Raw genomic sequence first — 142,119 nt, 5'->3', positions numbered from 1 at the left:
ATATAAACTTCTATCCAACTCAGATGAATCCATAACACTCCCAACTTCAAAATGGGAACGGGAATGGGAATTATTTGGCTATTTCGCCCAACTCCGACTTCTGGATACAAATCTGTACAAATAACTTTTCTATGACAAGTAACACATACTTAAAACTTATACAGTATAAGACACTACATAGGACTCGCGTCACTCAATACTAAATGCTAAAAATGGGTTTAACTGACACAGACATCTGCTCACAATGTACTTTAGGCAACACAGATGATTACTTTTGTGCAACCTGGACAACCAGTTAACACCTTTTGGGTTGCAGCCACAAAAAACTCTCTTCTATACTGAGTTGCAGAATCCCACCATCTCCATTCCTCTGCTTGCTCCGAGATATCACACAAATCAATCGCCTAACCAGATACAGACACCCGCTGCATGCTAATTTTTCTAACTATCCCCAAGAAAACAGTTCTCCTAAATTGGAAATCAAAACAATTGTTACACATCAACCACTGGACCAACCTTTTCACAGAATTCATATTAATGGAAGAAATGGCAGCCTCTACCAAAAGCAATTTGTTGGCCTTTAAGGAAACCTGGAATCCATTTCTTACTCTACTACCATATTAAAACAGTCTACGCACATCTCCACAAGCCTATAGTAAACTCTTCTTCTTTATTTCCTCCTGTATTCAATTTTTTTTTAATGTGTGCATTATTATGAGTAAGACTATATTATTAGGGCCCGAGCACTTACAGTGCGAAGGCCCTATTGTATCTGTAGGAATTTTCCTTTTCCTTATTTTTTTTTCTTCTTCCGACAAAAGGAGGGCCTTTTTGCCCCCCTAAACGTGCCCCAAAAGTCACCACATTTTGCACGCAAGCCAGACCTGGCGGAAAATGTGATATTTAATGGTTTGCATCAATGGGCGTGGCAAAATGGCTCAACAGCGCCGCCTAGAAAACTTTGTGCTTCAAGCCCCACGATACGGTTTGACGTACATACACGAAAATCGGTACACACCTGTATCATGTTGCAACTTAAAGAAAAGTCTCTTGGCGCCATGGCCGAAACCCAACAGGAAGTCGGCCATTTTGACTTAATCGTGTAATTCGGCGCAATTTATGCCATTCCTTCGGCAGTTAATACAGCCCGAACCGTAACGTGCACCCAGGTGTGTTATACATCAAAATATTCGTCTCCATCCTCCGACGACGCGCATTACTTTTCTCTTTCAAAAGCGTTACCATGGCGACGATAGACGCCAATAAGCGCGCCCCCTCTTCGTCTGATTGGTCCATATTTGATAGTTTCCCAAAAGTCACCATATTTTGCACGCAAGCCAGGCCTGGCGATAAATTTGATATTTTATGGTTTGCATGAATGGGCGTGGCCTAATGGCTCAACAGCAGCCCCCTAGAAAACTTTGTGCCTCAAGCCCCTCAATATGGTTTGACGTACACGAAAATCGGTACACACCTGTATCATGTCACAACTTATAGAAAAGTCTCTTTGTAGCGGACCCTTGGTTCCAAGAAAAAGGCGGAGAGATTCGTACGGGTGCTCAAATTTTACTTCATAACGGGCACCGTGAAAACTGACGGGAAAACACAGAAAAAAGGAAAAAGGGAGGATTAATGCAAATTTACAAACATTCCACAATGAAACGTCACATACTAAAATTCCATGATTCTATCCGTAAACATAGAAATATAAAAAGATACATTTATTACATCGCAGTCAGTGACCACTATTAAAATTCTAAATTTATTACTATTAAAATAGCACAAGCAGCATCATTTAACAAAACAGAACATCCCAAAGATTTAAAATAATACAAATTGAATACCTTGTTCCATTACCAAGGGAGCTTGTTTGGAAAATGTCAGAGTGATCGCTGCCTCCAGGAAACCATCCTGACAATTAATCAAACTTGAAATAAACAACAACAACCCAAATTAACGTCAAAGGAAGAAAACACATCAAATAAGTACCATTTTAATGAAGAACCGTTGTCAAATTAAAACTTACTTAAATACAGGTCATGAACAAACAAAGGAAACGGAGCAGCACAACGCCAAGCCGACCCACGGGAGACAACAGCTGAGATGCAACAGGTGTGGAGATTACGCAGCAGAATCATCAACTCCCCTTTCTACCTTTACATTCCCCGCTGAACCACACTGGTGAAAACTGACCACCAGGTGGCAGTTAAGACAATTTACTGTCATTTACACTCCCACCAATCATGTTATGATACATTCATGACCATGAGAATCATACATGATTTTTTTTTATTTACAATTGACATAATCTGTACAATTTGAAAGGCCCAAGTTTATAATACCCTTGACCCCATTGTATTGTCACAAATATTAACCAGTCTGCATAATAATTGCAAATACCAATCACTCATTTTCTAAAAGGAGCACCAGCCTCTGGATGGGTCTTTTGAGAATCAAAGGTTTCCTTGATAACTTTCGATCTCCCACTTGCACTTTGACCTTACAAACTAGATCATCACTTCCTTGCGTGCCTTCTTGATGATGAACGGGCCAAACACATCCATGCCACATGTTACCGCCGCTGCCCTTTCCTCCTTTATGTTATGTTTTAATTTGTTTTCTCCCCCTGCCTCTGCCAAGCTGCACAGCTCCTCCCTCGTTGACTTGATTGGTGCGGCCTCCCGGCTCCTGGCAGTCCATCCCTCCGATCACCTGGGTCCCTGATTGGTGCGGCGTGTCTGGGGTTGGCCAATCCCAGCCGCCCAATCAGGAGTGAACACCTGAAAAGCCCCTGCCAAACTGTCAGTCTGGGTGGCTGATTGTGGGACAGCTCGCCTCTGTGTGTTGTGCAGAACTTTGTTAAACTTTGTCTAGCAGCTACTGTGTGGTCCTTTGCTGCTGTGTTTTCCTGGGAAGTGTGGCCAGGGTTTAGATTGTGTTTTATCTGTGACTGATTCCGTTAAAGTTTCCACACCTAGTTTCTTTTATGTTTAGACACACTAGGTGCAGGGGTGCTGTTTTTGTTGTACTTTGGTTTTAGTAAGTGTAGACAGCCTTTGTTTTCCTTTTTGTTTTGAGTTAGTTTGGTTATCGATTTTTAGCTCTTAGAGATTCCTCTTTTGGTTATATTTTGTTTATGATTTAAACAGCACCCACCGGCCCTCTTCCTTGGTTTGGTTTTCCCTTTGTTAATCGTTTAACCGGTATTCCGGCATTTCTGAGTAGCAAATAAACTACCTTACCTTATACCAACTGGGTTTTGTGTTGCTTCCCTTTTCCCCTGCGAGCCGGGTTGTAACAGTGATGATGTACTCAAAATTGTAAATACCTCCCTACAGTCTGGAATCTTTCCCTCAGGTCTCAAACATGCTATTATAACACCATTGATAAAAAAGAGTAACCTTGATCCATTCACTGTTGAGAACTACAGGCCCATTTCAAACCTTCCATTCCTGGGGAAAATTCTGGAGAAGGTTGTTTACCAGCAATTACACAGGTATCTGTCATATAATACCCTGTTTGATGCCTACCAGTCTGGTTTTAGAAAAAAATCACAGTACAGAAACTGCCCTCGTCAGTTATCAATGATCTGAAAATTAACACAGACAACCACAAAGTCTCTATTATGTTACTTCTCGAACTTAGTGCAGCTTTTGATACTGTGGACCATGTCATTCTACTTCAGCACCTTGAACAGTGTTTGGGCCTCAGAGGCTCAGTTCTTAACTGGTTTTCTTCATATCTAAGTGGTAGATCTTTCTCTGTTTTGGTTGGCAGCTATGAATCTGATAATGTCAGCATTCAATATGGAGTCCCACAAGGGTCAATTCTAGGTCCCCTACTTTTCAATTTGTATACGTTACCACTTGGGTCCATCATTCGGCATCATAATATTCAATATCATTCTTATGCTGATGACACACAATTATATGTATCTGTTACTGCCAATCATTTGAGCCCAGTCAATGACCTCATTCAATGCATTACAGATATCAAGTATTGGATGGCAACAAACTTTTTACAGCTAAATGAAGAAAAAACAGAGATTCTTTTAATTGCTCCAAATAATCTGAGGCAACATATTCTCCCTCTATTAACTCCTCTGTCAGTAAAACCGTGTGAGCTTGTCAAAAACTTGGGTGTTATTTTAGATGCTGATCTTAACTTCCAAAAACACATAGCTAATGTCTCCAGGACTGCCTTCTATCACCTCAGAAATATATCTAAAGTAAGATGCTTTCTGTCACAATCAGACTTTGAAAAACTGGTTCATGCCTTTATCTCCAGTAGATTAGATTATTGCAATGCGCTTTTTGCAGGACTAACAAAGCAAGCGTTACATAAACTCCAGCTTATTCCAAATGCTGCAGCCAGAATTCTAACAAAAACCAGGAGGTATGAACACATCACTCCTGTTTTGTCCTCTCTTCACTGGCTCCCTGTTAAACAAAGAGTAGATTTTAAAGTACTTCTTTTTGTCTTTAAATCAGTGAATGGCTTAGCTCCCTCCTACATAGTTGACATGCTGACTGAATACAGTCCGGACAGATCCCTTAGATCATCAAATAAGAGTCTTCTAATCATTCCTAGAATCCACACTAGATCTGCTCATGGTGCTTTCAGTCACTACGGCCCCACTCTCTGGAATTCCTTGCCACAGGAAATAAGTTCTGCTCCAACAGTGCCCACTTTCCAAAGCAGAGTAAAAACGTACCTTTTTGCACAGGCGTTTGACTAAACTCATGGTTGGCTGGGTGATCGCACTTTTGTTAAAATGGAATTATGGTTGTTATTATTGTTTTTTCTTTTTTCATACTCGGGAAGAACAGACGGGAAGATGGCGCCGTTGTGTGTGGCTGGCCGTCTGCCCCTGTTACTTTTTCTTTGTATTGTCCTGTTTTGGGCGTTTTTTGTCCATAATGTGTCACCGCTACTGGTGTATGATCGTCTGGCCCTTTTAAATATCCGCAATTCTGTGGTCAAGCTACCGATCCAGGACTTTAATGGACAGCCAAAGACGCCGCCGCCGTTGCTGGCGTCTATTCCACCGTGCATATGGCGTTCATCCATCGGGTTGCTACGCAACGGCCGACGCAGGAGACGAGGAAGGAGAGGTGGAGTAGTGTATAGGCTGAGAGCTTACCTGGCCTCGACATCCACCCATAACTATGGTCGTCAACCCGGCTACAGCACGCAAGGCTCCACGGATTACTGCTATCGATGGCTGTTGCCGGCAGTCCCGGAGGCCGGGTATCCGCTCCCCTGTCACCGGCCCGTGAGAATCCACAGACGGGGCTGTGTGTTGGAGAATCTCCGCCCGATCGGTCGTGCCTCCCGACAATCTGACCAGTGTTTAATTCGCATGGCTCTGGTGAACACTCGGTCCATGGCTAATAAGACTTTTATCCTGAACGACTTGTTTGCCTCTTCTTCCCTGGATTTCCTTTTGTTGACGGAAACCTGGCTGAAACCAGGTGACAACAGCGCCTTCTCAGAGCTCCTCCCACCTAGGTGTTCCTTCTTCAGCTCGCCTCGACTTTCGGGTAGAGGGGGCGGGGTTGCTGCTGTGTTTAAGGACAGTTTTAAATGTCGGCTTCTCCACGCAGATACTTACTCCAGTTTTGAGCTACAATTATTTGTGTTGGAGTTTGCAAGTCCTGTGTTATGCGCTGTTGTCTATCGCCCTCCCAAATATAATAAGGACTTCATTCATGAGTTTTCTGAGTTTTTAGCAGACTTTCTCCCCAAGTATGACAAACTACTGATTTGTGGGGATTTTAATATTCATGTTTGTTGTGCTCCTGATCAGTTCGCCACTGATTTTAAAAGGCTTTTAGAAACTTTTAATTTAATTCAATTAGTGGACAAACCTACACATCATCTTGGGCATACTCTTGACCTAATTATTTATTCCGGGCTGTCAATCTCCCTTTATGAGATTTCTGAGACTGCCATCTCAGATCATTTCCCCGTTATTTTTGAATTTCTAGCCCCTTCACCAGTCAGCAAGCCTCTCATTCCATCCCGCCAGCGTCGCATCATCACATCTTCTGCAGCTGAAGAATTTTCTGCTGCATTCAGGGACTCTCAGTTTTTTGCGTTGAATGACATGGTCCCCCCTCTTTGTCCAGATGAGTTTCTGTCCTCCTTCCACACCACTTGCTCCGGGATTTTGGACTCTGTGGCCCCTCTAAGGCAAAAAATTGCAAAGCCAAGAACAGAGCCATGGCTAAACGAAACCACACGGGTCGTTAGGCGGCGGTGCAGGCAAGCAGAACGAAAATGGAAAAAGGACAAACTACATGTGTCTCTGGAGATTCTAAGGGACTGTCTTGCTGAGTTTCAGAGAGTTGTGAGGGAGGCAAAATCTCAGTTTCTCTCTGATATCATCTCCAGAAGTGGCCACTGTTCCAGGGTGTTGTTTAGTACAATCAACTCTGTTATAACCCCACCTACCTCTCCTGTGACTGATTTCTCAACTGCTACTTGTGAGAAGTTTCTCAACTTTTTTATTGATAAAGTAAACTCTGTCAGGCAGGCTACCAGCAATTATTCGGGTACGGATTTATCTGCTTCCCCGGCCCATTCCGCTGTATTGGACCACTTTCAACTGGTTTCTCTCTCCTCCCTTGCTGACATCATGAAGTCTTTGAAGCCTACTAACTGTCCTCTGGATGTTATTCCGGCCAAAATTTTAAAGAGTTCTTTTAATACTGTTGGGCCCAGTCTTGTGATGCTTATCAATGCCTGTCTTAATTTAGGAGCAGTCCCAGCTGCCTTTAAACATGCCGTGGTTAGGCCCCTTTTAAAGAAAACGCATCTTGACTCCTCAGTTTTGTCAAATTTTAGACCAGTCTCTCATTTGCCTCTTCTGTCTAAGGTTTTAGAAAAAGTTGTTTTTACCCAGTTAAGATCATTTCTGGAGAACAACTCTGTTTTTGAAAAGTTTCAGTCTGGGTTCAGGTCTCGTCACAGCACTGAGTCTGCCTTGTTAAAGGTGCACAATGATATTGCCCTGTCTGTTGATGTCAAGTGCCCTGTTGTCTTAGTGCTGCTAGATCTCACAGCGGCTTTTGATACAGTCGACCACACAGTCCTTCTGTCACGCCTGAAACATTATGTTGGCCTTCACAGCACTGTACTCAAGTGGTTTACGTCATATCTGTCAGATAGAACCTTCTCCGTTATGCTTGGTGATTCCTGCTCCTCCTGTGCCTCCCTCTCATGCGGCGTCCCGCAAGGTTCTATTCTAGGCCCACTTCTTTTTTCATTATATATGTTGCCACTTGGGTCCATTATAGCCAGACATAACTTATCATTTCATTGTTATGCAGATGATCTACAGATCTATCTGCCACTGAAGCCTAAAGTCACTAGTGCACAAAGCTCCCTGCTGGAATGCATTGCTGACATCAAACAGTGGTTGGCACGCAATTTTTTACATTTAAATGAGGACAAAACGGAGTGCATTTTGTTTGGTGACACCGTGACGGCTGACTTTGGCTCTTTGTCCGGATCTTTTAGTCCCAAAGTTAGGAATCTGGGAGTTATTTTTGATAGCTTTTTAAAATTTGACCGCCAAGTGGACAATGTCGTGAGGACAAGTTTTTATCAATTGCGTCTTTTAACCAAAGTCAAAACATTTTTGAGCCGTCACGACATGGAGAGAGCTATCCATGCTCTAGTCAGCTCCAGATTGGACTATTGCAATGCACTTTATGTTGGCATTGCCCAATCCTCTTTTAGCCGTCTTCAGCTGGTACAAAATGCAGCTGCCCGTCTTTTAACGAACACACCCAGACGAGAGCACATCACCCCGGTCCTCTATTCCCTTCACTGGCTGCCTGTTCGTTTTAGAGTTGATTTTAAACTTTTAATGTTTGTTTTTAAAGCTCTTAACGGCCTTGCCCCTCCTTATTTATCGGAGATTTTAACAGTGCGTGAGCCTGGCAGAGCTCTGAGGTCCTCCAACCAACGTTTGTTGGAAGTGCCCAGGTCAAAGCAGAAGCGCTGGGGTGACCGAGCCTTTTCAGTTGCCGGCCCCAGGCTCTGGAATAAGCTCCCCTGTGAATTACGCACCATCTCTGACCTTGGCCTTTTTAAATCTAAAATTAAAACTTATTTATTCAGGGTGGCTTTTAATACCCAGTAGTGTGGCGACACTTTTTATACTTGATGTTTTTATATGTTCATATGTTTTATTCTTGTTTTATTTTGTTGTATGTTATGTAAAGCACTTTGGTTCACCTTGAGGTCGATGTAAGGTGCTATACAAATAAAGTTTACATTACATTACATTACATTACATTACATTACATTACATTACTCGTTATCTATTTCTGTTATTGTAAACTTGTAATTTTGTTTATTTGTTTGTTTATGTATTTTTGAGCACATTGAGTCCATGCTTGTAATGTGAAATGTGCTTTATAAATAAAATTGACTTGACTTGACTTAATGTATCTCCACTTCCCCACTGTTAACCCATGTACCGTCTTTGGGTCAAAAGGACCTAATTCTCCTGTCCTTCTTCCCTTCTTCCCTTCTTCCCTTCCTTCCTTCCTTCCTTCCTTCCTTCCTTCCTTCCTTCCTTCCTTCCTTCCTTCCTTCCTTCCTTCCTTCCTTCCTTCCTTCCTTCCTTCCTTCCTTCCTTCCTTCTCTCCTTCCTTCCTTCCTTCCTTCCTTCCTTCCTTCCATCCTCCCTTCCGTCCTTCTTTCCTCCTGCTCTCTCCTTCCTCCTTGCCTTCCTCTTTTCGCCCTTCTTTCCTTGTTTCCTTGTTTCCTTCCTTCCTTCCTTCCTTCCTTCCTTCCTTCCTTCCTTGAACCGAAGACTGCACAAGGGTTAATATTACAGTTAAAAGTTGGGGCACATATGTTCTCAAAACACTTTTCTATTTCCCAGCTGTGATAATGATGATTTTAGCTTTTGACTTAAAGTGTCTCCACTTCCCAACCGTTAACCCTTGTACCGTCTTTGGGTCAAAATGACCTAATTTTCCTGTCCTTCCTTCCTTCCTTCCTTCCTTCCTTCCTTCCTTCCTTCCTTCCTTCCTTCCTTCCTTCCTTCCTTCCTTCCTTCCTTCCTTCCTTCCTTCCTTCCTTCCTTCCTTCCTTCCTTCTTTCCTCCTGCTCTCTCCTTCCTCCTTCCATTCCTCTTTTTGCCCTTCCTTCCTTCCTTCCTTCCTTCCTTCCTTCCTTCCTTCCTTCCTTCCTTCAAACTTCAAACTTCAAACTTTATTTATTTATATAGCACCAACTCATGCAATGTAAATGCAACTCATGGTGCTTTACATACAAAGTAAAATAACAATCAAAAATACAATTTAAAACATCCCATACGACCCCACCCCCCACGTGTACACACACCCTCACTCACACTCATACACATGTGCATACACTCACACCCCACACACACACACACACACACACACACACACACACACACACAGTAAGTGGATTGGTGACATGGCTTAGCACTAACGATCCAGGTGAGGAAAACACTACCTATGGGTGGCCGTCCACACCGAGAGGCTCCACCGGCCATGACCACAAGGAGCATCGCCACAGAGACCCCCCCAACCCGGACAGACCAGGACAGACCCCACACAGAAGGTGGAGTCCCACCCCCAGCTACCCAGGCCTGAGGGACCCCCATGACGACACCCCCATGGGCAGAGCAGGCACACCTCCCAGTGTGGACGACCCCCCTGAGGAAACACTGGAGCTAAAAACTAAAAGATTAAAAGAAAGTAAAAAATGCCTAAAAAGTGTAAAATTTTAGAGAAATCTATACAAAACTTAAGATGAATAATAAATAACATAAAATACAAAGTCACTAAAATGGATTAAAGGTTTAAAGATAATAAAAAAGCTAAAGAAGTAAATACAATTAAAGCTGCAAGCAGCGATGAACGGGCCCTCGCACTCACGGCCACCGCCCCCATAAGCATATCAGAAATGACACCACCCACGACTTCCTATGTCAAACCATTCAAAAGTTATAGCAACCAATCAGAAGAAGGGGCTGGGCTAATTCAGGCCAATGAAGGTCAAGGACTCCATATAGAATCTGATGACACCACCCACGACTCTCTATGTCAAACCATTCAAAAGTTATGGCAGAGAAAAGTTTTCTAGGGGGCGCTGTTGAGCACATTTTTCACCAGGCCTGACTTGCATGTAAAATTTGGTGACTTTTGGGGAACTATCAAATATGGACCAAACAGATGAAGGGTGGGCGCGCTTTTTCGCGTCTAGCGTCGCCACGGTAACACTTTTGAAAGAGAAAAGTAATGCGCGTGGTCGCAAGATGAAGACACACATTTTGAGGTATAACACACCTGGGTGCACGTTACGGTTCGGGCCGTATTAATTGCCGAAGGAATAGCATAAATTGCGCCAAAATTACACAATTAATTCAAAATGGCCGACTTCCTGTTCGGTTTCGGCCATGGCTCCAAGAGACTTTTCTTTAAGTTGCGACATGATACAGGTGTGTACCGATTTTCATGCATGTACGTCAAACCGTATTGTGGGGCTTGAGGCACAAAGTTTTCCGGGGGCGCTGTTGAGCCATTTTGCCACGCCCATTAATGCAAACCATTAAATATCAAATTTATCACCAGGCCTGGCTTGCATACAAAATTTGGTGACTTTTGGGGAACTATCAAATATGGACCAATCAGATGAAGGGGGGCGCGCTTTTTGCCGTCTAGCATCGCCACGGTAACACTTTTGAAAGAGAAAAGTAATGCGCGTCGTCGCAGCATGGAGACGCACATTTTAATGTATAACACACCTGGGGGCACGTTACGGTTCGGGCCGTATTAATTCTCGAAGGAATGGCTCATATTGCTCCAAAATTACGCGATTAATTCAGAATGTTCAAAATGGCCGACTTCCTGTTCGGTTTCGGCCATGGCGCCAAGAGACTTTTCTTTAAGTTGTGACATGATACAGGTGTGTACAGATTTTCGTTCATGTACGTCAAACCGTATTATGGGGCTTGAGGCGCAAAGTTTTTTCGGTCTGAACCAATCAGATGAAGGGTGGGCGCGCTTTTTGGCGTCTAGTGTCGCCACGGTAACGCTTTTGAAAGAGAAAAGTAATGCGTGTTGTCGCAGGATGGAGACGCACATTTTGATGTATAACACACTTGGGTGCACGTTACGGGTCGGGCCGTATTAACTGCCGAAGGAATGGCATAAATTGCGCCAAAGTGACACGATTAATTCAAAATGGCTGACTTCCTGTTCGGTTTGGGCCATGGCGCCAAGAGACTTTTCTTTAAGTTGTGACATGATACAGGTATGTACAGATTTTCGTGCATGTACATCAAACCGTATTGTGGGGCTTGAGGCACAAAGTTTTCCGGGGGGCGCTGTTGAGCCATTTTGCCACGCCCATTAATGTAAACCATTAAATATCAAATTTTTCGCCAGGCCTGACTTGCATGCAAAATTTGGTGACTTTTTGGGTACGTTTAGGGGGGCAAAAAGGCCTTCCTTTTGTCAGAAGAAAAAGAAAAAGAAAAAGAAAAAGAAAAAGAAAAAAAATTCCTACAGATACAATAGGGCCTTCGCACTGAAGGTGCTCGGGCCCTAATAAATAGCTGAAAAGACTATGAGATCAGATAAAAGCCAAGCTAAAAAGGTGTGTCTTGAGCCTCCTTTTAAAAATATCAACGTTCCTTCCTTCCTTCCTTCCTTCCTTCCTTCCTTCCTTCCTTCCTTCCTTCCTTCCTTCCTTCCTTCCTTCCTTCCTTCCTTCCTTCCTTCCTTCCTTCCTTCCTTCCTTCCTTCCTTCCTTCCTTCCTTCCTTCCTTCCTTCCTTCCTTCCTTCCTTCCTTCCTCCCTTCCTTGACCCGAAGACAGAAAAAGGGCTAATATTACTGTGTTGAAATGTTTGCAGTTAAAAGTTGGGGCACATAAGTTCTCAAAAAACTTTTCTATTTCCTAGCTGTGATAATGAGGACTTTACCTTTTGACTTAATGCAGGGGTGTCAAATGTGCGGCCCGTGAGAGATTTTCATGCGGCCCGCGAGAAGTTTCCAACACAAAAAAACCAAATGTTAATTTACTAAAAAGGAAGGCATAAATAATTGCCATGAATCGCAGCATATCCGATAATATATTTCTTCGACAAATCCATCGTTATTCCACAAATAGAGCGGTTTCGACATTTTTTTTGTTTTCTAGAATGCATTTGCCGATTTTATTTCTTTGTAGAAGGTTGTTTATTTTTATTAACTGACTACTATTATATATTTTCGCAGGAAAAATATCACTGCTAAAAAAGATGATAGAAGATATTTATTCGGAGAATTTCAGTTTTGAATACGAGGATAGTGACAAAGTAAAACAGTTAAAAAAGAAGTGCTGACTTTTTCGGCACACTAGCGTAAATATCCGCGCCAATTTTTAAAAATAAATACACTTAATTGTACTGGAAAAATCTCTAAATCACAAAGAAACACTCTCGGATGTAATAAGAAAGATGTTGCTTTTAACTAAATTTTGATAAAAAAGCGGAATATAAAAAAAAAAACATACTTGTTTCTGTTTATCTTTGTAAAATAATATTAAAAGTATCTTACATAATTTGGAAAAAATGAGAAATTTCAAAAAAAGACCTTGAAGAAATATATTTTACATAATTATAGTGTAAACAAAGTGCATATTTCCTTTAAAATTAACTAAACTGATATTGGATTAGATAACAATAGTAAAAAAAAAGAATTCGAAAAAAACATTTTCGCACCGTTTTTGTTATTTTGAGCGTGCTGCCCGCGAGAAAAAAATTGGTAAAATCCGGCCTGCCAAGCAAAATGAGTTTGACACCCCTGCAATAGAGCCTTCGCACTGTAAGTGCTCGGGCCCTAACTAGTAGAATGAAATGACATTTATTTCTTTAAGTAAATGGATAAATTAAATCTTCAAGCTTGAGTTTCAGTTATACTGGTACAAAACTATCACATCAGCTTTGAGGAAAAAGAAAAAAAGAAGTTTAATTTCAACATGCTGACAAAAGTCAGTTTTATAAGTGAGCGGCAGGACCTGTGGGTGGACCTGGGTGCCAGAGCAGAGAACTGCAGAGAACTGCCTAAACATAGAGGTCTAAACATCTGGCGTCAGGCAGTCAGCTCCAACGGAGGATCCATCACAAAGAATTACAGATGAACACTTTTACAGTAAGGGTAGTTTGTCCAGTTACATTTCAGCTGCTGACGATGGTTTTACACTCAACAAAATTATGATCCCAAATGTCAGAAATAAATCTTCTCCAAACATGCCTGAATCACTGACCAGATCAAGCTGAATTTTCTCAAAAGTCCTCTGTGCAGAGCTTATTTTATTTTATTAGATTAGATAAAACTTATTTTACAGTTTTATCTCCCAGGGGTCATCTGTGTGACGCTGTCTTTAATTGGATCACTTCCACTGCTTATCCAAACAATTCTACTCAGAGACCCTGACATCTGCTGGTGGACTTGTGCACAGCAATGACATTTATTGTTTCTATGACTACAGTAGAGGGATAAAAGCTCTGCACTGAAGTCTGGATAATTACTGTAACATTTGGGTAAGTAATAGTCTTGGCAGAGGATGCAGAGGAGCAATACTTACCAAAGAAACCAAGTAGCACTGTTCATACAGCTCCTTTATGTCATGTTTAGGAAGTTTCAATGGTAGTTTTTTAAAAGTTCAACATGTATTTATTCTGATAGAGATATTAATCTCAGATTTATAGATGAGATTTACATCTTCACATGGTTTTATAATTCTAGTGAAAAAGAATGCATATATTTGCACATTTTTGCAGTTGTAGTCATAAAAGTGTTTTGCATCTGTTCCAGATCCAGACTAGCAGTTCCTCTACAAACCACTAGGATCCAGATCCAGACCTGTTGGTTGTCTACTGACCACCAGGGTCTGGATCCAGCAGTGAGTTAATCCCCATCTTCCAGGTTAAAATGTTAAACTTTCCAGCTGAAATAAACATATTTACAGTTTTGTACAAAAAAAACAATGTTTTTTTTCTCCATAGTTAGATTTAACATCCATCGCAACTTTGTGGGAGTTTAATTTTTAAGTACCTTATCTAGTGAAATGCTAAACGGACCCATGACCCTGCAAAGCCCTCTCGGCCCTCCACTCAGTTCTGGCACCAGCGATGTCAGCTGTCGTGTCAGAAGTGACGCTTGAAATGAGGATGTTGGAATGGATCTGACAAGAATGAATGTAAAGTAAAATTAATCACCATCATAGTAAGCACAAGTTAATTCACAGATTAAAATAAAGTGGGGGTGTTCCTGTCGGCTCCCCTGACCTGTTCATTCCCCTTAGAAAACCTCTGGATGATGTCACAGAGGATTTGTCCAGTTTTTCTTCCGTGTACAGTTTAGGAGTCTATATTTCTTATTTTAATATCTTAACTCCTGAGCATTTACACATGATTTGTTCTTGATATCAAAAAAAATGAACACAAAGAAGTGTTGAAGCTCACACAAGTGCATACACACTCCCACACACACAAACACACAGAGCAGTTTCTCCAGCACAACATGTGCCGCCATTCAGCCTCCTTGATGGTTGTCATGGGGATGTCATTGATAAGGTGAATGAAATTGTTCTCCTGTCTGCATGCAACTGAAGAAAGTCCTGCACGGCTTGTTGTAGGTTTAAAAAGCCCCTGCTGAATCAGACTGCCTTTAATGAAAAGACAAATCAGACGCGGCACAGCGCCGGGTTGCTATAGTGTTTCACCTTGCGCGTTCATGAGCATGAACCTTCCCTGTTCTGCTTCTCTGACTCTCCCAAGCTGCTGCTGTGATGGATTAAACTGTCTCTTAGACCTGCCTGACAACAACCCTGACAACTCCCCTCCATCACTTTCTGAGAAACCTTGACTGCTGTTGTTTACTCTCACTTCTCTCTTCTCTCTCTCTCTCTCTCTCTCTCTCTCTCTCTCTATTTCTCTCTCTCTCTCTCTCTCTCTCTCTCTCTCTCTCTCTCTCTCTCTCTCTCATGCACACATGATCGCATCAGTCAGTCGCTGCTCTGCAACAGGAGAGTAAATGTCTTTAGGAGAAGACTGAAGCGGGCTGAAGGCTGGTGAGTGGGACAGACACACACCAACAATTATTCACAGTGTTTAAAACTTAAATTCTCTCTTTTATGATGTTTTACTGAGATACAGTTCAATAACTCCAGATAGGATTTTTCTTTTTTTACCTTAACCTCTGAATTGAGCATCATCCATGGATGGTGCTCAATTCAGAGGTTTTTTAAATGTAGTGTTTAACCATGTTGCGTAATGCTGTTTTCATCATCACTGACTGTAGCAAATGCATTAAGAGCGGCTCCAACATGTGTCGTGAACAAACCACCAACAACACATGCACGCACGCACACACGCACGCACGCACGCACGCACGCACGCACGCACGCACGCACGCACGCACGCACGCACACACACACACACACACAGGCACACATACACACACACACAGTGGTGTCAGTGGGCTCTCATGAAGGATGAGTGTTGACTTAATCATGTTTCAGTTGGAGTTTTTCTGTTCATTTTCTGTAAAACAAAAAACCAAAAGCAGCATCACAGCAGTGTGAGAGTACAAGGATAAAACGGCAGATTCAGTTTTGTACATTAAATCTGTTTTTAACTAGAGAAAGACGGTAATTGACTGTAAACCAGGTACAACTGTAGAAATTGCTACTCAAACGCTTCCTGGAGCAGCAGCACCTTTTCAAAGAAACCAAGCTGTCTCTATTTGCTGCTATGTTTCATCATCCCTCCATCATCCCTCCACCACCGTGCTTGACAGTGGGTCTGAAGTGATTCTGCTGGTTTCCTTCAAACATGGTTCTGGACATGAAGAACAGACACATTGGTCTCATCTGTTCACAGGACATTGATCCAGAAGTCCAGGGTTGTCTGATAATGCTAAGAAAATCTTATTATTAGATGGGTTTACTTCAGATTTTACTTTGGCGCAGGAGCTCAACAAATTTTATTCAAGGTTTGATGTGCAGGATTTTAACAATGAAATAACTACACTGAAAAACACTCTTTCGGAGTCAAGTCATCTGGACGCGCCTGCCTTTGATGTGCATACGGTTGTTCAAACTTTTAAACACTGTAAAACCAGAACAAGTGTTGGTCCGGACAACATCAGCGGTCGAATGCTCTCTAATTGCGCAGAGCAATTAGGTTATATTTTTACATATATTTTTAATCTGTCTCTTTTCCAACAGAAGGTTCCTAACTTGTGGAAACTGGCTACCATAGTTCCTGCTCCTAAATCTAAACACCCTAAATCTTTAAACGACTTCAGGCCTATAGCTTTAACCTCTTTAGTCATGAAGTCATCCGAAAAACTGGTTAAAACTGAACTTCTGAACAAGACTGAGCATCTGCTTGACCCAATGCAGTTTGCCTATAGGACCAGTAGGGGGGTCCAAGATGCCACCTTAACTCTGCTAAATTACATCTATAAGCACCTCGAGGTCTCTAACAACCATGTCAGACTGCTGTACATCGACTTCTCATCCGCCTTCAATACTATTCAGCCTCATCTGTTGATTCAGAGACTAATTGACAACTTTAGTCTTGATGGTAGCATTGTTGGCTGGATTTTGGATTTCCTGACGTGCAGAACTCAGAGAGTGAGAGTAAATGGACAACTTTCTGACCGATCTTTTATATCTACTGGCTCACCACAAGGATGTGTCCTTTCTCCTCTGCTGTACATATTATACACTAACAACTGCTGTAGCACATTTTTAAACCATCATATATTGAAGTTTGCAGATGATACCGTCATTGTGAGTCTGTTGAACAGCACTGATAACTCCCATGGCCCTGTAGTTGATTATTTTCTTAAGTGGTGCCAGGATTCTTTTTTAACTCTTAATGTATCAAAGACAAAGGACATGTGTATTGATTTTAGACGTTCTCAGCCCTCTCCGGATAGGACAGTGATCAACGGACAAGATGTAGAAATTGTAGAGTCCTATAAATATCTGGGAACTATAATAGACAATAAGCTGACGTTTGAGAGTAAGACCAACTTAATTTACAAGAAAAGTCAGCAGCGTCTGTACTGTCTTAGAAAACTGTCCAAATTCCATGTCGATTCATCCTTGATGTCCATGTTTTATCGCTCTTTCATTGAGTCTGTTTTAACTTTTTCTTTCATTTGTTGGTTTTCATCACTAAGGGTAAAGCAGAAAACTGTTCTTACCAAGGTGTTTAATGTCTGTAGCAAAATAATTGGCTCTGCTCGGGTGACTCTACAGGACCTGTATAACAAACAGCTGTATAGGAAAGCAAAAACTATCCTATCAGACTGTTCCCATCCTCTACACCAAGAATTTCAGTTTCTTCCATCGGGTACATTGCTCAGACTTCCACTTCTCAAAACCAACAGACATAAACATTCTTTTGTACCTTCTGCCATCTCCCTTCTCAATTCCATGAGGAAAAGGTAGCTGTTGTGGGGCTTGGATTTTTAGATTTTTAGATTTAAAGTCGTTGTCCTTTTTTTTTTACTATGTGTATATGTCTACATATTGCTGCATGATTAATTGCCCCATTGGGGACAAATAAAAGTTATTGATTGATTGATTGATTGATTGATTGATTGATTGATTGATTGATTGATTGATTGATTGGTTGATTGATTGATTGATTGATTGATTGATTGATTGATTGATTGATTGATTGATTGATTGATTGATTGATTGATTGATTGATTGATTGATTGATTGATTGATTGATTGATTGATTGATTGATTGATTGATTGATTGATTGATTGATTGATTGATTGAAGTCTGCTGGTTGTTCAGATGCAGGTTCCTGAAACTCAGTATTGTATCCATGTTCTTTTTAGACAGAAGAGGTTTTATCTTGGAAACATTTGCAACAGTTGCTTCTCTAAGGCTATTGCTGATGTCTTTCCTTCTTGGCATTGTATTAACACACACTTGAATGCTCCATACCAGAAAACTGACAAATCATCTGCTTTTAAAAAACTAACTTACCCTCTTAAATCTTTTGTAGGAGAGTAGGAATACTTGATATTGCCCATGTTTTTCTTGTTGTTTTTTTAAAAACATTTATTATTTTATTAGATAAATAACGACTCGAGCACAGTGTTGACTTGGTATTTTGCTCTGTTGCCTCATGATCAGATGATGTGTATTATTTGTTTACTCAAACAAACATAAGATTTGCACATGGCTGCAGAATAATTGAAGAGAAAGTGCCTGTGAGTAAAAAGATGTGCATAACCCCAAATTGAGTGAAGATATAACAATAGTCAGACAGACAGAAATCCAGGATCAAAGTACTGGAGACCAAAGAGTGGATGAGACCTGTTAGCTCTTCAACAAGATACAATCATCCACGCTTCAGATAATCTTAATCCTGTCACACATAAATCCCCTCATTAAGGAAAAGAAAATTGACAAAATATTCAAGGCAGTTGTCAGTCTTCCCAACAGGAGGAACCTCTTCCCCCCAGTACATGTCATCTAAGACTATACACCTGAGAAAAGGGTGGAGTTTAAAGGGTTGGACCACAAGACCTCTGCGGGAACATCAGATGAGATAAAAATTTGAGTAAAAAAAAAAAATGTAAAACAGCATTTAAGAATTCAAACCTGCTTTATACTTAAAAACAGCTGTGCATTTATGGCCATATGTGTAGATGCAGATTTCGTGACTCAGCAAACATGATGCATTTAAACATTTAATATCAACAAATGTTCATCATATTTTAATGTTTTATTGTTTAATTACTACATTTTGTCACTTCTGGACAAAACAATTGAAAAACAGACAAAAGAAATCCCATAAACTTTCTAACAAATGTTTGTATCTCAGATATTTCAGTTTTAATGAGATTATATTTTCTATAGAGATGCAGTTCTTTACAGTGATTGTGTGACTTAAACGGGAAACGTTGCATTACCGTCTGAGATCTCATCGAACGAGATGGAAAAAAACCCAAGGACATACGAGATCGGCACAAAGGCTGGTTTAAAGTGACTGCTGCTGTTTCTGCAGAAAATAAACTGCTGATGTGAATGTGAGTTTCCAGCTCGGGCTCGCTTACAGCATTTGGATAATGACAGCTTTTTTATGATTCTTGTTTCTATACACCAACACAATGGATTTGAAAGGAAATCAAACAGTCAAAATGTGATCAAAGTGCAAAATTTCAGCTTTAATTTAAGAAGTTACACAAAAATATGAAATTTCCCCCTCGTTATAGCTTGACAGGCTGAAAAACTTTTCTTTATATATTTATATAAGTGGGCAAAATTCTAAGCTGGGGCCAAACCATTGGTTTGGTACATTATTAAAAAGAAAGCTCTGATGACCTCAGAAACATCAGAAGTCCTGGAAGACCCACGTGGCCCGGTACTCCCTGCCTCACGGTTTTAATAACACTGTAGACACTGCACATTCAACATTTAATAAATACATTTAACAAGGATGCTTAGTTCTGGAGGGGGGGGATCATTGTCAGTATGATACCCTGACCTCCCCCTCCCTGTTTTTATTGCATTAATTACATGTACTCAACACCAGGGTCGGGAGGGGGGCCCACATCACCCGCGTTCCCTCGCCGGCCTGGGATACCCGGGCCTGGCGGGGCTCGCTGTGCAGCCTGAGGTGCTTTCTGGCGGTGCTGGCCCCCCCGGGGAGGGGGAAACGGTGCGTGATTGTGCGTCTTTGTCTGTGAGAATGCGGTATGGAAGGGTCCTGCCATGGAGGATTTGGGCCTCCATTGGCAGGACAACAACATTTAATAATTTATTGATATTATTACTATACTATATCAGACTGTGATCAGATCTCGAGATTTGGGTCGATTGCTGCCCGTGTTTTGGTCGGCTCCGTGTCGGCTTCGTGTTTCGTTTGTGGTTTTTGTTGCAGATTTCCAGTCCTTGACGTGTGCCTCCGTGTGTTCTTGTTCTTGCAGCCTGGTTTAGCAGTGGATGTCACCCCCTGGTATATTTTTACCAGCATGGTATCAACCATTAATATGTGTGCAGACAAGGTAAAAAAGAAAGGAAAAAAAAAGTCGTCCTGGAAGACAATAGATGACAGCTAAAGGGCATGATTGTTTCTTTGATTAAAAAAAAAAAAGAAGGTCAAGAAGGTGGACGCATCACGGCTGTGAATGTTAATGGAGCAGATGTAACTCTGAAGAACCGGGAAGACAGATTAGACTTTACCAGAAAACATTTTTAAAAGCCTGCAATGTCATGGATTCTTTGAACAGATGAAACCAAGATAAACTTGTATCCAAATGCTGGGAAGAAAAGAATATGAAGAAACTGAAGAATTTCACATGTCATGAATATCCTGGAGAGACTTTTTTGACCCACCTGCAGTTTGACATCATGGGGTTGGAGTTGAAGATGCCATCATACACCTGCTGCAACGAACCCACAGTCATCTCGACAAAGCAGCAGCATTGTGAGGATCATGTTCTTTGACATCTCCAGTACAGTAAACAACATTCAGGCTCCAGAAGACACAGGTGGACACCTCCACAATCACCTGTATTACTGACTACCTGAAAAACAGACCACAGTTGGTGAGACAGAATGGTTGTGTCTCTGACCAGGCAGTCAGCAGCACAGGGTACTGTACTCTCACCACTTCAGACTTCCAGCACAAGTCGTGCACAAGTCCTGTCATCTGCAGAAATACTCAGATTACTCTTCAGTTGTGTGGTGTATCAGTGATGAACCAGAGACTGAAAGAAACTGAACAAACTGTTGAGGAAGGTTGGTTCTGTTTTGGACCCTCTGGTGATGATTGAAGGAACATACTTCATAAAATAAAGAATATCACAGACAACCCTGAACATCCTCTTCACAGCACCGCTTCTAACCGCTTCACGAGATCCTTCCGACCTCTACAGGAGATCCTACAAACTTGCTACAGGAGATCTTTTTCAGACTGTCAGAGTTTGGTTATTCAGTTCCTGTTTTATTTTGAAACCCATGTCTTTGTGTTTCAGTTCTGTTTTGACTTCCCTTGTTCCCATCTGCCCTGATCTGCACTGTCCTGGCCTGCACCTGTGTCCTGTTAACCCTTCTGTGTATATCTGGTTTTGTCTTTCCCTTGCTCCCTGCTGTTCCACCCTCCGTGTGTCCTGTCAGGTTTTTCGATTTTTGCTCTCGTGTTTTTGTTAACCCTGCTCTGCAGCACTTTTAGTTTGGTTTTTCCATATTAAATCACCTTTTTTTGGAACTCCTGCCTCCTGGTCTCTCCTGCGTTTGGGTCCTCATCTACCAACTCGTGACACAACGGACCAGCCAGCATTGACCCAGCAGGAGAGTAGATTACTATTTGGGAGTAGTTTCGCCAGGAGGCAGAAAAGTACGACGGAGTATTAGGGCCAAACAAAAAAACAAAAAAAAGGAAATTACGAGAATAAAGTCATAATGTAATGAGAATAAAGTCGTAAAATTATGAGAATAAAGTCATAATATTACGAGAATAAAGTTGTAATATTACAAGAATAAAGTTGTAATATTACGAGAATAAAGTTGTAATATATTATAAATATAACTTCACAAGATGCTCAATATTCTTCATTTTAACACAGGGAGAAGACTGCTCTTCCTGTTAGAGTTCTCATAAATTACCACTTTATTTTCATAATATTATGACTTTATTCTCATAAATTACCACTTTATTCATTACGACTTTATTCTCGTAATGTCACAACTTTATTCTCGGAATTTTACGACTTTATTCTCATAAATTACCACTTTATTCATTACAACTTTATTCTCGTAATGTCACAACTATATTCTCGGAATTTTACGACTTTATTCTCATAAATTACCACTTTATTCATTACGACTTTATTCTCGTAATGTCACAACTTTATTCTCGGAATTTTACGACTTTATTCTCATAAATTACCACTTTATTCATTACGACTTTATTCTCGTAATGTCACAACTATATTCTCGGAATTTTACGACTTTATTCTCGGAATTTTACGACTTTATTCTCGTAATATTACGACTTTATTCTCATAATATTACGACTTTATTCTCATAATATTACGACTTTATTCTATTACAACTTTATTCTCGCAAGATTACGACTTTATTCTCGTAATGTTACGACTTTATTCTCGTAATTTTACGACTTTATTCTCGTAATATTACGACTTTATTCTCATAATATTATGACTGTATTCTATTACGACTTTATTCTCACAACATTACGACTTTATTCTCGTAATTTTACGACTTTATTCTCATTATATTATGACTTTATTCTCGTAATTTCCAATTTTTTTTGTCTTAGTTTGGCCCTAATACTCCATCGTAGAAAAGACTAGGCGCCACATGGAGAAAGAGGAGTCCCTCTCCTGGGGAACACGCCTGGCTCGAAGCGGGCCCAAGTGTGTTCAGGCTCAAGGCAGATGGCGGCCGCGACGGCCCCTTCCTGTCCTTGTTCCAGAGGTTCCCAAGGTGGTCCTGGGTGCACCCCAGCCTGTCCTTGATCCAGTGGTGGACGCACCCGAAACGGCCCCGAGAGCGGCCCCCTGAGCTGTCTTGCCAGCCTTCCCGGTCCCGTGGGAGGCCTCCTGATCTGTCTCGCTGGAACGCCCAGGCCCCCTGAACTCTGACTGTGTGATGGCCCACAAACCCACTACAGGAGACCCTCCAGACCTTTACAAGAGAAAATTCAGACCTCTACAGGAGATCTTACAAATCCGCTAAAGATCTGTCTATCTAGTCTATTCTACTAGAAATAAAAGCATGCATCAACACCTCCGTGCTGGCATGAGAGAGAAATGGGCGGACTCTGGCGATGTTTTTAAAATGATAAAATCCTGTCTTTGCTACATTTCTAATATTTGAAACAAAACCCAGCTCACAGTCAAAAAGAACATCCAGATTTCTCACACACTTAGAAGATTTAAAATGTTACAGTTTTGTTAAAATGATCTCTCTTGTTTTCAGGACTGATAATTAAGACTTCAGTTTTGTCCTGGTTAAGCTATAAGAAGTTATCTGCCATCCATGACTTAATGGCTAAAATACAGTCTAAAAGAACATTAATTGGTTCTATGTCATCAGGAGACACAGCGATGCAAAGTTGTGTATCATCAGCATTGCAGTGAAAATCAACGCCATGTCTCCTGATGACACCCCAAAGGGGCAAAATGCATAAATTAAAAAGTAATGGGCCTAAAATTGATCCTTGGGGAACCCCATAATTTACTTTATAGAATCTTGAGGAGCATGTCTCCATAATTACAAAGAAAGTCATTGATCAGTGAGATAGGAGTAAAACCATTCTAACAGTGCCAGAGACACCCACCAGACTTTTAAGTCTATTTAATAAAATGTGATCCAGTAACACCAGGATTGAAAGCTTCCATGAATCCATATTGGATCTGAGATCATTAACAATCTTTAAAAGGGCTGTGTCTGTACAGTGGTTTGTCCTAAAACCAGACTGATATTTCTCCAAAATATTGTATTTATTAAAATGTATTTAATTGGATAAAAACTATTTTTTTTCCATGATTTTTCTTAAGAATGGTAAGTTGGATACAGGTCAGTAGTTATCAAGGATGTTGTGATCTAAATTGCACTTCTTCCAAAGGGGCTTCACCACTGCCGTTTTACCGGCAGAAGGGAAAATGCCTGTCTGAAGAAAGCAATTTACTATGTTTAAAAGCTCATACTCAAAGAAACCATAAAATGATTTTAAAATTGATGTGGGAATGGGATCTAAAAGGCAGGTTGTTGGGTTCAGTTGAGTGAAAACTCAACCAAGCATCTTTGCATCAGCCAGGACAAAACTCTTAGTGTTTCCTTATATAAAAGCAACACTTCAGATCTGTTAAAATCAACATTTTGTTGGGATAAAAGGCCGGATCTAATAGCGTTGATCTTATTTCTGAAGTGATCTGCAAAGTCCTCGCATGCAGCATTAGATGCTGGTATGGAGGACTTCTGTGTTGAACTGGTATAGTAAGTATACTGCAGATGAGGGTATGACCGGGGGTGATGTGTTGTGGGTGTTGTAGCATCAACACCCAAATGCGTCTGGTGTATGAGATAAACCCCAATGGAACTCGTGTACCTGATTATATCCACTGCCAGCAGTGAACACGGGGTCGACTTGGAAACCAAAGAAGATCCCACATGGAGACCCCAATTTTCATGCCCTTTAAGTCTCAGACAGTTCCCCCACAAATGTTCAGTTCAGTTCAACTTTATTGTACCCAAAGGTAAATTTGCCTTGCAATAAAGTGGTCTAGCAAGTCCAGCAACAAGAAACCATCAGTACATACATACAACATAAACATAAACCATAATCACAACATAAAAGGCTAAAATCTTATCTGTTTATCTAGGAGGGTTATAGCAGTAGTAGGTAAAAAACTATGTTTAAAATGTTTTGTTTTACATTTTGGTAATCTATATCTGCTTCCTGACTGATGTAGCTGGAAGTGGTCGTGTAGTGGATGAGAGTTGTCTTTTAAAATGGATCCAGACAGCCTTTGTATCTGTCTGGAAAACAGCATTCATTGGAAACAGATTCATCTGCTGCTCTCTCGTCATCTTACTGGACCATTTCACTATTTGGTTCAGACAGAGTCACGTATGATTTGACCGTGAGAGGTTTCATTGTCCTTTAGCAAACTGACAAAAACAGTCATCTGCGTGTTTTAAAATGAATCTATCCTCCCTTCTGCTGTAACACATATTTGTGTAAAGATGAACAACAGAGGTGACGAAACACATCCTTGTGGAGAACAAGTTGAGGAACACACTTGTTCAGACAGTGTTAGTCACTCTCACTCTCTGTGTTCTATTTGATAAATAATCTAAAATCCAACCCACAAAATTAAGACTTAATTTAAAATGTTCTAAAAGCCTCCCAATTAAAATGTGGGGTTGAATGGTATTAAAAGCAAATGAAAAATCAACAAATAAAAATCTAGCCTGTGTTCCCTTCCCTTCAAGGTGTTTAAAAAGCAGATTTGTTAAAGTGACAGTGGCATTCTCGACTCCACAGGGTGGTCTGTAAGCAAACTGAAGAGGATCTAAATCATTCTCTGTCTTCCTTATGATTTCAGACCTCACCAGTTTTTCAAAAGATTTCATCACAATCGATGTCAAAGCAACAGGTCTAAAGTCAATCAGATTTTTTGGACGTTTAGTGTTTGGAACAGGGACAACAACCTAGATTATTTGCAGCCATTTTGTTTTCCAGTTTTGTTTTATGGTCTTGTTTTGCTTTTAAAATACTAGTTTTCAGCTCCTTTGTAGCTGTGTGCACAGCAGACACAGACCCAGATTGGAAAGCAAAGCATTTGGTAACCCTTGGGCCTATTGTTGGGGAAAATCCTGACCTCTTGTCTGGTAAAATCGTATATATCTGCAGAAGGTCACATAGGAGCATGATACATCTGCCAACTCATCTAAATTCCAATCACATACCTCTATAAACATGTTCCAGTCAGTGATATCAAAACAGTCCTGCAGGCATTGCACATTGATTCCTTTGTTTGAACTCTTTCCCTCTTCAAAACAGTTTTGTAGGTGGGTAAGAGATGGACACAATTATGGTCTCCATTTCCCAAAGGAGGCAAAGCAAGATATTTATATTCCTCCTTCACTGACCCATAGCAGAGGTCCAGGGTTTTATCCCACCTAGTGTGACAAGTTACATACTGGGTGAAACTTGGAGCTGTCTTTTTAAGAGAAAAATGGTTAGAATCACCTAAAACGAAATTCAGAGCATCAGGTGTGATAGACTGGAGCCTCTGCACAACATCAAAATTAGTTTTATAAGCAGAGGATGCACAAGCCTTGGAGTGAACATACAAAAGAGTGATAAAAAGCTGGGGAAACTCCTGGGGCAGTAAAAGGGGCACAAGGTTACTGAGTTCCAAGTGAGGAGTGCAGATTTGCTCTCTCAAAGTCACAGAGGTACAGTATCTAGGGTTAATGTAGAGGCAGACCCCTCCTCTGTGTTTTCTGCGTCACCTCAGCATTATGATCCTGATACGGTCGGTGTGGAGTTCCAAAGTCGCTGACTAACATTTGTCCGTCCTGATCACGCTTGGATAACCAGGTCTCTCTTAGCGCCATCACACAGCAGTCTTTAAAATCTTTCTGGCAGCCGACATTTCCCTGGAATTCGTCCATTTTATTCCTGAGGGACTGGACGTTCACCAGGATCATCGAGGGCAGCGGAGCCCAGTTGAATTCAATTCAATTCAATTCAGTTTTATTTATAACAGAAGTTGTCTCTAGGATATTTCCAGAGACCCAGAACATGACCCCCCAGCAATCATTACATAAACATAACATAAACAATGTTTATGTTGAGCATACAGTTTCGTCAGCCATTGCCGGACACCTCTCTTCCGCTTTCCAAACTTTTGCGCTCCCCCAGAGTGTAGGTTGTGGACAGCTGTTGTATTGAATGTTTGACATTTGACCTGTGGAAGCATAAGTGCTGGTTGCACAACCTTTGATTGGTGTTGCCTATCTTTGAATATAGTTCATAAACATTCCTGGTCTTCAAAAAATGTTTTCTTTGTATCCACAGAAATCTGTCCAACAACATCTCTAAGATCTACATCGGAACCCAAGAGGTATGGAAGGAGAGGCCTGCAATCTTGGTGTTTCTATGGACTCCGGGAATCCATTGCTAAGAGCAGTGTTCCTTCGTCGACTGCGGCTCACGCGGCTGCTGTTGGAGGGTGGGGCTTACATCAATGAGAGTAACAGCCAAGGCCAGACACCCCTAATGGTGGCCTGCAGGACCAAACACGTCGACTCCCAGAGCGCTAGTCTGGTGAAACTTATCCAGTTTCTTCTAGAGAAAGGAGCCGATCCTAACATCCAGGACAAGGATGGGCGCTCTGTGCTGATGCACGCCTGCCGGGAGCAGGCTGGTCCGGAGGTGGTGTCTCTGCTCCTGGCCAGCGGGGCGGACCTCAGCTTGGAGGACCAGTGTGGAACGTCTGCTTTGGCCTATGCCGTCATGGCAGGAGACTGGAAGGTGCTGAAGCTGTTGCTGGACACATGCAAGGCCAAGGGGAAGGAGGTAATCATCATAACCACTGACCAGTTCCCAGCTGCAAAACTGCAAGCCATGCAGTACCTTAACATGCCTCCCATGGATCACAGTGACAAAATTACACCACCGTCTCCTGCATCTCCATCTGACATTCAGCTCATCACCTCACCTCAGAACACCTCCTCCTCTTTATGCCCCCCCAGAAGTGTCTTTTCTTTTAAAGAAGGACAAATCTGTGGCGTTAGCTCCCATCCGTGCTCCCCGTCTCGGTTAAGAGGGCTTGGACAATCCACACACAACGGACAACAGCAACCCCTGCTGAGGCTGAACTCTGAGCCTTGGTTAAAGATCCCGCCGTCCCTGCAATCCCAGCAGCCTCATGCAACTCTGAAACAGACTGAGGATGTCTCCTTGAAAGGTCCCAAACTGGATGGGGTCAGCAACACAAACTTTGACGGCTTCAGAATTTGGGAAAGTAGGTTAGCTGGGGATGAAGTTACACGGGGAGATAGAAATGCTGATCACCACAAAGATGCTCCACGAAACACACCCTTAGCAGGTATGCTATTATCCCACTCTGCATCCCACCCCAATCTGCATTCTGATGTCCTTGGTCCAGATTCAGTCACCTCTTCTTCATGTACTTCTGGCACCAAAAACCTTGGCACACAATTTCACAGCATGGCCTCATCGAGCCTCCAAAGTGTGATCCAGAGGCGGGAACTCCGTGAAGGCATCTACAGCTCCGACCCACAGCTAGCACGAGGGATCCCAAATATCCCTGAAGAACACAGAACCAGAGACCCAATTAATGCCAAGAGGTTGGCACCGTTACGCTGCGCCAGCACGCTGGGATTAAAGGAATCACTGTTAGCCAAAAACAAGAGAATCCTGCACGGATACGAATGCAGAGCCTCTGGCACCCTCTTACTGGACCGTAACCTCCAGGCCAGGCCTAGATCTCTGCCACCTCTGACCAACACACCCATCCTCAATGTCTACAGCCAGAGCTCTGGCAGCGGAAGCAGTTTCTCTGAGAGAGAGTCTGGCCAGAAGCATTTCCTCCCCTGTGCTCCACCTGGACAGCCCAAAGAAGTGACCAGAAGGATGCTGCTGAGGAGACACTCCATACAGGCCGAACAGTTCAAAACCACGGCCTGAAAAGCAATCTGGAGCGGGAAAACATTCACCTGTGTCAAAGCGTGGTTGCTGCCGCCTTGTAGTCTGTGTCGTGAAAATCACTGTGAAAAAACCAAAGAGGAAAAAACAGCTTGTGTACATAACAGCTTTTAAGTTGCGGAGACCCTGCACGCCAGGATGTGTTGTGGTGTCTAGAGCTTCAGTGTATCTTGGAGCTTGTGATTAACTACACAATAAGAAATGGACACCCCCCCCCTTGCCTACATGTACGGCAGTAAATGATCCGCTGTGGCCCTCAGCACCTTCAGTCAGTCTACACCAGAGGAGCTAAAGTCCAACACTGGCAATGGGAACTCCCATTTCCAATATGGTTTTCGTGGCATCTCCCTAATGACTGATAAACAAGCTGACTCCTGTTCGCTAAGATTCATCCTCGGACTCTTCTAGACCAGGGGTCGGCAACCCGCGGCAGCCCGTGGCCGCATGTGGCTCTTTAGCGCCGCCCTAGTGGCTCCTGGAGCTTTTTCGAAAATGTTTGACCTTTTTTTTCCTTTTTTTCTTCTTTTTTTTCTCTTTTTTTTCCTTTTTTCTCTTTTTTTCTTCTTTTTTTCTTTTTTTCCCTTTTTTTTTCTCTTTTTTTCATCCTTTTTCCTTTCCTTTTTAATCTTGACATTTCGACTTTTTTCACGAAATTTCGACTTTTTTCTCGACATTTCGACATTTTGACTTTTTTCTTGAGATTGTACTTCAACATTAATATCGACATTTCTTGAAATTTTGACTTTTTTCTCAAAATTTCGACTTTTTTCTCAACATTTCGGCATTTCGACTTTTTTTCTCAACATTTCACCTTTCGCCATTTGTCTTCATTCTAAGGTTTATACAAGACTTTTTTTGCGGCTCCAGACATATTTGTTTTTTGTGTTTTTGGTCCAATACGGCTCTTTCAACATTTTGGGTTGCCGACCCCTGTTCTAGACCAACCCACAACCAAGTACCAGTCACTGTGCTCTGGTTGGAAAATCCACACAACTGAACATTTTATCTTTGAAATATGAATAATTATGTTCTGTTAAGTCTTTATTCACAGCTCAGAAGTCAAAACAGCACTTATTATCAAAAGCCATGACAGCCACCCATTAGCCCTGCTGTCCATCAATCAAAAGTCCACACCCTTAATTATGCTTACATTTTATGTTTTATATAACTATAACCTGGTGTGGTAGAAAAAAAGGAAGAAAAACACCCAACATACAGTTATCATGTATGGGAAATCTAACAACGGAAACCAAAACACTCTTTATACCAGACTGTAAATATGTTCGTTTCTGCTGTCAAGTTGGACATTTTAAGATGGAGCTCAATGGATCCAGGAACCAGTGGTCAGCAGGGAAACCGCAGGTCCAGACAAGGACCCGGGTGCTCAACAGGGACACCGCTGATCAGGACCCAGAACATAGTGGTCAGTAGAGGAACTACAATCTTTCTTACTTCCCCGCTGGCTTCAGTCCGGAAGTTTGCATGATGACAAGATGAAGCTCCAATACCCAGGCTGGCACTAACCGCCATTTTTCTCTAAGTCAATATTCCCTTCAGAGTAAAGACTGTCTCTGACTTTCTTGTGTTTGTTCCCAACAAAAGTGTCCACTCCTTACCATCTAAACTAAAAGCAAAAACCTTGGGTTGATTTAACCCCAGAACATTAATTTAATGGATGAATGGATGATGTTAATGTCAAAAACATAAGTACACAAATTGTCAGTGGATGTCAGGGCGACCATCGCACTCTGCACTGCAGCAACTATGCCATTAGGCCTAAGTGATGATGCCATCACTAAGTCCTCCACAAAGTAGCTTTAAAAAGCATAAATGTCTGTAAAAACCTGCCATCAGCAGCCATTTTTGAAAGAGCCTGTCATTGTGTTTAAAAAAGTGCTGAATAAATGTTTTTATTAAATGAAAAATGCATGGCAAATCACTGGCAAAGTCATTACATTGATATGATTCAGTTTGGACTTCAGATGTTTACAGCGGCGCTTTTTCACCTGGTAGTTTGGAGACTGCAGGGAGAGCAGGGGGTTCAGGAGGAGGAGACACAATCATTTGGAGAAAACGTGGTCATCACAAGGAAACAAGAAAACGCTGTCGTGATGAGTAAACGTGGAAATGCGGTCATGAAGCAGAAAACCGATTGTGACGAAGAAACACAATCTTGAGGAGGAAACGCCGTCGTGATGGGCAAACGTGAAGAGTTTACTTGGTTTCTGGGATATAAACCTAATAATTTTGTCATCTTTCGTCAGTTGTAGAACATAAACGCCTGGGTTCAGCTGCTTAGTTTACATATGAGGTTGTATTCAAATGCAGCACAATACAACAGAGACAGTGAATGTCTTATGTGTAAACTCACTATAAATGTTTTCATCAATTAGCTGAGATCAAATATGTGTGGCAATTGCACTACAGCTATTTATACACTATCTGAGGATGGACTGGAGTGCTTTTAAGGATTGGCATGACTATTAACTAGTGCCCAAGTCATCTAACAAACTAACACGCCTCCAACACCACCCTCCACCTCAGAAAAGTCTATTGAACAGTAAATGTTACTGATTTAAATTACACTTAATTTGTAGATGAAACGAGAATTTTAAATTAAAGATACACACAATTATCGACTTGAACTTGCATTAATTACCATTATAGTAGCCACATTACCCTGTATATCAGCATCACTGAAATAGACCTAATGCTTAATCAATGACAACGATATGCAAATATTATTCAAAAGTCAATGATACCATATATTTATTCAAACATGGCCATTATAAACACAACACTCTAATTAAATACAGACACACATGCAGATGCACCAAAATATTAAATCAAATGCAAAATACAAATCGTTAACAAAACTGTACATTAACAAGAGGAAGAACTGGTGACAAGATTCTGTCACTTTGGTGTGTGCAACGGCTTCTCAATGATCCGAGTCCGAGACATGGTGAGACCGAGACCCGAGGCCGAGACAAGACCAAGACCACAAAAAAGTGGTCTCGAGACTGGTCTTGAGAACTATAAGTCTGCTCCGCCCCCCAAAAAACACCTAGTATGAACAGAGGTGTGAGGACGTTTTGACAGGAGCTGCTGTACTGCATTCCTGTTCTATTTTCATGAAAAAACATGATGCAGATATTTCATTCACACATTTTTTTAAAATTGTGTCAACTTTTAAAAGCAAGACGCGCTAGACATGTTTCATTTTGTCAAATCTTAGCCACTCTGCAGCAACGCTGCTCCTGACCAGATGTGGGCATTACGTCTGATGAACGTTTGTGTGATGCACTTCTTCAGGTAAGACATATAGAAAGGTCCCTCTAGTGGGGTAAAGTGGGATTGTCAGACGGGCCGGACTTGCCCGACTCATTAGTGCAGCATCATCAGTGGCTCTTATCAACTTGGCAGCTATCTGCCTCCGTGTGGTCAAAACGAGGTACTGCTAAATACAACAGCTTCAAACGTGCATAACATGACTTTACGGCCAATTCTGTACTCTGTCAGATCCTAAAGTAAGTATTTGGGTCTTTGTTCCCGACTCCCCGTCTATGTGTGGCTAGTTTGTTTTATAAGAATCTTGTTCCTGAAAACACAGATGAGCACAAAACTGAACCAATGAGGTAAAAGACCCTAAAACATGGTGGAGACCCAGTCTCCAGCAGCTCAGTAAAACTAACTCTGCTGTCCGTCAATCAAAAGTCCACACCCTCATTATGCTTAAATTTTATGTTTTATATAACTATAACCTGTATATACCTATTCACACAGACACTAAGGGCCAGTCCCAATACACCCCCTCGCCCTACTTTTCAGCCCTACCCCTAAATTTTGCACGTTCCCGTGAGGGTAGTGGTGTCCCAATTCCTCTTTGCATGTAGGGGTAGTGGACATAACAAGGGGTAGTGTGTATGAATCTAGCCCTTGAGAGCGAGGGATTTCAGATGCTGACTCACCGACCGAGGGCTAGAGAAAATCTCCCAGAATGCTTTACGTCTTCATTTGCAGACTGAATCAAACAAAAAAAACATGGCGGACATTTCTCATTTTTAGTGAATAAAATCAATATTTTGAGTTAGTTTCTGCATAAAAATGCGTTTTGATTACATTTCTAGCGAGAAATATATATTTTACTTTCATAATATTCACTCAGTGAATGTACATAATCGCTCGCTTGCCCGTTGTTGCAAAGTTTTTTCAGATCTCGCCAGAATAAAGGCTGATTTATGGTTCCGCGTTACACCAACGCAGAGCCTACGGCGTACCCTACACCGTAAGCTCTGCGTCGATTTAACGCAGAACCAGCTGCTGCTCCCGAGCCGGCGGCTCTTCTCATCCCCGAAAACATCGGAGCAAATTTCTTAACAGGCGTTATTTGGATAAACTGAGCCCAGGTTGGGGATCTTAACGGTTACTTTTACACCTGAAAAAATATTAAAACTTAATAAAGTGGCATATTAACAGCGCTACAGCGGAAATTAAAACAGCTTTTAGCTCTCAGCTTCCTGATATGGTGTGACGTATGTGCAAACGTAACTACGCATTCGCTTACGTACCCGAACGTAAACCACGCAGTGACGTAGCGAGTGGTGTCCCAATCCCTAGGGAAGATTACAAGGGCCCTACCCCTGTGGCTTCATTTTGAGGGTGAAGTGGTAGTGAGTGAGGGCTAGTGGTAGTGAGTAGGGTGAACATTGGGATTGGCCCTAACATACACTCACTGACAAAGACATGGACAATCTTTCACCACTCCCCCCCGGAGGCCCGGCACAGCCCAGCTGCTGTTTTTGACATTCTTGTGTTTGTTCCCAACAAAAGTGTTCACTCCTTACCATCTAAAATAAAAGCAAAAACCTCAGGTTGATTTAACCCCAGAACATTAATTTAATGGATGATGTTAATGTCAAAAACATAAGTACAATAATTGTCAGTGGATGTCAGGGCGACCATCGCACTCTGCACTGCAGCAACTATGCCATTAGGCATCACTAAGTCCTCCACAAAGTAGCTTTAAAAAGCATAAATGTCTGTAAAAACCTGCCATCAGCAGCAATTTTGAAAAGAGCCCGTCATTGTGTTTAAAAAAGTGCTGAATAAATGTTTTTATTCAATCAAAAATGCATGGCAAATGTCATCACAGTGTCTTTAACCCAGTCTATGTAGTAATGCCACTCCTAAGCACACGGGGCATTTAGATCAGTCGTGTCCGCTAATGACAGTATTCTCCTAGTGAGTGGGGACAGTCCGTCTTGTAAAACCACTGTCCCACAAGTGGGGTGAAATTTGCATCTTATATCGACGATGACTGATATATTTATTGTTGTTGCTGCCCCCGTGTGGTCAGCCAAGTCATTGCTACAGAGAGGTTTTAAAACTACACAATGTTCCTCCCACATACACCTCCCACATATTTACATATTCATATTACAATAAAACATGACAGAAACTTAAAAATCCAAATAAAAGACAGTAAGAAAGGATTTACTGCAGGGAGGAAAAAAATTCATATTCACTCAAAAAAAAAAAGTGGAATTCTTCCACTGGACAGCACTTCGATCTCTTTAGGCAAAATAAATATGTACAATATAAGACACCAATGATACAAAAAGTGATACAACACATGAAAGAATATTTGTTTTTTCGCTGCTTAAGTAAAACCAGCCCATTGTCACTGTGGTTTTCTGTAGTAAATCGTCGTTCTACAGAAAGTAGTCCCTTCTGATCCATGCTGGACAGCCGTATTAGTCATCAGACGTGCTCAGGCCCTGCGGTCATAATCACTGACCATCTTCTTGATATGATTCAGTTTGGACTTCAGATGTTTACAGCGGCGCTTCTTCACCTGGTAGTCTGGAGACTGCAGGGAGAGAGGGGAGATCAGGAGGAAAAAACACAATCATGATGAGAAAACATGGTCATCACAAGGAAACGAGTAAAACGCAGTTGTGACCAGTGGCGGCTGGTGCTATTACCAATTTACCTTGCAATTTACCTTGGCATAATAGGGGTGTAACAGTACACATAAGCCACAGTAAGGTACAAGCTTGGTACAATGGGGAAAAAAGAAAGGTAGAAAATAATATTTTGGTCCTTTAATTTTGAAAAATGTAAACCAAATCCAACAATGGCTTATTGGTCATAAGTTTTAGTGAAGCAGTTCAGTTATGCTGCAGTGGGAAAAGAAAACAAAGTAGGGGTTTAACAAGTCCACTGTTATTTTGTATTGTTTTTTTCTTCCTGGTTTGGGTTCAGTTTATTTTACACATTAGGGAGAAGAAAAACATTAACATTTCCATTGTTCTGTCTGGAATTTATATTATTTGAAAAGATAACGTTCCTCTCTAACAAATATTATTTCAAAAGCAAGTGTTATTAAACCTATTTAAAACAAACATAAAAATGTGGTTTGTGTGGTTCAGTTTGATTTTGAAAGACGTGGAATGAATTGTACAATCACATTAGATTAAAAAAACAACATACAGGTACATCACGATACTGATCGTGGATTCGTTGCTGATAACCGAGTTTCAGGGACGCACATGACTGTGTCCCTTTACGAATCTAATTCAAACCAATTAAGAGATCCTCAGGTCAAGTACTTATCAAATGTTAGAGAGTTTACACTGGATTCTGTTTGACCGGCGCCCCTTACTTCCAGAAGTAAATAAAATACCTTATAACTTAACTATAACTTAATTTTGAAAACAAATACATGTTTAAACAACATTTAATTACTATTGGCAGTCACCCACAGACTGAAATAACACCTTCTTTTAATAATTTATACATTTATTTTTATTTTTCATCTCTTGATTTGAACGGGCAGCGCCCTAGCACCCTCTACTAACCAGCCGCCACTGGTTGTGACGCAGAAACAAACTCGCAACAAGGACACGCGGTAATGAGGAGGAAACAAGAAAACGCAGTTGTGACGAGGAAACGCCATCGTGATGAGGAAACTCTGTCGTGACGTGAAGAGTTTACTCGGTTTCTTGGATATCAGCTGAAATCTCATTAAAGTTGTTGATCTCAGAAAGCGAGCTGGTCCAAAATCTTCCAGCGGCGCTGAAAGCAGAAACATGCACGTACCTTTTTCACACTCCTCATCCTGTCGTACTCGTCCAGAGCGTCCTGTTAAGAGGCAAACACAGACGTTCTTAATGCCGTTAGAGAAGCAACTGCTCCTGCAGCACATCAGGCTGTTCAAGCATCTCCAGAAAACATGGATTCCAAAGTGGAGAGAGAAAGATCATTCACAAGTGGACAACATTCAAGACGCTGGTCAATTGTCCCTGATGATTTCCCTCAGTCAGACTTTGTCATGTTCAAAAAAGCCAAACAAACAAGAAAAGCCATCTTTGCCTCCACTTCAAACCTTTCTACGTGTGCTTCATCTCACAAGTAGAGTTATAACGCATAAAAGAAAAGACATGACATGTTTTCTTGAAAATACATGACGCAGATATTTCATTCACATCTTTAAAAAAAAAAAATGGTGTCAACTTTTAAAAGCAAAACACACAAGACATGCTTCATTTTGTCAAATCTTAGCCACTCTGCAGCAACGCCACTCCTGACCAGATGTGGGCAGCATGCAGAGGTGGGTAGTAACGAGTTACATTTACTCCGTTACATTTACTTGAGTAAGTTTTGGGAAATCTTGTACTTTTAGGAGTAGTTTTGAATCACTATACTTTTTACTTTTACTTGAGTAGATTTGTGAAGGAGAAACTGTTACTCTTACTTTGCTACGTTGAGCTGTTATTTTTGTTTTATCCCTTTTATCCGCATACGCGTCAATCTCATGACATCACCGGGTGATTCTTTGGGAAAAAATTTTGTTTGTGCATGTTTTGTCACATTTACACAGACTCAAACACACACAGAGTTTCTATGAGTTCATGGGCTTGTTCTAGTTCTGCCTGGTTAAAAAAGAAAAGTACAAAGGCTTGAAATTTTGTGCTACTGTGCTTAATTTATTTTTTTATTCTGTTATTATTTTCTTTATTTTATTATTTATTAAAGTACTTGAATTTACTTTAAGTTATTTTTTATTAATTTTAATTAATTTTATTATTTTATTGATTTAATTTGCCTGAATATGATTATTTTGTACTTTTGTCTGCTTGAATGGTTGTGTTAAAAAAATAAATCAGACGTTACTCAACAGTTACTCAATACTTGAGTAATTTTTTCACCAAGTACCTTTTTACTTTTACTCAAGTAATTATTTGGATGACTACTTTTTACTTCTACTTGAGTCATATAATTCTGAAGTAACAGTACTTTTACTTGAGTACAATTTTTGGCTACTCTACCCAGCTCTGGCAGCATGTCCCATGAACGTTTGTGTGATGCACTTCTTCAGGTAGGCCCCTCTAGTGGGGTAAAGTGAGATTGTCAGACGTGCCGGCCACATCATCGCTGCGCTCCCTCAGCTTCTACTTTAACCGTTCACATGTTTCATAGTGGACGGACAAATGCCCGCTAGGCTTTGAAGTCCTCACCAGGTACTGCGGGCTTCCCTCCTCCAGCCGGTCCAGCTCTCTGTCCAGCTCTGAGAGGTCCTTGTTGATGCCGTCTAGGTACGCCTGCAGGTCCTTGTATTCCTGATGCTCGCGGTCAAACTCCTGCTTGTAGGAAGAGCGCTCCTGCTCATTTCTGATTGGAGGAAATTCACTGATGTGGTAAACAAGAGGTAGACAGGAAAAGAAGAGGGGAAAACGTAAACGTGAGTAAGCAGTATTAACCATGTAATAGAACAGTTTAGTGTTCACGCTCAAGAGTTCAAAGGTTAGTACCCTCTAATAATCTCATTTTGGTGGGAAATTTTAATGTAATGCTCAGATAAATACATTAAAAATAAAATTTTAATGAAGAAAAAGCTTAATCTCAGAGCCTACAGACTAACCATGTTAGATGTTCAAGTCCATGAGATCATGAAGGAAGAAAAAATAAGTTTTGTGTCCTGAAATGTCCTTAATTCTCAAAACAGTCATATCAGCTATGCACCTGTTGTTTAATGTAACTGTGAGAGAGGCGCTTGTTCACACGGGAAGCTCAGTCCCGTGTGAACCAAGACTTAGCGTGAGAACTGGCAGGCGGGGGTTGAAGGGGCAACCCCCTCCGCGAGATGTCGTATAAAGACGGAGACAGCCGGAAGTCGGGTTAGAGTCAGCTGTGGGTCTAGTACACGACGCCCAGCGGGTTTATGGCTGCTCTCTGCCTGGACTGTCCGGCTCTCCAGTCCTTCTGTGTTAAGGTAAGAGGTACATCGCCTAGCCCCTATGTAATTGCCTGTTGTTTTGTCATTTGCGGGGGATAACTTGACACAGAGTTATCCTAGCGAAAGGGCAATTGTGTGCGAGTCTTTTTGTGTGTCTTCTATGCAGATGCTTGCTTTTCTGGCTGGTAATAAATGTATTCATATCGTATAGCAAAAGCGAGTGTGTGTCCGATTCATTTTTGCACAGCCGACCGCTCCCGAGCCTAAAGTGAGTTTCTCCCAAAACAGATCACAACCAGAAATCTGAACCAGGACAGTTTGGAGCTTGGAAGAGTTTCAGGAGAAAACCTGTTCTGTCTAAAAGAACATGGAACCAGGACTGAGGTCCACAAAACTGCATCTGAACAAACCAGCAGACCTCTGGAACAATGTCCTCTGGACCCATGAGACCAACGTGGACATGTTTGGTCTTTAGTTCCAGAACCATGTTTGGAGGAAACCAGCAGAACCACCGCAGAGCAACTGACAAGTACGGTGGTGGAGGATGATGGTCTGGGTTATAAGTGGGTTATAAGCAGTTATAAGTGGACCAAGAACTCATCTGTATGCCCTAAAGCTTGGCTTAAATGGGGTCATGTGATAGGAAATGATTCAAAACACTTCCGACCAGGACCCACTACAATTCGAAGAATTCAATTATTTTAAGGCTTAAAGGAGCATGAGGCTCCTTTTAAGAAATTAGACTCTCTAGCGCCACCCTTCACCACGACGGACGTCGGGGGTACTGCAGCCAACAGCGAAGCCGGCACGGGAGAACGGGGAGAACGCGCATGCAGCGTCATGTGACGTCACATCCGCAGGACAGCACGGGAAATGCGGCCCCAGCCTTGCAGCACATTTTGCAGCACACAGCCTGTTCAAGGCAACGGACAGATATACTAGAGGGCTCATTCTTTTTGGTTTGGAACGCTTCATCTGACATTATTACTAGAAAAATTTAAACATATACAATTTTTTTTTCATAAATCCAGCCTCAAGCTCCTTTAAAAGAATCCGAAAAACCTAAAAAGGGAGAATTTGTTTTTCACATGACTGTATTAAATTTCTTGTACCTGTCGAAGTCGTTGTCGTCCAACTCGTCTCCAGAGGAGTTGTAGTCGGTGTCGTAGTCCTGTCCGTTGGCGGCACGTGGCCGACGTGCCCGCCTCTTTTTGGGTCGCCCAGCTGAACTTGGTACTTCTGAGCTGCTGCTGTAAGGAGCTCCATTGTGCAAGGGCAGGTCTTCAACCACAGGCCTGGTGACGAATAACCAAAAACACTCACAACTGGGACAAATTCATGTGTACACACAGAAAACGTTGATGGAGAACCAATATGAGTCGTGTCTGGCATACGAGTCGGTTCAAGGTCTACAAAAGTGATGTATTTTTCACGTCATGTTCTTTCATCAGCAAAAATCTATTCCACATCATTTGAGTCTTGTAGGGAAACACGAATCGTGAGGCAGCACCCCGCCACGACCGCTCTATTCCGACTGAGATCCACGGCCTCAGGGTTGGAGGTCCTGATTCTTGTCCTCACCCCTTCACCCTCGGCTACAAAAAGCTCCGATGTGAGCTGAAGATCACAATTCAATGTAGCAATCTTTCTGGGTGCATTCACACCAGATCAGTTTGGTCCAATTTAAAAGGACTAGAGTTAATTTCCTGAAAGTCCAGCTTGTTTGGGAAGGGGCAAATGTACAATCATACCGTCAAAGAATACACAGATGTTGCAACCTTCATCTATTCGAGTCAGAGGTGTCAAGTAAGGAAGTACAAATACTTCGTTACCTTACTTAAGTAGAAATTTTGGTTATCTATACTTCACTGTAGTAGTAATTATTTTTCAGACGACTTTTTACTTTTACTCCTTACATTTTCACGCAATTATCTGTACTTTTTACTCCTTACATTTTAAAAACAGCCTCGTTACTCCATTTCATTTCGGCCTTTAAAAAAAAACTATCCAGTTAAATTGCTCCATCCAGATAGAGTGAATTTGGTTGTGGTTGTTTCAGATGTTCTTGTCCAGTTTTGTTCTTACATCAGATTCCTGCAACTAAACTTGGATGTACATTCCAATAAAGGTTAGGATAAAAGATAACATGCCTCTGAAGTTTGACTTTTTGCACCATAACAATACTTATAGGCAACTAGTCATCATATCTTCTGCTCTCTGAAACACGTGTTAATGCTCAATAGTACACATATATGGTTCTTTAATATATTTGCATTATACTAAGATACATTCATTTTCAATGGCTTTTGTCCTTAATGGCTTTTTCCCCCTTACATTACTTTTACTTTAATACTTTAAGTAGTTTTGAAACCAGTACTTTTATACTTTTACTTGAGTAAAAAACTTGTGTTGATACTTCAACTTCTACAGGAGTATTTTTAAACTATAGTATCTATACTTCTACCTGAGTAATGAATGTGAATACTTTTGACACCTCTGATTCGAGTCTACTGGACCATTAGGTGTGAAACAGGGCTGCGTCCCCCTCTGTCACCATGTCCACTGTAGCAGATGTTATTTTGGACACCCACCAAACCACTAGGAAGCTGGTTGGGTTGATGCTGGACGATGTCTGCGTGTGCGTATGTTGTGTTAAACCGAGGTGCGTTGTACTCACTGCGGGGTGTAGCTCAAGGGCGGCTTATCGTAGTTGCTTTCATCGTCCAGATAGCTCCTGGAGCCTCTCAGGTTCTCAGGATAGGCTGAGACGGGAATCTCTTCCGGCGGAGCAGACACGTTGTTCACCTTAACAAGTCAAACAAACACTGATGAATCATCTGATCTGACGTAAACCTTGACTTAAGTGATAACCCATTAATTGCAGAGACATTTTTCTGTCCAGTTGCATAACTTTTGCATGTTGAAAATAAAGGCCAGGCTTTGAACCCATGTGAGGTCAGAAACCGGGTTGGTTGGTGCTCAGAGTATAGAGGTTTAACCTGTAGGTGCAAACACTGCTACGTGAGAAAAAAGTCTTTATGAAATAACTGCTGGTGTGGCTGCTAGTTCAAAACCAATTCACTGATTAATTGGTAGGGTTCCTCACAAATGACATCTAGACAGCCTGAAAGCTGAACATGTGACAGTCTAGGACAACTCTGAACCTTTGGACATCAGGAAAACCAAAACATGATTTATTTATTTATTTTTATTTTTTTTTTTGTTTATTTCAAACACATAAAAAAATATAAGATTTTAAAACAAAAATCAACAAAAAAGGGGAAAAAAAAAAACAGTGTCCGAAAAGGAGCAGGTAGAAGTAAAACTTATTTAACCCTGCCCCTTTGTTACCTCTATCATAAATTAAACATAAATATTAATAAATAGCTGCATTTAAGCATCAGAAAAATGGTTGCATTGATTGCGCTCCATTTTTGTTATAGTTTGTTGAGCTGGTTTGCCCACTCATTTTTTCTTCTGTACATGTTTGCAGGCCAGAGCTTCCAGAGCTGCATGCTGACCTGCAGTTCCCCCCTCTGACCACCTCAGTGTCTGCTGTCTACACCTGTTTATATAGTGGTCTCAGTAGTCCACCAACTAACCACGTATCAGTCATATGTACATAGTTAGTTCTCCAGTTAACGGATCATTAATACTAATATATCTGCTATTTTGTACCTTTGACAATATAGCTGTGTCTCTCCTCCCTCTGTTCTTCATCCTCTCTTATCTTTCTTTTCCTGCTCTACCTGGCTGGTCTTCAGCAGGAGGGTCACCCCTTATGATCCAGGTTTCTTCCCTCTTAAAAAGGGTAGTTTTTGCCTGTTATTGTTTATGTAATAATTGATCGGGGGTGATGTTCAAGTCTCTGAAAACCACTTAGAGACAACTTGTTCTGTAATAGAAGCTTTATAAATAAAACTGAATTAATGATTGCTGCAGTTTTAGCCTCAAAAGGTAACTGACCTGTAGGTAAGTCCCACCCCCATTAGTTACTGTTGCTAGTGATGCTAATGGTAATTGACATTAAGTCACATTAACGAATGCTTACTAACTTATCAGAGACAAGGTCTGTGTTTCTACGTAACGATTGTGATTAAATAAGTCTATGTGACGTAAGCGGAGTTGAAATTGGTATTAAAGTAACGCAGACACACGAATCTAAACGTTTTTCCCATAAACTCCATAAAACAGATGAGAGTTCAGGACCTTCCAGTGTCTTTCTGTGGAGCTGAAAGCTACAGATGTCAGAGTTCTGGTCCTTGTGGAATTGATACTCATACTTGGCTTACTGATAGGTAAATTGAATGATTTCTCTTAATTTTAAAAGCACCAGATGAATGCCATTTGTTGCTATACCATATACATTATTTTTATTGACTCACTCAATTTGATGTATAAATCGTTATGATCTTTTAGTTCGGTTCAGCTGTATTGTTGTTTGCACTTTCAAAGCCTCAGCAGCTGAAATCTGCCTTCTACAGTCTAAACTCCGTCTCAAACCTCCTAGATAAACAACCTCCTCGACTGAACCTACAGCATCTTTAACATTTCAGGTATGAAGCAGCTGTCAGGACTTGTCCTCTGCGTACAGAGGACAAGTGTACCATCCACCGCTCAGCAGCACGTCTCTGCCGTCAGCACTTTTAAACAAGTTCCCACAAGCACCTGTGAAGCCTTGGCACAGGTTCCCAGTATCGGGTTGCTTTGGTGGCATTTTTTTCCTCTAACTGGTGGATTTTATGGACCTAGACCAACCGGTTTGTCCTGTTCATTGCTTTGAAGTGAACTCAGCTGCATGTCACGGTTCTCAAAAAAATGACTCAGGTACTTATCGTTGCTCACTTGGTTCTGTTGTGAAACCGCTCTGAAAAAAGCTTCATGACTAATGAGTCCCTAGAAAGTGTAAATACTGGTGCCTAAATACTCCAACGGTCCAGGTTTTTACCATTCCAATTCCTCGCACTGCACAGTCCGTCACAAGAGACTGAGACTGTTATCTGAAGGTGCCACACCTTGAAACCAAGCGCACCTGGAAGTCCACTATTCCCCTCCCCCGCTGATGACAGGAGACTGTCACCAAACCGGTTTCACCGCTCCTGCAATCACTCTGTTTTCAGCTCTACCCCCCAGAGTTTCAGGTGACTCCTTCACAAAACATTTTGCAGGTTTTAGGTTCAGTTACAGAATATCATGGTCAGCCAAACAGGAAACAGCTCATTATCGTGCACCCTTCACTCAGTTAAAGTTGATGACACACAATGTTTGGATAATAGGAAGTTATCATTTTTTCTCTGCAGATTTTTTTTTTTTTTTTTAAACTTTGAAGTACCTAATTTTCACGCAAAAGAATGACCTCCAACATCAAATCTCCATCTAGTTCTACTCAACATAACCACACCACATGAAAATTAAAACCCACCAATCAATGAACTGCTCTACCCCCAGTATTAGTGCTGCGTCTTTGGTTTGCTTTTTAACAAGGCTAAGAGACTGGATGTTTATTAAATCTTCGATTGAAAAAATAAAATAAAATTACCGTATAGCTACGTAAGACCTTGGCACAATACTTCAACTGGTCCCAAGACTCGCCTTTTATCTTGCTGTAAGTAGTTATTCTGCTCTTTGGAATCAGTTTGCTTGTCCATTTGTCCGTCCGTCAACTGACATTCATCCAAACTTGGATCACGTGGGCAGGACCTTGAGTAAAGAGTCCACACCTTCCCCTCCCCAGGAAAAGACAGAGGTGCTCTCAGTTGGACATACCCAAAAACCCCTCCCCACCATATTAACTATCTCAACTGGCTCCTCCTCCCGATGTGGAGCACCACCAACTCTACTCTGATTTTCGACCCACAGAGGGGACCACAGGTAATGGTTAGAACATACATCCACCAGTAAACCTCTCCTTCTTCACCACCACAGACCGCTACAGAGCCCACATGTTTGCAGATCTTGCACTGATCTACCTGTAGATCTTCTCCTCTGTTCTTCCCTCTTTCATGGACAAGACATTAAGATACTTAAAGCAGAACCTGATCCCAAACCTTTATTAGGCATTAAACCGTTTTCCGTCTGAGAAACATGGTCTCAGATTTGGAGCGAATTCTTGCAGCTTGATGATGCCAACCGAACCACATCCTCTGGAAAAACTAGGTCTATAAAAGTTAGAAGCTTAATTGATGATGAAAGTCGGCCCTGACGGAGTTCTTGGACTAGATTGTTTGGATTTAAGAAAACTGGTTAGAAACCTCTTGGAGTCCAACAATCTGCCACGTCCCAACCAGAAGAAGGAGCATCCTAAAGAGTTCTGGCGGCTACAAATCCATATTCTGTCCATCGCGTCCTGCTTCCCTTCCTCTTTTACCAACTTCCTGCTATGTTTTTTTTCCAGAGACTTGCAAGGCCTTACACCTCAAGCTTTAGGCCACGATCACTCACCCACGCCTCCACATCCTGAGGTGGTGTCACTTCATCAATGACTTTCACTTTTTTCCAGAAAATGTTGCTCTTGCCGTAGTTTCTGATTTTCTGGCGGGTCTTCAGCGCAAAGACGAGCATGATGATGAGAGCGGCTGTGACCAGGAAGCCGAACACCACGGCAATGGCCTGAAGACAGAAGTAAAAGACTGAGTTAAGAGCATACTACAGCCACATGACAAGGTGCAGAATAAAAATAGATGGGAGCGTTCACCTCTTGTGGCTCCACCACACAGTAGTGGTACAGGTATTGATTGACAAACACTCCTGAGACCTGCGGTTGCTTAAACTGAGCACACAGTCCGGCAATCTGGTTACCATAAGCCGACCCGGAGGACTGGGCAGTGGGGTTGACGGCCATCAAGTACACGATGGTGGCAATAAGCATCAGCAGTGCCAGGACAGCACAGAGGATCAACACGGCCAAGTAGAACCTCCTGCTCTCCGCCAGGCTCTGGTGGGACACGATGATGATGAAGACAGCCAAGGTGAAGATGAAGACGATGGCTGCCATTGCAATCATGAACCCTTTGCCCGACCGGGGGTCGTTGTAGTTCCCGCCAATTCCACCATAGCCGTAGTTGTTTCCAGCTCCATAACCACCGCCTCCAAAGCTGCCGTAGCCTCCACCATAACCTCCTCCTCCGCCGCCGTAACCTCCTCCCCCGTACCCGAAGCCAGACATGGCTCCCTGACTGTCCCAAGCCAATGTGGACGCAACACAGGCAAATATGGCCACGCACAAGACTATGGCGATGATGGACATGATTTTGAGGATGCCAGGCGGAGACGTCCAGCGGTAGAAGTGCTGGAACTCATCGTCTGGGTAGTAAGAGTAGGCTGGCTGCGTAGGAGCATGACTGCAATGACAAGGCAAGTTTATTTGTAGAGCACAATTCAACACAAGGTGATTCAAAGTGCTTTACATCAACATTAAAAGCCGCAACACAATTAAACATTAAATAACAAACAAAATGAAATAAAATTATAAGAAAAAGCTAAAGTTGTTAAAAAAATAAGGGCAGTAGAGTACAGCAGGTAAATATTTGATTTAAGAGTACTCGTCAGTAAACAGTACCGGTAATGTTTTTCGGCCTGATTTAAAAGGAGCTGACAGTTGGAGCAGACCTCAGGTCTACAGGAAGTTTGTTCCACCGGTGAGGAGCAGAATAACTGAACTGCCTCACCTTGCTTGGTTCTGGTTCTTGGGAACCGCAACAAACCAGATCCAGATGAACCTCAGGGGTCTGGGAGCTTCATAGGGAACTAACAGATCAAGCATGTATTTTGGTCCAAGACCATTCAGTGCTTTGTAGACCAGCAGTAAGATTTTAAACTCTATGCTTTGACTCACTGGAGCCAGTGTAGCGATTTCATGACCGGTGTGATATGGTCCAGTTTCCTGGTGTTTGTAAGGACTCTGCATTAGCTGCAGCTGCCTAATTGATTTCTTGAAAAGGACAGAAATAGTGCTCTAACAACTTGGACATCTTTAAATAATGATAATATAATTATCCATGAATCAAGAAAAACTTCATAACTTTTTATCAGAAACACCTGATGGACATAATACTTAGAAGACGGAGGAGTAATGATTTGGACAAACATTTTGTGAAGGAGCTTAAGAAACTAGATGCTACATTTTTTTTTCTAATCATGTACAGAAGAAAAAAGAATTGTGTTTCTTCATCTTCTTCTTTCTTTCTGAGATGCAGACAGGAAATGAAAGTGAAGTGTAATGCACCAGGAATCCCGTCAACCAAGAATCACACGCTGACCGTCTGATTCACAAATACCTGGTTTCAAAGTTGGAGACTGGACTGAATTTACAGGAATTATTTCTGTTATTTAAAGTTTTTTAACGTCAAAATAACTAACAGAAAAAAAAACAAAGAAATTAAGAAATACGGGCCCTGGATACCTCAGTGGTTTGAGCGGGCGCTATAGAGGCTATAGTCCTTACCTATAGAACCTATAGGTTCAAGTCCTGGCCTGTCGCTCTATACTGCAATGTCTGTCCCTCTCTCTACCCGCCTCCTATCTACCTACTTTCTAAAAAAAGGCCCCTAGTGCCACAAAAACCTTTAAATTAAGAAATACAGCAACTTCAACGTCTCACACTAAAAGGGATGTTTACTTTTTTCCTCAAAAAAATAAAATTACCACATCAGTTTCAATCCAAACTTCTAATAAAAAAACAATGAGGTTAAAGTTGCTCAGACTGTATGGATACAATGATTTATGATGTAAATCTCATTCTAAACAGCAAATAAAATGGCCCAATCCTTGTTTTTTTTTTGTTTTTTTTTAACCCTTTGGGTCAGGACATGTAGACCGACATTAGCTGGAACACTTTGGTGAAGTTTGTCTGAATAAAGGAACAGACTTACTATCCATTATCTGACTCGTAGGGAGGCGGACTCCCGTTGGGCCTGGAAGACATGCTGATGGATCCTCTAGTGCTGATCTGTGAAAACAGCCTGCAAAAAAAAAAACAACCTGTCGGACTTATTGGCTAAAAATGGTTTCATGTATGTCACAGGACTCGAGAACCTATTAAAAACAACACATGAGGAACAGACTCTTTTTTTTTTTACCCTTTCAGCTCTGTTGTGAATAAGCATGTACTAGGTGAATTCCTTTAGGTGATTGGAGCAGAAATACTGCTATTGACAACAAAACTGCTGCTTAAAATACATGTTTCATTCTTGATGTTGCATTTTAACCAGTTTTACCAGTAGAGATGCTGCTAACTGTTTTCCAGAAAATGTTGCTCTTGGTTTCCCCCCATTGAGGGATGAATAAAGGAGTATCTAATCTAATCTAATCTAATCTATAGACAACTATGCTCAGGTGTTTTTAAAAAGATTTAAATAAAAGAAAAAAATAGGGGGGAGTTTACGCCAAACAATGAAAGTGAAATGCTCACACTCACCTGTTGCTGTCGACTGAAACTGCTGCTACTGAAAACAATCCAGACCACACCTAAAGAAGCTCCGCTCCCGGTCGGCGAGGCCCCGCCCCTTTACAGGTGTCATTACGCTCCGCCCCCCACACGCGTCACGTCACCCAGCCTGGGAGTACAGGACGTACAAAGGAACAAGACAAACAAATATATAATGTGTAGATGGTGAGGATGTGAAACTGAAAAAAAAAGATCTGAAACTGAAAAAAAGATCTGATATTGAAAAAAACTAATTTAAACTGTAAAAAAATAAGTTCACGATCAAAACTTGAATTTTCAGGTTCAAATTTTATTTTCAAATTAGCAAAACTTTTGGCCTTGGTGGGGGGAAAGAAGCTGAATGGAGAGGTTGAGGTGCAGAGATAAGAAGAACGTTTATTCCATTAAAACAGAAAATGAAACAACAAAACTCCCATAAGCTGCTGATCCTCACACAGACATCATTATTTGATAATGTTATATCACATGAAACTATGTAATTGTGGGTTTCTTTAATAAAAAACACAAATGATGTAAAGAAGGACACATTTGTGGGTCTTATGTGCTAAAATGAAGATATTTTTTTAATTTTCAAACAGCCAACTAAATACTTTATACTTTTATTATTGGACGATTCCAGATAATATAATAATAGTAATAAAATAAAATAATAATAAAACTACAGATGATAAAATAATAGTAATAATAGTCATAATGATAATAATAATAATAAAGCAAATCCTAATATTCAACACGAGTTATATAATTGATATGTTCCTCAAAGTAAACAGTACTTTTTCATTGTACCAGGTCAGATGGTTAAACAGCATTCGTTTTAGTGCAGGTGAGTCGTAGATTCATTTTTTAGTCCGCTGCAGAAACTCTTGGCTTCATCACGTTCATTTTGATCTGGCGGGTTTCAGGGCAATGTTTCAGATGATTTTTTTTGTCCCGGTCCAGCTCTGCCTGAGAACATTTATTTCAGTGTTTAAAATGATGACCGGCTCAAAAATCTGAGTTAGTGAGGGAACTGTTGAGATCTACAGGGTTCTGTGATATCACAGATCCAGCTCAGAACCAAATTATCCAGTTTATTCCCAGGCTGGCTTTATTCCATGCCCCCCTGGAAATAAGCTGGGAGACCTTTGCAGGCTGGTGAGCTGGTTCCCTCCAGACTCCCAACATCACTGAGACCTGGTCTCAGACGGGACCCCTCCAGGACTTAGATTTTGGCCTCCTGTACGAGCTAGATGTATGATTTCTTGACAATGTCGGCAACATAATTCCATTTTTCTATGATCACATGGGGTTGAACTCGATTCCTTGTCACTGAAACAGCTGAAGAACCCCCAGGATTATGTTCCTTTCCTCACCCAAACTCCGCCCGTCAAACTCAATTCAATTAAATTTTATTTATATACTGTCTCTTACAACAGAAGTTGCCTCTAGGCGCTTTCCAGAGACCCAGAACACGACCCCCAAGCAATTATTACATAAACATAAGGGGAAAGATGAGAGGTGGGACTTCAGGGCAACATGCAGCTCCTGAAGCTCTGAAGGGGGCACACCAGCACAACAAACCACAAGAACAATGGAGAACAATGATGGTTATGAGATACTTATAATTAATAACTGAGAAAGGAAAGAGAAGGCACCGCTTAGTGCAGCGGTTCCCAACCTTTTTTCCTTGTTTCCCCCGCTACTTGTGTCTAAGACCAGCCGGGCCCCCCGACCAGTACATACTAGCAACAAAAGAGTAAAGTGATTCGTTACAAATCTTTAATTGAAAAAAGGAACATTAATTATGTCTTTGTGATACATTTCTCTTTGGTTTACCCTGTATACATATGACTTTGTCTTTCTCACCTTCATTTTGTGTCACCAATGTATAAAATACGCACAGAAAATAATTGCAAGGACATAAAATAATTTCTGAAAAATGTCTCTTTTAATATGAGCACAAACATTTTTAACATTTTTCCTGTCGGAGTGGTAGTATGATTAAATGTTGAATAATGATATAATAATAAGTTATTAAGTTTTTATCCTGCTAAATAACTTAGAAATATATTTTGGTCTTTTTAAAATACTACGTGGGTTTATACAGACTTGGATTACAGTATTCCATTAGGTCTGTTATTATTTTTTATTTATTTAACATGCGCAAATATAATTTTTACAACTGCATATCCTCAAAGCAGACAAAGTTTCGCGCCCCCCCAGAGATCTTTGGCGCCCCCCCAGGGGGGGCCCGGACCCCAGGTTGGGAGACACTGGCTTAGTGGATCATGTCGGTGTCCCCCTGCAGCGTAGGTCTATAGCAGCTTATCTACAACGAAGCTATGATTGAGATGAACTATTTTAGTCTTGTCCTGTAGCTACAGCTATGACTAGTGGCCCTAACACACTAGAGTTATTAGGCTTTACGAAACAGAAACATTTTAAGTTTGGTTTTAAAGGTGGAGGTGGTGTCAGCCTTAACCCAGATTGGAAGTTGGTTCCAAACTCCCAGGCTGAGGCCAACCAGGTCCCTCTACTAATCACCATGGTCTCCAATTGGACCTGCGGTTCCTCTACTGAACACCCGGCTCCGGATCTGGACCTGCAAGTCAGTCTTCACTGAATCCCAGATCTGTTTGTTTGCAACGTGCTTCTGCTCAGTCTAGAAATGTTCAAATTTTTACCGTCATTCAAACAAATCTGAACTACATTTTATCGTCTATATCTTTAATCAGATTTTCCATCATTTACGATTAAACAAATGCAGATATTTAGCCACATTCAAAGTACAAAATGTTTATTCAGTGAAATGTTAGAACAAGATGAACAAAAACCTCCAGAGACAAAAGTGAAACTTCGGCTTTAACAAGTGCACATTTTCAAATTAAGTCAGTTAATGTAAAAAGAGGCAGCGTGCAATTAAAACAATCCCAATAGTGACATCCCAGCAGTGGTTTTCTTACAAATCTGGAAAGTTTAAACACAACAAAAGAACGTGAAGGCCGACGGGGAGGTCACCGGGATGTGACCCTCAACCGAAAACAGCTCTCACTGAATTAACGTCCCACAGCGGGACCATCTGTGAAATTATATGGACAAATCTCAGCTGCACTAGCAGTCACACATCCCAGTAATATTCAGCATTCACTGGGTATTCAGGCCATTAACAAGGAAAACCAGCAACATTCTCACATTTACGACCAGAAGAGCAGCTTCACGGAGACGGAAAACAAGAAACCGGACAACACATTTATGAGCTCATTGATAAACATAATTCACCTGGATTCAAGAACTACAGCTGTGAAACAGATCTGTTAAAAATAAACAGAACAGGGCGTGGCTACCGGACCTGTTTTATGGAATAAGTTTTAAATGCTCAGATTCGTTGGCTCAGCTGCTGAAGATATTCGATGAGTGTGTTTGTTTGTGTGTATTTCACCACAATTACAATTACGAATTATTGACAAATTTAGTGTAACAATCCAGAGTAAGCAGCTTCGATCTATTATTAGATGAAGTGAAAAGTTTCATTAGAAACCAAAACGACGTGAGCTGAAGCAGTTTTTACTTAGAAGACGTAAACATGAGCACAGGTTGTATTTAAGCCTCTGACAGTGAAAATAAATGCAAACCTGCTTCCACAGGACTGATACTGATGACAAAGCAGTAAGAAGCAGACGGCCAGGCCCTGGATAGCTGGGTAGGTCAAACGGACGGCCCTCGAGCAGCCAGCGCAGGTTCAAGTCCCGGCCTGATCCTCCTTGCTGCGTGTATTCCCGTTTCCCACTGCCTACTTTGAATAAAGGCAACTAGAAGTCTGGTGCTTCTGAGTTACCAGCAAACATGTGTACAGATTTAAAAACCAAACTCTGATATTCCAACAAAACTCCTTTCGTTGGAAGCACAGGCACGTCTAAACAGCTTGGTTTTTTCCAGACCGGTTAGTCTGTATTATTCTTAACTATTACCTAAGAGGATCGACATTTTCAGACTGGCTCAAGGCCTAAATAGCAGTTTTTGATGCAAGTCTGTTTGGCACCAATTGAACAGACGAAACATCAAATTAAATGTCACTTTACTGCACACATTCTGCTCTTGCTCAAAACTGTTTCGATTGTCGTTGTTTTAGTGGCTAACGAAAGTCTCCGGATCGTCTCATAACAGACGAGCGGTTGGGGACTGTTGAGCTCAGTGGCTCCCCCTGCAGATGCAGCGACTAACAAGCTTTTACGATGACGTGTAAGACCTACTTTTGTTCCGACTTTTGCTTGCTTTCACTCTCCATTTGTCCCCCATCGTTCTTTCTTGAACACCTCGGTCTCCTCTGCTGTCACATCCTCTGTAGCTCTGAGCTTGTATCATCAATGTTTTTGTGTGACATGCTGCATAAAACAAATGCAGTCGTCTCACCAGGACGGCAGAGACATCGCTGCTGCAGGACGCTTCCCGGACGGAATCAAATATTCCTTCAAAAGCTATTCAAACTGACGCTTTAACTCCTGAATGTTTCTTTAACCCGTCGTCCTGTTTAGAGACCTTTAGACCATCGACGCTCACGGTTGACTGAGATCACACCATCTGGACAGCAGGTGTTCCCTCTGACCGGCGTATGCACCCAGATCCAGGTGGTCTGGACCACCAGTGGGTTCTGGTGTTTGGGTGGACTTTTAGACCAAATATAACAGCAACAGCAGAGAGAACAGGAGAGAACAATGATTGAAATGGATGAAAACCTGGACAGAAGTATCTTAAAAATGCAGACTGGTGTTCTCCAACACAACCAGAGGAGAGACAATTATCACGTGAAAAATATGTGAAAAGGTAAATAAGCTCCAGACCTGGAGGTCATGAAGCTGTTGCATGAAGTTTCCTTGTTTTCAGTCCCTGATCCACGTTGAGCTGCTACAGAAATGAAAACCGTTTCAATCGTCTTGTCTTTGGTAAAAAGAAGCAGCAAAATGTCTAAATGAGGAAAAACTCCGGCCCTTCTGATTCCACTTGTGAGATGTGACAGAGAAGAGCTTCGGGCTTCGTTCGCCATGTTTACGTCTTTTTCCCATTGACGTTCCTCGTCTGGCGTCAGTGGTTTGCTCAGGTTTAGCTGTATCCATCGTTCCACTCCATCACTTTGTCGTATTCCTGGATCTTCTGTTTGATGTGCGACAGTTTGCTCTTCAGGTACTCGCAGCGCTCCTTCTTCTCCAGGAAGGTCGGGTCCTGTAACAGGAGATGATAATTAAGATTTTATTCTCTTGAACAGCATGAAAGTTTTAAAAGTTCAATCTTGAATTGGTTCGGGTCTTTTTCAACTGACGGGAGTGCTTTTTTTTATTCCCTTTTTGTGTTTTTTATGATGTAAAGCACCTTGAATAGCCTTGTTGTCTTCTTCTGTGGCCCGTGTCTCTTGTGGGGAACCTCAAGGATCCATGGGCTCATTAATGTTTTCTCTGAATATGCTTCCCTTCAGGGGAATTTTTAGGAAATACAATCTGTTTTTTCATTGTTTTGCTTTGCATTGTTGAACGAAACGGACTCGCCTTGGTAAGATATTAAGCCTATTTCTATTTTTTAAATTAATTCGTTTAATTCTTTAACTTTGTTTATTTCATGTTATTTATTAGTATTATTTGAGCCACTCACAGCCTACTCTCGTTGCTACAGTGCCTTGCGAAAGTATTTGGCCCCCTTGAACTTTGTGACCTTTTGCCACATTTCAGGCTTCAAACATAAAGATATAAAACTGTAATTTTTTGTGAACAATCAACAACAAGTGGGACACCATATATATATATATGCCTCCCTCTCTAAAAGACAACGATCATTATGTGCCCAAATCCGTTGTGGAATCTTGAGACAGGACGTTATCGAGGGGTCCCAGAAGAAGAGAGGATTTGTCCTTACTGTAATATTAATGATATTGAAAATGAGTTCCATTTTTTATTTTACTGTCCTTTGTATCATGAGCTGCGTCAAAAATTATTTGATAGATGTAAGAATCTGGATTTGATGTGGGGGCGATGCTGAGAGACTCAAATGGATTTTTGATCATAAACTATTTGCACTTGCTGATTATTTGGAGAAAGCGTGGGATAAACGAAGAAAAGTAACATATATTTAAAAATATCCATTCTGGTTTTTTGATTTATTTATTTATTTTTGTTTTTCCGGTGTTCATTGTGCAGCTCCCAATTAAGTGCGTGTGATATTGTGTATTTGATGATTTTCTGTTTCTGGTGTCTTATAATCCCGTAAAGGGATGGGTCTTCGGACATGACACAAAAATAAAAATTCATTCATTCATTCATTCATTCATTCATATATATATATATATATATATATATATATATATATATATAAAATATAGTAACAATGCACATATATATGCCTTAGGTTTTTACCAGCATGGCATTAACCATAAATATGTGTGCAGACAAGGTAAAAAAAAAAAAAAAAGAAGAAACTGAGGCTCCAAAACAACTGTTCAGAAAGCTACGGGTGACATCACCAAGGGTTTGTCTAGTTCTTTTCTACAAAGTTTATTGTTATGAAACTGAAGCTCCATGAAGGCCCAACTAAATGGAATGTGGCCTTTAGTTGTAGTTTGTTGGTTTCGGCACTGATTGTCTCATTTTGTAGTCTTTGTTTAAGCAGGCTCAAGGTGCACTGCTGGAATTATAATTGATTTGCTTTTTAAAAGAAATGTCTTTAAATACACAAAAACAGCCACACATCAACAATACAAACTAACAGACATGGAACGTGATGACTCTATAGGCTGACTGAAGAAAACTTATTTGGAGCTCACATTTTTCTTCTTCTGGTAGTCCTGCAGGATCCTGCCGATGCGATCCGCCTCCTACAAACAGAGAAAGAAGAAGTACTGAACTCAGGTGGAGTCATTACAGGCCGAAACTCTAACTAATCAGCTGCAGTGACGCTGTAAAACAAAACAAACAAAAAAAAAAAAAAACCAGCCGTGTGACTGGAGCAGATAAGGAATCGGACTGTGGAGGGAAGCTGCAGCAGGAGCAGGAAGTGCAAACAGGAAGTTACAAAACCAGAAGAAAATTCCAGAGCAGCGATCAAAATAGTTTCAACTTCACGTTACACTAATATCTTCAATTAATTCAAACCCTGGAGCAGCGGAGAGCACAGGTGTCATGTCTGTGTAGAGATGGAAATCACAGGCCAGGTGTCTTAAGAAGCTGTGAAGGCGGGGGTTAATGAAGCTTTTATCTTTCACCAACACTTCTAAAGCCTTTAACTAAGCTTCAATGTGAACAAAACATCAGTACTGTAACCGGTAATGTAACCAGTATGAATTCAGAAGATATCCATCAGCAACGTCGGGTCAAGCTCACAACACGGATGTGATCTCTGTCAGACTCCAAACACCAGCGTTCCAGCTTCCAGGCTGAGCAGGTCCTCTACGGACGGCCAAGGTCCAGATCCAGACCTGCGGTTCCTCTACTGACCACCAGGGTCCGGCTCCAACAGTGAGCTCTCCTCCAGGTTAAAAAGTTCAACTCTCCAGCAGACAAACATGTTTTCAGTCTTAGTCAGTTTTAGTTTGGATAGATTTCCCATCCATGACATCTGGACCGGGATTAGTTAAGTTAGTTAGAGTTCAGACTTGCACTAGACTGAAAATTCTGCAGTGGAGCCTTAAAAGTCTTGAATCCTGAGTGTATTTAGTTTTCACAGCCTGCTTTTTTTGTCTTTATGTTTGAGTCAAATATGTCGTGCTGCTCAGGGGTTTCATTTCCTTCACTTTGAGATCAAGAAGAAAACTAGATTGTCTGGTTTATTCGTGTCCTGGTGCATAAAAGCTTAGCCGCTTCATTTTCGCCTGACTGCAGCAGTAAAGTCAGCAGGTGGAAATGAGGAAGCAACTCCTCATTCAAACGAGGCGGCAGCTCATTTGTTTGATCCAGACTGAGGAGGAAGCGGAAGTTTCCACATCTGCGGTCAGACCAGCTGACTCAAAGGATCCACAAAGTGGCAGACCCCTGAAACCTCTGGGTTTCCCTGGGTCAAGTATTCCCCCTTAAACGTCCTTCACACTCAGGAGTCTTGGCTATAACTGGCCGTTTATGACTACTACTACTACTTGATTTTATCTCCATATTTCATCCCAGAGACTCTTAACGTTGCCAGCACAGCCTCACCTGTGTGGATTTACAGTTCTTATTCAATTTTGACAAATGTATTAACACATTGGACCTAAAACCACACAAAAACTTCACGTTTGTCCAAAATTGAATGTTTTATTTGAGATTTGCACAAATGTTTTGTTATTTGCACAACTGTCAACCTCAGTGGAAAAGTCTGCCTGTTACTGTCTACATTGTATTAATTGCACAGTGTATTTTAATTTAATTGTTATGCAGGAAAGGAATATTTGTTTTATTTTATTCAAGAAGCATTTTTATTCTATATATGCAGGCAGTTTATTTTTATTTCATTTGTTTTATAAATTTTGATATTGTGCAGACCTCTGTTAATAAAGGAACCTGTGTGACATTTGGCACGAGGCTTTGTATTAAAACTGACTGTTTTTTTAAGGGTTTGCCTCAGAAAAAAATGAAGCTAACAGAGATGCTATGCTATAATGCTTGTCAGCAAAAACCCCAATTATGGCACAGAAAGAATATCAATATATATCGAGTATCGCCACTCAGCTAGAAAATATCGAGATATGACTTTTGGTCCATATCGCCCAGCCCTAGTTTATGGGTAGTCCTGGAAACCAGAACCTACATATGCAGGAAGCCGCTCCACTTTCAGTGGAGCGCTTTGTAACCTGCTGGCATCAATAACGCGCCTAAACATAAGGATCGTTTTGTGAAGGTTCAGTAAATGTGTGAATGGTCACCGTCTGGCTGGTGGGGTGCTGCGGCAGACTTCGCATCATGGTGTCCATCTCGTCAAACCTCTTGAGGGTTACTTGCACCTCCGCGTGGAGCTCTTTGTACTCTGCGTACTGGTCGTTGAACACAGCTCGGTACTGGTCCCGCTCCTCATCGGTCCGGATCGTTGGGTATTTACTGTACAAGGGAGATGAAGAACCACATGTCACAAGTTTTTAACGGTCATTCAGAATCTTATCGGGGCTTTAATGCGATGTGCGTGGTCAGCAATCTTGGTTGTTTTGTACTGTGAACACTCCGGTATAAGCGTAAACCCTAGAGCTGGGTATCGATTAGGGCTGAACGATATGGACAAAATTTCATATCTCGATATTTATGCCAGATATCTCGATATCGATACGATACGATATGACCTCGGTTCGGTGAAAACCAAGCATTTTTCAGAAAAATAAAAACGTCAGAAATCAAAAGAGTGCAGTTTTATTGATTAGAACTCACTGCCAGTCATCAACATTAACATAAAGTCACTCAATAATAAATAATAATCGAAATATTTTACTGTAGCTCCGCTTTAACGATAAATAACCAATGCAGTTAGAGTTAGAGTTCAGTACATGTTATTGATTATTGATTAGACGCTGCAGCTGAACGGACTGTCACAACATCACTGCAGTTTCATGACGGAGTGAAGACAGATTACAGATTAAACTCATGTTTCACTCCCAGGTTTCATATTTGATTTATTTTCTGTTTCAACAATTAAATATCTAAAAATGTTAACTTTCAATCTGATCAACAAAAGAACCAGAAACAACGTTCTTAATGTATTACTGCGCATGTGCAATCCCCCATTTGTCCAATCCTTGTTTTTCAGTATCCTCCAACGAATAGAAAATAGAGAAAAGAGTTTTCCACTCGCTGTTTTAATTCCCAATTTCGATTTTCAAACACATCAATGATTTTTTTATTATCAAAACATAAGATGGGGAACGGATTATTTTGGTTTATTTCTCTATTTTTATTTTGTAATTTCAAAAAAAAAACGGATGGCTGCGAAATACACGTCGCAATTTTCACCAAGCACGACTTGCACAACACCTCGCTCTGGTCGACATCATCCTTTCTAAATCCAAAATACCTCCAAATAATGGAGGATGATTTATGTTTTGGCACAAAATTAGATTCTGCACTGCCACCGGCCGCATTATCCTCCGTACTCATGTCTCCTTTCTTCCGTTTGGATTTCTCCGCTCTTCTCCGCTCTCCTGTGTGTGTGGCTGTGTGCCGCGTCTCAGTCACGTCTCCCTCCCTCCCTCCTATGTTTGTCATTGGTTGGCTTCAGCTGTCGATCAACAGCAAGCATGAAATAAGCTTTGTGGTTGGCTGGCCGTAGTGGTGCGTTCAAGAGCAATCTTAAAAGTAGTGTTTATGGAGACTGCTCGAGCTTTACAAGCAGGGCGAGCGGAAATATATCGTTTATATCGTTGCTTTTCCGTTATTAATGTCTTGAATGTTCATATCTCGATATAGATACGATAACGGTATATCGTTCAGCCCTAGTATCGATTCAAATGTCAAGAATCGATTTGATTCCGATTCTTAAGATTCAGAATCGATTATCACCATTTGATTTAATCCGATCCGATTCGATTCGATATTGATTTGGGTTAGTGTTGACTGGATTATATGACTGTAAAATAACTATTGAAATAATAATTTCACAATAATTATTGTGAAATAACTAAGAAATAAATAACTCAAATAGGCATTTCAATATCCATTTAAAGTGCAAAAAAAGAAAGAAATTGCAACAGCTCAAGCTTAAACAAATTATTTTAGCTTTTCTGATTTATTCTGTCACCAGACACACAGCTTGCCAGGCATTTCATGACAAACCGTGTCCGATAACAGAGAAACCAAACAAGCTATAGTAAATATAGATAATATGAACTTCATTGAACTAATATAACATTTAGAAATTTAAGCTGAAATGTCCAGTATTTTCTCTAAAGAAAAGTTCATTTAGTTCAGGAGGAGGAGTTTTCAAAACTACTGGGACTACTGGGATTAAAGATCATCAGGCAAAAATGTAATGATGAAAAGAAAAAAAAAAAGAAAAAAAAATATTTTTTTTTAATAAAAGAAAATAAAAAAAAAAAAATCGATCTTTAGACATACAAATCGATTTTTAGGAATTAATATGAGAATCGATTTAGAATCAGAAAATCGATTTTTTTCAACACAGGCCTAGTAAACCCCGACCGCTACCTGCTGTGATTGGTCCAGTATTCTGACTGGGATACCAGACCTCTATCACGAGAGGGTGAGCGGTGATCTGGCCAGACACGTGAGATCCCCCCAACCTAAAAGGTCCTGGTTCTTGATCAGGATTTTTGTGACCAACCAAAGAACATGCAGCCACAAATTAGGCTTCCTGATCATTCCACGTGTCTGATCTGGGAACAAAAGAGCCTGACCCAAGCTTTAGGAGCAGGTTAATGGAGTGACCTAGACATCCAACAAAACTAAAACAAGTTCAAGCTGAACATCTTGATCTTGATTAAAAGCTTTACAGACGAGGTGGACTAGAGGTAATTTGGTTCTTCTAGAATTCCACTTCCACCCCATCATGAGCAGCACTTACGCTATGTAGTCGGGCACAATGACCGGTTTTGGGATGTGTCCTGATGGTATTGTTCCCTGCAAAACCTTTGTAGGAGCTGCTTTCGGTGCAACTTGGATCGGAACGTATGAGGAATCTCGGATCTGCTTTGGAGATCTGGGAGCCGGAGCAGAAACAGGGACCATCTGGAAGAGAAACCGCGACAAATATTCAACGTTTACAGAGACAGAACAAGAGGCTTTGATGCTTTTAACAGTCCAGATCTTACCGTTGACCGCACGGCATGCATCTCAGAGGGCTGCATCTGCATGTGCAAAACAAGGATAATAAGACGCTTTAACGTGCAACAGATGTTCTCACATGAGCACTTGAGGATAGTCATATCTCCTCACTCAACACAAGTTAGCAACTTTACATCGTCATCAAATATATCTAGACAGATTTCTGTCATTCAGGTGCATGTTAATGTTTTCCTGGTCCTTATCCAGATGTTTTGGAGTCGTTACTCACAATATTTCATGTCATTCTCTTAATTTATGTTATTCAGATTAACACAATATGGGTATGTAAACAGTCCAGCGGTGGAGGGGATTTGCTCATCTCAAAGGGGAAGAGGAAAGAAAGGAAAAAGAAAAGTTTTTTTTTCTGTGCTGGACAGGTATTGTTTTGGGAGGTTGAGTCACTTCTGACTCCTGAACTCCAAGACATCTGTGAAACTTTGTTTTGGTTTTATTGCACTTACAGTAACGAGAGCATTTGTTATCAGCTCAAGAAAGCAAACATTCAGTTTCAGCCCATAAACTTTTACTGTCTCCAACCGGAAGGTCAGTATCTGCCGAGTCTTACGGCAGGTAGAGATCAAGTAGACCGGCCGACTGATCAATGACATGATTTAACAAACACGGTTATTCAACAACATCTAAACCAACATTCATCTGTGTGTTTGACACCAGGGAAAAAATACTGTTTTAAGACTAATCTTGTCTTAAGACCATGAGTGTAGGAGCTGATGATATCTCTCTGTGTTGTTGTCACTTGAATTGTGGACTTGCAGAATTTAAATAAAGTTTTGAGTTGACTGACGGAGCCTGTCAACTCAAAGCAGTAACCTCACTCGGTCTGAATGAAGCAGTGAAGCGCTTCAAACATCATCAGTGACGTCACATGAAGAGGGCTCAGGTCAACAGACTCTGTCACTCTTTTCATTGACATGAAATTGAGCTTTACAGATAATGTAACACCAGCAGAGCCTACTGTAAATAGACTAGAAAAAAACAAAATAAACTAATAGCTCAATAACTCATAGCAAACAAGGGGATTAAATAGCAAAATATATTAAATTAGATATTTGACTTATCCCTCCCCTGTCCTTGCTGGAAGCCATGTTAAACTGACTGAAATTCTCATGCATATAGTGGGTCTTATGGTTACATTTTCACCCACCAGGTGTGCGTTCTTATGATTGGTGGAAACAAGGAAGATATCTGATCTAGTTGCAGATCATTCTGTGTTTAAAAAAAAAAGACATTTGTGGATTGAGGCAAGTAAGGGGAGTTTCAAAATTCATACACAAATGCAGCGAAGTCACAGACCGTTTGTAAATCAGGTTATATTTGTGTGTGCATCAGAAATACATGTGGGTATCTTGTCCTACGCACGTGTTAATGGTCCTGTGCATTGGCAAATCATCCTGTGCATTTGTGAATCGGCGTGTGCATTTGTGACTATTGAGACTGTTGTAGCTCCATAGTAGACAGTCTCACTCCGAGCAGCTACACAGGCCCGTTTTGATCGGAACAGAACAGAACACATTGGTCCTTTAAAGGAGCATGAGGCAGGATTGAGGCAGGATTTATGAAAAAAATTCGTAAACGTTTTAAGTTTTCTAGTAATAATGTCAGATGAAGCGTTCCAAACCAAAATGAATAAGCCCACTAGCGTATCTCTCCGTTGCCTTGAACAGGCTGTGTGCTGCAAAATGTGCTGCAATAGTGACCGGAATTTCCCGCGCTGTCCTGTGGATGTGACGTCACATGACGCTGCATGAGCGTTCTCCCCGTTCTCCCGTGCCGGCTTCGCTGTTGGCTGCAGTACCCCCAACGGCCGTCGTGTCGAAGGGTGGCGCTAGAGAGTCTCATTTCTTAATAGGAGCCTCATGCTCCTTTAAGTAAAGGCTTAACTCAGCCATCAGGTCCAACCAGGTCACATCTGGGTTCATTACAAACAGAGTGGGTTTGGGCTGGAACTGGGCAAGTGGCACGAGTCCAGCATTATGGACCCCACCAGGGAAGCACACGTGGGTCAAATAAACCATTAGACTCACTAAGGCAGGGTGTTAAGTCTTAACGCTTCGTGGGATGCAGGTTCAGTCTGCAACATTTAAGAATCACAACTAAATGTTTTATAATAATGTTTTATGTATAATTATGTGGGCATCACTGTGGCTTAGTGGTTAGCACTGTTGCCTCACAGCAAGAAGGTTCCCGGTTCGACTCTCAGGCCTGGCAGGGTCTTTCTGTGTGGAGTTTGCATGTTCTCCCCGTGCTTGCATGGATTCCTTCCGGGTACTCCGGCTTCCTCCCACAGTCCAAAAACATGCGTAGTAGGTTAACTGATGATTATAAATTGCCTGTAGGTGTTAGTGTGAGTGTGTCTGGTTGTTTGTCTGTATATGTGGCCCTGCCTCTCGCCTCTAATGAGCTGGGATAGTCTCCAGCAGACCCCCGTGACCCTGCAAAGGATAAAGCAGGTATAGATAATTGATGGATGGAATATAATTATGTCAGAGGATGTCAGACTCAGGATTCAGGGAGCTTTGGGTTAAAAGGGTTAAACCGGACTCTGTGGACCTCGCTGCCAGTCCTGGCTCTGCCTCCCTCCTCTCCACACCTGTAGGGCCGTGTGCAGTGAAGCGACTGTTGGAAAGACTCGTGAACGAGTCTGAGGATTGAGAGATTGAAACAAACAAGCTCTCACCTCATGGCCGTACCTCTCCCGGTGCCTGCGATTAGCTTCATGCCTCCACAGCTTAAGGCACACGATGGCTCCAATGAGATACACCACCATGGTGACAAACAGGAAGATGATGGCTGCAGTCTGGCCGGCCTCCGTTCTGCAGAACACCCCGTTGATGCCGTTGTTGAAGACCGGGTAGGAGCAGAGCCCTCCACGGGTCGTGTCTCGGACATAGACAATGGCTGGGCAACAGAAAACAAACGAGCTGTAACGATGACTTAAACTGACTAAAAAGCAAACGTTCATCTGTGCAACTCTGGTTTCATCAGTCCACATTTTACTTGACTGGAGTCTTTCCAGAATAATTCAGAGAACATCTCATGCAGGACTCAGAATGGGACTTCCCCACTGAACCTGAGATGGTGTGTGCTGTTCGGAGTACGAGGCAGGTTAAGCAGCTTCTGATTAAAGGTTTAAGAACCAATTAATTGACCAAATTCCTCAACATGTTCAGTTCAGAAACAATTCCAGCACCCCCCCCCTCCAGACAAACAGACCTCCCATCATCCCATGACCCACAGCTTCCCTGTCACACCTCAGCTGTCTCATCTTCCATGTCAGTCAGGGATGATGATGCTGCTCCATCGTTGTATCCTACCATATCAAGAGATGCTGCCCCTGTTGAATAGGGGTGTAACGATACACTAATCTCACGATACGGTACAATACACGATATTGAGGTCACGATAACGATACGATACGATATTATAGCAGTATTTTTTTAACAACCTTGAATAAGGAACATATGACTGGAAAAAAATTGTCTTTTATTTATTTGAAAGACACAAAATACAAAACAATACTGTACGTTTGCCCTATTGTTACAGTTTGTAATGTTTTATAACTGTTTAAGTTTTAAAGAGAAAGCCAGGCCAACCATTTTCCACAAACTGAACTAAAAGTAAATGTCAGGTTTGCATTATGCATCTTCAGTTTCATACAAGTACAAATATTTTGCACAAATTGAATAGTTTCTCTCATGTATGATTTGACTTTTTTTCTTTTCCAGAAACGTAACAAGTAAAATTAAAGAAATAAATTATGTAAATAAATACATACAATTTTACATGATAAAAAAAGATTGATTCATGCTCACCTTATAAGTGTAAGAGGAGATTTATTTTTGTTAAGGTTATTTTGGTAATTCAGGGTTCATTATTTTATTAATATATTCTTTATATTCTGATGTAAATCAGGGACTATAATTACACTAGTAAGCTTATCTGTAGTGATTAGTATGTTTTAGATTGGGCGGAGTGATACAGCACTAGGTGCTGTGTTGATGTTCTAAAATCCTACACTGTTGAGGGACATTAAAGTACACTGGAACTCAGCAGAAGTTGTCCCCGTGTTTATCCTACTCACGACCCGAAAAAGGTTTAATTTAATAAGGTAAGGCTTAACTCTACACCAGCCTTACATAAGTAAAAGTTCAGAGCTCAAAACCCCGCTAGAGTCCCTGTGATCGGGACTGCAAAACGGTACTAGTTTCTTCTGAGCGGAGTAAGAGTTTGGTCCGCAGGTCGAGGCGCGGTCGGTTGCGCGTTACTAGTCAACACAATATATTAATATTAATAACCCAATATCGCGATACAGTTTGTCACCTCCACGACACGTACCGTGACGTTTTTGTATCGCAAAATTTCGTGGCACAATATATTGTTACACCCCTAGTGTTGAATATCTTCTATAAGTCTGTTGTGGAGAGTTCATTGAAGATCGTGGACAAACCTGAACATCCTCTTCACAACATAGTAATTCAGCGACAGTCTTCAGTCAGAAGCTTCTTCAGATCTGTTGTAACACAAGACCACTATGAGAGCTCCTGCAGATGGCTACAAGAGGTCCTTCAGAAAACCAGACTGCTACAAGAGAACTTTATGATGCCCATTCTCAATCAAAAGGTTTCTGACATAAACCCTGGAGTAAAGAAAACTGCAGTTCCTCTAAAGACCACTGTTTCAGAAAACTCCTCTTCCCGTCATCATCCGTCCAAACATCCTCATTTCAATTACCGCTACTGAAACAACAGCCAAAACGAGTGCTGAAACAAGGACCAGCAGAGTATCACGGGCGCTGGGACCCGCCGTCAAACACATCTGGCACTACCAGCATCAATAGATAACTGACTGCTGTTCCAACTAGGCCTGTGTTGAAAAAATCGATTTCCCAATTCTAAATCGATTCTCATATTAATTCCTAAAAATCGATTTATATGTCTAAAGATCGATTTTTTTCATTACATTACAACTTTTGGTTATTTTTTTGTTTATCCCCAAAAAAGGAATGTTTTGTTGGACACGAGAATAACTGGTGCCATGTTTTTGCCTTTAAATATGTTTAAAGGTATGAAAACATTAAAGTGTTAAGTTATAATTGCATAAATTGTCTATTTCATTACTTTATATACTGTCTTGGGGTTACATTTGCAAAAAATGCTAAAAACCAAATGCTCAAAAATTAAAAACCAAAATAGACCGAAAATGGAACAAATAAAAACGGAATGTGGGAAAAAATAAAACCGATTTCATCCGTCTCTGTTTCCTCCCTGGATCTGTTTGGTAATTCTGACCCACATGATGTTTCTGAAAGCAGTTCTATCAGCATTCTGAGAGCTGATTGGTCCTTACAGCATCATTAGCTGCCAATACTTGCTGTTTAATCTCAATATAATACTAGAAGTAATATTTTGCATAACTACAGTCATATAATTCATGCAACAGCTCAAAAAACAGTTTTAATAACACTAACCCAAATCAATATCGGAATCGAATCAAATTGATTCTGAATCTTAAGAATCGGAATCAAATCGATTCTTGACATTTGAATCGATCCCCAGCCCTAGTTCCAACAGGGTTCTACCTGGTACTAGATCTGTTGTGATCAGCGGGTTAGGTGACCTACCTGCTGCCATGTAGAGCACCGCCAAGGCTAAGTTGATGATAAACTCAGTCAGAGGCCACCAGGAGGAGTCCAGCAGGATGGTGCGGTAGTACATGGTCATCCCCAGCACCAGCACAATCACAGTCACCAACCAGGCCAGACCCGCCACCACCAACACAAACGGGGTTTTGGGGCCGGTGTAATAAGTCCCGCTTGTTCCGCCACCGTAGTAACCTGCACCGTACGCTCCTCCTGGAGATGAGTATCCAAACATGTTGAACCACTCATTGTCTTTGTGGATGTAAGCGCAGACGCAGGCGAACACAGCTGCGCCCAGCAGCAGCTCCACACAGCCCAGAATCCTAAGCAGACCCGCCCACGACTTCATGTAGCCGTAGCGCTGGTGGTACTCTTCCACCCGCTCGCCGTAAGTCAGACCAGTGTGGTAAGTCCGCCCTGAGACGGACCCATGGGCGTCCTGTCCATCCAGAAGCTCCTTACGGGAGTTGTAGCTGCCGCCTGAGTCGCCATAAGGATCCTGGTGTGATCCGGGGAGGGAGGGGGAATGTGGGGGCGAACAGGGCACCCCCCCAGTGCTGTTGTTGTTGTTATATGAAGAGGCAGGCATGGACCACGATTTTTTGCTGCCGCTGTCGCTCCTTCTGAAGAAGTTCTTCCAGGAGTCAGGGATGAAGCGGTGGACCGGCTTGATGTCGATGGCAGGGTCCGTGTCGGGGTCTGCGTCGTCCTCACTGCCGCTGGGGTCGAACTCGGGGCCGACGGGAGGCTGCTCGGGCAGAGGCGGAGGAGGGAGAGGGTCGGCGCTCTGAGCCAGATGGGGGGCTCTCTCCTCTCTCAGGGGATGCAGGTCGTAGGAGTCCCTTCGGGGTAAGGAACCCTGGGGAACCTGGTCATAGTACGGCGCCTGGCGAACACGCTCAGTGCGTCCGTAAAAGCCTCCTCCATTGGACATGAGGATGGCGATGGTCCCTGAAATAACACAAGCATGAAATTGAAGATATTTGCTGAAACAGTGGAAAATATTGTTAAACCCCTTCCTACTAATGCCTACTTTCAAGATACCCTCTTCAAAAAGATGTTCCTAACTTTGAACAAATATATCTAGAAGGTAAATTCAGCTTGTTCCTCTGATCTTGATCCAAAAGAAACTCCTCAACTATGTCCAGTTCTGCTTCCCGTCTCCTAGTCAGCGCCGCCGCCTCCAAGCACCAACCATCTGTTGACATAATGAACCTGGAGCTCCAGCTCCACCCCTAATTGTTCAGGTGATATGGGAGTGGTGGCAAATTTGTAGATTAGTGGGGTTGTTTTTTTTAGTGGCATTAACACGTCTGGCCTCCACCTTGGTGCACCAATCCCATAACACACCTCTTCAAGTCATTGTGAAACATCTGAACCTGGTGCTGCAACATTTGTGCAATACGATGACGTTAAAAGAGCATTGGTCCATTCTGATTTAAGTGATCTCTTTAAGTTCTTTTTTAGGTGAGTAAAGATAATTATGTAATATGTGCAAAAGGCCCAAACAGTGATGGTTGAGATGGGGAAGGCTTTTATTGGTTTAATTCCTTATTTGTTATTTACCCTAGCTAATAAACAACGTACTTAAAATATGCCTCAGCTGTGTTCTCGCTAACTATTCATCCATTTCTACACCTGCTTACTCCTAACCAGGGTCACGGGGGTCCGCTGGAGCCTCCCCGACTCATTACAGGCGAAAGGCGGGTGTACACCCTGGATAAGACGCCAGTCCAACGCAGTCTAAAGTTCAATCTAAAGTTCAACTGTTGCACAGTTGCCATCATGGTTGTGAACTGTTCGTCTGTCCCTGGCTTCCTACAACCCGGTCCTCTCTGGTTTCTTCAACACATGATGAACCAGGTGAACCAGCTAGCTTCCTTTAGCCAGGCAGAGGTGTTGATGTTGGAGCATGGCGACACACGTTCCAGACTGGACCTCAAAGTTCCAGTTCAGCTGGGAGTGCTGTGTCAGTTGGGGTTGGGGGGTGGGGGGTGGGCATTCAGCCTAATATAAGGCCCTGTCCCAATACACCCACTTTTCAGCCCTACCCCTAAATTTTGCGCGTTCCCGTGAGGGTAGTGGTGTCCCAATACCTCTTTTCACCTAGGGGGAGTGCACATATCTAGGGGTAGTGAGTATGAATCTGAAATCAGAAAAATTTCCCAGAATGCTTTTTGTCGTAATTTGCAGACTGAAGAAAAAAAAAAAAAACATGGCGGACATTTCTTATTTTTTAGTGAATAAAATCAATATTTTTATTTAGTTTCTGCATAAAAATGCGTTTTGATTACATTTATAGCGAGAAATATATATTTTACTTTCATAATATTCACTCAATGAATGTACATAATCACTCGCTTGCCCGTTGTTGCGAAGTCTTTTTCAAACCTCGCCAGAATAAAGGCTGATTTATGGTTCTGCGTTACACCAACGCAGAGCCTACGGCGTAGGTTACGCGGCGACGCGCCCCGTACGCCGTACCCTACGCCGTAGGCTCTGCGTCGAGTTAACGCGGAACCATAAATCAGCTCCCGGGCCGGCAGGCAGTTTGATCCCGAAATTTTCGGGCAAATTTCTTAACAGGCGTAGCTACAACTGTTAGATTTCATCTATTAAACCAACATTTATTTTCCTGAATTATTTATTTCAGCCGGCGGTAATTCTCCACAGAGCTGCAGGTTTTTCCCTGGGATGACGGCGCAGGTTGACCCGGCCGTGAGCTGCTGCTGCGCCCCGGGCCGGTGGCTCTTCTCCTAAAACATCGGATCAAATTTCTTAACAGGCGTTATTTGGATAAACTGAGCCCAGGTTGGGGATCTTAACGGTTACTTTTACGCATGAAAAAATATTAAAACTTAATAAAGTGGCATATTAACAGCACTACAGCTGAAATTAAAACAGCTTTTGGCTCTCGGCTTCCTGATATGGTGTGGTCGCTTACGTACCCAAACATAAATCACGCAGTGACGTAGCAAGCAAAATTTAGGGGTGGTGCTGAAAAGTAGGGGAAGTGGATGTATTGGGACAGGGCCCAGGGAAGATTACAAGTGCCCTAAAATCTGTGGCTTCTTTTTTAGGGGTAGTGGTAGTGAGGGAGGGCTAGTGGTAGAAAGTAGGGGGTGTATTGGGATTGGCCCTAAGTCAACAAAACGTCATACGGGTTTTGAAACCGTAATTTTAAGGTAAAATGTTTCTCTTAGATGCTTTTGCATAATTTTACCATTTTCTTTTGTGTAGTCATTTTGCATTTGTTTATGGTTGTTTGAACAACTTTGTTGACCGTCTCTTCTCACAGGCCTCCTGATCCTTTGAACTACTAACCCTGATAAGCTTATTTGCTCATCAATCCATGAGCGAGTCAGCAAATGGTTGCTCCTTTAGGCTTTTAGTTGATTAATATTGTATCTATTAACAAATCGACAGTCTTGACTTCAATCAATAAAAGAACAAACAAACAAAAAAGAAGAACAGGAATAAAAAGTCAAAGGATGAAGACAAATCCCAGACAAAACACCAAACATTCATGCAAATAACAAGGAGGAACTAACACAGAAACCAGCCAGAACGTGCAGAAAGAACTCTTCACCCAAAGCCCTCAGGAGTGAAGATATTATCCCTGCATCCTCCATGCAAGCCCAGTCAAGAATGCATTGTTGTGCTGCAACCAACTTTGCTAATCTCTGCGTTTGTATCCAGAGACGCTCGACTCACTGCAGCACAAAAACACACTCTGGAAAACCAATCAGCTGTTTTCTTTGAATTGATCTGGAGAACGTTTAAAAAGAAAAAGAAGTAGGAACTGTGCTTGAATACCTCGTTCACAGCAGTCACTCAACACGACTTACATTGGCTTGCAGGTCAGAATGCAAACCTTGTACGAACGTAGAGTGTGTCGAGGAATCACCTGCAGAGAAACACAAACAAAGATATGGAGGCGTGAGGATTTAACGACACGCTCCAGCTGCTAAAACTGCAACTAAGCTGCTTCCTTTGAGCGGCCACAATAAACGACAGGTATACTCTATCACCAAAGAAAACGTGTGATGCAGAAACATACAGCCGCTTCTTCTGCTGTTCGGGTCAACTTTGGAATCAGCAGCTTGCACACTTCACTTTTATACACCCGTTTTGGAACTAGCTATCATTCACATACAGTCATGCGCCAAAAACCTTTCATAAACACTGTTTCTTTACAAATCACAACTCAGTTAATGAAGCAGGAAGAAGTCCATTCATAATTCAGCAGCTTGTAGAGCCACTTTTACCAGTGATAACCTGAATTAAATGATTTTAACATGGGTATCAGTCTCTGACATGATTCTGGTGGAATCTGGGTCCATTTTCATCCACAAGGTTGCCTCTTTTTTTTAAGTTTGTAGGTATTTATTTATGTAAAGCTCTCTTATGGCGCTTTTATACTAGTACCTACTCAGCGCGACTCGACTCATCACGCCTCGTCTCGCCTCCACTCGCCTTGTCCTCGTTTGTTTCTAGACAACCAGATGAGAAGTGGGCGGGTTGGAGCGAAGCTGCTGTGACGTATTTGATTGTGTGATCTAAAAACGGAGAAGAGACTAAAGATGTAAAACCTGGAGGAGATTATATATGTGCTGCTTGGTCTGTGACTTGTGTTCGATATCAAGTTAAAAAATGAGAGTGAGAGAAGCTTCAAGCGGCAACGCTTTTTAATTTTTTGTTAGTTTGTCTCGCCGCTGCTGAAAAGTCAGCTGGAGCCGCGATCAGCTATGAAGTGACCGAGCGCCTGGTGGATCTGGTCGTTCCTTATCGCCCGTCTACATCCCTTTTTAATTCTCTCCTCAGCCACCAGGTTTATGAACATCTGCACCTCAGAGTTGAACCACCAAACAGACGTTTGTGCTGCCATTGCCTGTTGAATAAAGTGAGGAAGTCACGAGCCACTCTTTCGCTGACTCCCGCTTCCTGATTCAAACGTCTGACGGCCCCGCCCCCCGACCAATCGGTGACGTGTAGTGTCATGACGTCAAATGCAGCCGACTCAGCACGCTTAGAACATCGGCAGAATAGATACAGAAAAAGTATCTACCCGGCACGCCTCCACCCACCTCGACCCCTAGTGTAAAAGCGCAAAACAGGGCCTTTACGAGTCGAGTTGCGCTGAGTAGGTACTAGTGTAAAAACGCCATTAAGGTCCAGCCGCAGCATTCCACCCAGTTTGTAGTCTGGACTATCATTAAGACATTACAACACTTTGATTCTTTTGTTTTCCACATTTGCTGCTGCGTTTGTCCACCACGTAAATACTCTGATGTACGGCGTAGTTTGTATTCAGGTATTGCGGCTGCAGAAAAGCCCCATATCCTCATCTCTCCACCACCGTGCTTGACAGTAGATATGAGGTGTTTCTGCTAAAAATGCTGCATTGTTCCAGAAGTCTGCTGGTTTTGTAGTAAAGATGCACCAGCCAGATATCAGGTCCCGTATAGTCCACATAGCTGGAGCAGGTATGATAGTCTGGGACAGACTTGAGGTGTCAAAAAATCAAAATCCGACAGCACTCACTGTAAGTACAAAACGTTTAATGCATGATTAAATCACTGCACAGCAGCAGAGAATCGGACGCGTTTCAGCTTACAGCCGTCCTCAGCGATGAATGATTAAGTGGGTGTCTCCCATTTAACAGAAGCCAGCTGACTCTGATCGACTCTAAACCAATCAGAATGAAAACCATACATCAATCATGGAATAAGAAGTGCAATGAAAATATTCAAATACAATAGAGAAAATAGAAAATATGAGTACATCATAGAAAAATAATAAATAGATGCGTCGGGAATAGATATGTGACAGACTTGAGGTGTTCTGATACCGATACCTCTACCGGAAATACGTTTTGGTTCTGCAGAAAAAAATCCAAAATGTCTGCAGTGGAGTAGGAAGGCTGGTGAATGAAAAATGTGTTGATATAAAGTGACTGACCTATCAGAAAGACCCGCCCCTTTAACACAGATGAGTCCAGGGCCAGGCCAGGGATCACTACTCAGACATGTAACTTTCAGAAAACACTGGAAGGTCCTGAACTCTTATCTGTTTTATGGTGTTTGTGCCAAAAAACAACTGCACAATTATATACCTGGGGTAGTTCTAATTAGGCCTGTTTGAAAAAATCGATTTCCCAATTCTAAATCGATTCTCATATTAATTCCTAAAAATCGGTTCATATGTCTAAAGATCGATTTTTTTTTCTTTTTTCTTTTTTTTTTCCCTTTTATTTATTTATGTTTTTTTTTTTTCATCATTACATTACAACTTTTGGTTATTTTTTTTGTTTATCCCCAAAAAATGAATGTTTGAATGAATGTTTTGGAGACGAGAATAACTGGTGCCATGTTTTTGCCTTTAAATATATTTAAAGGTATGAAAACATTAAAGTGTTATAAAGGTTATAATTGCATAAATTGTCTATATTTCATTACTTTATATACTGTCTTGGGGTTACATTTGCAAAAAATGCTAAAAACCAAATGCTCAAAAATTAAAAACCAAAATAGACCGAAAATAGAACAAATAAAAACGGAATGTGGGAAAAAGTAAAACCGATTGCATCCATCTCTGTTTGCTGCCCTGGATCTGTTTGGTAATTCTGACCCACAATGTTTCTGAAAACAGTTCTATCAGTATTCTGGGAGCTGATTGGTCCTTACAGCATCATTAGCTGCCAATACTTTCGGTTTAATCTCAATATAATACTAGTAGTAATATTTTGCATAACTACAGTCATATAATTCATGCAACAGCTCAAAAAACAGTTTTAATAACACTAACCCAAATCAATATCGGAATCGAATCGGATCGAATCAAATCTTGATAATCGATTCTGAATCTTAAGAATCGGAATCAAATCGATTCTTGACATTTGAATCGATCCCCAGCCCTAGTTCAAATACCGACTCCAGGTATCCTGACAAGATGAGCAATGGAGATTATTTTATTCTGTTTCCCAATTGAGGGGTGGGGCTTGCTGACAGGATAACTGAGCTGTCATGAACATTTAAGATAAACTGAGACCTAGAGGCTCTGAGTTGTTGGTTTATTTCTAGCTGAATGATGATTTATATAATTTTATTAATCAATTTCCCTTTGGGGATTAATAAAGTACTTTGAATTGAATGTACAAAACAATTGACAATTAGATGCTTTCAAATACAGAGTTTACCATTAAATATTGCTGAACTTACAGGAGCCTTTGGGATATTCTGTTCACTTCTTTTGAAATCAGATACCCGTGTATTAATATTTACAGGTGGGTGCGAGTGTACATCATCTCTCTCTCTCTCTCTTTCATTAAAAGGTAAAGACAAGAACAAATTTGGCAAATGTTTCATGGGCTCTTCCCACAAATGTTGTAAAGGTTTTCCGACAGTATAAGATTTATTACCAAGAAGCATCGTTATAACAACGAAATAATTCACCAAACTAAATTTTCCTTACTTTTTGTACTAAGTTTATATTAAAGGAGGTAAAAACTCCACACTTGATATACCTGGTATCAGGGGCGAAAATCCCGGGGGGGACAGGGGGGACAAGTCCCCCCCATTAGTAAAGCTGTCCCCCCCTAGAATAATTTGAGACAGAATTAATAATTTTGGAACAATGCAGTAGTATTTAGTAGTGATGCACCAAAATGAAAATTTGTGGCCGAAACCGAAATCGAAAATAATAATAAAGAGTAAAATCTCATTACACTTAAAACAAGACTCATCACTGGAAAAAAACAACAATTTTCACCTGTTTCAAGTAAATTTTCACTTGAAATAAGTAGAAAAATCTGCCAGTGGGACAAGATTTATCTTCTTATTACAAGCAAAAGAATCTTGTTCCACTGGCAGATTTTTCTACTTATTTCAAGTGAAAATCTACTTGAAACAGGTGGAAATTGATGTTTTTTCCAGTGATGAGTCTTGTTTTAAGTGTAATGAGATTTTTTTTAACTAAAAATGAGACATTTTAACTAGAAATAAGACAAATATTCTTGTTAAGATTTGGGGTTTTTGCAGTGTATTATGTCAGATGTGCTGTATTATTGCCACCTTCCACCTAATACCATTGTTTTGTATTGCTCTAAGAAAGGTCTTCTGCCTGTTTGCGAGATAGAGATGAAAATGTCAAAATGCTGTATTAAAGGAAGGCTAAAACTTTTATTCCTTGTCCCCCCCTGGATTTATTCTCTAAAATTTTACTGTTTATTGTCCCCCCCAACTATGAAACGGGATTTTCGCCCCTGCCTGGTATTCCTATCCATGAACGCATCACGGGGGCTGTAAACATGCATTAGTAGCCCATTATAGGACACTTCTACGTGGATTTTACCTCCAGCTTGAGTCCAGCACACGCCACAGCCGGTAGCCTATTAGGAAGTTATTGGTGCTTTATTAACGACGAAAAACTGAAAAGATAAACGAACAATTGTGCTCCAAGTAAAAAAAAACAACAAAAACGGTGGTCAGTGAAGGAGGCCTGACCAACCTGAGGAGGCTGTCTGGGAAAATGGGTCACCGTCATCTTCACTTTGACTTCTTGTGAAAATGTCGGGTCTGACCTCTTGTGGGATTAATTGTGCATGTTTATGACTCAATGCAGTTAGTTTCGCACAGCTTTATCCGGAGAAAACCGGAGACGGCGGAGTTAATTTCCTCTATGGTCCGCGAACCGACGCGGCGTCACGTCACCGGCTGGAAAACTTTTTAAATTCCCACAAACACGAACAAGTCCGCGCTGAAGAGCGGGCTGGGTGGGCGGCAGAGCCCCGTGGGTCCACCGGCGGGGCGCTTACCTTGTCCGCGTCTCTTTCTCCGCTCCTTCCTCTCTCTCCCATTTCAGAAACGTGAAACCGCAGGTTTCCCGTGGACCGGACCACGTGACCTGCCCATCCCTGTGACGTCACCGCCCAGCGGTGTCGTTTACCTGTGGCCGCAGCAGCTCACCTGAGAGCCGGACCATTCCCCTGCGAGTCACATTTCCGCAGGTGTTTATTTTCTTTTTTGTTTTTTGTTTTTGTGAAGATGTGAAACGAACAAAACATACAAAAAAGGCTAAGAAAACAAACCTTAAAAACTCATATTACACAGTATCAGAGGTGTCAAAAGTATTCACATTCATTACTCAGGTAGAAGAGTACTAGAGTTTAAAAATACTCCTGCAGAAGTTGAAGTATCAACTCAAGGTTTTTACTCAAGTAAAAGTATAAAAGTGCTGGTTTCAAAACTACTTAAAGTATAAAAGTAAAAGTAATGTAAGGGGGAAAAAAGCCATTAAGGACAAAAGCCATTGAAAATGAATGCATCTTAGTATAATGTAAATATATTATAGAACCATATATGTGTACTATTGAGCATTAACATGTGTTTCAGAGAGCAGAAGATATGATGACTAGTTGCCTATAAGTATTGTAATGGTGCAAAAATTCAAACTTCAGAGGCATGTTATCATTTATCCTAACCTTTATTGGAATGTACATCCAAGTTTAGTTGCAGGAATCTGAGGGCAACGGATGTAAGAACAAAACTGGACAAGAACATCTGAAACAACCACAACCAAATTCACTCTATCCGGATGGCGCAATTTAACTGGATAGTTTTTTTTTTAAAGGCCGAAATGAAATAGAGTAACGAGGCTGTTTTTAAAATGTAAGGAGTAAAAAGTACAGATAATTGTGTGAAAATGTAAGGAGTAAAAGTAAAAAGTCGTCTGAAAAATAATTACTCCAGTGAAGTATAGATAACCAAAATTTCTACTTAAGTAAGGTAACGAAGTATTTGTACTTTGCTACTTGACACCTCTGCACAGTATGTTTTTATTCTTGTGAAAGATCCTCGTGTTCGTTTGTCTGGTGCACCATAAGAAAACCTGTGCACAGAATCAAATGTTAATACAAGCTTATATTATATCATGCGCAATGTTTTCTGGCCGGAGGTAGTTTTCTCAAACCACAGAGCTAGGAGAGAAATGCACACTGTGGTCATCGATCCAGCCCTATTTATAATGAAAAGGGAGTTGAGTACGTTATAGGTGCGGATGTTGAACCTTATCTGTGGAGACATCTGTGGGGAAAGAAACTTAAACATGTCACACTTTCAGCCATATATATCTTGCTGATTGTTTCTTACTTAAGATGTTAAGCAAATACCTAAGATCACAAAAACTTTGAGAAAAACAGGATGGAACCTATCAATTTTAAAACATGTTTCTCTTCTTTGTCTTCACAAGAACTCAGCTCAATAATCTAGTTATACAAACCAGGATGTGTTCCTGCGTTGAGAGTAACCACCAGTGCAGAATCTTATAGAAAAACCCTTCAAGCCTTTAAACAATTTCATAAAATCCTAACACTTGTTTATATATTTTGGTCTAATGCAATATTAGCATTAACTTCATGTTTATTTGTTGTTATCTTTTTTTTTTTTCATTCTTTTGTATTTGAATTCTTATTTTGGAAATGACCGAAATAAACAAACAACTTTAGTGCCCATTGTTAGATGAATCCACAAACGTTGGTGTGAATCAGAAGCTGCTGAGGAGCGGAGAGCTGTAACTGACAGTTAAGAGGTTTCCAGGGTGACGGATTCTTAAGTTTCAGTCCAGGCGCTCTGACTGCCGGTCAACGGTTTCCATGGTGACCTGGTGTACAACCGCTGACTGTTAATCACTGGACAAATGTCGTGTCCATGTCACCCGGAGGTGTTTTTTTGTTTACATTTTATTACCCAAAGAGTGATTTTGAAGCCTTGTTGTCACGGGGGACCGACTGCAGATCCTTGTAATCTGATTTGGTGAATAATGACCCAAAATGTATCAGACGAGAAGAAAAAGTAGGACAGAGTCTGACGGTGGTGAAATGCTCACATTTAATGTGGAAATAGGTTTTTACACATTAACACACAGCTGATCCTCGTGTGAATGGTGCACATGTCCATTAACAGACCAGTAAACATCTGAGTGGACAGGTTATGAGGAACTGAGGCCCGCGTTCATAATCCTGCATCTGCAGCCTATGAGCATCTCAGGGTAGCAGATGTGTCATCAAGCATCGGAGTCTGAGATCTGAACTAACAAACAGCTTGTTGAAGTTAAAGATCTCGCTGCTTCACTCATCCATCACATCTAACAAGCTCACCTGGTCCACATGAATGTCTCCACACACAAAATGACATGGTGGACGTCTCAGCTGAAGCTACAACATTTAAAAACACATCTCTGATCACTTTATAGACTCGTTGGACAATTCAGGTTGGTTTCAGCCGCTGCAACACACACACACATGCACACACGCACACACACACACACATGGGATGATATACAGCAACTTCCTTAACACAACAAACAGATACAGCATCGATATACATGATTATATTGCATAACGCTAGTTTCTTGGTTGTCAAGTATCACCACAGTTGCGACTCTACCGACGGTAAGAGGGATGGCTTGTCGGGTTTCATCATCATCATCATCATCTTCGTCTTCATATGTAACACGAGCGGTTTGGAAGATAAGGAATGTTTCTGCAGGCGGGTTTTACAGCGTGATTCACTGGATACAGACACAAACACTGCGAATATTCAGAGAGATTGACGAAGCTGAAGACAGAAAACAGAAAAAAAAGAAACGAACTGAGAAAAAAAAAGATACAAGGAAGAAAGAAGAAAACAGCCTTTGGGCGTTTATTTCCACTGTTCAACCTGAAGATTCCTTTAAAAGCAGGCTTTGATTAAACCCACTCTATGTAGAAATACCACGTCTGACCACATGGGTCGGAACAACGCTCAGGTATCTCCTCTACAGTCGCTGTGTTTGTTGATGTCAGCAGTCGACTTGCCATCGCCCCTAGTGCATGTGTTGCTTAGCAACCACAATGATGCACTGGGGTATGTGTTGCCATGTTAGTAGGAACTGATCCCGCCCAGCCTTAGTTGAGTAGATGGAACGAGTGGACCTGGAAGCTCTCTGGGACACAGGCCAGAAGTTCAGCTTGACCGGCTTAGCTTCTGCCGACCTTTGAGGTCGTCTAATGTAACTGAAACGGGTTCTGCTGCAGCTGATACCAGGACCGGCGGAGCTCCGCCACGGCCAACAGCTGCTGAGGCAGGAGACCAGCACAGCCGGTCAGCCCTCAACCTGGAGGCCGAACCAACCGAGCAATGGGTATCTACTGGCCCAGTTGGTCAGCCTAGGAGCAGTACTCGAGTTGAGGGGGGATCCATCCCTTATGTCATTCCGTCAATGAATGTGGTATTACTGCTATTTCAACATTTAGAGTCATCACCAGAAAAATAACTTATTTGACAATTTTCATCTGTTTCAAGTAAACTTTTACTTGAAATAAGTAGAAAAATCTGCCAGTGGGACAAGATTTATCTTCTTATTACAAGCAAAAAAATCTTGTTCCACTGGCAGATTTTTCTATTTATTTTAAGTGAAAATCTACTTGAAACAGGTGAAAATTGTAGTTTTTTCCAGTGATGAGTCTTGTTTTAAGTGTAATGAGATTTTTTTTTACTAAAATTAGACATTTTAACTAGAAATAAGACAAATATTCTTGTTAAGATCTTGAGTTTTTGCAGTGATCCATTTTACTTATCCTGTGAAGGACAGAGTCATATTGATAAGTTCAGAAAACTGTTTTTTATTTTTGTGTTTTGATGTATTTGATCTAAGCCCAGTGGATATTTAAAGCTTACAGAAGGCTGCATTTAACTGCTGCTATGTCATTCCTGCAGTATTTCTGCAGGTGTTTTGGTCAGTGCTATTATTTGTAATATATTATATTATTTGTAATCAGCACAAATTATCTGTCCCCATATGATAAAATCCACCATCCCCCCTGATTTTTTTTCACAACTCGAGTACTGCCTAGGAGGCTTCTGAAAGGGTCCAGGGCTATGTTGCTGGCCAGGCTGATGGAAGCGGTTAGCCACCTGGTTAGCCCTCGCTAGCAGCCTTTAAACTGGAACCCAGAACCGGGAACCAGTGGACCAAAACCGTTTTCTGAACCAGACTGTAAACATGTTTGTTTAATAATTTTTGTAAAGTTTGACATTTTAACATGCAGGTCAGTAGAGATGGTCTCACTGTTGGACACCGGTGGTCAGTAGAAGACCCGTGCTGGAAGTTAAATCAACTTCCTGGCTGTTTGCTGTGGACTTAATATCCCACTCAGGTCCAGTTTTTTCATGCGCCCCAACATCAACTCTCAGGACAAACTGAGATATTTTAATGAATTTCAAAGTTTCAGGTTGGTGAAACAGTGTAAACAACTATTTAACCTCCGGCTGACATGAAAACGTGACGATGAGCGTAAAAAAAAGAACAAAAAAGAAGAAAAAAAATCCCGTTAAACACGTTGTTGTAAATCTACACACCAAATCACAGAAAAGCTGCCCGCGACCAGGAAGTGATTCCACAGTAACTATATTAAACACTACGGCATAAACACATCTGACTCCATGCCTCTACATGTCTGATTAAACGTTGATTGATCCCAGCGCCGGCTCTTCAGATCACCTCTCCATCAGCGGAAGGTAAAGCCGATGAAATACTGCGATCTTTAAAGTGCATCGAAGTGTGTAACAGCGCGGCGGCTCGTGTTGGTGCGAGTTACAAACGACTGCATCCAGGGAAATACTTAAAGGGAGATTCAGGTACGCGTTCAGGTAAAAGTCATAAATCTCATCTTAAATAGAGAAATAATCTAAAACACACGATTACTTTATAAAATCTGAGGACGTAAAAGTGGAGAGTTTAAAACTAAAGTGCCCCATCGCTGCCTGGCCCCAAAAGAGCAGAACCAGCTGATCCCGTCTGTTTTAGAGTGCTTGGAAAGATTCGGCGGCGCTCCTGCATAGACGTCTGTGATGTAGGAGCGGCAGTGGTCCGGACGGGGAGCCTCAATAAGGGATCTGGTTCTGGTAGTACTGCAGCATGTCGTACGTTTTACTCCTGTGGAAGGACAACACAAACAATCAGACTGCTGTCAGACAGACGTTCACGTCGACTAGGGCTGGGCGATATATCGAGATTTTAATATATATCGATATATTTTCAAACGCGATATGGTACGAGACAATATCGTTTATTAATTTATTTTTTTATTTTTTATTTTTTTTATGATTTTGATATAGCTTATTTTGTGACAAATTGAATGGAATGTTTTATTTGAGATTTGCAACTGTCAACCTCAGTGGAAAAGTCTGCCTGTTACTGTCTACATTGTATTAATTGCACAGTGTATTTTAATTTAATTGTTATGCAGGAAAGGGATATTTGTTTTATTTTATTCAAGAAGCATTTTTATTCTATATATGCAGGCAGTTTATTTTATTCCATTTGTTTTATACATTTTGATATTGTGCAGACCTCTGTTAATAAAGGAACCTGTGTGACATTTGGCACGAGGCTTTGTATTAAAACTGACTGTTTTTTTAAGGGTTTGCCTCAGAAAAAAATGAAGCTAACAGAGATGCTATGCTATAATGCTTTGAGGGAAACCCTAATTACGTCACGGAAAAAATATCGATATATATCGAGTATCGCCATTCAGCTAGAAAATATCGAGATATGACTTTTGGTCCATATCGCCCAGCCCTAATGTAAACACAGCAACCCCACCAGGTTCAGGTCTCTAGACTAGTCTGCCCTGCAGAGGAGTTCACGGTCCGGTCAACGAGCAGGCCCGTTTCCTAAATTGCTTTTAAAACCATGTTCACACTGACAAGTGGCAAATCTGCAGCAGTACCCGACTGTAACCTACCCTGGTAAATCCTAGGGAAGTGGTAAGTGGGTACTTGGCATTGCTCACATGAGAGTCTCTTGTTTTTTTTTCCTCATTTTGGCTTAATTTTTGTGTTAAATAAATAAAAGCGCATTTTAAGAGTAAGAACATGGGACAGAAAAAAGGACATGGACTGCACCTGCTGCTGAGGAAACAGCTTTGGATGATTTTGATCATGAACGCTGCCGCTTCTTTCTCGCTCATCTGTGGATTAAAACGTCCCCTGAGACAAAACAACAACAATGTTAAACCACTTCAGTTTCACTCATTTTTATGACTTATCGTTTTTGCTCTCTGTTATGTTTTGCAGCAGGACATGAATAATAAACTGTCCGTTTCTGTGGCTGATGCACACATGTAGAAGCTGGTTTTGTTCTTACTTGAGGAGTTTTATGGTTTGTCCTCTGAAACACGGCAGTCCAGTGTCCAACATGAGGGTGACCAGAGACACCACTGCATCCATGTAGGGTCTGATTGAGACACAACAACAAAAATTAACCATCTACAACACCCTGCCACTCTTTTCTCTTTGCTGTCGCAGATCTTGACTGGGGTTTCTTACCGCACAGCCAGATATCCTCTGACACACATCTCCATGAACCATTTAAAAGGTGTGGCCTCCATTTTGCCCCCCATGATCATCACCATCTCATCCGTCAGCTTGATGTCGGGCTCCCAGCCTAGGTTACCGCCAGGCGAGCTCTCAAACATGAAGCCGAAATCTGGAGAGAAGCAAGTTGAGCCAAAGCCAGACAGCGTTAGTCGGCAGGAAACAGGCTCAGAAAATAAGCTGTGAGAGTCAGAATCAGGTCAGAACCACTGGAGTCCAGGTCCTCACCTATGTGGATGAGGTGACCTTTGCTGTCCAGCATGATGTTGCCGTTGTGTCTGTCTTTGATCTGCAGCAGGAACAGCAGGAGGCTGTAAGCGGCCATGCTGCGGATGAAGTTGTACCGCGCCTGCAGGAAGACATCAGGACGGCGGGTTATTCAAACAAACATGGCCGCTGGCTTGGATGAAGGGCTGTGCAAAACCGGTTTAAACTTGAACAGAGTTTATCACAGTGAGAAACTCTCCAAGTTCCACGTAGCTGTACCAAGCCCCTAAGGCCACCAGGGGGCTGGAAGTGATTCAAACCTTTATAAAATTTTTGGTCAAATTTAGGGAGTTTATAAAATCAAAATGTGGGGTTTTAACTTTTAGTCCATTAGGACAGAATTTTCTTTTAAAGTTTCAAGCTTCTAAAGTCAGAATCTCTTAAAAAAAGTTATTTATCCCCAGGGGCAAATTATTTGAATTTGAAGTTAATTTTCTAAATTGTGAGTTTATAAAGTCAGAAACTGGGCTTCCTTAAGACCAAGAGTTTTCTTCTCTGAGAAATTAAAAATATTTTATTTACAACCATGTCCAGGGAGGTTTATTTAAATGATCTAATTGATAAAGTTTTTATTCCTCTTATAAATGTAATTAGTTTATAAACTCAGAATTTCAGTGTTATGTCCTTAGTTTTAAACATTATTTATGAAGTCAGTTGTTTAATAATTTATACATTTTAAAATCAGACATGTGTATTTTGTTTTACAAAGAATTTGTTTGTTTTTTTTAAATTTGATTTTTGTTGGTATAACTTAATCTAAGTTTTTAAATTTGTTAATTCATAAACATTACAAAAAAAATGTAATTCCAGTTTTATGAAGTTTGTTTCTTTAACTGCAGTTTCTGTTTTTTTCTTTCCCGTTTATTTTTGTTCAGGTTATAAAGTCAGATTTTGAGTTTCTTTTCCTTCTTTCTTTTTTTCTGAAGTCAGAAAATCTGAATTTGTCCTCTGTGGGAGTTTAAACAGTCACAACGGTAAAGTCCTTGTCACCCTCTGGTTTTATGAAGCAGCGGGCCCAGACAGAACCTTCTACAGAACCCCAGAACCCCGTAAACCCCTCAGCAGGGGAATATCTGCACGATTATGTGTTCAGGAGCTGTAAACATCATTGTCTAACTTGTTCAAAAAAACGCTGAATTGTCTTGCTGGATAGAAAAATGAAAAGTGAAACTTCTAAGTGAGCCGTTACCGTGGCAACGAGATATTCAGGGGGAATAATGACACAGAAACAGATGTTTCAAACATTCATTCAACAGCTACACACCTTCTGGAAGGCCAGGGTGGATTCATCGCCGTACTGGTTACGGAAGTAATCGTACATCCCGAAGTCCGTCTGCCGGCCGAGCTGGTCTCTGGATTTGCAGTCGGGGATGCACTCGATCACGCCGCACTGAGGAAAAGAAGCTCATCCGTGAGTATCCAAGCAGCTCTGCCAGCACTAATCAGTCACGACGCGTTCACCAGAATAAACATGATGAAAGAAGCCTCTTCAATATTCTTATCAGATTGTCTTTCTAGGAACTTTATTCAAACACGTTCAGTGACATAATAAACCGGAACCGGTGGAACAAACTTCCTGTAGACCTGAGGTCTGCTCCAACTGTCAGCTCCTTTAAATCAGGGTTAAAAACATTACTGTTTACTGAAGTGTACTCTTAAATTAAACCTGCTGTACTCTACTCTACTGCCCTTATTTTTTTTTTTTTTTGACAGCTAGTGCTTTTTATTATTTTACTTCTTTTCTTATTCTTACCCATTTGTTATTATGTCTTGCCGCTTTTAATGTCAATGTAAAGCACTTTGAATTACCTTGTGTTGAATTGTGCTATATAAATAAATTTGCCTTGCCTTGCCTTGCCTTTAACCTTAAACACATTCCTCCTGCTGACCGAAGTGAAATACTGAAGCACCAGATGTACCGAATGAAGTGCTTGTGTTTTTTTTTCTCTCCCCCTTCAGGGACACAAATAAGGTGAGGTTAAAGCCTCACCCCTGGTGCAGTGGCCACCACTCTGTACGGGAACACAAACAGATCCAGCCCGACCAGTTGGAAGATGTTCTTAAAAAGGCCAATGATCTGCAGGGCGAGCATATCCTGGAGAAATCCCAGAAACACAGGATGGTTAGTCCGCTCCAGTAATCGGCATCTGAACCAACTTCAAGAGGTGAAAAGGGTGAAAGGCTACCTGTCTGCAGTCATCGCCCACTTTGAAGATGGCCGCCTGCCAGCACACCTTGCGTGGCCCGTCAGGATTGTCTTCTCCGTCCTCCAGAGAGTCTGAGGGACAGCGGAGCCCCTCCCTCTCCAGCTCACTCACCCCACAGCGCTTCACCTTAAACTTGGCAAGGTAGGGCGCCTTGGCAGCACTGTGAACACATACCTTTATAAAAACACACACCAAGGAGACACTGACCAGCAAAACCCCTCCGTGAACCAGACCCTCACCTCTGCATGGGGGTTCCAGACTTGTAGTCGATGTCCAGGACGATTGCCTCCGGATTACTGGGCAAGTAACATCCTGGAAAGTACCAAGCAAATGGCATCATTACTACCAAGTATTTAAGTACAAAAGGACAGAATCAGCTTAAACATGACCGTTAATATCACAAAGAGTTCCTGTTCTCAGAGTGGTCCCACCGTTACAGTCGGTGGACTTTTATCCTTAAACCAAGCGCCAACATTAAAATCTGGTTTGAGGCAAACGAGGAAGCAGGAAAAATATGGAGCCAAATCAAGGCCAAAAGTTTTGCTAATTTGAAAATAAAATTTGAACCTGAAAATTCTTTTTTACAGTTTCAATTTTATTTTTTTCAGTATCAGATCTTTTTTTCAGTTTCAAATCTTTTTTTCAGTTTCAAATCTTTTTTTTCAGTTTCACGTCTTTTTTTTCAAGTTTCACTTCTTTTTTTTCAGTTTCAAATTTTTTTTTCAGGTTCAGACTTTTGGCCCCGATCTGGCGTGGGGGGCGTGGCATCAACTGAGAGGGGCGTGGCATCATGAGTGACAGCAGAACAGAGAAGGCGGGGGACGTTCCTCAGTCAAGTTGCCTTCAGGAAACGTAGGTTGCAGAAGTTATCAGTAGAAGAAAAAATTTGAAACTGAAAAAAAAGACGTGAAACTTGAAAAAAAAGACGTGAAACTGAAAAAAAAAGATTTGAAACTGAAATAAAAAGATTTGAAACTGAAAAAAAGATCTGATACTGAAAAAAATAAAATTGAAACTGTAAAAAAGAATTTTCAGGTTCAAATTTTATTTTCAAATTAGCAAAACTTTTGGCCTTGATTTGGCTCCATAGAAAAACAGCAGTTCCTCTATTGACCACTAGCATCTGGATCCAAAAATTAGTCAATATCCATTGATCCTGGTGCTAAAATGTTTCCGGCAGAACTAAACATGTTTAGTCTGGAAGGAGCTTAGCGCTGGACTGACGTCTGAGCTGTGAGTGAAGGCCTGACGGGGCGTAATCATTTATATGTGAGGAGAATATGTTTTGTTGTGTGGCTACCAGGCCGCCGTGATTGATCGGTACCTGGCTGCACTCGGATGTCGGATAAAGCCTTGAGACACGCTCGTTTTCTTTCCTCGCCTTTTGGAACCGGCCTGGGAAACAAAAACACACCAGTTAGCCGCGGAACGAAGAACCTTCTGGGATGTGGCAGGGAGAGTGACACCAACGAGCCGACACACTCACTTGATGAGGGCGGAGACGTTGGTGATCTTGTTGAAGAAGTCAAACTCTCTCTGGTAGAAGTCTTTGGCGGGACCCGACAGCGACCCAGTGATTTCCTCCACCATCTGCTCCAGCAGCTCCCCGATGTCGGCTGCAGACACCAGAACCCACTCAGACTTCATACCATCTTTCAAATCTGCAGCGACCCCAACATCACTCACACATTCTGAAGACACTAAATATTGTAGTTTTCGATAAATACCCCTTAAAAATCATGCAATCTGGTTGTTCAGAACAAGAAAACCAATCATCAAACTGAGATTGTTTGGTCAAAGAAGCGTTTTCTTTTTGGCTCTTATTTTATTTTTTTTTATTTTATTAGTTTGCACTCAATAAAATTAACACTTGCAATCAAAATAGTAAAACAAATGTGACAGGAGAGGTCAAAAAGCCAACAGGCTTATGCAACGGACCTCCCATCAATTTAGGAAGTAAAACAGTAATTACAAAAAATCAAAAAACAAAAACAACAAGACGAAGACTATAAACAAAAACAAAGAAGGTTTGACTACATAGTTACAGATCATCAACACACAAAAAAAAACAAACAAAAAAAACAAAAAAAAAAAAACAAAGAAAACTTGACATTTTTTAAATGTGAATTAAATGAGATGATAAATTTCTTTTAAAAATCTCTAGAGAAGCAGAGCTTTTGATAATGTGAGATTTGGAGTTCCATATTTGTACACCGCGATATCTGAGGGAAAACTGGCCGTGTTTAGTTTTATAAAAAGGAAAATGAAAATGATTACCCTGTCTAGTATTATGTGAATGTATTTGAGAATTATAAGTGAAAAAATTACTAAACGATAGTGGTAAAGAAAAAGGCAAAAACATATGTTTGTATAAAAACACACATATCTGATGAATATTTATGTCATATACTGAAAGAAGCTCTGAAATGGGTTCACTCACGGTCCTTCTGGTGTCCTTCTTCATCCATGAAGATGTTGGTCTTCATGTTCCAGATAAACTGATGGGCGAGAAGCTGAGACTTCTGTGCCGCCCACAGGATGTACTCCCTGACGTAACCCATCTGAGCAGATCAGGAATCAGTTTACACCTCTGAACACTTTTAAACCTCAAGAACATCCTGAAGTGTTGCTCATGGTTACCTTATCGAAACGAAGTGCCTGAACAATCTGGGGTATGTAGAACAAGATGGCATCCTAGATAGAGAAGTAACACAAATAACAAAATTATAATTCATATCACGGAGACCAATTACCTTGTCGTGACCTCAGACGGTGGAGTACTTCTCCTGTTGGATCTCAGAGGATTGAACATGTCATTGATAATAAAGGAACCACATTAGTTTGATTTAAGTCACATTTATCTGATAGATTCCAGTTTGTTTGTGTGAACGAGAGTTGTTCCTCGTACACCGGATTTGGTCATGGTGTTCCACAGGGTTCTGTGCTTGGACATCAGCTTTTAACCCTGTACCTGCTTCCATTACGTTCTATTTCTAGGTGACACAAACATTCACTGCTATGCAGATGATGCTCAGTTATACTGAACCATGAGGACCCATGACGAGACCAGCAAAGGTGCCTGAAACAAGAAACTCTTAACACAACTCCTCTCCTAACCCCCACGATGCCCTGACGTATCTGACCTACATCTGACTGCACTCTTCTACAATCCCTTTACCTACACGTCTATCTTGCACATTGTTATTTTTTATGGCACCTGACATCCTTCTGTTTCCGTATTTATTGAACTGATTTAATGCCAGAGTTACTAACTTTACTGGAACCTGATTGTTGTTCCTCACTTTGGATAAAAGTGTTGGTTAAATGCGTAACTGTAACTTAACCGGACTGTATTGAATATGTTTTTTATGTAAAGCGCCCTGAGATCATTTTCATTGTGAATTAGTGCTAAACAAAAAAAAGAGTAACATAAATGAACTCCTTGAAAAGAAAAACATCTGGTGTAAATAATGGAATCACCACTTTGAACGTGTCATGGAGCTGATGTGTCTTTCCTGAACAATTGTTTGAACAATTTTAGCAGGCCCCTCCTTGAACTGCCACCTTATTGTGGTGGAGGGGTTTGAGTTGCCCGATTGATTCCAGGAGCTATGTTATCTGGGGCATTACATGCAATGTGGTCTGGGTAGCAGTCGTGGAGACTTTAAGCTTCGTTTTCGTGTAAACCAACGGCCAAAACGCATGAAAACGCCACCGTTTTTGCTCTGTGTAAACAGGGCCTTAGAGTCTAATAACCATCAGTCACTCTTGTTTCAGTTTTTTTTTTTAATTTCTTCCCATTTCATGTGTTTTTGCTCCAAATGTCAGACAAAGCTGACGGAGAGCAACCAACACCTTTTATCCATGGGGAAAGTGTTTAAAAACTGTCTCCATTTCGTCTTGTTGGGGTCAAACTTCCTTGTCAGCCAGTCATCTGCATATATACACACAGGTGTTTTTTCTAGAGACCCAAATCAATGGTGATTATACTATTCTTTCCTCCATCTATCTACAAAATAAATGTCTTTTTAGTTTTGTCTTACCTCCAGAGCCAGAATTTTTGCTGTTGAATAAAACAGTTTTATCCCTACAATAAACCTCAAAAGGCAGAAATCCACGTGGATGTGACCTACCGGAGGAAAGGAGCGCAGCACTTTAACTCCGTACTGCGCAGTGAGAGGATGAGGAGGGTACATGCTGCTGAAGTAGGACAGCCCAGTCGGGGGGTCGGCGGGGGCCCAGCACAAGATGTGGCTGAGCTCCGGAGAGTCGGCATCGATGGTGTGCCACGTCACCAGGAACTGGAGAGGCAGATGACGACAACATTAACATCTAATCAAAACCAGAGGAGGCTGAGCTCTGCAGGAGCGAGCGGCAGCAAACCTTGACGGCCTCAGGAACGTCACTGACGGCTCCGGGGTCCAGTCTCACCAGTCTGGTTACCTCGGCAACAATGGCGTCATTTTTAAACCTGAAAACCGAGAAGTGAAATACAAGAAAATCAGAGGGTCAAGTTCTTCTCCTAAAAGTCTGCTTTAAAGCTAAATTACAGTTGTGTGTAAAAGTTAGCACCTGTCTTTAATCAACTCAATCATATCTTTTAATTTAAAAAGGAAACAAATCTGATATTAGTGGATCTTATTAGATGGGAAATTAAACTTCAGATTTAAAAAAAAGCCCAAAATAAATAAATAAAAATCATGTGAGCTATATGATGATATTATCATGTTGCAGCAGCTTGTAGATCCACTTTCAGCAGCATGAAGCCTCAGTAGATGTTTCCTGTCTGACTTCATCAGTGTGCCATGGTTCTGGAGGAGTTCTGGTCTGTTCTTCTTTCCAATTTTCCATCAGTTCATTGGGGTTTTGGGACGTTCACTTCAACACAGCTCTCTTTTTAAACCAGGTTCAGGTCTCTAAGGCCATTGCTGATGTCTTTCCTTCTTGGTATTGTGTTTACATACACCTGAGTGCGCTAGACCTCTAGACCTCCAAATCATCTGTTTTTATAGAGGTATGGACACCTCCTTTCCCTCTTAAATCCTCTGGAAGCAACAGAGCATTTAGCATTGCTCACAGGATTTTTTTTCCCTTTTTAATTAGTTTTTGTTTAATAAATAAATACACCATGAAGTAAAGTTATATGTTCTTGTTTCTCTGAGGTTATTTATCTCCCAATACTATGATCAGATGTATTTTTCCTATATTTCTTATGCAAAAAGCACATATAAAATATATATAGAGAGGAGGTTTTAGCTTTTGTACAGCTATCATATATTCTGTGTACACAGACATCATCTATGATTGAAGAAAAACAAACTAAGATCCAGAAAAGGTTTCCACCTGGCCGGCAGCTGCATGGCCAGGTAAGGGGCGATACCCCAGGCCAGGTTAACGTTGTCCTTCCACTGTTTCTCAGTCAGGCTGATGTACTTGGACCTCCAGTTGGCGATGCTGGTCTCCACCGACTGCTCGGTGGCGATGGCCAACTCCTGAGTGGACAGGGGGTTGTACCACGTCGTCAGCCGTTCGATCTCACTGGCCTGGAAGGACGTGGCAGAAGTCAGAGCACGAACGAAGGCTGCCGATGAGTCGGACATCACAAAACGAGGAGAGAGCTGTTCGGAGTACTCACCAGTAACGCCAGCAGCAGAGTCCTGCGTTTCATGTAGTACTTGTGAAGCTGCGTTCCTCGGTTGCTCTTCTTGGACGTGCCTGGAAACAGAAAAAAGGTGCAGACGTCAAGTTTTAAGGTCTTTAGTTATGCAGATAAAAATCCAAATAGGAAGCTTTCGTTCCCTCTGGACTAGGGCTGTTCGATTTTGCCCAAAAATAAAATCTCTATTTTTTTTCTCTCAAAATCCGATTTTCGATTACGATTATTTTGTGAATTGACAAAAGGCAAAGAAATTATTTCAAATATGCTGTTTTTTTATTGAACATTTGCCCCATTGGGCTTTAAGTGCAAACTTTGCTCTTATTAAACCAAAAATGAATGAAAAAAGTGCAAAACTCTGTAAAATAAGTTGAAAAAAAGTTTTAAAAAATATAATAAAATATAAAGTTTTATCTCTGAAAAAAAAAAAATCAGCAAATCAGCACTTGCAAACATACAGTAAGTTATATTTCCAATTAAATAAAACAAGACATTTTCTAATTAAACTAAACTGGGTCTTTGCATGCTAAATAATAATGCAACCCATGAAGGAGGTAGAGGTGTGTAATGTCAGTCATTACATTTGCTATTCACATTTGCAAGTTTTTCGATTTTACGATTTTCACGTTTTAACATCGTTCTAATTACATAATCGCGATTACGATTTAAAATCGATTAATCGAACAGCCCTACTCTGGACTACCTGATTTCTTGGAGGTGGTGGACATGCCGCTGGACAGCGGGTAGGTGTTGATCCAACCCTGGCCGCTGTGCTGCGAGCGAGAACTGGAGTCCACGTTGCTCCTCAGGTCAGCGGCGTTCATCACCGCCAGGCTGTTCAACGCTGCGTCCTGATTGTCTGTTCAGACACACAGATTCAGTCGCAGAAAAGGCAAACTAGTTTCGTCTCAGAAGGTCTTTAAATGTACCCGGTATTTCCGGTTTCAATGGTCTTTATCAGGACTAGACGGTGAACAACATCAACATGATCGATGATGAGGGTTTATTCAAAGAGTGAGATGACTTGTGGGACGTTGCCACGGCTGCTGTGATGGTCATGCATTTGAAAGCAGGGGAATCCGGTGTGAATGGAGGTAGACGCAACCTCGAACCGCTGATATCTGCTCAGATCACCTGTTAATCTGATCCAGGATCTGCAGTGTGAGGACTCGTCTACCGGCAGCGCTTTCGATGCGTTATGAGAATGAAACCACGTCTTTTCTCCAGATCGTCGGGAATGAGGAGGAGAGGATTCTCTGTGGTGAAAGGAAACATTTCTTCCTCTGAGGGCAGACTGATTGATCGTGGAGGAGGGGCAGGTGGTCGGGCTGATGAACAGTCATGCATTGTGACGCAGGTGACAAATTTGTGCTTTTCCTCACAGCTGCATTAAAGGCAAACAGATTCATTCTGCAAAATACCCAAACTGAAGAGAACAAGACAAAAGAAAATGAAATTAACTGCCCAGTTGGGGGTTAAGCAGCGCTGTGAGGAGGAGCAGCCTCAAATTTGACACGCGTGACAGCATGCTCCACCACTTTAGGCTTACTTAAGATTGATATCGGAGTAGTGCTGGACACGATAAGCGATCCGAATATCCCAGCAGAGAGTGTGCTCGGGGCGGGAGTGGTACCAAGCTCACCGGGGGGGACCAGCTGGTAAGCCGCAAGGTACTTCTTGTCAGAGAGGATGCTGGCGTAGAAGCGAATCATGATGCTGATGTCCTCACGCAGGTGCTTGTCACCCTGCGTGGGAAACTTTGGAGATACGCTGAAAAGACGAGAAACATGGCGATAATCAGCAGGTGAGTTCATGAACGTGAACACATCTAAAATAATGTTTTGACTTCAGGTCGGCAGCATCAGTCACAGGGAAGAGAAGAACACAAAGAGAAACTTGTAAACAAGAGTCCTGCAGGAATTTGTTGTTTTTTTTAAAACTCTGTGCTATTCCCTTGAAAGTCACGTCACCAACACCAGCGAGTCTGCTCCCCTGGCGGCCACACCAGCCCACGCCACGACACCATCTGCACAGTGAACAGCACAAAAGCTGCCCCTTTCCAGCTCCAGACTCTTCTCTTCCATCCTTGATAGAAGTTTATCTTGGTTTCCTCCGTCCAAAAAATCTTATTCCAGAACGTGGGAGGATGTTTTTCCAATGTTTGTCCTTGTTCTTGGATATTACTTGTGGTTTGTAGCGTCTGACACGTACAAAACCCCCGGAAAAAGCTGACAACTGCAGCGTGACATCTAAATTAAGGCACGAGCACGTCTCGATCTGCTTTCAGGTACCTGAAGTAATCGTAGGCAGTGGAATAGATTTTCTCCCGGAGCACATTTCTCACGGTTGCATTGGTGACAACGTCAGAGTGGAGCAGAGCCAGACCCAGCGTCAGAAGCCTGAAGCACAAGAGAACATTTGTTATTGACACAATCCTGCACATTCAGGCTGGTTGTCATATTCTGCTGTCTTTAATGTTTAATTAGGCTTAAGAAGGCTCAAACAGAGTGTGATCTCTGGTCAGAAGCATTTATGAGAGTGTGTTTGTTCATCCATACATGCCCCCCCTTCCCAACCTTTGACCGTAAGACAGTTTGAATTGACTTTTGCAGACCGCACTAACCCTAAAACAGAATAAGCAGGTATAAATAACAGATGGAGCGCTCCATGTTTATGTTGTATCATGGTTCGTTTGATAACGGATGACTTGAACGAGGTAATTCACTCTTCTGTGGCACCAGTCTCTTGGAGTACCTCAAGGGTTCATTTTAGGCCCGTTGTTGTTTCTGTACATACTTCCCATCAAGTATATTCTTGAGAAACAAAATCTTTCCCGTCATTGTTTTACAGATGATATTTAAACACACTTGCCTTTTCAATCATCAGGTTCTGACTTGCCTGGGTGAACTGAAAAACTGGTTAGACCTAAACAATTCAGACGGGAATTGTGTTTGGTAATTCAGATCAGCTGCATAAATGCGCTCGTTCTCTTGGCCCTTTAGGGTCATCTTTGATACAAACCTGGATTTGATTTTTGACAGCACATTTGAACTTGATGAGCAGGTCAGTTCAGCTGTCAACACCAGCTTCTTTTGGCCAAAGGGAAGCCTACTTATCTTATATTGATTCTGAAAGGAGTCACAAATGGATTTTTATTTGTTGATGTGAATTATTTGTACTGTTTTAAACCTTGGTTGCTTTTAAACGTGCTCTATAAATACATTTGACGTTGACCTGCTCTTGGTATCGGGGTGCTTGTGAGAAACAGGTGAAAAAAACATAGATACTGGAATTTCAAAATAAGAATCATAAATGCCACCGTGTAAACCCGGCAAATGTTGTGCGTAGTACCTGAAACGAGGTCCGATCGCAGCTACGTGGCGGTTGAGGCTGCTCTTAGCCCCGCCAACATCCAGCGACAGTGAGCGCTGCATCAGACTACAGAAGATCTCCACCTGATCTGCGCTGGAGTACTTCGCTATCTCATACCTCTGGACGAGAAACTGGAGGAAAAATGGCCAAAACACGAAGCTTTGAGCAGAAAACACTGGTATGGACAGGTAACAACCCCAAACAGAAAAAAAATAAGTGTCCTCCGACCTCGATCCAGATGTGGTGAGGGGTAACATCTGGAGGGCAGGGGACAGGCTGACTCTCCTCTGATGCAGCGAGAGGATCAGCCTCCACCTGAGTATCTGAGAACAAGCCCATCTTCAGCTCCACTGTCATCTGCCACGCGCCCGCCATCTCTCGCATGAACTAGGCAGCAGAAGATACTCTCAGTGTGTGTGGAGGACAAACACGCTGGGAAAACCCACAGAGAAAAGATCAAACACGTCATTGTACCGGGACTTCCACTCCCGTGCGCGCCGCCAGCAGCCACTCCCAGCAGGCGATGGCCGTTTCCAGTCCGTGCTCCGTAAACATCTTGAGAGGAGACCAGCAGAGGTGGTGCAGCAGCTGAGGGTCGCAGTCTGGGTGGAAAAGATCACGAGGGAGAAGACAAATTCAGAGCGCGTCAGCTCAGGAGCCGAACATGTATGCGCTAGGGATGGGCGATATTTTACCGTTCATGATAAACCGTCAAAAAAATTCCCCACGATAAGAATTTGTCATCTCGCGGTAAAAACGATAAATTCCCCTTAATGACGTTTTTGTGTAAAGCTGATTTATGGTTCTGCGTTAAATCCACGCACAACGTGAAGGAAGGAAGGAAGGAAGGAAGGAAGGAAGGAAGGAAGGAAGGAAGGAAGGAAGGAAGGAAGGAAGGAAGGAAGGAAGGAAGGAAGGAAGGAAGGAAGGAAGGAAGGAAGGAAGGAAGGAAGGAAGGAAGGAAGGAAGGAAGGAAGGAAGGAAAGAAAGAAATGAGCCAGAAAGAAAGAAAGAAAGAAAGAAAGAAAGAAAGAAAGAAAAGAAAGAAATGAGCCAGAAAGAAAGAAAGAAAGAAAGAAAGAAAGAAAGAAAGAAAGAAATGAGCCAGAAAGAAAGAAAGAAAGAAAGAAAGAAAGAAAGAAAGAAAGAAAGAAAGAAAGAAATGAGCCAGAAAGAAAGAAAGAAAGAAAGAAAGAAATGAGCCAGAAAGAAAGAAAGAAAGAAAGAAATGAGCCTGAAAGAAAGAAAGAAAGAAATGAGCCTGAAAGAAAGAAAGAAAGAAATGAGCCTGAAAGAAAGAAAGAAAGAAATGAGCCTGAAAGAAAGAAAGAAAGAAATGAGCCTGAAAGAAAGAAAGAAAGAAATGAGCCTGAAAGAAAGAAATGAGCCTGAAAGAAAGAAATGAGCCTGAAAGAAAGAAATGAGCCTGAAAGAAAGAAATGAGCCTGAAAGAAAGAAATGAGCCTGAAAGAAAGAAATGAGCCTGAAAGAAAGAAATGAGCCTGAAAGAAAGAAAGAAAGAAAGAAAGAAAGAAAGAAATGAGCCTGAAAGAAAGAAAGAAAGAAAGAAAGAAAGAAAGAAAGAAAGAAAGAAAGAAAGAAAGAAAGAAAGAAAGAAAGAAAGAAAGAAAGAAAGAAAGAAAGAAAGAAAGAAAGAAAGAAAGAAAGAAAGAAAGAAAGAAAGAAAGAAAGAAAGAAAGAAAGAAAGAAAGAAAGAAAGATAAATTCCCGTTGATGACGTTTTTGTGTAACAAACATGGCGGATCTGAGAGTGAGATAGATTTATTTGAAAAGAAATGTTATCGTCATTTTTATCGTTATCGGGATAAATGCAAGAAATTATCGTGATACATTTTTTAGTCCATACCGCCCATCCCTAGTACGCGCGTATCAACGCTGCACGAGCCGACAGAACAGCGGAAAAAAGTTAACCTTTGCTGCTGATGAGCAACGCTGCCAGTTTGAACATGGCTTCAGTGAAGGCCTCGGGCTCCCCCGAGTCCAACGCCTCTCCCATCTGCTTGATCATCAACCGGCTCAGATCTGACTGTCCCCGGACCGCTTGGGCGAAGTGGATCATACCCGAGACCTGAAGAAGGAATGAGGGCAGTAGACGTTTATTTCCACTGAAGAAAGAAAAAGCAACAATGATCACTGAAATAGCTTCGAGTGATTTGTTTCATGAAAAATCAGACTTTTGAATTGTGGTTTAAAAGAACCTTTGAAGAAAGAAAAAACTGGCCTCAAGAAATGAGTTGCTACCCTCAACTTCATATTTAGTTTCAGAACCTCATGGAGGTTACCTCAAACCTAATGGATCACTTCAATCCAGGGCCGAGTGTCCTCTCAGTGAGACGTGTCCACCTGCGTACAGGTGTTCTGGTCCTCATGAACAAACGTCTCCAGGTGTCTCTGGTGTGATGGTTTCTTCTCCAGACTGCAAGTTACAAATGTTTCCCCAGATGTTCAACAGGACTTATAGAAGGACACAGAATAGTCCAGAGTTTGGTTCTGAGTCGATCTTGGCTGGTTCTAGTTGTGTGTTTTGGGTCATCGTCCTGTTGGAGAACCCATGATGACCTGCGACTGAGACCAAGCTTTCTGACTCTGGACAGCACGTTTGTCTCTAGAACGTCTTCATGGTGTTAAGACTTCATCATAGGTGCACAGATTCAAGATTCACCCCCGGTTCCAGAGGCAGCAAGCAGCTCCAGAAGTCTTATTTTTTTCTCTGAAGATTTCATTTTTTAACTTAATTGATCAACTTAAGTTGTCAAACAAAAAGCAAACAAACAAACAAAACTAAAAATTCTTTCCCCATCTTATTTATATCCAAGTAAGTAAACAGAGTTCTCCCCATATAAAAAAATGTCTCATTCTTCTCAGTCTCAGGGGAGATTCAAGCCTTTGTGGATGGCCATGACCTCGATGACCGGGTCCAGACTCGCGTACGTTTACTCGTTTACTGTCAATCTTGCAGTTTGAGTGTCGAGGGAATAAGAATAACAATAAAATTGAATATAATCATGACTTTACCTCCCCAGCGTATCTGTTCCGGAGGTTCAGCGATGCCATGAAGTTGGAGTAGTCTTTCTTCACACAAGCTGGTCTCTCAGTCAGCTGAGTGGACTGACAGGGGAGGAGACAGAGTTTAAATATGCTAAAATAAGTGTAAACTGTCTGCACAACAGACTAATACAGTAAATATACCATCTTCTTATTCATTTTTAGTGTTTATCACAGGAGCTTGAGCAAATATTTAACACCATCAGTATGTGGCATCCTACAGGGTGCTGTTCTTGGGTTGCTGTTCTTCCTCACAACTTTTTATCTTCTCTAAGCACAATTTGGGAAGGAAATTGAATGATGGTTCTATTTCTGAAACCACAAACTAAACCACAAAGCATCTGTTGGCACATTGTATGTTTGTGACTCACCCCCAGCGTGGTGCTTTGTCTGTTGTAACCAGCGAAGTGCAGGATGCTTTCTGTGGCCATGGCCAGGCCCGTGTGCTGGGAGAGACCCGACACCCAGTTCTGGTGTTTATTCAGGTACTCCTAGAAAAGGTCACATAAATGGTCATTTTTACCAATGTTATTTCTGTTAACGTGAACTCAACATTCACGGTTTAAAAACCAAATGTTTCATGAGGAATGTCACCTGTAGGTGGGACTTGGTAACAGACGGAGCCCATTTCATAGCTTCTTTCAAGATCTCTCCACATCGTGCAGCAAAATCCTTCACGATGCTCTGGAGTAATTAGATGCAATAATGTTCATGTGATGTGCAAAAGCTACGAGTCCACTTTATTGTGTAAAAACATAATAAAGGTCATGTTAGGTAAATACAACATATAACCTTTTTCACTCTGATATTATTAACGGGATGTTCAGAAGACTGACAACTATCTTGAATGTTTAATCATACGATTTTTATAATGTCATTTAACTTTTTGATTGGGTGGGGGAGTGGGGTGAGTTAGTATTTACTCAACATTCATGTTTTTGTTGTTCATTAAAATAATTGTTCATACAAGAATAAAAACTAAAGTTCTACTCAAATAAATCTGTTGAAATGTCATGTTTTTGTATTATCTTGCATGGATATCTGCTTATGACAAAATAAATATTTACATTTATGTTTGGATATGATACAGTTTGTTTAAATTACCCCCAATTTCCAGTTAATTCCCATAAATTCCCAATAATTCCCATGGAAAGTTTCCAATTTGGAATATTTCCAAAATTCCCCAGCTTAACTTCCCATGAAGTTTCCGGAAAGTTTCCGGAAATTTACCAGAAATTTTCCACCCCTTTGCAACCCTAATTATGCTGCATTCAATAAACTCCGCATGGAGTGGCATTACCTCTCTGGCTTCATAGGTGTCTGGGACAGTGATTCTGTAGGGTGTGTCTGGGATGTCGTAGTAAGGCTGGTCCTTGTGAATGTCCTGCAACGCATCGGAAATGTTACTTAACAGACTTAACAAAACACCCACCGCCAAAGACTGAATGAAATAAACATCACTCACAGCACTGAGGGACAGAGAGAGCGTCTGCAGGATGTCCAGCATTGTCTTCAGCACCCGGCCACTCCATAGCAGGTGAGGGAAACTGAGGAGAGAGACGCTACCGTTGTCACTGCAGAACTATGTTTCACAATTTACAACGGCGTTGGTGCCGTGTTCTGATCAAATCTTACGTTTCCGCAAGGCCCGACAAATACTTGTCAGCTACTCTGCGAATCCTCTTGTGGATGTGATTGAAGTTGACTAGGAGGAACTGAGCGTGTCGTTCAAGCTCCTCCTCATGGGCTTTGGTCTTTTGCTGCAAATATAAAATAGAGTCGTTTTCTGAAACTACAATTATGAGTAAGATAATCGCAACATTAAAACATTTTTTTTTTTTTTCTTAATTTGAAAGACCAATAAGGTAATGTGAGAAGTCCAGCCTTTTATGAAGATCTTATCTGGGTGAAGGACTATGGGGGTATTATTGTTCCAATATTATTTGTGTGTGCGTAAAAAAGATGTGTCCATGTTATAACGATTCGTATTCGTAATGATAAACATTTGTATGTAAATAAAAAAGTTGTACCCAAAATTCTGCTGTCACACACATGAGTGATAAATTATTAGGGTTAGGATTGTTTTTATGTGAGTATGAATCTAAAAGCTGTGAGTGCAAAGTCTTGTGAATACAACTCTAATTTCTACGACTACGAGTCTTCACTGTGAACACGAATTCAAGTTTATGGGTACGAGTCGAAAAACTGTTGTAATGACGTCACAGACAGGTCAAAGCATAGACATAAGAAAAATAGAGAAACATATTTCCTCATCAACAAAACATGTTATTTTCTTTCTAAAAAATGGCAAAAATAAGAACTTTATTGATCCCACATATAAGTAATTAATGTTATATCTGCTATAGAGAACAAGGTAGTTCCGAAAAACAATATATATCCCCCCTCACAAAAATAAGAAAAATATAGAAAAATAGATCAACAAAACAAATTTAAAATTTTTCAAATAACAAAATAACATAATTGAACCATTTTTCAGACAATAAAATAATATCTGAACCATTTTTCAGACAATAAAATAATTGAAAAAAAATCAGAAAAATAGTTAAAATATGTTATTTTGTTACTTGAAAATTTAAAAATATGTTTTGTTGATGAGAAAATATGTATCTCTATTTTTCTTATTTTTGTGAGGGGGATATATATTGTTTTCCGGCACTACCTTGTTCTCTATAGCTGATATAACATGAATTACTCCTATGTGGGATCAATAAAATTCTTATTTTTGCCATCTGAGAAAATTAAATATATTATATTCGGTGCCTAACTGTTTCCCAAGTATATTAGTGCGTGTGTGAATGAATAAATGAGACGTAAAACGTAAATTTCTTTGTAGAAAGGCGCTTTATGAAAATAATTCCATTTACTTGTATTAGTTTACAGCGCAGTCTTGCCACATCCAATATGGCGGCGACTTTGACGCCATATTGGATGTGGCAGTTGGCTCACTCGCAGACGCACTCGATGGGGCGTCTACGTATATATGTCTATGCTGTGACCTGCCTGTGACGTCATTACAACAGTTTTTCGACTCGTACCCATAAACTTGAATTCGTGTTCACAGTGAAGACTCGTAGTCGTAGAAATTAGAGTTGTATTCACAAGACTTTGCACTCACAGCTTTTAGATTCATACTCACATAAAAACAATCCTAACCCTAATAATTTATCACTCATGTGTGTGACAGCAGAATTTTGGGTACAACTTTTTTATTTACATACAAATGTTTATCATTACGAATACGAATCGTTATAACATGGACATCTTTTTTACGCACACACAAATAATATTGGAACAATAATACCCCCATAAAGGACTCTCCATCTGACTCAAGATTTTACATCCAGCTTTTCAACCAAACCTGGAATTCAATGAACATTGCAGTTCCTCTACTGACCACTGGGTTGTGTTCTTTTCTTTTATGAACAAGCACCTACTGAGAATGACAGGATGCAAAGGAAGGAGACTCTGTAATAAAAACATTCCTCACTTTTTCAGCCATCATCTGAATGAAGACCTCGAAGACCTTGTCCCCAACAGCAATCACACACTGCATCATACCTGCGGAAAAACAGGAACGCCTCCAATTAGTGACACGGGACGCATTTAAGAAAAGAAACAACAACAAAAGGGTTTTGTTTTCTGCTCTGCCCACCAGATTTATCCTTCTGTATCGCTCTGTCTTCAAAGTACCGAAACATGACCTGAAAACGGTCTGAGTCCAGAGCATGCAGCATCCTAATGGAAACAGATGAGAGAAGACATAATGAAGGTCATGCCCCAGACCAGCCAAGGGTTGAGGTCAAAACCATCAGCCCTCCTCATGAAATCAAAACCATGACCAAAGCTCAAAGAGTTTAGATGTCATCTGCCTCTAAAAGAACAAAGATGAAACTATATTAAGCTAAATACAGATATTTGACTGATGAGCTCAAATGAAATAAGAAAAAAAAAACTCTCTTGAAGGTATCTTTGTCCGGTCATCCATGGATGTTTCGGAACATGGACTTGAACCCTGAGCTTCCTCCACAGATTCCCAACAGGACTGGGATCTGTCATTCCAGGTCCTTGATTTTGGTGTCATTTGTAAAGTTTTAGATCAATTTAGAGGGTTGTCTTCTTGGAAGACCTGGCCACAGCCCAAAGCTAGACTGCCAGCAGATTTCTCCATATAATGTTTGCAGGATATTAACGTAATCCCGAGTTAAGCGAGTTAAGCGTACCTCATGTACTCCAGTCTGTAAACGGACAGCAAATACGTGGACATGGCGAAGTCCAGCTTGTTGATAAGAGCAGACACCTCCGGCGGAGGGTCCAGCAGGTTGATGATGGTGCTGCGTAGATCATTCAGCTCCGCCTGAGGAGGATGTTAACTACAGTCAGAGGCCGTGCGGGCAGCTGTGTTTGTGTGTGTGTGTGTGTGTCCGTACTGCGGTGACGGTGTCGTTCTTCAGGGCAGAGTTGTACTGCAGCTCTGAGCGTAAAGGTTCGCCGCTGGGGAACGTCAGCAGCGGCGATTTGGTGGCGATCTCACAGACTCCTTCGTACCACTCCTCCGGCCAGAGACCTGAAGGATTCAGAGGACAAAAATGTACATTTTATGTGATTTCAGATGGCAGCATGGGAAAGAAGATGCAACCCTAATCAGTTAATTAGTCTACCTGAGCCCTCCACTGCAAATCCCATGACCACCGAGTAGAGCCAGAAGTCTCTGAACAGCTTCTGCAGGCGCGGCTTTGCCTCCTTGATTGGCGGCAACCTCTTCGTTAGCTAAAAGCAGAACAAGCGCCAGGATGATAAAGCTCTGCTGGCAGGAAATCCTATGTTGTTTTAGATGTTTATTATAAAGTGGATTTCATTTAAATGTCGTCAGGCGTCATCTGAGTCAAACATGCTGTCTAAATAAGTCCAAATCACTCACCACAGCGATGACTGGGATCAGGACTCCGAGGTTTCCTGCGCTGCTCGACGCCTACAGAGACGAGGAGGCAACTCAGTTCAGTTTTATGAGTCTATTCACACCAGAGGGATATCTGACAGTGCATAAAAAAAAAACTGCACAGGACTACTGATCCTCCAGGCCAACAAGCAACTCCCAACTGTCTGCTCTTCTCTTTAACTGACTGATTGATCAATAAAACTAATCAATTTTAGTGGTTCTGAAAAGCAAGAGCTAAGGATCGTCAGACTTCATGAAAACAACAATCTTTGTGCACATTCTGGTCACAAGAAAACACATTTTAACACACATTCTAGGGATTAAGAAAGCAATTTTATTTTAGTAAACAGTAACTTTCAAAGACCAAATATTATAAATACTTCGTTTAACAAAAACTGCATATTTTTACACCATTTTCAGTTTTCTAAATGCCATTTTTCCCCCTTCTATGTGTATTACAGGATGTGTTATTTTAGTGACCCTGTTGGCTTGCTTGCCATTGGGTGGCCTCCAGGCTCCATACAGTTCTATTTTATTTCAAATGGTCAATCCTCCTGAAGGAGAAATGAGGCAAACCCTGTTATTCGAGACCCAAAGTAATTTTTTTTTTAAGCAGCTCCCTGAGGCTCAGACGAGCTCATGAGGAGTTAAATTATGCCAACTGAAGCCGCGGGACAAAACACCATCCAGATCACACGTAGAAGTAATCTGATGCTGGAACAGACAAACAGGAAGTTGTTTTGAGCTTTAGTGAGGCATGAACTAAGCCTTCCTGATGCTGACGGGCATACGTACCTTCAGAGCCGGGCCTTTGTCCGAGGCCCTCTCGCTGGCTCTCTTCCCCTCTAAACCCAGCTGGACGAAAAGCTCCAGTAGGTTGACCAGCAGCTCGTCCACCATCTGCTCAGCCTGGAGGTTTGCCGCTATGTTCCCCAGAGCATTGATCACGGCCAGCGAACAGTGTCTGCGCATAGAACAGATGACATTCATGGTCACGTCAGCAGCACCCCGTTTTGAAGATGTGTCAGGACATAATAAAAACATCTGGGACGTTTCAAACATTCAAACAGCCCCGTTGGAGATGGATGGATGGTGCCACATCCAGATGGATGTGGCACTGGGTCACTCCGTCGTTGGGACTCACCTGTATCCATGGTCTTTGTATTCTTTGGTGGAGTAGACCATGGAGCTCGCCTTGACGCTGATCTGCTGGAACAGATTCCACACTTCCTGGTAGATGTATTGCTAATAGGAAGAAGAGACATAAAGTGACTAATTACTTTTTTAAAAATACACCCTAAAACACTTTTACATCTGTGGCTCACATCCATGACAAGAGAGGTTTACATTGATCTAGGGCTGGGCGATATGGACCAAAAGTCATATCTCGATATTTTCTAGCTAAATGGCGATACTCGATATATATCTCGATATTTTTTCTGTGCCTTAATTGGGGTTTCCCCCAAAGCATTATAGCATAGCATCTCTGTTAGCTTCATTTTTTCTGAGGCAAACCCTTAAAAAAACAGTCAGTTTTAATACAAAGCCTCGTGCCAAATGTCACACAGGTACATTTATTAACAGAGGTCTGCACAATATCAAAATGTATAAAACAAATGAAATAAAAATAAACTGCCTGCATATATAGAATAAAAATGCTTCTTGAATAAAATAAAACAAATATCCCTTTCCTGCATAACAATTAAATTAAAATACAAATGTGCAATTAATACAGTGTAGACAGTAACAGGCAGACTTTTCCACTGAGGTTGACAGTTGTGCAAATAACAAAACATTTGTGCAAATCTCAAATAAAACATTCAAGTCAATTTGTCACAAAATAAGCTATATCAAAATCATTAAAAAAAAAATCAAAAAAAATCGATATAAACGATATTGTCTCGTACCATATCGTGTTTGAAAATATATCGATATATATTAAAATCTCGATATATCGCCCAGCCCTACATTGATCATTTAAATATTTCCTGCTGTAAATGGGTAAAATTCACATATTTGACATCGTAGCAGATCAGATTGAAAAATTGAGCCAAACAGCACCTGAAATACCTGAAATACAACAAGCAACTTTCGTGTGAGCAACTCTCAGCACTCACATTTCCTGTGATGACCATGCAGCCCAGCTGGTCGATGATGAGGACGTCCAGCTGGGACGGAGGCTGGCAGAACTTCTGCTGCAGGATCTGCAGGATGGGCTCCATTACTCTGGGAGTGTCGCGCAATGCCACGGCAATGTGACCCAGAGCTCTGATGGTGTGGTCAGGGATCAGGTGGGCGTCCCTGGGGAAACGAGGAAGGGGCGCTGTTTTACTCAGTCCCATTCTACCAAACGAAGCAGGATCATCACGTTGGTGCTGACTTACTTGTCATTCTCCTGATAGATGTAGAGACGATTCGAAAGACTGGCGAGAAAAGCCTCAACGATGACGTTATCCATGGTCAGGCCCGCCTTTAGGCACCTGAGAGCAGCGCAAATGGGAAACACTTGAGCTCAAGTTGTTTTTTGAGCAGAACACCTCAGACGTAGTCGCGGGGGAGCTTACCTGCAGATGTTATCTATGGAGATGTCCCGCAGCTGCTCGTACATGGACGGCTGGCTCTTCTTGCTTGAGTGGGTGCTGAGAGTCGACTGGGAATGTTCGTTGGTCACGTGGATTTTGATCTCACCACCTCCTTTTGAGAACAAATCATTTTGTGAGTGGGAGGAGCCGGTCGTCATCATTTTGGTGACGGTTCAGCGAGCTGTTGGCCGTGCAACCGTTACCTGGAGTGTACTGGGTGTGATATTTGTACAGCTTCACCAGAACAGGAGAAGGGACCACCAAGAAGTCTCTCAGAGACGTGGTGACAGAGTGGGCCACAACGGGGAAGCGCTCGCACAGACGACCCAAACCCTGGACACAGACAAACGTGCATTAAAGCATCGTTGACGGAGCCAAAAAAATAAACAGGTAATATTAGATCTACAGATTATAATACTGGTGTAAAATGTAAAAAGGAGTACACCAGGATGCAGATATGCGCTTCATTTAAAGCAGCACAATGTAACTTTCAGCTTTTGTTGAGTTTGGCAGCTCCTTTGGACAAAAGCGGTAGTGCTTTACCAGTAGTGTGGAAGGGTTCCTAACATCCACCTCCAAGTTACATAGTCCCAGTGAAGGCGATACAGACCCCTCAGACCATGACAGAGGTTCATTAAACCTGTTGTAAGTTGATGTACCATCACAATGACTCTGGAAATATTATATTAAGGTGGAAAAGTTACATTGTGCTGCTTTAAAGGAGCTGTATGTAAGAGCAATAATAAAACGAATCATAAAATGACCCCGATATGTCAACAGACATTTAAAAATAATGTTCATTTCAAATACTTATGTCACTGACAACAGCACTCAAGCCAGGATATTCCAGTTTAAAAAGAGGAGTTGCAGCCCTCAACTGATGTTTATGTTGTCATTTTTTGTTTTGGCCTGAAGCTCCACCCTCCACCTATCTCCCAATCACCAAGTCAGTATTGTTTCTGCATCCGGGTTGCCAGCTCGGCTCTAGTTATCGCAGCCATGGCAGCCTACGTTCCTGCTGCATTCTGCAGCCTACCTGGCAACCTCTGGTCGGGGGGAGGAGGGGGAGGGTACACGCCGCTCAACAGTATTTTGAAAGTGACTGCAGTACCAGTTTTGGACATTTCTTACAGACGGCTCCTTTTAAGGGAGCAAAAATTAGCCCTTCATTCAGGTCTGCTCAGATTGCCCGCGCCGAGCAAGCTAAAGAAGCAGAAAGACATAAATATACAGCTGTGGCTTCAATGCCAGTGGTCAGAGGCCGTAGCTGCTCCCTCTCGCTGCTGTGCCTAGAAACCTGGAGGAGCATCCAGCAGCTGAGGCCAACATCACACACTCAAGGCAGGCTGAATGTGAGGCGTAAAATCTCAAATAGGAAGCTCTTACCTGTAAGCAGCATATGAGGAGGGGCATGTGGGCAATGATGACCTTGCTGGAGGTCTTCGACTGCAGCTTCTCCGACAGTTTGGTGCAAAGGTTCTCAGCGCCTGGTGAAAAAACGAACCGCTTTTCAGTGGAAACTCTTGAGGACAGATTTAGTCACTGCTGGACTCAGAACCGTGATCCACATCTCACCCTGCTCCTCGGTCACAGCCCACACCATGAGGTCCACGCAGGCGGCGTTGGCCTGGCAGCGCAGCTTCAGCGGGCTCAATTCGCTCTGGAGGTACTCGACATCGTGGAGGATCCTCTGCAGCTCCGACTGGCTGCTGCTGAACTGCTCCAGGACAAAGTCGTGGACCTCCTTCACGTAGTCAGTCTGAAGATCTGAAGCATGAAAGATTAATTATTAAGGATTTAATCAAACCAGGACACAATATGGTGGCATTTTATATGAACATGACTTGAGATGTGCATTGGTATCAAAAGGTACAGTCCCGAAATGGTTCTGATCCAATATCTTTTCATTGTGTCCCCACTTAGTTAGAGGGTCCCCCAAGGCTCCATATTGGGCCCAGTTCCCCTCTCTTTATATATTCTTCCTTTGGGACCCATATTTAAAGAGCACAATATTTCATTCTATTGTATTTTTGCAGCAGCCTCAACAGAGATGCCCAGACTTCCTTCACCCCAGACACTTCCTCCAGCTCTTCTGAGGAGACCCCGGGGAAGACCCAGGACACGCTGGAGAGACTAAGGCTGCGTCCCAATACTCGCCCTCGCCCTCGTTTTCTTCACTAATCCTAACTTTTGCGCGTTCCCGTGAAGGTAGTGGTGTCCCAATTCCTCTTTTCACCTAGGGGGAGGGGGCATAACGAGGGCGAGGGGCTGAGAATAGCCCCTTCAAATCGAGGGTTTGCAGATGCTCACTTGGCGAGCGAGGGGGTATGAAAATTTCCCAGAATGCTTTTCGTCGTCATTTGCGGACTGAATAAAAAAAAAAAAACATGGCGGACATTTCTTATTTTTTTGGGAATAAAATCAATATTTTGAGTTAGTTTCTGGATAAAAATGCATTTTGATTACATTTCTCGGCGCAAATCAATATTTTACTTTCATAATATTCACTCAGTGAATGTACATAATCCCTTTTTTGTCCGTTGTTCGCTAAGATCGCGCCGGAATATGGTTACGTAACCTACGTAAGCGACGCCGTAGGTTACGTAAGCTACGCCATAGGCTGCGTCTATTTAACGCGGACCTAAACTCCGGAGCCGGCAGACAGAAATCTCTAAATTTCGGAGCAAATTTCTTAACAGGCGTAGCTACAACTGTTAGATTTCACCTATTAAACCAACATCTTCCTAAATGATTTATTTCAGCCAGCGTAATTCTCAACAGAGCTGCGTCCCAGGAGAGAGTTTCTCTCCCGGGGCTGACGCAGCAGCTTGACCCGGCAGACACGTCTCTTCTCGGGCTGTGAGCTGCTTCTGCTCCCCGGGGGCGGCGGCTCTTCTCATCTCCGAAAACATCGGGTCAAATTTCTTAACAGGCGTTATTTGGATAAACTGAGCCCCGGTTGCGGATCTTAAGGTTACCTTTATGCCGGAAAAAATATTAAAACTTAATAAATTGCCATATTAACAGCGCTACAGCTGAAATTAAAACAGCTTTTGGCTCTCAGCTTCCTGATCAGGTTAGGGATGAAAACGAGGGGGAGTAGGAGAAATGGGACAGGCACCTGGGCCAAGTACCCTAGATCTCAAGTGCCCTAAAATCTCCCCCTTCTTTTTTAGGGGTTAGGGAAGAAAAGAAGTGCGAGTGAAGAAAAGTAGGGGGAGTATTGAGATTGGGCCTATGTCTCTTGGCTGGCCTGGGAACAACTCGGACTCCCCTCGGAAGAGCTGGAGGAAGTGTCTGGGGTGAAGGAAGTCCATGAACCTGAAAGTCAGTGGTTCGAACCCTAGTTCCTCCTGTGTCCACCAAAGTGTCCTTGGACAAGACACTGAATCCCCCGGTTGCTCCCGGTTGTCAGGCCAGAGCCGTTGTGTGGCAGCTCCGCCGACAACCGGTGTGTGAATGTGTGCGTGCGTGTGTGGGTGAATGTCTACAGTGTAAAGCGCTTTGGGGCGGTAGGAGTACGGCTGGAAAGCGCTGTATAAGTGTAAGCCATTTACCATTTACCAAGGCTCTCACCTTTCAGGTTGTACAAGGTGTCTCTCAGCATCTTAAATATGGCAACATACAGTGGGTCACTGAAGGTTTTGTAGTAGAGATGAAAACCAGGATTCATCTGCAGAGACACCAACAGCAGCATCGGTGAACCAGCGGTTCAAGAAAAAAGGAGGAGGGAAAGATCAGCGTCAGAGTCAGACCTCTAGAAGTTCTGCCAAGGTCCCATCCAGGGATTTGAGAAACGACTCCGAGACAAACTGCTCAACCTGTTCAAGACAAACAAACACAACGATGTTCACATTCTGCACAACACCACCGTGTCCGTGTCTCACTGTGCGCGGCGACCCTGCTGACCATGTGGAGGAGTTGTCTGAGCATATCCAGAGGAACATGTAACTCTCCGGAGCTGCTGCCAGTGAACAGAGGAGAGACGGAGAAGCTGGAGCTGATGGTGGAGAAGTAGTAATCGGGATCCACGGCGCTGCCGTCGGGAAGATACGAGCCTGAGGAGGGAGGAGAGAGCTCTGTGGAGCACGCGTGGCATGGCTTTGGACCGAAGTTTATTCCGACAATAAATCAACTACAATAACACATGAGAATAAAAACACAAAGCTGAAAGAGCTGTGAGTAATGCTTAGAACGCACGTGAACGTGCTTAAAAATGGGTTTTTCGGCATTAATGTGCCCCTAAAATGTGATCTGACCTTCATCTGAGTCACAAACGCAGTGTTTGGTCCAATAATTGTATATCATTAGTATCACAGATAATAATGAATTCAACTGAAGAGAATTATAATAATCAGGCTCTGACTGAGCCATTCCAGAAGGAAGCTGATTGGTAGTGGACTCCAGTGGTGGTCCAGGTCCAGAGGCAACGGAGGAAGCCCACATCATGATGCTCCCTCCACCATACTTCACTGTCAGGATGATTCGATTCTGGTAAGTTGTACTCTCTTTTTTTTTTTTTTTGTCAGGCACTTTTTCTCAATATTCTTCCCTTTCAATTCAACTTTTGCTGAATTATGGAAAATGAATGTGGAAAATCATTAAATTCCAGACAGCTCACCATTTATGGCCATTCTGAAGCACGATTCCCCTGCTTACCTTCAAAGTAGTGTGCAGATGGATCTGCAGGGGAGCTGGGTGTCAGACCTCTCTCTGGACTGGCCTAAAAACCAGAAAAAAAGAAGAAGAAAAAAAAAAACCTTATTGTTGGACAGGCCATTGGGTTTGTCATTTTGTCCGTTTCACTACTGTCGACACCTGTTGTGACAAACTGGACACGGAGGAGCCTTTCAGTCTCACAGAGTCTCCCTGACACACTGTGAGCAGCGAGCTTGGGAGGATGGAGCGGAAGTCGTTGAAGGAACGTCGGCGGACGGCATCGCTGTCGTCTCTGTTGGGCAGCAGGGGAGCGACGGGTCGAGGAAACAGCTTGGACAGCAGCGGCTCGTCCGTGTTGCTGTATCTACCGAACGCTCTGGCGACACCGAGGAGGGTGGGCACAGTGTACCTGCACAGGTATTCTGCACAGGAGAGCACACGGAGAGCATTTTACTTCCTGGAATGACTACGTGACGCACAGAAGCAGTGCTGGGTCATGCTGGCACCTTTGTCATGGGCCTCTGGACTTTTGCAGGTGTCTTGAAGAACCTTCATGATGTCCATAATCGCCTCCAGGATCTGACAGTCACAATCAGTTTTTTTTTAGTTATTACATTTGCATATGATGTTTAAACTGAACATAAAATAAATAAAAAACAACCCCCCCCCACGTTGAATCTGACCGCATACAACCATCTTGGTCCCTGAATGCTTTTAGCTTGTCATCTGACCGTTGACAAACAGTCACCAAATATGTAAATACATCATGAATGTCCATCTTTGGTATTTGCCAGGTTTTTTTTTTGTTTTTTTTTGTGAAACGCAGCTCTGCCATCTTGCTGCTGAACAAAGGTCAACGTTGCCAGCATAAACACCCACACACCTGTCCTCGTAAGTTTTCATCGCGTTGGGCGACGTCTGAAAGCAGCGTTACGAGAGCGAAGCTGAAGTTTTCTGCGACCGGAAGAGTCTCTGCAAGACAGGATGATCAAATACCGATTTTAGCTCTGTAGATAGTAGAAAGGGAAATGTACAACATGAATGTGATGGACTGTGTGAATCTGGTATTGCTACACACCCCGTCCTTTGCGCTCTGAGCTTTCTTCGATCCACTGAACTTTGGGAAGCCCTTTCAGCAGCCCAAGCAGGTAGGGGACGGTGGCTTCTTTGTGCTGCAACACAAGAGTTAGTTTCAGAAAACAAAAAACAGTCTTTGAAGCTGATGTTAGTGCCATAACGAGTCAGCAACATGTTCACCTGAAGGTCTGACTCTACTAGAAAAATGCCAAGCGCTATCACAGCATCTCTCCTCCTCTCATCCAGCTGGAAGACTCCCCTGAAGTCCACAGGACACATGCACTGGAGCTTCTGGACCTGAGGAAGAACACGGCGAGTTAAGGTTAAGACAAGCTACCAAGTTTAGAGTTCTGCTCTAACATTTGGATTCAGTCTACAGAGACACTCAAGCTGATGAACTCTGTGTCTAACATCAAAATTGAGGAGGTTTGGAGTCCTATTTTCAAATTTTTATTCTTTAATGTCAGAGACATTTTGAATTCACTTTCTTCAAAGTAAAATGTTTATTTACCCTTGGTTAGTATTTGGTAGAATGTACTGTAAATTCTTTAACTTGACTTAAACACGTTGGGTAGATATTTAGAACACACAATACTGATCCATTTCTCTTGTCTTGACGCCACTGGTGGATCGGAGTCCAGTTTCTGGATCTTCTTGCTCAAATGAATCAGCCGTACATTTTCTATAGGTTTTTGTGATGGCCACTCCTATACTTTTCTTTTGTGTTGTTTTCTTGAACAGATCAATATGGGACCTTCATACACCAGGAAATTGTACCCGAGGGTGATCCAGACATGTGAAGGTCTGCAATATTGTTGCCTTGATGTCAAACGTTCATACGTGTGCCTCTAACCAGCTCAACGATGTCAATTAGCCTATCAGAAACTTCTAATCTTAAAACGTCATCATGAGGAATTTTCCAACCCGATTAAGGTAACTGTCAAGTTCATAGATGTCAATCAAGGTTTTTAATATGTCAAATGAACAGAAGTGGTCCCAGGACTGATCCTTGAGGAACACCATTGGTAAGACTGAAGTATCTAGAAGTTAGTCAGGGGGCAAACCCTAAGATTGATAACTATGCTCACGCTTCTGGGTAAAGTTTGACAACCTTATCTTTTTGTTAGAAGGAACCCCTAGGAGGAATAATAGGGGTGTTGTCATCTTGGATTTTTTTGCTGGTGACCACTGGAGGCGCTGTAACATTCAAATACTCAATTCATGCATATGGTCACAATAATGGTCAAAATGTACAGTTTATATGCAAAATCTTAAATGTTCAAGATTTTATATTTAGGGAAAGGGATAAAACATCAATTGAATTTTTTTTTTTTTTTTTTTTTTTTTTTTTTTTTTTTTTTTTTTTTTAAATTGCATTGCTATATTTTGTCCAATATTGGTTAAAAAATATGACTTTTTTATAGGCGTTTTGAACACACACACATAATAAGCATCTTTTTTTTTGCATTCTAACTAGTAATGTTATGCTAATTGAGCAGCTAGGTAGCTAGGCAAGCTAGCAAGGCAAGCTAGCTAAAGCTCTGCACCATGCTTTTTAGGGCTTCACTTTCTGCGCTTGACTGAACGGAATGATGCTAATGATTAATTCTCCAGCGCATGACTATGATACACTTTGGCCAGTATTAAAAAACTGCCATAACATGACCAACAACCTAGGCCAAAAGTACACAGTCATAACATTTGATGAGCAGCTTTATTGTAAAGCAAAGATGCTTCAGTGGCACCATCAAAAGGAGTGTGAGAACATGGTGATCCTCTTGGGTGGCTTTCATGTGCAAATGAACTTTGCAAAGGTCATTGGCCATCATGTTGCCGGTTCAGGGCTGAGAGACATCCTTGAGGAAAGCAGTGTGTTTGGGAAGAACACAGCAGATAATATCATAATATCACACAAACTTGTCTTTGAAGCACTTTGGAAGATCTTGTGGCCAAGCTTTCTCCAATGGGTGGAAGACAATGAATACACAATCAACAAGGGGTGCTTGGAGCTGGCAGGTGCACTATCAGAGCACATAAGAAATGGAGATGTTGAAACAGCTGCAGCATGCTATGAGGAGCTTTTGCTGAAAGTCGGTAAGGGTCAGAATCTCATTGCAGAGTTTGACAAGGCCAATGAAGACAAGCCAACCTTCACCTTCTGGAGACAGTACATGGAGCTTGTGTCTATTCTCCTGGCATTCACACGGGCACTTAGGTGTGGAGATTGGAAGCTATACATGTCAGCATTCAAGAGCATGATGCCCTGGTTCGCTGCTTATGATCACACTCATTACACAAGATAGGGTACTGTGTTCAATGCAGACATGGAACATCTGGCACACACAGCACCAGAGGTTTACCAGGGATTTCTAGATGGTGATTTTGTTGCCAAAGAAACCAAGCATAGCTTCAATTGGGTGCCTTTTGACCTTCGCCTTGAACACATCAACAAAACAGGAAAAGTTGCTGGAGGACTGGTGGGCATCACAAGAAATGAGAGTGCGAGAAATCGCTGGTCCATCACCTACAAGGAATGTGCTTCAAAAAGACACACACTTGTTTTTTTGGAAGTTTTTTTTTTCTCTCCATGTGTAATAGTAAAGTTGAGGAAACTTTTCCACTTTTAGGTTACTTATGACAAAACTGAATCATGAAAAAATATGATTATCTGGATGTACTGAAGCGACATATCAAAGATCAGCCAACAATCCCACTTCCCTCCACCCACCCCCATTCTGATCGGCACCCCACACCAGGTACATTCATCCCGTTCTCATCTGTAATCACCAACCTAGGTGTCAAAATGGACCCCCACATCAAAAACCTTTGCAAAACCTTATTCTTCCACCTCCGAAATATAGCCAGACTGCGTCCCACACTCTCCCTGATACCGAAAAACTTGTCCAAGCTTTTGTTTCCTCAAGGCTGGAAACTGCAAAGCACTCCTCATCGGGACCCCTAGCAAGAGCATCCAGAAGCTCGAGCATATTCAGAACTGTGCTGCTAGGGTCCTGATGAGAGTGTGGAAATATTATCACATTACACCCATACTCCACACTGGCTCCCCGTCTCCTCCAGGATTGAATACATGGTCTGTCTTCTTAGTCGTCAGTGCATCCACAGCAACGCCCCATCATATCTCAAAGAACTCATCGCACCCACTCCCTCCGCTCTGGAAATCAAGACCTGCTCAAAACAAAAAAGACTAACCTTCGGACCATGGGGTGACCGATCTTTCTGCTCAGCTGCCCCTCAACTGTGGAATGCCCTCCCCGCCCACCTGAGAGCACCACAGTCACTTGATGCCTTCAAAAGGGGACTCAAGACTTTTTTGTTCACCGAGGCATTTGCCTAACCTCAGTAGGAACTATGCATTTTTAATCTCTTTGCTGTGCATAGGTGACCTTGTCCTGACTTTCTTAGTTTTTTTCTTGCAATTGTAGTCCTTATTTTTGCTGCGTTTTTTAACTTGTTTTTATTGTAGCACTTTGAGATTGATTCAAATATAAATTGCGTTATAAATAAAATGTATTATTATTATTATTACAATTATCTTTATTATAAAAAAAACGAATACACACTTATCCCCAAAGAACTTCCAAACCAGTTAAAAACTGGCTGAAGCAGCCTTGAACTAGACTCGGCTCCTGCACTACTGCACAGAATAATACTTTTTACCCCCAAAAGGGCAATTAATCTAGCATCACGGCAAGTTATAACAACAAAATCTGGGACAAAAGCAGAACAAACCCGATCAATCATTGATTTAGCAAGTTCCACAAATCTTACACAATGTGCTTAGACAATGAGTTGTTAGGTCATATTTTTGCTTCCACAGTCCTTTCATCATGTACTTCCTGCTTAAAACTTCCCCACCCTGAACCTCAACGAGAGTCTTTTCTAACCACTTCAACTCTGGCTGGTTTTTGCGGGTATTTTTATTGTAATTAATTAATATTAGAAACACCCTGACGCACAATTCAAACTCCCGGGGGACAAAAAAGTTTAGGATAGATAAAACACTTCCACCCAAGATAAAATCATGTTAATTTTCAAGTAAAATCACTTTAAGTATGAGGCACTTTTCTCATATTTATTATTATTATTATTATTATTATTATTATTATTATCATTATTATTGTTATTATTATTTTATTATTTTGTGACCAGAATTTGAGCCTTAAATGTTTAAATGTTCCCATTTATAACAAAAGCAGACAAAAAAAACATAAAGGCAATAAAATACTGAAGCAACATTGAAGCTGTATTTCTTTTCTTTTCTGCTTCATTATTGTTAATTAATTAATAAAGATTCAGTTTAAAAGAAAATGCTCTATGTTGTTGTTTGTCAGGTTTAGTCTTAAAGTGAGATCCACAGCAAACAGATGATATTTATTTACATTTTTTCACAAAATAAAAAAAAAAATAAAAAAAAAACATTAGGATGTGCTAACTTTTACACGATTGTAACTAGAACACCCCAAACTAACCCCTGATCTCGTCTCATCAGGCCTAGGACTGTTTTTTTTTTTTTTTTTTTTTAAACATCAGTATAATTTGAGTGACTGCAACAGACAATTAGGTCTGTGAAGAGGATAACTGGGACTAACCTCCCATCTATCTAGGACCTGTACCGGTCCAGTACCAGGAAAGGGGCAGGTAGCATCTCTGCAAACCCCTCACACCCAGGACAGTCTGTTTGAACTCCTCCCCTCTGGACAGCACTACAGGGCACTGTACGCCAAAACCTCCAGACTCAGAGACAGTTTCTTCCCCTAAGCTGTTGCTCTGATGAACTCTCATCACTCTGTTAGGATTTTATGAAATTGTTAAAGTATGAGGGTTTTTTTCTATAAGATTGTACTGATGGTTGCTCTCAGCGCAGAACCACCTCCTGTTTTTATGACCAGGCTGATTTGCTGAGTTCTTCTTTAGGTGAGGACGGTGGCATGTCGGATTACAGGTAGACAACAGAAAAATATGGCTGAAAGTGTGACATGTTTAAGTTTCTTTCACTGCAGTTGGCCTCCCAGATAAGGTTCAACATCGGCTCCTATAACGTACAAAACACCTCCCTTTTTCAGTATAAATATGACTGGATTGATGACCACAGTGTGCATTTCTCTCCTAGCTCTGTGGTTTGAGAAAACTGTACCTCTGGCTGGAAAATATTGTGCATGATATAATAAAAGCTTGTATTAACATTTGATTCTGTTCACTGATTTTCTTATGGTGCACCAGACAAACGAACACGAGGATCTTTCAACTCATAGAGTCTCAGAGTAATCAATCACTGTGCAATAATAATAATAATAATAATAATAATAATAATAACAACCACAATCATATACTATAACAATGCACCTTTCAATAACCATGTCTACCTCATACTGCTGCACCTTTCACTTTAAAACATTTTGTATATATGCAGTACTCGAGTTGTAAAAAAAAAAAATCAGGGGGGATGGTGGATTTTATCATATGGGGACAGATAATTTGTGCTGATTACAAATAATATAATATATTACAAATAATAGCAGTGACCAAAACACCTGCAGAAATACTGCAGGAATGACATAGCAGCAGTTAAATGCAGCCTTCTGTAAGCTTTAAATATCCACTGGGCTTACATCAAATACATCTAAACACAAAAATAAAAAACACTTTTCTGAACGTATCAATATGCCTCTGTCCTTCACAGGATAAGTAAAATGGATCACTGCAAAAACTCAAAATCTTAACAAGAATATTTGTCTTATTTCTAGTTAAAATGTCTCATTTTAGTAAATAAATCTCATTACACTTAAAACAGACTCATCACTGGAAAAAACAACAATTTTCACCTGTTTCAAGTAGATTTTCACTTAAAATAAGTAGAAAAATCTGCATGTGGAGCAAGATTTTATTGCTTGTAACGAGAAGATAAATCTTGTTCCACTGGCAGATTTTTTCTACTTATTTCAAGTGAAAATTTACTTGAAACAGGTGAAAACGGCCAAATAATTTTTCTGGTGATGACTCTAAATGTTGAAATAGCAGTAAAACCACATTCATTGATGAAATGACATGAGGGATGGAAAAGGGGGATGATTTTGACAGCTTTTATTTCAGGGGGGATGCCATCCCCCCCTCAACTCGAGTACTGTATGTTAATAAGAGCCATTTGTGTATTTACTGTAAGTGAGTCTGTCTTGTTTGACCTGTCTTGGCCAAATAAACCTGATTCTGATTGTACAGATATTTTTTGACAACAGAGATTAACAGCAGCTGACGTCAGCCGACGCTAGCCGACTGAGGGTTGCGACGGATCATAAAAGTAAACAAAGCAGCGACAAGAAGAGTTTTATTTCTTGTCCTCCGTGATCCGAGTCTGCACCGAGCCCCGGCCGGCCCGCACCTATCCGGGTTAAGGGTGATTTACGGTTCCGCGTTACACCAACGCAGAGCCTACGCCGTACGGTACACGTCGACGCGCACCCTACGCCGTAGGCTACGGCGTAGGCCCTGCGTCGATTTAACGCGGGACCATAATTTAGGCTTTACCTTGTCTATGGGCGCCTGTCGGTGAGCCGCCAGAGACCGAGCCAAGGACAGGACGGTGCTGAAGTAGAAGCCGCTGCTTCCCCCTCCGCTCGCAGACATGGTTAACAACACCCGGGCTGCTGCTTCACAGCGACACGAACATCCCCCTGGACCCGACCGGACCGGATGAGCGGAGACCAGTCAGTCACGACGCGACGACGGCAGCCGCGACGGCCAAAAAACCCGGTGGAGCCACCGGGATCCGCTTCGGCGATTAGAGACGGAGCTTTAGCGCAGGATCGCGATCACAATCATAGCAGTGCTGCAGCTTCACCACAAGACGAATGATTGGTTATCTGTCGATTCATAGACGGATAAAGAGCCGTTCTGCTGCATTTTTGAACACCAAGGGCACCTTAACACAGGTCCAATTAAAAACCACAACACTCTTATCAAACCTGGATTAAATTCTCTCCAAAACAGTCAAATACAGTTTGTGACTCGTGAAAAACTTCTTGTATTTGAGAAAATGTGTAAATATATATTTAAAAAAAAAAAACGTTTCTATTTAGCATTGGGGCTTTATTTCAAACAGTTGTTTGTTTATTTATTTATTTATTTATTTATTTATTTATTTATTTATTTATTGGTTTATTTGGCAGGGCCAATGCACATCAATAAAACATTGCTGTAAATGTGCCAGAGTTAGCCAAGAGGCTATTTTTCATCTGTAGTCCCTGGACAGATGTAAGAATACAGAAAAAGTACAGAAAAAGTACAGAAAAAGTACAGAAAAAGTACAGAATGTACAGAAAAATACAGAAGTACAGAAGTACAGAACGGTGTTCTGCCCATTTCTGCTGCTTTGCCAAAAAATGCTACCTAAAGGTTTTCCACCTTTGTAGAGCTACAATTTTACTGTGTTTTACTCCCTAAACCACTTCCTTTCACCCCCAAGGGGTCCTTGTCTCTTGCCAGGTCGTCATTGTAAATAAGAATGTGTTCTTAATGACATGCCTGGTTAAATAAAGGCCAATGACTGAATGGATATCAAATAAAGCCATAGAATTGTTTTTTTTCCCCTCTTTATCGTATAATGTTCACAAAGTGTAATGCATTCATGTCATGGGTCGTGTATTTTGAAGGATCAAATAATCAACATCCCATATTATCCATTTTACATCGTGCAAGAAATGATGCAAACTTTGAAAATCGACTGTGCGCATGCGCAGAACCCAAAAGTAGCATTTCTCGGCAGGGAGCAGAAATTGGCAGAACACCGGTGCAATTAGGTTTTAGTGCTGACAAAGCTGAGTATTAATCAACCATTTCTTTAAATGAGCTCTAAATAAACTGTATGTGTCCAGTTCTATGATAGTTGCAGGGATGGAGTTCCATTCTTGTGCAGCTTTAACAGAGAATGTAGACTGACTGAAAGCACTTTTTCTGAGTGGAATAATACAATCCCCTCTTGCTGCACCTCTTGTGAACCGATCAGCAGTTGTTCTAATGTTGACAAAGTGTCTGAGTGGAGGAGAAGTCAGGCCGTATATAATCTTTCTCTAGTTGTTATTGTTGATTCATGAATTATTATTCAATTAAATAAATTTTTATTTATATAGCATCTATTACAACAGAAGTTGTCTCTAGGAACTTTCCAGAGACCCAGAACATGACCCCCGAGCAATTATTACATAAACATAACAAAAACAATGGCAGGTAAAAACTCCCCTAGTGGGAGAAATTATTATGATTATTAATAATTATTATATATTCTGGTTTGTTCTTCTTTCCAACGTTGCTTCAGTTCAGTTTAAATTTGGACGTTCATGTCTACACGGCTCTCTAAAGGTCCACCACAGCATCTCCACCAGGTTCAGGTCTGGACTTTGACCGGTTCGTTCCAGAACCTTGATTCTTTTATTCTCATTATTCTGATGAAGATCTGCAGCTGTGTTTGGGATCAAGTCACAGATGTGAGACAGATGTCATCACATTTGTCTCTAGAAGACTCTTGTCTACAGAGGAGGTCATGCTCCACTCCATAATAATAGTAAAAATAATATTTATTTGTCATATATCTCACAAAAAACACATCAACATTTGTCCCCTGCTTTTAAGCCATCACGAGTGATGTGCCTGGGTGGACTTATGAGATTTATAAACCACTGAACACTCTTTTCATTGAGTTTACCATGCCCCAGTCATCTTGGAGCTGGAGTTGTAGAAAAGCTGCAAAAACTACAACAAAGCAAAGATGAGGATGAAAAGAAAAAGAAGAGAAGACGACAAATTTAACAGTCTCATCCATGTTTATTTGTGAGCAAACCAAGCAGGATTCATTAAACAGAAGACACAATATATATGGTTCTGACTACCGGAGAATACTCCAGTTCACATTTACGTGTATGCAGGGTTAAACGCAGAGATAAAAGAGGCAACTCACAGTAAACATGGTGACTGTGACGAGCAAAACGAGTAATTGCACTGCATGTAAACAAGCCGGACCGACGAGCCACAAACTCCAGACTGGAACGTGGAGCTCGTTGGCACGCTGGGTCGGCCGTCGACGTGAAAGGCGATTAAGATGACGATGGGAGGAATTAAAAGCTGAGCCAGTCGTCCTCCGTGGAATGAGATGGAAGGCATCGTTAACATCATCTCAAACGGTCGACAGTCTGAGAGGACACTTAAAGCCCCTCTGTGTAGCAGCACCACTCCTGACCACATGGGGGAACCGTATAATAATAACATTCATACATTTAGCTGCTTGGGGGGTGCTGGAACTTGCAGTTCCTCAACTGACCACTAGGAGATGTCTCCGTTCTCTATAGCTAAAGTTCATTCAATGCCAACTGAATTTTCATGAACCTCATCAGAAAAAAATTACATAAAGCCACAAATGTATCGTTGATTAAGTGTGTGGCATTCAACCACAGCTTGCTGTCATCACCTTAGCTACTTATGGCGCTTTTATACTAGTACCTACTCAGCACGACTCACCTCCACTCGCCTTGCCCTCGTTTGTTTTTAGACACCCAGATGAGAAGTGGGCGGGTTGGAGCGAAGCTGCTGTGACGTATTTGATTGTGTGATCTAAACGAAGAAGACAACGACACTAAAGATGTAGAACCTGGAGATGATATATGTGCTGCTGGGTCTCTGACTTGTGTTCGATATCAAGTTAAAAAATGAGAGTGAAAGAACCTTCAAGTGGCAACGCTTTTTTTTCTGTAGTTCATCTCTGCGCTGCTGAGAAGTCAGCTGGGAGCCCCAAGCAGCTATGAAGAGCGCCTGGTAGATCTTGTTGTTCCTTATCGCTCTTCTAGATCCCTTTTTAATTCTCTCCTCAGCCACCAGGTTTATGAACATCTGCACCTCAGAGTAGGATCACGAAACAGACTTTTGCGCTGCCATTGCCTGTCGAATAAAATGAAGAAGCCGCGAGTCGCTCTTTCGCTGACTCCCGCTTCCTGACTCAAACGTCTGACGGCCCCGCCCCCCGACCAATCGGTGGCGTGTATTGTGATGACGTCAGATGCAGGCCAACTCAGCAAACTTAGAACCTCGGCAGAATAGATACAGAAAAAGTATCTACTCGGCACACCTCCACCCACCTCGACCCCTAGTGGAGAAGCGCAAAACCGGGACGTGGCGAGTCGAGTCGCGCTGAGTAGGTACTAGTATAAAAGCGCCATTAGTGCTTACCATTTTAGGAGAATTTGAAGAATCTGGGGCCTATAGCTGCTGCTTCTTGCAGGAACCAGCAAGGACCAGGTACCCAGGTCCAGTGACCTTCATATCAGACCATTTCAGGTCCAGGTGGATCATCTGGACTACCAGCCAATGAGCATCTGATCACGGCCAAACACTTGCAGACCTAGTGGGCCCATTGCTCGGCCGAGTGATTGAGGCCTGATGCTTCCTGCTGATCTCACGTCATTGCCTTTGACACTCCATCACATCATGCTCTGCTGTGATCGGATAACCATCAGATGGTTGTTCGGTTTGTCAACCTGGAAGCGTTCAGGTTCTGAAATGGTCTGGGATGATGCTGCTAGGCTTGGTCAACTCACAGATAACCGTGGGCCAGCAGTTGCTTGGGTGCCTCGTCGCTTAGCAACTGAGCAATAGCACATCCTGGCAGCGCTCTGCTCACATGTTCCGGTCGGTTTACAGGGTTTGCTCATTCTACCTATTTGCCCAATGTTTGGATCAACCAAGGGTGGGCGGAGTCAGTTCCAGTCAACATGGTGTCAAATAGAGTCTCGAACATTGGAGACCTGTAAGTGACATCACAGCAGGTTCGTCCAATGCTGAGACAATACAGAGCAACGGGCACCTCTAGCAGGATGAGGTGGTATTAACCGTCCCCACTCATTAGCAGTGTTGTTGGCAGCTTTTTAAGCCCCCATGTGGTCAGAGGTGGTACTGTTACATAGAGTTGCTTTAATAGTTAGAGGCTAAGAAAAAAAAAGAAATACTAACTTTGAACTGAGATGGTATCCCAGAAACACATTAGACACTGACATTAGACACATTAGACCAGGGGTCACCAATCCTGGCCCTCGAGGGCCGGTGTCCTGCATGTTTTAGAGTTTTCTCTGCTTTAACACATCTGATTCTAATTAATCATCGTCATCAGCTTGTCATTGAGGTCTGCACAATTCTCTTAACGACACAGTCACTTTTATCACGGTGCAATGAAGCAGCAAAACATGTAAAACCTGCAGGACACCGGCCTTCGAGGACCAGGATTGGTGACCCCTGCATTAGACACATTAGACACGCGAAAGAGCAGTGTGTGCAACAGAACATATTCAAAGGATAGTAATTACAACATTAAGTAATTTTTAATCTCAAAGGTTCTCAAAATTAATCATAAAATACATATTTAGGCACTTTTTATGGCATCGATCTAGTAAATTAATAAACAATAACATAAAAAAATCTCTGCAAATTAAAGGCAAGCTTTTTAAAAATGACCACAAGAACTATCTTATGGGACATGTGCATTTCTAATATATATTATTTTCATTACATTGTGCATCTTCATAGTGTCTATATTGACAATGTTGATTTAAGGCATTTAGTTGTTTTAATTAATTTTGCCTCAGCAGCAGGTGACGTCTCAAAGTTCATTATTCCGTCAGGTACCGAACAGTTTCAATTTCCTTCTAAATACTTGCACCCAAAAAGGGATTTAAAATGTTTCACTTCTGAGCTAGTTTGTATATATAAGTATAATAGATATAAGTATCATTTCTTGGTGTCTGGGGTGTACATCACATTATGCTGGATGGGGCACCGGTTTCTCCCGGATGAATTGCATACAGCGTGAGTCCGTCCGGTCGAGCTGGTCTAAAGAAATGCCCCGTTCCTTTCCCTGAGTGCTGAAGGAACTTCCTAATTCTGGGAATTTAAGATTAAAGAGTCACTGTAAGCAGCAACTCTGTGGCTTGGAGCTTTTCTTTCTTACTTTTTTTTCCTTCTTCCATGCAGATGACACTTCAACAATCAAGAATGAAAGCAATCCTTTCTTTTTTTTAACTGTCTGAAAACACTTGGAGGTAGTAGATATTAGAACCTAGAAGCAAGGTTAAGGAGACTGGGTTTGGCCTGTTTGGTGATCTGGACGACCCCCTGTCCTATTATTCCTGTTAACGTCTCAGTCCGTCTTCCAGACTACGTTCAGAAGTTTGACGACTTCCTCATAGATGATGAAGACTATGGCGACGTCCAAACAAACCCGACCCATACGAGGAACAGTACCCTTGTAGAACCTGAACGAAAAGGAAGCAGAGACACAGCGTCAGTACTTTAAATCAGTAATAGTCAGTGTAAAAAGAGTAAACACCTGATTATGATCGGTATTACCGAAAAACACAAGACTAAAAGAGGGGTATCCTAATAGAGACCATTTCCTAAAGACCTGCCTAGAAGCAGATCATTTTAGCAGCCAGACTTTTACATTTATGTAGCCAAAGTAAGTAAGAACTTCCCCTAAAAAGAGATGTCTGAATGGCACATCTGGGAACATGTGCTTCAGTCCCACACATCACAGATGCTGACGTCTGATCGGTAAGCTAATAACAATCTGTATGCTTCTTTTCTACTTTAGGACGCAGCGTCCAAGGTTTCAGTTGGAGTCTGAGCTTCACTTCACCTAAGTGGTTGTCAAGGATACCAGAAGGGTCATCCTTCTGGATCCTGTTTATATTAGATTTTTTTCTAGACTGGTGGAGCTCTAATTTGTGGACCGATTGAACAAATATTAAAAAAATATCTAAAAAAGATAAGATTATTAATGGAAACAAGTAAACATAGCCAAATATTTTACTGTCGTCACTGACCGCTGTGGTGTCGATGAGTTGTACAAAAATATAAGAAGTCGTGACTTTTGGTGCCAATCCTACAAAAACCCTACAATAAGTCCAACTCCTCCATCACTCCTCCGCTCCAGGGGGTTCCCCATGGTTCAGTTGTGGGTCCCCTACTCTTCATCCTTTACGTCCTCCCTCTTGGAAGCATCATCCGTAAACATACTGCGGCTGCAACTGTGACATCGCTGTTCTCATAACACACTGACGGATCATAAGTTTCATATGTTATGAAATATGAACAATGACAATAAAGAATCTTGAATCTTGGGCTCCACTTCCGATGCTATGCTGACGACATCCAACTTTACACTCCATCCCAAATCATCACCTCCTCTCTGGCAGAATCCCTCGCTTCAATGAAGTCGAGGGTGTATATCAGCATAACTGCAGCAAATCAACATGACATATCCAGAACCTGGCTGCATTTCCAACATTAATTCAACCTTTGAACACCCCATCAGTGAACCTTCTCCTCCTAGCATCAATCGTACCTTAAATTCCTTTGACCTGCTTACAATAAAAAATATCATTGAAAAAATTTCCAAAATGAAAAACTCAACTTGCTCTCTCGATGTCATTCCTACCCACTTCCTAAAATAAACCCTTGCCATAACCTGTCCAATTCTGATGGAACTAATCAACTCATCATTCTCATCTGGTTTTGTTCCTGATTATTTCAAAATGGCAGTCATACAACCTCTCCTTAAAAAACCCTCACTAGACCCAGATATCCTCAATAACTTCCGGTCAATCTCAAAACTACCATTTATCGCTAAAGTTTTAGAAAAAGTAGTGGCAGATCAAATTATTTCTTTTATGAACGGTAATGACCTCTTCGAGAGATTTCAGTCAGGTAGAGCAGGTTTTAGCACAGAAACGGCACTTCTTAAGGTTTTAAATGATCTTCTTTTAGCAGCTGATCGTGGTCAACACTCTTCTACTCTTCTACTTCTGTTGGATCTATCTGCGGCTTTTGACACTGTTGATCATAATATTTTAATTGAGCGTCTTAAAAATTGGGTGGGCATTTCAGGGTTGGTTTTAGATTGGTTCCGTTCTTATCTGTCCGAAAGGTCTTTCTGTGTAGAAATTGGTAATTTTCAGTCATCTTCATCACCATTAGATTATGGAGTTCCTCAAGGTTCTGTTCTCGGCCCATTACTGTTCTCCATTTACATGCTTCCTCTAGGTCATATTATTACAAAACACAATATTAAATACAATTTCTATGCCGATGATACGCAATTATACCTTTCCTTTGATAATAGCAACTCCAATCAACTAAATAACCTCCACATGTGCATTGCAGATATCAATAACTGGATGGCATCAAACGTTTTACAACTTAACTCAGAGAAGACAGAAATCCTCATCATAGGCTTGACAAACACCTCAATTTTGACCAGCATATAAATTCCGTTGTCCAATCATGCTTCTTCCAACTTAGAAAAATATAAAAAATCAGGTAATTTCTTTCATCTAAAAAACCTAGAGACAGTTATACATGCATTTATTTCATCCCGGTTAGATTACTGCAATTACTGCAACTTTTTTCATGCCTCACTCAGCAAAATCTAAATAAACTACAGTTAATTCAAAATGCAGCAGCGAGACACTTTAGAGTGGATTTAAAAATTGTAATTATTACTTTTAAGGCTCGTATGGGGCTAGCTCCTGATTACATAGCTGACCTCCTGACCTCATACGAGCCTGAACTCACCCTGAGATCCTCTGGTGGGTCATTCCTGGCCATTCCTTGGTCTAACTTACAGACCAGGCCTTTTCTGTTTTAGCCCCTCACTTATGGAATGACCTGCTGGAGGAGATCAGGGTAGCTAACACATTGTCTTCTTTTAAGTCACTTTTGAAAACTCACAATTTTAGACTTGCGTTTAATTTACTGTATTATTTGTCTGTTTTTATTATCTCTCAATTGTGTCTTATCTTAATATTGTACTAATTGTTTGTTTCCTGTTTTTAATTGCATGTAAAGCACTTTGTGACTTGTTTTTGAAAAGCGCTTTATAAATAAAGATATTATTATTATTATTATTATTATTTATCAGTGGCTAGTAAGAAACTCAGATTGAAGCTGTGGACATGTACTCACGCCATCGGTCCTTCGTGCTTCATGATCTTAGTGGCGCAGTCCAATGTGCTTTTGTACTTGTGAGCTTCAAGTCCCTGAAAAACAATTCCCATAAGTGTGTGTTGTACAACTTTGAGTTGAATTATCAGAGGAGTAAACATGTCGACATGGCCAACCTGCATCCTGGTTTTTATGACATCCAGGGGAGTGTTTCCGACCACACTGGCAGCACCAGCGAAGGCTCCAAACAGTCCAGTTATCATGGGGTTGATAGCTTTTTTGGGGTCGTCTCCTTCACGGTGCAAATAAAATATGATTTTTTTTAAAAACAGACACTGCACATTTGGCGAAATTAAGAGGAAGTAGAGGTTTGAATCAGTTGTACCTTTGTACCAGTTTCTCAGTGAGGTCATGACATAGAAGCGGATGGCCTGATTGGATCCTTGTTTCAGTACCGTGGCCGTCAGCCCCTGATAGGTCCCTTTCAGTCCTGAGGATCCATCAGAGAAGAACACGCTTTACCACAGGAGTCTCGAACATCTGATCTATTCATGAGGTTTCCATAAGTAATGGAGAAGGGGTAGAATATTATTAATGTCATTTCCTAAAATGTGTTCATGATCTGGGCCACCAGGGGGCTGCAAATGCAGCTGAAGCCCCTCTTACCTTGTGTTCTGATAATCTCCCTCACCCCGTGGAAAAAACCCTTGTACTTTGGGTTTGCTGACGTTTGATCATGGATGAATTTAACCTGAAAGGATGTGACAACAAAGATAATCAACAGTGAATCCTCCCCGGGATAAAGCTCCTGACTTTTTTTCCTATATTCAAGCCTTCTCTGCTGGAATCAAACGCACATTTTTAGTTGGTGTTTTTGGTTTGGTCTTGGCAACACTGGAAATACAGCTGAAGCTGTAAGCCTAGTGACAAAGTTCAGAGGACGAGAGGTTCTTTCTTTGTACCTTAACGGTCTCCATTGGACAGACCACAACCACCGCCTCCGCGACGCCAGCTCCGAGCCCGCAGAAGAACCCTCGCTTGCTGTCTAGCTTTCCGCTCTCATCTCGCATCTTATTACTGAGGAACTCAAACGTCCCAAACCTGTAAAAGAAGTGGAAATGAAAAGATGATTAAACCCAAGCAGAAATCATCTTACACCCAATAAATGTGATGCAGACCCAAATTGGTGTACTGCGTGGATATAACTACAAAGGCCTACACCTGACAATGTGAAATCTTACAGGTCACAGCGAATGTGAGTGAAAATAAAACCATGGAGATCTGAGCCAAGTCACAGGTCCTCTCAGACCACAAATGGTAAGGCCCCTTTGATCTGAAGGTCCTGATGAAGGTACTAAAAGCAGCACCTCTGTAATACCGTGTCTGCAGTCCAACACGGAGGTGGTAGTGACTTCTTTCTACTGCAGAGGCTTTGACACTGGTCCGGATGCCGGATGCAGAAACTGAAGAGGTTGAAACCCTTTTCTAGAGAGCTTGTGATCCGAGTCTGAGGCCCCGTTTACACGGGGCAAAAACGGAGGCGTTTTCATGCGTTTTGGCCGTTCGGAGGTCAAAGCCCCCAAAAACGATCATTTCTGAAAACTCCGGCCAAAGTGGAGATTTTCAAAAACTCAATTTTCACGTTTGCGTCTAAACAGAGAAAACGGAGGAAAACGGAGATTTACGTCACATTATGCGACAGAAACGTCCCCAGCAGCGTCATGAGTGCGACCTGCGTTTACAATTTGTTTGGCCACCGTCAATATTTTATTTTATTTTACCTGTTTTAAATTCTCTCAGACTCTCGTTCCGTCTTGGAAGTAAAGCCTGAATTATGGTCCCGCGTTAAATCGACGCAGAGCCTACGGCGTAAGGTACGCGGCGATGCGTGCCGTACGGTGTGCGTCGCCGCGTACCCTACGCCGTAGGTTCTGCGTCGATTTAACGCGGGACCATAAATCAGCCTTAACTGGAAGTTACACATGTCATTTGTTGATGTTTTTCCAGGATTCTGATTGGCTGGCATGACGTTAACAGCGTATTCATGCGGGTCCGTGTAAACGAGGATATTTTTGAAAACGTAGAGGGGAAAATATCCGTTTTTGTAAATACCCGGCTACGTGTAAACGTGGCCTGAGATGACGCTTCACATCAACAGTCAAAACCCATGAGATCATGGTTAAAAGTCCTGGATCTGGATCTCAACCCAATCAAGATCTGAAAATAGCAACAGAGGTCTGAAGAAGCCATTATTCTGAGCCACATGTGTTGGAAACATCTAGGTTGGTAGCCTAGTGGTTACGGAGGTTCAAGCCCCTGGATTGCAACCAAGATCAACCACTTTGGGCCCCTGAGCAAGGCCCTTAACCCTTACTGCTCCCCGGGCGCCGTGCCATTGCATGGCAGACCACTGCTACTAGTTCGACTAGAAAATGGGTTAAATGTAGAGAAAGAATTTCCCCATTGTGGGGACTGGGGAAATGTATTTATTATTTTTATTTTATTAAACACACATGGAGGTAGAACCACCTCCAAAAAGGCTTCAGGCTGCCACTGTTTGACTTGGCTCATTTCGTGCCTGGACCTTTTTTTCTCCACCATTTAGTATAGCTAATCAGCAATAAACAGACCACTCTGACAACTACGAAATAAAACATAAGTTTCTTTTCGTCCTGACCTCGCTACTCCTGTAGTGACTCCTGTGAAGCATCCTTATGGGGGTAGATGTGTGTTGGGTTGAGGTACCTGACAGCCGCCTTAGGTATAGAGCCGTAGACCAGCGAGCTCAGGCCTCTGTAGAGTCCCCACACCCCATGACTGTTAACCGTCTGCTTCACGCAGTCACCTGCGGGGAAGATGCACAGAAGAGGCAAAAACGTCAGCTGACCAAAGCTATCTTACGCTGGCTCCAAGAAAGAGCTAAGAGTTAAAGGATGAGTGGATTTCTGGGCTACACGTGAAATGGGTCTCTTCATGCTGACCAACTGGAACAAGTACAAAGTTCAAAAGTCAAAGAACGAATTACTATGTAAATATGCGTCTGTTTGCTTCTGTTTGACCTTGAATCTGCTGTAACAGGAGTTAGTTTGGGCTGCCAGTCAGGATCAAGGCTTTTACATCACCCCCCCTACTCACACAGCTTTAACATCAATATGACAAATAAGTTAATGCCTTCTGCTGCCAACAGTTATGAAAATTGAATTTGTTTTGGTGGAGCTATCAGCGACTAAGTCAAGGCCCCGTCAGTCAGACAGTCGTGCATAAGTCTCTGCCCGTCTTGTAATTTGATAGTTACAACCTCGGGTGAACAACAACGAATCTCTTTTTGGACTGTAGTTCATTGAGGTTTTTGGGCCTCAGTGAGTCTCTGAAGGTTCCAACACAGAATCTCAACCAGGTTCAGGAAACTCTCCCAAACGAAACCGCCCTGGTTCTGTATTCTTCTAGTTGTGCTGTCATGGACTTGAACATTTAAGCTGCTCAGTGACGTCTGTAGGCTCTGAGATTTTAGTAGTTTTCTGAGCATTGCATGGTCTGACTTCGGGGTAAATCTGCTGGGACGTCCAGTCCTGAGATGTCCAGGGAATCCTGAAGACACCAGGGAAGATAAACCTCCAATTGGTTTGAAATGTTTGTTTTTTCTTTTAATATTTTTGTGACTGATATTGCAACAATTGATTCTCTAGACCAGTGTCTCCCAACCTGGGGTCCGGGCCCCCCCTGGGGGGCACGAAACTGTGTCTGCTTTGAGGATATGCAGTTGTAAAAATTATATTTACACATGTTAAATAAAATAAAAAACATAATAACACACCTAATGGAATACTGTAATCCAAGTCTGTATAAACCCACTTAGAAATATATTTAGGTCATTTTAAAATACTAAGTTATTTATCAGGATAAAAACTTAATAAAAACGTATTATTATATCATTATTCAACATTTAATCATACTACTACTCCGACAGGTTGTTAAAGGAAAAATGTTAAAAAACTTTGCTCTGATATTAAGAGACATTTTTCAGAAATATTTTTATGTCCTTGCAATTATTTTTTGTGCGTATTTTATACACTGGTGACACAAAAGGAAGGTGAAAAAACAAAGTACAGGGTAAACCAAAGGGAAATGTATCATAAAAACATAATTAATGTTCATTTTTTCAATTAAAGGTTTATAACGAATCACTTTACTCTTTTGCTGCTAGTACATACAGGTCGGGGGGCCCGGCTGGTCTTAGACACAAGTGGGGGGAGCTCCATGGAAAAAAGGTTGGGAACCACTGCTCTAGACCACTGCTGATGACATCCCCTCTTGGCACTGTGTTTACACAAATCTGAACACTCCTGCCTAATACTGAGACCCACTGTGAGTAGAGGATTTTCATTGTTTTTAAACAGAAAACTAAAAATAAACAAAATCATAGGAGAGGGTTGCAAGTTTTGCGCAGGACTTTATTTGCATCCTGATTGAAGTAAGGAAAATAAAAAAGTAATGAGATTAAAGTTACCCTCCTCGACAGTTGTGGTTACTCACCGACTCCTCTGTATTTTGGCGGATTCGCTCTCTCGTCGAGTTGCAGCTGAGTTTTAACGTACTCTGTTGGGAAGGTGATGCAGATCTCTATTCCACCTGCAATCCCACCTGAAATAAGGAGAAAAAAACTATTTGCTAAAATGGCCTTTCAGAGAGCAGACAGCCCACACATGTGCACATTTACACCAGCATCACCACACTGCATCACCAGGTGTGAAAAGTCCTTTAGAAACCGATTAACACGTTTAAAAACAGATCTGTTTGGTTTAAACAAAAAACACAAAACAGTGCAGGAGAACGTGCTTCACAACTGGTGAAAAACACACACAGGATGCAGAAACGTAAGGAGAACCACCTCAGAGGTTTTTCTACCTTGTGTGAGGTGAATGAAGCACCAAAAAAAGATCAGTAATCGTCTAACAGTTGTTAGTGAGATGCACGCCAGCATTCACGGGGCCCACGAGCCAGTTATTGGCGGCTGCTGTGGCTGTGAACCAGTTCCACCTTAAACTCCCGGCAGCCACACATCTGCAGTTCAACAGCAAACATGCAGCCTGCAGCTGATTGGCTCAGCTGACCTCAGCGTGATCTTGCCAGCGCACACTCCCCCTGGCCACGCTCCAAGCCCAGGGGGCGTGTAACCTCCTGTTTAGAGCTCCTGCCGCAGGACTTCCCGGATCCAGATAGTTTCCATCAGGTGAAGAAAAGGAACTTTCAAAAATGCAAAAAAAAGCCCCAATCTTCCAGAACGTGAACTGAAACATTGTAAGAAATAAAAATTCATTTTTGTGCTTCTACTGAAAGCTGCCCAGGCTTCATGAGCAGGAGTGGAAAAGCTGTAAAAGAAAAGATTCTTTCAAAGAGCCTGCTTGCTTAAGCTCTCGCTTATCCAGCAGGTTTTTAGCAAACGCTCCTTTGTTGATGCTTCTAACATGCACTTCCACAAAAGTCATGCAGAGAAACGCAGCAGTGGTTCAAGCCAACTCTCAAACAAACAAGTCACGTAAATGCAGGTTGTGGCTGCCAGCTCTGCTGTGTACGACACACCCCGGCATTCTTGTGTAGGGATTGCGGCCGCTTCCGAGGCTGTACCTATGAATTAAGCTGACATCAACAACACAGTCCCCCACAGTCGTCTGTAAACAGCCTCTCTGCAGGACCTGCAGTGCCTCCCTCCATCGAGCTGCAAGAGACACAGAACCAGTTGATCAAGTTCAGCGTGCATGAACACACTTGAACGGGATTCCTGCATGCAGCTTCTCCCGACAATAATAAAAAAGCATCTGTGACACAACACGTGAAGTAAAAGTGGCATGTAGCGCTGCAGATGAAACTACAGCGACTGTACAAAAGAGGTGGCGGCACAAGTGTTTCATAACGACAGGAAAACGTTAAGCTATAACTGATGTGATCCACCGCTTGTGTAGAAGTCCTTTTAAAGGTCTCATCACACCTTTTACTTTTTACCTCATTCCCTTCAGTCATTACAGCCCCTGCATTTAAAACCTGCTGATGCCTGCCATGGAACTATTAAACTAACGCTCATATTATATTTCCAAATTCCTTCTGACAGATGGTTGACCATTATTCAGGTGAGTGAGACCTAACCACGACCCCTGCTTGGCCTGGAAACAGCTGACGTAACCTTGTGGTCCAGCCGGATCGGTCCCATGAGAACTAGAGACCGCAGAGGAAGAGGTAGAAGAACTGTCTGCAACGTCAGCCGCAGCTTTTGTGAAATGACACTCTGAAGCTCACATTTGGAAGGGTTCTACGGCGCTAAATGGTGGCGAAGCTGACTCCACCCAGTCGCCGGGTGGTACAGAAATGGACAAAAGGACAGAACAAGCAGGCATCAGTTGCTACAAGTTAGCTATTTTAGCTTGGCTTAGTTCATACGATGCTAACGTCCATCCTGATTTCAGATGTCCATACCGTAACGATTCCCGAAACGGGTGCTTTTGACGCTGAAACAAGGACCAGCAGAACTCCACTGGGACCTGTTACGGCAGCAAGCAATGTTCACCTGACAGGCAGCCGATTGTGATTAATCAAAGTGGGCGGGTCCTGAAATGTTTGGACTGATTTGATCAGAATTCATGTAAAGTATATTAATGTGCATCAAAGGTTGGCGTAAACTAACCCAGACGAGCTAAAAGGGGCAACTGTGAGTGACATGATGCGATCGTGTTCCAACCGGGGGCTTTGTCCAGTTCTTCTTATACAATCTATGATTAACGTTATAAACCGGCGTAACTCAAAAATCCACTCCGATCATGTAAAACATCCACGTCTATTGTATATATAGCTTGTCTAAGGACAATTTTTAATGACACAAAGACCTGGATGACTTAAACTCAGATAAGACCGAGGCTGTTTTGGACATGAGCACCTCAGCAACAGACTGTCCAGTCGTTTACATCTGGTTCTACTTTGAGGAATCTGACTTATTTTTGACCAGGGTTCATCATCAGAGTTACACATGCAAGTACTGCAGCATGTAATTACTTCTCAGCAGGATGTCCTGAAGTCCATCTGAACAGTCTCCAGCTGGTCCAAAATAGCAAGCAAGCAAAAGTTCTGCTCAAGATCAACAGCACAGATCATATTTCACCAATCTTTCCCTCTAACTTCAGGACAGAGAGCTTCCAAAACTACAACTGGAGGCAGAGTCGTGAGCTGATCTCTGGTGCTCAGGGGGCCGACTCCGTCTACTTTTAAAGTCACCCAATGTAGTAACACCATCTTTGACCAGATGGGGACAGTTTCAACTCCATAAAACCGGTGAGCGTAAAGGACCTTTCAGTGTTTTTCTGGGGAGCTGAAAGATATAGATGTCCAAGTTCTGGTCCCTGTGGAACTGACACTCCACAGCTATTGACTCATCTGTGTTTGAGGGAGCGGGGCTTATTGATAGGTCAGTCGAGACAGTTCAGGAAGCCTTCTAGAGTTCTCTCTGGGGACATGTTTTGAAGATGAATTGGGAAGAGGCCCCAAGGCAGACCTGGGACACCCGGGGGGGGACTTCATTTCTCGGCTAGCCTCGGATCACCTTAAGGCCTTGGTGTCCTCCTGGAAGAGGTGGTTGGAGACATGAGGGTCCGGACCTCTCTTGCACGGCACTGATTGTTCGGCAAACACTATGAGGGCCTTACCGGGGTTAAGTGGAACATGACTGGACTGAAGAGGACTACATTTAATTGAAATGCACCTGTTTGCCTTTTGTATTAAGGGCCGCACAAGCTAATCATGGTGAATAAAAATCAACAACCGTTACGTCGCCCGGATTGGCATCACCGGGGCCCCTCCCTGGAGCCAGGCCTGGGGTTGGGGCTCGAAGGCGAGCACCTGGTGTCCGGGTCTTTGCCCTTGTGACCCGGTCGGGCTCAGCCCGAAACAGCGTCATGGGCCTGCCTTCCAGTAGACTCACCACCCGCAGGAAGGACCATGACAGGCTGGTGCAATGTGGGCTGGGTAGCAGTCATGGCAGGGTACCTCGACGACCCAACCCCTGGACCAAAACCCCAGCGAGGTGACATAGAATGTCAAGGTGACATAGAATGTCACCTCGCTGGGGGGGAAGGAGCCGGAGCTTGTGCGGGTGGTTGAGAGATACCGGCTAGAGATAATCGGGCTCACCTCCACACATAGGCTGCGTCCGAAATTCCATACTTCCACCCTAATGAGTATGCAAAATGAGTATGCAAGATTTTTTAGTGCGTCCGAAACATTAGAACGTACTCAATAGTATGCTCTATCCATACTCATTCCGGAGAAATTTTTTAGTGTGGATTGATGGACACTAGCCGAGCAGAAACTTCCCACAATGCAATGCAGCGGCGTTTGGTTGCTAAGTGATACGTATATAAGTCATAAGTATAATATTAAGTATAATAATATTATTATATAATATTAATATTATAATATTCGTATTTAATAATATTATATAATGTCATCTTGTTTCGGCCAGAATAGACGGGAAAGAGCGGAGTGGAGCGCTGCTACCGCTGCTGTGACAGGTTACCATGGTAACAACCCCCCCCCTACGGCAGGAAGTGCCGTGTGCGCTCTTAATAGTACGTCCGAATTAATGCACACTACTGATATTTACTCAAAAGTGTGCCGAATTTAAGTATACTTTTTAGTATATACTTTTTTGATTTTGTTACTTCAATCTAATAAGTTAAATGTTATTTATAAATTAGGCGCCTTTTTGAAGAATGTCTTTCCTCTGTTTAAATGATTTTTCTTTTTTTTTCTTTGCCAAATTGAGTATTTTAGTTGAACATGTACAGCCTGCCACTTGCTACAAATTTACAAATGTTTGTGTTTTTGTGCTCCATACCATGTGATCATGGTCATGAGTTAAAATGATTGATTGATTGATTGATTGATTGATTGATTGATTGATTGATTGATTGATTGATTGATTGATTGATTGATTGATCCTACACTACGCAAATTGGAATTGCCCGGGGTGAGAGGCAGGGAGCTGGTGTGGGCTTGTTTATAGCCCCCCAGTCTACAATGAGTTGGAGTTTACCCCAGTGAATGAGAGAGTTGCTTTCTTGCATCTTCGGGTCGGGAAAAGGTCTCTCACTGTTGTTTGTGCCTATGGGCCAAACAGCAGTACCCGGCCTTCTTGGAGTTCCTGGGAGGAGTACTTGATGGTTCTCCAACTAGGGACTCCATTGTTCTACTGGGGGACTTCAACGCTCACATGGGCAATGACAGGGACACCTGGAGATGCGTGATTGGGATGAACGGCCTCCCGGGTCTGAAGCTGAGTGGTGCTCTGTTATAACGAACACCATGTTCAAGCATATGTGCACGTGGCACCAGGACACCCTACGCCGGAGGTCAATGATCGTATGTCTTGGACAGTCGGGTAAAGAGAGGGGCTGAGCTGTCAACTGATCACCACCTGGTGGTGAGTTGGATGCGCTGGTGGAGGAAGAAGGTGGAACGTATTGTGAGGGTCTGTTGGGAACGGCTGGCTGAGCCCTCTGTCAGGGAAGCATTCAACTCTCATCTCCGAGAGAACTTTTCACAAATTCTGAGGGAATTTGTGAGAAGTTGACATTTGTTGCATGGAACAAGCGAGCTGCAGTTCGAGCAGTCCTGGAGGCAAAAACTCGGGTCTAGGAGGAGTTTGGTGAGGCCATGGAGGAAGACTTTCGGTCAGCCTCAAAGAAATTCTGGCAAACCGTCCCGCCCCTCAGAAAGGGGAAGCAGTACTCTGCCAACACTGTTTGAGGTGCAGGTCGGGAACTATTGACTTCAACTGGGGACATCGTCGGACAGTGGAAGGAATACTTTGAGGATCTCCTCAATCCGACTGACATGCCTTCCATTGAAGAAGCAGAGAGTGTGGACTCAGGGACGTGCTCATCCATCACCCAAGCCGAGGTCACTGAGATGGTTCGTAAGCTCCTCAGTGGCACCGGGGGTGGATGAGATTCACCTCAGGAAGAAGTGTCTGGGATGATGGAAGTCTGGGCAAATCTGCTAAGACTGCTGCCCCCGCGGCCTGGTGATGGATGGATGGATGGACGGACGGACGGACGGACGGACGGACGGACGGACAAACTCAAAATGACTTCTGGTTTGAATCGGTTTAATACAAATAAATGTGGAATTGTATTGATTTTTTTTCTTTAATTGCCATAAATAACCAACACCTGTTCCCATTCTTCTTCTCCTGCTTTCGGCTGTTCCTTTCAGGGGCCACCACAGATAAATCAGTCTGACCCTCTCCTTCACCTCTCCCATTCTCTGCCTGCACGTCCTCTTTCAGCACATCGTCAGCATCCTCCCTACCGATATATCCACTGTCTCTCCTCTGCACCTCCACCCATTTCCCTACATCTAAAAGACTTCAAAAACCCTGAATAAAGACTACTTCTCAGTGCCTGGATGAACCCATTGACTCCTTTCTTCCATCCAGTAAATAAAAAGACTGATATTTCGTTGTTTGCGCCGCATTTTCAACCAACAACACCCACTTTTGTAGTCTGATTCTACATCCTCCCTTCACGTCTCTCGTTTATCAGCCTGTGCTGCATCAGCCACCCGGTCAACAGACCAGTCCGTAAACAGATGTTGACTCGATTCAGTGACAGGGGGCGGAGACGGCGACCCCGCTCGTGAGCTGCTGAGCTGCAGTTGTAACGCGCATGTTGTAATCGGGTGAGCGTGTGAGTGCGGGCTGATAGAGCAAAGTGCTTTGTCATGGTGACTCGTGACGTTGACAGTGGAGACTGGGGGCCTCTGATCAAACACCACGATGCCCAACGGTATACTGCTGACACTCAAGCAGCAAGGCCTTTTACCTGAACTCTGGCTCTAAACGTGGCGCTTGTGTGGATGCCTCCTGATGATGCAATGCCACCAACAATGATTGCTCTGCAGGACGAGTTGCAATACACAAACTCTGAGAATCTGTCATTGATTAACTAAAGAAGGTCAGTGCTGAAGTCCAACAGGACATGTAGAGCGTCCCGGAGTTGTACTCCTGCATGTTTATCACACATTATCTGAGACCTTGAGTTCTGACATGAAAGAAAGCATTTCTAACTGCAAACACTCCTAAAACTGCCTGTAACTTCGATTTCAGAAAGGTTTCAGAAAGAATCATACAGAAATTGAAAAAGAGGAATAACGATTTATTTGTTCTTTATTTCCATCAAAAACCTTCAAGAGATCTCAAGTGAATAAAAATGATTAAAGCTGTAAAGAGGCAACACTTGTCTGGAAAGTAGGAACACATGAACCTGACTCACAATGACCCACATCTACTGAAGATAGAAACACCTATTTTAATCCTTTGTTGTTTAGAGTGTGAAAGCAATAAAACACTCATATGGTTGTAGTAGGTGTTAGTACGAGGCAAATGCAACCTTAGACCAACAACACGCCCATTATGGTTTAACAGTAACAAAGCAGAAAATGTATGAAATAAAAAAAGCAGCAGTATGTGGGCAATACTAAGTATCCCCTCAGTGCTTCTACAGGATTGGGGAGCTACATTCAGGCACTGCTAATCATCAGCAGGTGTTCAGGAAAAAACCTCAGCAGTGGTCTTAGAGAAGCAACTGCTGCTGGGCATCAACCTGGAACTTTATCCCAAAGACCATGTTATGTTCAGAGGAATGAAAGAAAAATCAAGGGTTCTATCTCGGAGCCTCCAGGCCTCGCTTGGCGCAATAAATGTCAGAGTCCATGACAGCTCAATTAGAAGAAGACTGAACTAGTTTGTTCAAAAAGGTTTTCAGGAGGAAATGTCTTCTGTCTAAAAAGAACATGGAGGACTGAGTTCCACAAACCCAGATCTGAACAAACCAGCAGACTTCTGGAACACATGAGACCAACGTGGAGATGTTTGGTCTTCATGTCCAGAACCATGTTTGGAGGAAACCAGCAGAACCACGTCAGACACACTGTCAAGCACGGTGGTGGAGGGATGATGGTCTGGACCTGGACACCTGCCAGTCATTGACAGGTGTTTGACAGATGAAGATTCATTGAATTGAGCCATGTGACAGGGAATGATCCAAAACACAGAAGAAAATCGACATCAGAATCAAGGTTTTGGAATGACCTGGTCAAGGTCCAGCCCTGAACCGGATTGAAATGTCATGCTGGGTCTTTTAGACACGTGTGCATGAGTGAATGTCCAAAAACCAAAGATACTGTTGTCCAACAGGAACCATATACTTCAGCTCACTGCTGCTAAATGTGGATCCACAAGCTCCTGAAACGGGACATACTTAGTATTGCCTAAATTATTTTATTTACATTTCATTTTTTTTCGGTAAATAATTGCAGACGTAAAAAAGCTACATGTTGTTGATCATCTGCGGTTGGAGTTAAGACCCACTATGATGTTTATGGTTTTCAACACAAAAACCCCCCAACAAAATAGGATTAAAAGAAGAGTTAGTAACTTTTGCATTTCTTATTAAATAATAATCAATAACTTATCTATAATAATGTAATAAGTTTGGACACTGAAGATGTTTTCGTTAGTAACCTTAAGGGTTCAGTTTAACCCTAAAATACTTAAACTTCACATATGGGAGGCGAATCTACGACGCAGTATTAGGGCCAAACAAAAAAACAAAAAAAGGAAATTACGAGAATAAAGTCATAATGTAATGAGAATAAAGTCAAAAAAATTATGAGAATAAAGTCATAATATTACGAGAATAAAGTCGTAATATTACGAGAATAAAGTTGTAATAGGCCTATATTATAAATATATAAATATAACTTCACAAGATGCTCAATATTCTTCATTTTAACACAGGGAGAAGACTGCTCTTCCTGTTAGAGTTCTCATAAATTACCACTTTATTTTCATAATATTATGACTTTATTCTAATAAATTACCACTTTATTCATTACGACTTTATTTTCGTAATGTCACAACTTTATTCTCGTAATTTTACGACTTTATTCTCATAATATTACGACTTTATTCTCGCAACATTACGACTTTATTCTCGTAATGTTACGACTTTATTCTCGTAACTTTACGACTTTATTCTCGTAATATTACGACTTTATTCTATTACGACTTTATTCTCGTAATTTTACGACTTTATTCTCATTATATTATGACTTTATTCTCGTAATTTCCAATTTTTTTCTCTTAGTTTGGCCCTAATACTCGCGAATAACCCCAGCAGTCCTGTGGGAGGCTGACCCCTGTGCACACAGATGTGGACCAGGGAAACTTGTTGCAGACCCCCCCCCCAACCCCACCTGCAGGGCTCCTGCTTACCTGCCAGAATCGCCTTCCCGGGATGCGTGAGCTTGACTTTCTCCGCGGGAGCCGCAGCTGCCAGACGCCGAGGGCTGTGAAATGGATCCACGAATCTGTTTGGCTCGGGCATGACTGCAAACCCCGACCCCTGGACTAACTTTTGTTTTATAAACTTTAAAAGAAAATTCAGCACCGACGACAGCCGCAAGCCTGCTCTGCGTTCACGTCCTCGTGCAGTGTGCGTGCGTGCAGCAGGAGCGGCGGCGCGGACGTTCACGGGCCACGCAGGCGGCGCTGACCATTGGACTTGGAGATAAAAGGAGTTAATAATGTCTGTGTACTTTGACTGTGGAGTTGCTCCGCGGGCACGATAACGTCGAGTCAGTGTTCATGCAGGGCGGGGCAGGACGTGACACTTCCCCCTCCGACACGGAAAAACGCCATGTTTGTCACAAACATTTAAGGTGGACCGAGGGGTATCTGTCAGCGGCGCGCTTCGTTCGCCAGCAGAGGTCACGGTTTCCTCTATTTTATTTCTTTTCACCCAGGTTCAAGCCTCTGAATGGCAACCAAGATGAACCACCTTGAGCCCCTGAGCAAGGCCTTAAAGGAGACCTGTTATGGCATTAAAAATCAGGGGCGAAAATCCCGTTTCATAGTTGGGGGGGGGGGGGACAATAAACAGTAAAATTTTAGAGAATAAATCCAGTGGGGGACAAGGAATAAAAGTTTTAGCCTTCCTTTAATACAGCATTTTGACATTTTCAACTCTATCTCGCAAACAGGCAGAAGACCTTTCTTAGAGCAATACAAAACAATGGTATTAGGTGGAAGGTGGCAATAATACAGCACATCTGACATAATACACTGCAAAAACCCAAAATCTTAACAAGAATATTTGTCTTATTTCTAGTTAAAATGTCTCATTTTTAGTTTAAAAAAATCTCATTACACTTAAGACAAGACTCATCACTGGAAAAAAAAAAAAACAATTTTCACCTGTTTCAAGTAGATTTGCACTTAAAATAAGTAGAAAAATCTGCCAGTGGGACAAGATTTAACATCTTATAACAAGCAAAAAACTCTTGTTCCACTGGCAGATTTTTCTACTTATTTCAAGTGAAAATTTACTTGAAACAGGTGAAAATTGTTGTTTTTTTCCAGTGATGAGTCTTGTTTTAAGTGTAATGAGATTTTACTGTTTATTATTATTTTCGATTTCGGTTTCGGCCACAAATTTCCATTTTGGTGCATCACTACTAAATACTACTGCATTGTTCCAAAATTATTAATTCTGTCTCAAATTATTCTAGTGTGGGATTTTCCCCCCTGATTTAAAGGATATTTTAAACAGGTTTTAAATGTCTTAAATGTCTCTACATAAATCAGAAATTCAGCCTCTGGGCCATGTCTCTAGTTTTACCACTTCTAACCTCCTTCTCTATGAGGGATTCTGAGGGAAGGGGAGGCTATGATAATGAGGCTCTGCGCTGATTGGCTGCCTGAATGACATGTAGCAGGGGAGGGAACAAAGCCTCGCTCTGGCAGAAGAGCAGCAGCTCCGTACAAGCGTGTCCCATGCGAGCGAGCTTCGGCGACAAAATCAATTCCATTGCTTTATTTTCTATTGGACTGTCCTAACTGGCCGCGAGTTTAACGGTTTCAGTGTGGACAGAGAGCGTCCGATGTCACGCAGCTCGACGCAATAGTCGGACGCTCGCATGCAGTTACACAGTGTAAACAGATCTTAAGCCTGAATTACGGTTCTGCGTTAAATCGACGTGTACCCTACGCCGTAGGCTCTGTGTTGGTGTGACGCGGAACCATAAATCAGCCTTTAGTTACCTGACCGGGTCACCTCGTCTTCACACTAACAGTTCTTTACTCCGATTCCTCATCAAGAAATCACAACACTGAATTTTCACAAACGGGAACTTTATTGTTAAAAAGGTATCGTTGAACAGCTTCAGGTGCTTGGAAGATCTGAAACCATAAACAGAAAAAAATTACTAATAGAGCTCCGGTCGGGGTATACAGATCCTGCAGAATTTGGTTGCTTTAAGGTGCTGACACACCAACCCGACGTCGCCCGCTCTGTGCCGAGTGCTGTGTCGGCTCGCGTCGCCTGTGTCGGGCTGGGTCGGGCTCACTAGACACACCGCAGATACGACACGACACCCGACGCGAACTAGCACGTACGTTCTGCGCATGCGTGAGAGGTAATTCCCCTCCATACCAGCAGGCAGCATAGTCTGTATTCAGGGGCTCAAGGAGGAGGACAGTGCTTTTTTTTTCAAAGCTTTATTGAGAAGACACAAGTGCAATACAAAACAGACGGCACAACCACCTGCAGCTCTGTGGAGAATTAAAATAAATGGCTGGCCGAAAAAAATCATTTAGGAAGATAAATGTTGGTTTAATAGATGAAATCTAACAGCTGTAGCTACGCCTGTTAAGAAATTTGCTCCGAAAATTTCAGGATTTTTTGCCTGCCGGCTCCGGAGCTGATTTATGGTTCCGCGTTAAATCGACGCAGAGCCTACGGCGTAGGGTACGGCGTAGGGTACGGCGTACGGCGTGCGTTGCCGCGTAACCTACGCCGTAGGCTCTGCGTTGGTGTAACGCACAACCATAAATCAGCCTTTATTCTGGCGCGGTTTGAAAAAGACAAGCGAGTGATTATATACATTCACTGAGGGAATATTATGAAAGTAAAGTATTTATTTCTCGCTACAAATGTAATCAAAACGCATTTTTATGCAGAAACTAACTCAAAATATTGATTTTATTCATAAGAAATGTCCGCCATGTTTCTTTTTTATTCAGTCCGCAAATGACGACGAAAAGCATTCTGGGAAATTCTGGGAACAGCCAATCACAGAGTGAGCTGTTTGACCGACTGCCGACGCCGATTCAACATGTCGAATCCTGTGGCGACGTGCGGGACACACCGGGGAAACTATGCCGACAGACGAGCACCGACGCTCACCGACGGCCGATTATCGGCTTTGTGTGTCAGGGCCTTTAGTCCTTCTCTCTGTTGTCAGGGTGAGGGGACACCACTTTATATATGTTAAAGCAAGAAAAAAATTGTTTTTCATAATAGGTCCCCCTTAACTCTAATTGCTCCATGGTGTGTGTATCTCAGATATAAGTCGCTTTGGATAAAAGCGTCTGCTAAATCAGTGATTCTTAACCATAGGGCCGCGGCCCACACTTGGGCCGCGAGCGCCATCTAGTGGGCCGCCAAAAAAAATTCAGTTTTGTACGTGTGGGCCGCGAGGGCCGCGGGACTGCATAGCAACTCCCGGCCAAATGAGGAGAAGAAGACACTCAGCTAGCTGTACGTGTAATAGTAAGAGAAATGGTGTGTCTTTACAGAGAAAATCCTTCATTTTGCACAGAGTAGGTTTAGATCCGCCAGGATTAGGGATCGATTAATTGGGTCTGCGCCCAGAGCAAGCGAGCGCGGCGTGATCATTTATCCCGGCGCGTCCCCGCGGCCGGGGAGGTCGGCTGAGGCTGCCGCTCGGGCGGTGGGCTCCGTCGTTACTGCTGAAGGAGATGTAGATGCGTGGGCTGTCGTGTCTGCTGGACTGGACTGTTCGGGCTTTCGAAAAAGCATCGGAAAGTAACTGCTGCAGCGTGACCAGAGAGCTGCGGTGCGGGCTGTGCCCGTCGCAGCTGATCAGGCTCGGATGAACCCGACACACTGAGTCCTGACAACTTATTAATGTAAATAACTTAAAGTAAAATCAAACTAAGTTTTGTCCTCGCTGTATTTTTAAATATGCAACCCGGAATGGACAAATTCATCCTGTTCAGTCACTGGGACAAAACCAGTGTCTCATACGTTCAGAGACCGTGGCGTTCAAAGTGCGAAAGTGAAACGCCACTGAAACAAAACACAAAGTTTTTCATCAAACATCCACTCAAGTCTGAACTGAAGTCACAGAAAAATAAACTGACCATCTTAAAACATCCTGCCCATGTTTGGGTCCAGATACAGCTGTGAAGCAGCTTTCTCCACAGTGAACATAATTAAAACTAAATATCGTTTCAGGCTCATCAATGAGCACCTCCACATGCATATGAGAACCTGACACCATCCAGCCCAGATTTAAAGTCCTGACAGGAGAAATTAGAGCTCAGTTCTCTCACTGAACGACAGAAAGTGGGGGCATAAGATTATTAGAGGGGAAGAAAGAAAAACTGCAAAACTGTTAAATTGTTAAGATGTGTTTATATTAATTTAGTATAAAAATGTGTTGAGACAATTAACAAAGAAAAGGGGAAATTCAAACTGCTGGTAGAGAAATAAAATAAGATAGCATTTGAAAAATAAAATAAAATCTACTTTATTTTTAAGAGAAAAAAATATTTTTAATTCAAGTTAAACATGTTAATTGGCAAATATGTACTTTTTTTAATATAACAGTCAGATGCAGATGTTGATACAACTATGAGGCTACTTGAATATATACACACACACACACACACACACATATATATATATATATATATATATATATATATATATATATATATATATATATATATATATATATATATATATATATATATATATATATATATATATTATGATGTTCTGGACCTTCGCTTGAGTAAATTTTCTCTAAATGGACCTCTTAAAGTTTTAGTTGAATACCCCTGCTATACAGTGTTTATATTTAATGGGCCCCGGGCCACTCTGTACTGAAAAAATTGGGCCCCAAGGTCAGAGAGGTTAAGAACCCCTGTGCTAAATGACAGTGGAAGGCTACTAGTAGCCTAGTAGTAATTATTCAGTCTGCGGTCAGTGCAAAACTGCAGAAAATATGTCACTGATACGTTTTTATCATTCTCTATAATTGCATTAAAACCCAACAAGCTTGTTTTTGAGAGTTCTGTGCAACAAATTGTAAAGGAAATTCCCAAGCACTGACCGCAGACTGAATAATTACTACTACTAGTAGCCTACTACTACTACTACTGCCATTTAGCAGATGCTTTTATCCAAAGCGACTTACATCTGAGATACACACACCATGGAGCAATTAGGGTTAAGGCCTTGATCAGGGGCCCAAGGTGGTTCATCTTGCTTGCCATTCTGGGGCTTGAACCTGGGTCTTCCAGAGTCTGGAGTACAGACCCAACTAGACTACCACCCCCCCACTTTACTACACAAACCCTTCATGGTGTAACCCAGAGCTTTCCGAAGCCTGGTTCTGGAGCCTCTTTTTCCCCACTGATAACAATCCAACTTCTGTAATTGGATCAGTGTTTCTTAGTTCCAGTCACTCCCCACAGAGTTGTGGAGACCCCGATGACAAGCTAATTAATTACAATCAGGTGTGATGATGGTAGGCAACATCTAAAACATGCAGGATCGAGTGGCCCAAGGACAAGAACTGAGAAACGATGAATTAGATCAAAATGGAATTAAGAAAAGTTACAGTTCCCCTACTGACCACTAGGGTCTGGATCTACTTAAAGAGAACAGTGTAAATAAACTTGTTCAAAGATGTTACAACAAATGTACAAACAAAAAAGCTGCCAGAAAAATCTCGTAAAAAAAGGCAAAGACCTGCGGTCAACTGCTAAAATGTATATCGCACCTACACATCCCATATTTTTTCAGGGATTTGCATAACCGACATGCACCCCACCTCCGGTTACTACTCTATCAACACATCATTCAACCCATCCTTCTGTACTGTTCCATATGTTTCTTTAATCTATCTGTCACTAACCGGGCCAAACTCACGAAGGTACAGAACCATTCAGTTCAAGAGGGCTCTGCTGGGGAAAAGCCTGATCCCTACAGCCATAGCTGCCCTGAATAGCAAGCCCCACTGATATGTCTGTCCAATTTTATCCTGTCATTTATGTCGTCTTTGTTGTTATGCATGTAATTTATTTATTGTCGGTGTGCATGTAGTGTCCGTTGTCCCCTGAGATGAGAAATGTACTGTCAGTGAAGCAAGATGCACCCCATAGGAATGAATAGGTTTTGCATTGCCATGGTAATGTGGCACATAGGATATTTATATATATAATTGCCTGCTCACTTAAATATGTTATTTTATATATAGCTCTTATATTGCATATTTACAGACACCCCCATTCAATTTTAAGCATTTATTTTTTTTTTCTTTTTTGAGTATAAAAGGCACG

General features: G+C 41.9%; 4 protein-coding genes across 5 annotated transcripts; 1 reads left to right on the top strand and 3 right to left on the bottom strand.

Annotated features, from left to right (window-relative positions):
- The first annotated feature begins 26,689 nt into the window (after positions 1-26,689).
- ankrd34ba (ankyrin repeat domain 34Ba) lies at positions 26,690-28,276 on the top strand. The gene has a single exon (XM_061733350.1). The coding sequence runs from the start codon at positions 26,690-26,692 to the stop codon at positions 28,274-28,276; it is 1,587 nt and encodes a 528-aa protein (XP_061589334.1).
- Positions 28,277-32,962: 4,686 nt separating this feature from the next.
- On the bottom strand, positions 32,963-73,300 carry marveld2a (MARVEL domain containing 2a). The gene is made up of 18 exons (XM_061733171.1): positions 73,205-73,300; positions 68,206-68,296; positions 64,372-65,340; positions 61,429-61,649; positions 58,721-58,756; positions 58,474-58,637; positions 55,835-56,006; positions 53,765-53,815; positions 52,062-52,176; positions 46,951-46,978; positions 46,406-46,495; positions 44,230-44,875; positions 43,977-44,144; positions 40,213-40,340; positions 38,648-38,830; positions 36,817-36,988; positions 35,399-35,440; positions 32,963-34,166 (listed from the first exon to the last, which is right to left on the bottom strand). Exons 3-18 carry the CDS (start codon positions 65,321-65,323, stop codon positions 34,068-34,070), a joined length of 3,267 nt encoding a protein of 1,088 aa, XP_061589155.1. The 5' UTR covers positions 65,324-65,340; positions 68,206-68,296; positions 73,205-73,300; the 3' UTR covers positions 32,963-34,067.
- Positions 73,301-76,856: 3,556 nt separating this feature from the next.
- On the bottom strand, positions 76,857-114,437 carry pi4kaa (phosphatidylinositol 4-kinase, catalytic, alpha a). 2 transcript variants are annotated; one of them, XM_061733991.1, is made up of 54 exons: positions 114,192-114,437; positions 107,829-107,945; positions 107,650-107,743; positions 107,455-107,543; positions 107,078-107,150; positions 106,731-106,993; positions 106,572-106,635; positions 105,822-105,970; positions 105,668-105,733; positions 105,489-105,585; positions 103,488-103,679; positions 103,299-103,399; positions 102,116-102,245; positions 101,895-102,024; positions 101,715-101,810; positions 101,448-101,631; positions 100,475-100,575; positions 100,126-100,294; positions 99,313-99,363; positions 99,053-99,161; positions 98,822-98,958; positions 98,615-98,748; positions 98,047-98,129; positions 97,882-97,952; positions 96,009-96,133; positions 95,839-95,920; positions 95,674-95,757; positions 94,968-95,057; positions 94,745-94,864; positions 94,344-94,436; positions 93,240-93,396; positions 91,782-91,909; positions 91,536-91,694; positions 91,287-91,438; positions 90,227-90,334; positions 89,485-89,705; positions 88,639-88,794; positions 87,915-87,994; positions 87,623-87,822; positions 86,663-86,750; positions 86,413-86,580; positions 84,920-84,973; positions 84,720-84,840; positions 83,766-83,895; positions 83,604-83,674; positions 82,519-82,591; positions 82,259-82,439; positions 82,063-82,167; positions 81,337-81,462; positions 80,034-80,154; positions 79,758-79,917; positions 79,576-79,665; positions 79,335-79,418; positions 76,857-78,363 (listed from the first exon to the last, which is right to left on the bottom strand). In XM_061733991.1, the coding sequence occupies exons 1-54, from the start codon at positions 114,288-114,290 to the stop codon at positions 78,312-78,314; spliced, it is 6,378 nt and encodes a 2,125-aa protein (XP_061589975.1). In that variant the 5' UTR covers positions 114,291-114,437; the 3' UTR covers positions 76,857-78,311. The 2 variants fall into 2 exon arrangements, with proteins under 2 accessions (XP_061589975.1, XP_061589976.1); XM_061733992.1 differs by having other exon boundaries at positions 89,578-89,705; positions 114,192-114,436.
- A 2,026-nt stretch (positions 114,438-116,463) lies between these two features.
- slc25a1b (slc25a1 solute carrier family 25 member 1b) lies at positions 116,464-136,307 on the bottom strand. The gene is made up of 9 exons (XM_061733990.1): positions 135,961-136,307; positions 127,176-127,283; positions 125,388-125,487; positions 123,605-123,743; positions 123,309-123,393; positions 123,028-123,132; positions 122,819-122,934; positions 122,664-122,737; positions 116,464-119,953 (listed from the first exon to the last, which is right to left on the bottom strand). Exons 1-9 carry the CDS (start codon positions 136,070-136,072, stop codon positions 119,839-119,841), a joined length of 954 nt encoding a protein of 317 aa, XP_061589974.1. The 5' UTR covers positions 136,073-136,307; the 3' UTR covers positions 116,464-119,838.
- Between the last annotated feature and the right edge of the window lie 5,812 nt (positions 136,308-142,119).

This window comes from Cololabis saira, chromosome 11 (genome assembly GCF_033807715.1).
Source record: "Cololabis saira isolate AMF1-May2022 chromosome 11, fColSai1.1, whole genome shotgun sequence".
In the NCBI taxonomy this organism is placed as follows: Eukaryota; Metazoa; Chordata; class Actinopteri; order Beloniformes; family Belonidae; genus Cololabis; species Cololabis saira.
Note: the sequence above shows the minus strand (reverse complement) of the source record. Positions and strands in the feature narration are given on the sequence as shown.

Bases quoted from the DNA above. Each gene is read 5' to 3' on its own strand.
- slc25a1b (XM_061733990.1), bottom strand. From the start codon at position 136,072: ATGCCCGAGCCAAACAGATTCGTGGATCCATTTCACAGCCCTCGGCGT. The intron at 123,394-123,604 runs GTACAAAGAAAG...ACATCCTTTCAG, and splicing joins GTCCAATGGAGACCGTTAAG to GTTAAATTCATCCATGATCA. The intron at 122,935-123,027 runs GTACAACTGATT...TGCACCGTGAAG, and splicing joins ACTGAGAAACTGGTACAAAG to GAGACGACCCCAAAAAAGCT.
- marveld2a (XM_061733171.1), bottom strand. From the start codon at position 65,323: ATGTCCAATGGAGGAGGCTTTTACGGACGCACTGAGCGTGTTCGCCAG. The intron at 53,816-55,834 runs GTGACCATTCAC...CTCTGTTTGTAG, and splicing joins AGCACCCCACCAGCCAGACG to GAGGCGGATCGCATCGGCAG. The intron at 36,989-38,647 runs GTACAAGAAATT...TTACCACATCAG, and splicing joins GACGACAACGACTTCGACAG to TGAATTTCCTCCAATCAGAA.
- ankrd34ba (XM_061733350.1), top strand. From the start codon at position 26,690: ATGGAAGGAGAGGCCTGCAATCTTGGTGTTTCTATGGACTCCGGGAAT.
- pi4kaa (XM_061733991.1), bottom strand. From the start codon at position 114,290: ATGTCTGCGAGCGGAGGGGGAAGCAGCGGCTTCTACTTCAGCACCGTC. The intron at 88,795-89,484 runs GTAAGCCTAAAG...GTGTCTGAACAG, and splicing joins TACTCCGATATCAATCTTAA to ACAATCAGGACGCAGCGTTG. The intron at 86,751-87,622 runs GTGGAAACCTTT...CTCGGTTTTCAG, and splicing joins GCCATGCAGCTGCCGGCCAG to GTTTAAAAATGACGCCATTG.